We start from the raw sequence: 123,170 nt of genomic DNA on the forward strand, positions 1-123,170 counted from the left end.
TTCCTTTTCACTGGGATTTTCTAGTGGTCCCCGATCCCCCTCCTATTAACCAAAGTCCAAATCTAATTACCTTTTCCCGTTCCATCCAAGATCAGCTGAATATTGCCAATGTTAAAAACGAGACATTCCTCCCGAGGCGATTCACAGTCTCTTCCTACCTACCCAAACGCTACTTTCTGTGCTTTAGATAAAAGAAGACACAGGAAAATCACCCCACCCCACCCCACCCCACCCCCTCCTCCCCGCGCGGCAATCTTTCATTTCTCTGCCGTTGGATTCCCGCGTTTCTGAGCGTCGCCTACTCCGGGAGAGGGTCACGTGGCGTAGCGGCCGGCGATTGGTTGGAGCTGGGCAGCCCGGCTGGAAGGTACAGCGGCGGGCAGTTGCCTAGGCAACGGAGAGAGCGCTGCAGGGCCGAGAAGGAGGCGGGGTAGGCCGGGGGAGCGATGGAGCCGCTGAAGCGGCGTCGCTCTGGATGGGAATCTGGCACGGCGAGGGTGGCCGCCGCAGCCCCGCCGTCACCGGGGGCGAAGGGGCAACGTTTAACCTTCGAGAGCTCCTCCGTACGCTGACCGTCGCTCCATTTCTTCCTCTTCTCCCGGGTTCTCTGTGGCCCTTGCAGGCAGGAACGACCCTGGACGGTGAGACTGAGGGAGCTGACTGACGGGCACGGGGGGGGGGGCGTTTTGTGAGGCGACCGGACGAGGAGGCGGCAGCTCTGTGGGGAGAGTGGAGAAGCGGATGATCTCTCAAGGAGCCTGAGGAGGGGAGGGAAAGAACGAGAGACGAGGCTGGGCAGCGCGGGGGGAATTCTCCCTCTTTGCGCTGAGGGGACCCCGGAGAGGGTTGCAGGAAGAAATGGTGGCCGCCAGCCTGGCCGGCTTTCAAAGCGGGTAGCTTTAGAGCAAGGGGTCTTCAAACTTGGCCCTTTTATGACTTGTGGACTTCAACTCCCAGAATTCTTCAGCCAGGCACGCTGGCTGAGGAATTCTGGGAGTTGAAGTCCACAAGTCATAAAAGGGCCAAGTTTGAAGACCCCTGGTTTTTAGAGCTACGCCTGGGATTTAGGCAAGAAGGATGCGCGGGGCTGGGAAGCTTGGAGTGGGCGAGTGCTATTTCTGGTTTCGCTCCGCTCCTCTTTGCCAGCAGCTTCCCAGAGACATCTGGCCCGCTCGCTTCTGTGGGAGGCGGGATGGGCGAGAAGACGGGCCTTTGATCTGAGGCAGCAGGGCGCTCGCCCCGTCTCTGACGCCGGAGAAGGGGGCCCTTTGTGGGAGGCTCCCGGTTTCCGATGAATCCCCGGCCAGAGACTCGGCGGGGATTGCCGTGATTATCCCACCCACACCAGACTCTCCTGCCTTGGGTAGCATCCAAGTTTATTAAAATAAGTGATAATAAAAAACACTCCTATATTGTGTTTATAGAGTCCAGGGGTAGGCAACCTCGGCTCTTTTATGACTCATGGACTTCAACTCCCAGAATTCCTGAGTCAGCGCAGCTGACTCAGGAATTCTGGGAGTTGAAGTCCATGAGTCATAAAAGAGCCGAGGTTGCCTACCCCTGGTTTATTTTATTTTATTTTATTTTATTTTAATTCCATTTATATCCTGCCCTTCTCCGAAGACTCAGGGCGGCTTACAAGCTTAGCAGTAGCCTTCATTCTATGTATATGCCTGCTTATTAGGGCTTTCACACACACCCCAAGCAGTATTATTACAAAGTCAGCTTACCGTAATTGCCCCCAACAATCTGGGTCCTCATTTTACCTACCTCGGAAGGATGGAAGGCTGAGTCAACCTTGAGCCTGGTGGGATGCGAACCTGCCCTAATTGCAGGGCAGCTGGTGTTACTTAAGGAGGCATTAGCCCACTGCTCCACCAAGGCTCTTAGACACATAGAAAGAAACAGTGATGCTCCCCTGCATTGGAGGGCCACTTTCCGTATCATCAGGGGAATTAGATTGCCCTCATAACACGGTTATCCATTGCTAAACCAAACCAATTTGGTGGGTTATCCCAATTTTCTGGCTTTGTATAATACATAACCCAAATTAATTTGGTGGATTGTTTTTTGTAATCCAGTCTGTCGTATGAACGCATCCCAGCTTAAAAAAAAACAAATTATAGTTTTTCACCTTCTGAAGCTCAGGACTACTAAGGGTGATTTTCAATCCTCAGTGCTATCTTCTGTCATTTGTCTAAACCAATCTAACTTCAAGAAGATCCAACTTGGAGTTAAAGAAAACTCTTCTTAATTAATATTTGCTACATTTAACTGTATCTGCTGCATTTAAATGTTTGCTGAATTCAACGGTTGTCTTCCTGTTTTGATTCTTTTAGCTGTTACTGTTAGGTTTTGTACTTTCTGAGGGCATCTGTCAAGTGAAAGAATGAAGTATAGTAAAAGACTAAAATCCTGTTGTGCTTCCTTGCAATAATATTGCTATACCCAATGAGGTTTGTTGCCAAGAATATCTCTATAGGACTGCAATGTAGACCTCTTAAAGATATTGTTAATATTATTTATCATCTGCAAACTCCAGTCTGCAAATATGTGTAAATTCAGCAACTACACTAAGATCAACATGTGATGGTTGGGAGCAAGTGGGTTTCTTTGCCAGAAATACTGGCATTCAGTTGATAAAATAGGAATTTTTTGGTTTGGTTCAATAATTCTTTTCTGTTGCTGTGGCTTTACTTGTATGATGAAACTGTTGGCAAACATGTATGATCTTTCAGCTACTTTTTCTATCCCATATACTTAAGCCTTCATTGCATAAAGATTTTCTTACCCTATTCTTTGAATGAATACTCTAATTCAAATTTTTTGTGGTGTTGGAAGAAACACTTTGGTTCTGGTTATCTGGGAACTGTGTACTCCAAGTTGAATTTGTGAATTCAGATCAGGAAGAGCTGCTTCATATTCCTCCTCCTAGAGCAGTGATGGCGAACCTTTTAGAGACCGAGTGCCCAAACTGCAACCCAAAACCCACTTATGTATCATCGGGTGCCAGGTGGACATGGCCCATTGGGTGGGCGTGGCCCATTGGGTGGTTATGGCTGCGGTGGTAATAGCAGAATGGGTGAGACTAAAAAGTTCAATCTATCAATTCCAACTTTGCGAGATCCTTTTCTTTTTTTTTCCCGCAAGAAGTTGACATTGATTTGATTGATTGATTGAACCTTTTTTTTTTTGCACACGGCGGTGGAGGCCTAAAGTGAAAAGGTTTTATAAAACCCAATTGAAGGCCTAGGACTGGGGCGACGATGCGTGTGCCCACAGAGAGGGCTCTGCGTGCCCCCTGTGGCACGCATGCCATAGGTTCGCCACCACAGTCCTAGAGGAATGAAAATGAGGAACCAGGTCTTTTGTGTGGTTGCCCCATTTTATAAATAGCTTGCCTCCTCAGTCCTAGCCTTTAGGAAACAATGAAAATGACACCTTTTCCTGTCATTTTTGGTGTTTAAAAGGGAGTTTGACATGACTAAAACCTGTCATTCACACTATTCATTGCCCCTTCTTGTTCTTTGTAGGTCATTTTTTTGGGGAGGGGATTATGTCACTTGCAGGCTGTGAGATATAATTTTATGTCAGGGAGAAGCCTAGTGTTCCAGATCTCATTTACACAACATTTATGTTAATTCATGATATTCCTAGCCTTCTTGCTAGCATTTATAGAAAAAGGCTATGCAGGTGCCAATTAAGAATGAGTTGAGATTTTAATTGTGTAGGAAGTTCATATTTTGATAGTAGGTCTCTCAGGCTTTGTGGAACATTTTAAAGTTGGCAGCTACTACAGTATCTGATGACAATAAAGATGAGGCTGGCATATATCTGTCTAAAGCTGCAACTACTATTCATTGATATATTAAAATTAAGCAAGAAATTAAAGTTAGTGATTTTTTGTTTCCACCTGATATACATTCACACAATTCATTAGAAAACAAAGGAAAGCCTAGAAAAGGAAAGATCTGGAACAAATCTTTATATAAATCAACAAGTGTGTGATGCAGTATTAGTAGCAAATACCTAACACCTGTCAGCCATTTGCAGAGCATCCTGATGTTGAAATTAATTTGTTTTTCCATATAGGGTGGGTGCAATCAGAAAATTTAAAATTTGTTTATATATGGTAGATATTAATACTACTGATCTAGTACAAAGTTCATTCAGATGAATGGAGAAGATTACATCTATAGCTCTCAATCACCTTCCTGTTGAATCTTTCCCCTATTTCATCAAGTTATTAAATAATTAGAAGGAATAATTAGAAGGAATCAAGATGTAACAGCAAAGTGTAATTTCATTTTAGGCAGTCAGGATGAATGGAGCAAGGTGTAGAATTTGACAAAGTGATTTATACTATCATTTTATGCCATTTCTTTAGTAGGGATCACTTATTTTAGTTATTTTACTTTAGGTTTACATATTAAAATTTATAGTAAAATATTTATTAATGTAATTTATAACAACCCCTATATCTTTTTTAGTTATTTTCTTTCCCTAAATGTCAATTGAAATTTAGTTACTCCAAGGTTACATTTTATTTAATTTGGATAATTTTACAACAAAAATGAGAAATGAGTCTCCCACTTCATAGAGGCTATTTAACAAAACAGGATGTGTTTAATTATTACATATGAAAACAGCATATTATCTTATATGCTGCAACTAGTTAAATGTTATATAGTGATAATACATGTGGATCAACATTATCTAATATTTAATAAGGCTCCAAGTTTATGTTACCTACTTTAAGCTTTCATTACTACCTACATCATTTATTTGTCCTGTTTCTATTGAATGAATACAATATATTGTACAGATATTCACTTTAATGTAATTAATAAATTAAAGTTTAAGTATTAGACATTGGAGAGAATGTGCAAGGATATTTATTATTTACAGTTTTTTTATTTCCCTAAACTGCTTTTCAACTGAAGATTTTGTAATTAAGTACAATATATTTTTCTTAAATAACATATTGTTGTACAAAAAGCTCAGACATTAATACATATAATTCAGAAATAATTTCTACAATTGTTAAGTTATGGATATATAAAATTGGAAATAACTTTTTTTTTCTGTATGCACAGAGAAAAGGTTGAATGGCTTGGTTCCAGATGATAATGTATATAGTATAAGTACATTGCCTCTTAATACCAGCAGAGAATGAATTTGCCCAATAATAGCCTATTAATTAAGTTTAGTAATGACTGTTTATAAGGCAGAAATGTTTGTACTCGAGATGGAAACAGGAAACGTGCTGTTGGCACAGTTTTGTTTCTTTCAAGACTAGCTTCCAGGCAAGTCAGTTATTTATATGTTCCAAAACTTTAATATTTAATCTAATATTCTGTGTGAAAAGTAAATCAATAGCTTAATACATTGTTTCTACTTATATTAGCTGAGCTATATTGTGGGTATTTTTGTAAAACGGAGAAAGCATATCAAATTTGTCTGATCTTTGAAAAAGTTCAACTCTATCTGCTGTGAAGTAGTTCAGAGAATTTGCAATTGTTGAAGGTCTACGGTACATATTCTTTGAAATATAATATCCAAAGTATAGCAGTAAATTTACCTTAGAACCATTTGATGAATTGCAATAGTCAGAAGGTTGAATAATTCTTCCTGTAAAATTGAGGCTGCTTACTTCTATCATAGCAGTTGAGAAGATATATTGCACTAATACTAGAATCATCTCAAGTGAAATGTTTAACGTTGAAAACTAGTATGACATTTAAATTTACTGAATTTCTCAAATGGTTTGGCAATTTAAATAGGAAACTATTGGCTATATTATTGAATACAGTAAGAAACTGCTTCTATGCTTTCGTTAGGAAAAATATTTTTAAAAACTAGTGTTTTAGAATAATATACTGCATATACATGAGGGTAATAAACTTATTTAGTATTATGGTTTACTTTTGTTAAACAAGGATAATTGGATACAGTGGTGCATTTTTATTTATCTTAAATATATTCCTTTCATAGCAGTTTTATTTATAACAATTTTATCCTTTTCTTAGCAGTTGATAAACTATTTTAAAACAGATAATGCATATCAAAATGCAAGTGAATCTATAAATCTGGATTCACATATCATATGCTAAGTAAAAACATGGTTGATTTGATTTTGGCTCAGCATGATCTTGTATGAACTAAGCCATTATTGTTAGTAAACCATGATTACTGTGATGTTAAGCCAGCTCTGCCTTTTTTCTTCCTATTGCCTATATTTTGATTCTCAGATGTATTTATTTTTATTTATTAAATTAATTTATATTACTACCCATCTCATGAACGTGGTTCTGGGGTGCTAAAAACATGTTAAAAGTAATTTAGGGTAAGTATGTATAATGGTCACTGAAGGCAAACCCAGACAAAACAGTTGACAGAAAGCTGTCATAAGATATAGGCTGAGAGGAAAGGTCTAGGTAGCACTAGTTTAGACACATTTATATATTTTTCTACCAATTTGAAAATATGTATTAGAAAATATACATAGTGTTATCTATTCACTTTCCCTGGTGAGTTCTTTAAAATATTGTTAGTGTATTTAACTATCTACTTACCTGAATTGATCATACAGGCCAGCTTTTCCTCATAGTCCAGATATGGTGGGTTACAATTTCCAAGAATTCTTACTGGAAATTTTGACTGCTATATAAGGATACTTGCTAGATTGGGGGAGTTGAGATAAATAAATAAACTGTATAATTGACAGATTATTTTATGCCCATAGTATATTACACCCATGATAACATTTCTGGAGCATGTTTTGCTTCCATGATATTGACTGCTTTCCTTCTTGAGATCTGTCAAAGCTGTATCTTTCTGAAAGTATTAGGCAATTATAGGCAGTCATGCACTGACATGAGAGAAATCTCTATATTGTATATCTAAATTGATTTTTGTAATTTATTAAATTTCATTTATCAAGCGGCATGGTAACCTAGAGGTGAAGATGCTCACCTCCCACTCAGAAGGCTGAGAGTTCAACCATAGGCAGTGGCAGATGTTTATCAGGGTGCAAAGAGAAAATAACTGCAGCAAACTCTGTGTAGGCGTCAAGAAGGACTTCTGGCCAGTACACACTCAGCTCCATTCAGTCACCCAACTCCACCCTGAATAAAGGGATTAAAGGGTCATGAAAAGGATAAAAAAATAAATTGCATTTTTATTTTCTTGTTGGTAGCTTTAATTTTTTTCTTTAGAGTAATGAATGAAGTATACTTTGTTATAAGTTACTTATGTAGTCAAACTGTTCATTGTCTTTTCAGGTTTTAAAAAGTGTATTAAAAATAAACTGGGAAAAAGGAATAACACAGTTATGATATACATTACTTTGCATTGCAGTATCCTAACTAACTGCCTCATGACCAGCGATATCAATAGGGTAATTAGTATTAACATACAGGTAGTCCTTGACTTATGACCACAATTGAGCCCAACATTTCTTTTGCTGAGCAAGACAGTTGTTAAGTGAGTTTTGCCCCATTTTACAACTTTTTTGCCACAGTTAAATTAATCGCTACAGTTGTTAAGTTAGTAACATGGCTATTACTGGATTCCCCATTGAGTTTGCTTCTCAGAAAGTCGCAAAAGATTATCACTTGGCCCCAGGACACTGCAACCGTCATAAATATGCGTCAGTTGCCAAGTGCTTGAATTGTGATTATATGACCATGAAAACGCTGCAGTGGTTGTAAATTTTAAAAAATGGTCCTAAATCAGTGCCATTGTACCTTTGATCACTAAACAAACTGTTGTAAATTGAGGACTACCTGTTGTCTGTAATAATCCTATTGCATGTGTTTAATGTAGAACAAGTGGAAGGCTAACCAACTTTCCATTCACTTCCATTTATTTCAAAGCCATGAAGGCCTGTTCCAAGAAGGTAACATGTGAATGGTTAATTATTGAGGAAGTAGAATTAGCAGATAAAGGATAGCAAAAAGAAAGAGAGGGAAGAAGGGAGGAAAGAAGGAAAGAAGAAACATTGTAGATTTGAGCTCTGATTTAGCCATTACATACATCATTGCTATTGTTTAAAAATATTTTTTCCCAAATTTGAAAGTAAATTTACTGTGGGTTGAATTAAATGATTGAATCTATGTAATCTTATTGGTAACATTATAGAAGAAGTTTACTATTGTTGTCTTTTGAGATGTTTTAAATCGTTTTGTTTAACTAATTAATTTATTTTACTAATTAATTTAACTAATCATTTTATTTAAGTAACCTGATATCTGACACAAACTAGGCTTCTTGCTTACAGTACATATAATTCTTTTCTATTTTGGAAAAGTTCAGAAAGTTAACCTTTTGGTACAGAAAGGATGGATTCAATAGGATTAATATCACAGTGACTTCAGATTATAACTGATACTTTATGGAGAGCGAAATGGAATTTGGGGGTCAAGCAAAAACATGTAGTTTAGGTGTCATCTTCCAGGAAAACAAATTCTAAGATCAAATATATTCAGTTAAATGCCAGGAAACTCAGATACAAAGAATGTTGAATTGAGTAACAAGATAGTGAAAGTGTTAACAGCAAGAATGCTAACTAGAGTAGCTAAGAAATAAGAAATATTACTGGAAACTAATGGTTAGCTTTAGATAGTGGCTAGAAGAATATCATGGTTTCAGATATAGCCCTTTGTTTCAATTCAAAGATGACATATTTGCTCATTAGCTCACATATCTAACCATATTATTACGTGCATATGCTTAAGTCAATAAATAATTAAAAACCCATTAATTGCATGCATCTATAAAGAGGGCTATAACTCTTCTTTAGACTTGTCTTTGCCTCAATACCTATTAGTATCTTCAATGAAGGTATGCTGATGTCTGATTTAAACAAATTATTTTTTTTCCTACAGGAGTTTTATTAGAGAGAAAGGGTTTATCAGTAAGTTTACTTGAAATGCCTCTAATAGGTGGAAACCTAATGTTTAATAACAGTTCTTTGAATTAGGAAATCAAAATGTCTTTGTTTATATCTTCATAAATTAAATCATTCTTTCTTTAGGGGAGGTTAATCTGGTTTAATTGTAGTTTAAACTAAATTAGGAAATGTAATATGATGCTAGTTTGCAAAGTAGATAAGTTATTTTGTAAATGTTGTTATAGTTAATAGATTTTAAACAAGCACATTGACATTTTAGTCAATAATGTTTCTGTCCTCTTCATTCTTCTACTGTTAAGAATTATGGGTTACTCCATTCTTCTATTAGTAAATGCTTAAATAGCATTCTAATAGTGGTTATGAGAATTTTCTCATTGAAATTTCAACTCGGATATAAAATCCAGGCATAACATTATTACTGCGTATTATTTATTATGTATCATAGGCACGTGCACCTTACAACCTCAGGAATTATTTTTTTCTTCTTTACAGGTCAATTTCTTTCTTAAAGGAAAAATGCATACACAAACGTTAGAGTGGCAGTATTTCATCTTTAGATTGCTGATACTTTTGATATATGTTGTAAGTAGATAAACTTTTTTCCTATGTATTGTATGTCATATTGGTAAATGTTTTTGCACTCAAAAAACTAAATAATTAGGTAGTTTTATGACTGCAAACCAGTATGTGAAACATAAAGTTTGTATTATTTGTTTGTATTGTCTGCTTACACTGCAGCAAGGGAATTACTCTTATATATGTTGACTTACTGATCAGATGTCATTATATACTATATCAGATTAATCTGGTGAATATCAACTTGTTTAACACAAGTTGACATTAACCTAAAGATAGCTTTAGATAATATATATTTATCTTACTGTAATTATAGAACATTTGTCTATCCCCAGGTCCTTGAGAAGAACTTGATGGATTGAAAAAAGTGCCAGGTCCAATCTAAATATCTAGCTGACTGTGTGACAAATAGTAGTTATAAAGTGTTCTGGGATATCAGAATTCATAATACCATAGACTTAACAACTGTTGATAAGAAAGACAAAAAACATGGTAATACCTGGAAATTGCAGAAGAGAAGAGAAAGAACAGAAGAAAATCACAAAATAAAAAAATCTGCTGATAGAAGTAAAATGACTATGGCAAAAGAAAGCAAAGATAGTGACAATAATACTTGCATGCAATCCCAAAACATCTAGAGCACAACTTCAATACTAATGCCATTGACAAAAATTACCATCAATCAACTGCAAAAGGCAGTTTTCCTTGGAACAGCTTACATTCTGCAGCAATAACTTTAATGCCATCAAACAACAACATCTGCATATCTACCTATTGAGTCTATCCCTTGGGAAAGACTCAATAGGTAGATAAAATTGCCATCTAAACATCTGGCTGACTGTGCAACCAACCATAATAATAATATAAGTATTGGTGATTTTAGTATTGCCTGAAAATTGCAGGTACAAAGCAATCTGTACAAATCATTTGTACTATACAAGTGCTATACAAGTGAACTTGCTGCTGCATCTTTTGAAGCCTTAATGTGGTTATTAAAATGGCAGAATTTCATCTCCACAATACACTTGTGAGAAGGTTACCTTGAGATAACACAAATAACCTACAAACACCAAGTAATCCTTGTGTGAGGACTTTAGCATGCGTCCCCCCTATTCAAATTCAATACCTTAACTACTATATGTCTGTGGAGATTCTCAGACATCCAGGTCACACTCATTCTTGCAGTATAAACCTGTTTCTTTTATCTTTTTTTCCCAAAACCTTTTCCAGTTATACATGTTGCTGCCTAGCAGTCAAACACCATGATCCCAAATCCATAATCTCTACCCACACTGACACCAAACAGCTTCAGTTCTATTGGAGCAATAAAAAAATCATCGGCCGTGCTACCACCAGCCACGCTCACAAGTTCATCGAAGCCTGGCACTCCATAAGCACTTCCATCCACGGACACATTGACCTACAATCAGCCTACGAACCCCTCAGAATCCAAATCAATCGCACAGGCAACCATAGACAGCACGGACCCTCAACCATCCCACGCAAGACCCCCTTCACACCAGCAGTTTATCCCCCAGTGACCCTGACCTGTTGTAACCTTCCCATCACAAGACCCATCACAGAACTCACTGATGACTCACACATGACCCATCACAGACCTTCACTTGACATACTCACACCCTTATAAGCCCTTATAAACAGAAGAACCCTGACATCCCCTTAGCTCTACTGAATATGTTACCTAGCTTGGTAACGAAACATTCAGAAACCAATCCACAAGCTTGGAGAATGAACCTTCACCCTCATCCTACACCCGAGCTACAGATATTCCGCATTATTGCAAAGTTATACATGTTCCTAGATTTTGATTAGCAGTTCCAAGTACATTTCTGTTGCTATGTATTTTCTTGGGAGCAAATTCTGAGCATGTATAGGAGGACTATTCTTCAAAGATTCATTTCTTTAATAGTGTAATCTTAACAGCTTCCCTCTTGTTTGTAGTTAAATGTTATAATTTGTGAAACTGGAGAGTGCAGAGAGCAGGAGTACAGAGATCATGACGGAAACTGTATATTGTGTGAACAGTGTGGCCCTGGAATGGAATTATCCAAGGTACCGTATGTTTGTATAAAATTCTAAACATTATTCTCTTGATTTTTCAAGTATGATATTACTAAATATATTTCTCCACTACATATAGCACTGAAAGAGCACTTCTAAATTAACTATTTTGGAAGTTGCAATATTATTTACTAGAGAAGTCTTTTCATAGTTTAAGGATTAAACATTCATTCTTTATTTATACATACATATTATTTTATTTCCATGGCCACCCATCTCACTTAAGCCAATGCAGGGCCACGGCATAGGCTAATTGTGCTCATGGTGTCCTGTAGAAATTAATGCACAGGTTGCTGCATTTTCCAGCAATTGAAAGGCAGCCTCATTTAGTGTACATTGTAATAGATGATACATGATCATGCTTCTTTCATTTAAGGCTGAAGCTGGACTAGCTGGTCATGGTTACTATTTGCCCATTGAGTAGTACCTAGCAATCCAGGAGGATTTCCAAGTCACGGGTCCTGTCTCCCTGGAAAGACAATAGGAGTAGGTAGAGAATCTCAGTGGACAAACAAGAACTCTTATTTTGCTTGAGTTTAGTTTCACTAGTTTTGTCTCATTCAGATTCTAATTATCTTCAGATATTGAATCAAAACATTGACCACACTGCCAGACTGGTGATGTACAGTACATTTGGATGTGATCAACAATTTGCTGATTTTGCACCCCATACTGATAGGTGCTTCTCCCAGTGGCTTCATATAGGTTAAAAAGAACTGAGCACTGTAGCACTCCATAAATAACAGGACACCAGACTGATATTTCTTTCTCTGTATTCAACCAGGTCTGCCTATACGATAATTGTCTAGCAATAGATTATTTTTATTTATTGTGCAAATTTATTTTCCCTTGCTTCTCAGCTAACAAAGCGAGAGAGAGCCTGTGGCTTAGAGGTGAAAACAACTGCCTAATGTGCAATCAGCCCAGGTTCGAATCTCAGAAGGGTATGGCTGACTGATGAAAACTAATAAGTTTGAAATGCATATCAGTCTCCCTTAATTCTTTATTAGCAATTTAAAAAATTTACACAAATATGAGCTGTCACCGGTGTGACTACTGCCTGTCGATGGCCTTCAGGTTAGGCTGACACAGGAAATAAAGATTTGTCCCATGTTTGGGGCCTAGCAAGGTAATCTAAAATAGTTAAGCATTTGACACACACACACACACACACACATATGATATTTTGCACTATATTTAACATGTTTAGTTGTATAGCTTTTCCTATTGTTTATATAAATAAATCATTGTAAGCATTTTTGTTGATCATATATTCTTTCAGCTTAGCTCAACAAGTTTATATTAAAATTATTTTTCGGGTATTCATATAATTGTTTGAAGGACTTCACAGGCTAGCTTCTAAATTTTGATATTGTTGGCATAGTTTAAAGATGGACATGTCAGCAATTTCCATAAGTTTATAATAACGTAGTAGTGGGAATCCACTGAGTCCCATTTTCATTCAAATACTAGAAATTTCTCAGATAAAGAAGGTAAGTTAGTATTTCTTATAAAAGTAAAGGAGATTATTAACAATGGACAGCACATTAGAAACTGCTGAGAAGATTATTTTATCTCTAGAAAGTTTTTATTTTCAGAAATAATTACACTGAGGCCTCATTTCATCTTTGTCATTTCCCATTATCTCATTAAGTGTCACAGTAGTGTTTGTTAATCCCACAGGAATGTGGTTTTGGATATGGCGAGGATGCCCAGTGCATGACATGCAGGCCAAACAGATTCAAAGAGGACCGGGGCTTTCAAAAATGCAAACAATGTTTGGACTGTGCTTCAGTAAATCGATTTCAGAAAAGCAATTGTTCTGCCATTAGCAATGCTGTTTGTGGAGACTGCTTGCCTGGGTAAGCTATAGAAGGAATTATGAAGAACTGTAAATAATTTGTATTCTCTGTTTTAACTGGCTCTGCTACTTGAAGTTGTTAAATTGCTTCTGTACTCTGCAGTGAAAACTTGCTTTAATTGTTTATATTGAGAGGACGGAATGTTTGTTGTTTCCAAATATCCATTCAAGATTATGAATATTTATATTAATAGTAAATACATTTATTTTTTATTAAATGATGCAGTTTACATCATTATACAATTTAATTATACAATTGATGTTAATTGATAAGTAAAATTGTTCACTGGATATTAAGTCTATTACATCAAAGTCTGCTAAACTGATATTTTCCTCCTACCATCTCTGAAGCCTTGCTTTTAGGGCGTTCTAATGAAAAGCCCCGATCCAGCTTCTGGAGGCACATGGAAGCGTCTCCCAACTTCAGTTCTGTTCTCTGTTGCAGAGAACAGTGGTTCTCTGTTGCAGAGAACAGTGGCCTAAAGTACCATGAGATCACGCGAGACCAGTAGCGTGAGATCTCGCCCCACTGATCTCATGTAATCTTGTGTTACTTTAGGCCTCCATTCTCTGCAAATGCCTGGAGCACCATGAAAGCGAAGGATCTCGATCTTTGCAGGGTGAATATTGAAAGCCTGGTACCTAGGGAGACCCAGGTGTGGGAGGGGAGGGAGGGAATAACCAGGGTGAATGTTGCAGAGCCACTGCAGTCACTCCTAAGGGCGAACAACTGCCGTGGTGCTGCAATATCCGTAACTATGGGACTTGCTCGTAAGCACTAGGGAGTGCTCATCATGTAACTTTGAACGAGCGTTAAGTGAACGCTCGTAACTCGGGGATTACCTGTATGTTTAAAGGAGAGATAGAGATACCATAAGCTCTGTTTAGGTGGAAATGTGGAGATCTTAAAAATGGTCAAAGAAGAGTTGCTCAGATAGGTTTTAGGTTTAGGTTATTTAATTTGTATACCGCCCTTCTCCCTAGGGACTCAGGGCGGTTCACAGGGCATGTATAAATAATGATACAAAAGTTAAAAAGAGATTAAACCAATGCCCAGTTAAAAAACAATAATACAATACTAAGAACGACAATTTAAAAACCCATATTCCCCCATCAGGCCAGACCAGCTAATTCAAATAAGTGGGTCTTCAGGCCGCGACGGAAGGTTCGGAGGTCTGATGTCATCCCGAACTCCGCCGGCAGTTGATTCCATAATGCCGGAGCGCCCACAGAGAAGGCCTTCCCACCTCCCTGACCTCCCAGTGATGAGTTGGAAATTTGAAAACAGGATTAATTTATGTTGGTTTCAGTTTAACTATACCTCTCAACACGATCTAAGAGTCTAATGAATGAATTTTGCAGATCTCATGAGGAATTGCACTAGCATTCAACCAAATGCAAGTGTAGTTCCCCATCAGATTTCTAATTGAACAGATGAAAGTAAAGTAGCAGAAAGTAGCAGTGAGTAACAACAAGCTGTAGTAAAACAAATGATGACAAAATAAAAGTTTCACCTCATGATATTAGGCCAAAGGCTTGAACTTGTAGGATTCATGGGGGCGGTGAGTCTAAAAACTTGTTTTTTGTTTTTCCCAGAATGTATTGGGTTCCAGTGCTGGATTTCAATGTTATGATTGCCAAAATTTGACACACTGTTTCCTGCCATTTTTAGTTAGTTCTGTACACTACTGTTCACCATATTTTAAAAAAAATCTTCATAAAATTTAGGAAAAAGGAAAATCTTGCCCATTCATATGCATTTGATATAAATCTGCTCATTTTTCATTATTGCTCTGCTCACTGCTGCCCTCAATTTTCTGTTCCACAAAGCATTAAATTGGTGTCCTAGCCCATCAGATGAGTGTCACTACCTGAACCTCTTTTTTAATCTCAACTTATATTATCCCCTATTATTTCAATATCATTTTATTGATTTTTATTATTATTTTTTCAGAAATGAAAAATGTGATATTTTTCTTCTGTCTTCCAGATTTTATAGAAAGACAAAGCTTGGGGGCTTTCAGGATATGGAATGTATTCCTTGTGGTGATCCACCTCCTCCTTACGAACCACACTGTAAGTGTTTCTGATACTAAAATGTTAGAACATTCATGATATAAACTGCATTTTCCTGATTACTACGAAAACCTAGATAGCCTTAATTGCTATCAGTAAGCGATGCGGTCACATGATGTCATATTTTACCAATGTATCATTTAGCAACATCAATCCCAATCCCAAATTGGTGATAAAGCTCCAAGACTACCTGTATGTCCATAATTATTCTCTGGAGAGCTACAATGAGCGTAATTCTGAAGAAGCTCCATCCACTTGTGAGATTTGTGAAGCCCCCTTAAAAAAACAGAGCTGCCTAATACTTGTGAGAAGTACTACTTGCTAGAATAGCACAGGGCTTCCACAAGGGCAGCAATTTGTGCAAGAGAATTGAGCCTTGCGCCACATAAGCCAGGCTCCTCTGCAAAAACCCCAAAAAAGATAAGATGGGTACCACTTGGCCCTGGATGACATCCATGACAGAGCCTTGGTGGAGCAGTGGGCTAATGCCTCCTTAAGTAACACCAGCTGCCTGCAATTAGTGCAGGATCGCATCCCACCAGGCTCAAGGTTGACTCAGCCTTCCATCCTTCCGAGGTAGGTAAAATGAGGACCCAGATTGTTGGGGGCAATTAAGATGACTTTGTAATGATGCCGCTTGGGGTGTGTGTGAAAGCCCTAATAAGCAGGCATATACATAGAATGAAGGCTACTGCTAAGCTTGTAAGCTGCCCTGAATCTTCGGAGAAGGGCGGGATATAACTGGAATTAAAATAAATAAAAATAAATAAATGACATACACATTGAGGGTTCTCCAGTGTGGGGGGACAGCTTTTTATTGCACTGTGCACAGTTCCCTGTGCATCTGTCTGCTATAATAAGTGACGTGTTTGCATGGTATGGCATGGTTTTCATGGTGTGGCAGCTCTTAAGTCATACTATTTTTAAGCATAATGTAATACTGTTACTATAATCACCTGACTAATAGATAATAGGTACAGGAAATACATGAAAGAAGTGATTTTTATGGAAAATGAAGGAGCAAAATTAATGGAATCTACCCATATCTTTATTTAAAACAGGGTCCCCAACTCTGGGACACGGCTCACTACCGTGCCACAGCCTGTTCAGAACTGGATGGCACAAACGGTGGGCAAGTGCACACACGTGAAGCTCCATTTGTGCTTCGGAACCAGGCCTCAGAAGCAGCAGCTGAGCGCACAAAGCTCACACATGCTGTGGCTGAACGCATCTGTGCACAGCTCCATTTGCATGAGCAACAGGCACACTCATATGTGAAGTTCCATTTGTATGTACAGTGGGCAGCACACATGCCACTTGCGCAATTGGAGCTGTGCACACTTAAGCACACACCAGCCACTCACATGGAAGCATCTCCCCCCCCCACAACCACCAAGCTGGAAAGTTTGGGGGCTGCTGATTTAAAACATTCTATTTACATAGTAAATAAGACCCAACCAATTTGACATTATTTGTGTGTGATAGGTTAGGGACTGGCAATCAGGGTAATAAATTTTGTGTCAATATAGTTTTTTGCTCAAGAAAATGTGAGAGTCTTTTAAACAAACTGAGGAAGAGGTATATTAGTATTAATAAGGTATATTATTAGACTCACAAAACCTCAGTTTTAGCAGAAATGCAGATTTTTAATTGTTTAAATAATTGAAAGAGACATTTTAACAACTTGGTAAAGAGAGGAATATTGTGAAAAATAACTTTGCTAATTGGGAGAGTAAAACAGTAGCTCTTCAAACTGAAGCATTTAATGAAAGATCCCATATGGATAACAACAATCAGGACTTAGTAATATGAAACTTATTGCTGTTCTCATCAAGTAGAAATATGTTGTTTGAAGATTTCCCTACATCTGTAGGTAATTATGTGTATTGCTGAATACTGATATTAAGCTGTTTTTATAATACTTTAATACTAGGTGAATTGCCTTACAAATTAACTAATTTATTCCAGTTTTTTGAAACTTTAGCATATTGTAAATAAAACTGTCACAATAATTATGTGGACAAAATTCTAAATGTTTAATAAGCATGTTCAATTTCTTAGAACTTCCCCAAATAAAATATGTACACTGATACACTATATTAAGTGTGTTTTGGCAAATTACTGTTATTCTCTTGAATGCTAAATTGGCTCTATGAACTGCACAGGGTAAAATCGTATGATCATATAATGTGATAGCAACATTAATAACGATCACAGAATGCTGATAGCAGTTGATTATTACCTAGCTAGCTATAAATTTCTGGGCTGCTTTAATCTAGTCTCCATCAGTAGACTTTTTAAAACAGAGTTATGGTTTAAATATTTACTCATGAAAAAGCTGGTTGTGGATTGTAAAAAGACCATCAGAAAGTTTAAAAGGTTTTTTAAAAGGGGAATAAAAAGCAAAAGAAGAGAAATCATTCTTGAGTAAACATTTATGATAAACACTGAATTCTGCATTATTCAGTAATAGCAAATAATGCTGTTGCATATGTTGAAATGGAATCAAGAACAAATAAATCTGCAGAAATTAAATGAAGCAATACTGTATTCTGCTGGATATAATGTACTGGATTTTAAGAAATTTGAAGGCCTGGGAAAAAAGCATGTAAATAAATTTTAGTTATAGATTTAGAATAAAAAAGTAAAATATACGAATCAGCATGAAGTACAGGTAGTCCTTGAATTATGATCACAATTGGGATCGGAACTTCCATCACTAAGTTAGGTGGTTGTTAAGGAAGTCACAGCCAATTTTAGAATTTTTTTTTGCTACATTCATTAAGCAAATCACTGTGGTCAATAAATAATCAAATGGTCAATAAACGAAACCGGCTTCCCTCATTGACTTTGCTTATCAGAAGCCAACTGGGAAGGTCACAAATGGCAATTATATGATCCTGGGACGCTGTAACCATTATAAATACATGCTGATTGCCAAGCAGCCAAATGTAGATTATGTGATAATGGGGAAGATGCAACAATCATGAGGACCATTGGTAAATCATTTTTTTCAATGCTGTCGTAACTTTAAATGGTGGCTAAATGAATGGTTGTAAGTTGAGGACTACCTGCATATTTACAATTACTATTAAAGGAGAATAATAAGTTTTAGCTCTTGTGAAAATGAAATTTAGTTCACTGCTAAGACTTTTTATTTTTTTAGTTTATTTGCCTCAACAAACTTTACAAAAAACAACAAAAACAGAAAATACTTTAAATTCTGAATCAGCAACTAGCTTAAAAAATACCAAAACAACAAAAGGAAAACTAATTATATATATTCATCAAATGTCAAACTAGTTTTTAATACTACATTTTTAAAAAAAACATGACTCTTTAACATTATCAAATGTAACATTTATGCCAAAGCAGCACATATTGAGTCTTTTTTTTCCATCACTAAATAAAGTAGCTAGATGAAATATGGAAAATGTATTTCTACATTTGGAAGATGCATATGCCTAAAAACAGCCTTTCAAGAATGGGATAGTTATTTCAAATCAGGAGGATTCATAATATGATTTAAAGTTTAAAGTAGATTTCCATTTCCATTTTGTCTCAGTAGTAATTTATCTTCTTCATGTCCAGACAAACTGGTAACGCCTAGACTGCCTGGTCCCTCAGAGCCAATAGGCAGAAAGACAGTTCAAGGGATATTACAGATGAAATACTGTACTGCACTTGTGTAATAAATACAAATTTATTAAAAACATAACTATTTTTCTACTCTTTATAACAGAGAATCTAAAACTGTGATATTGAAGGCATTCTCATATTAATTTTAACCTAGCGTATGGCTATAGAGGCAGATGCCAACTCAGTATACACTGAGATATTGATTAAAGGAATTGAATTGCTTCCTTGCTGACCATAATTTGGCCCTTAAACATTTGTTTAATAAATTCTGTTCCAAGATCTTCTTATGTTCCCTCTCTGGTTTTATTTTTCAAGGAAATGGGATGGGAATCGTTATTTCATTTTTTTTACCACAAATATTGATTGCAGTATATTATGTGAAACAAAACAAGTTTCTAGACTTACTTAATGAACTGTGTCTCGGTATTGATTATACCAGCATTTCTTTTATGAAGTCCTGGTTTACCCCAGCCAGTTTTTTTTTAATATCAAAATTAGTTTATTTTCTACAGAGAAAAATTGACATTTGGGCATATTCAGCAAGACTAACCTTTTAAAAGCTGCATTTTTAATCTGTTGACTCCAGTAGTCAAAAATACTTTTTACTAACCTTATTGTTATCCAGGCTCATAAGTTGGAGATACCCTCCTATGGTTGAACTTGCTAGCTAATTTAAGGGATATTTTTTAATCAATCTCTGCTTATAATTTATTTTAAGATGCTTCTTGGTGGTTTTTTTTTTCTTTCTTTAACTGGGCGTCCTTTCTGAACAGACACCTAATGAGTAAAACTCATGGTTCGTTATTCCATTACACAAATCAAATATTTTGCATTTTTAGCGTTTGTTTATCAACTATAGAAAAGGTGTAGAGAAAAAATAATGCCCTTTTTAATCAAGTCATAAGATAGATCATTTTTATTATTTCTGTTTTGAGTTTGCATTTGCTTTTTATAAGTTGTCTTGGAAAGCACCAATCTCTGATCAGCTGTTCTGCAGCTAACAGCATGGCAGTGGCAATGAAGCTGTCAAGGCTGGTTCTTAAATATTTACTCACATAACACTAGACAGCGCTTAAATGAATGTACATTTGGGGCACAGATTATTTTCCATATGGAGTGCATTGACTCAGTGGTTAAAGATGCTGAGCTTGTCAGCTGGGGAGCTGACAATCTGGGTTCGAGACCTGAGCTCCACACAACGTTACTTGCTCCAGCTCCTGCCCACCTAGCAGTTCGAAAGCTATTGTGAGTAGATCAATAGGTACCACTTCCATGCACCTTTGGCATATAGCCATACTGGCCACGTGACCACAGAAATTATCTTTGGACAATGCTAGCTCCCTCAGCCAAGAAATGGAGATGAGCACTGCATCCTAGTTGGATACAACTGGACAGGAAAACCTTTACCTTTAGGTTCCATGGGAATGTTCACCTGGTGTTTTTTTCCCTTTCTACCTGCCTAGTTATGCCAAATGGTTATAAAACAAGTATGTTTGTGTGGGCCTCCTGTTCTCTTGAAAAATCATGGAGCTGCACTTCCTTGTTAAAGAGAAAGGACAAGTTAAATGGGGATGTGAGATACTGTGAGATTTCTTATTCCTTACAGTTACCTATTGTGCACATCTGCACCAGTGTGTGCATACCACTGAAGGAAGAGCTGAACACCATACAAAGACAGATTGTATAAATAATCTCTGAAGTTAAGCTTTATTCTCTGGAAACAGGAAAGAAAGTGTTAATTTCAGCCATGAGATTTGATAATGTCAGTATTTCTCTTAACCAGTTTTTTTTTTTACACAAGTTAATACTAGAACCAGTCTTTCATCTTTTGAGTCAATCCCATAATTAGGATCCTTCTTTGCCAAGGGCTGAATGAGTGTTTATTTTACATATAGGATGTCTGCAAGATATTTAACTTAATCATTACTTTTTATTAACAAAGAAATAGTTGCTTAGTTATCAGATTTAAGTGAACTTGAAATTCCTGAGAGGGAATGGTGTATGGATAATGATTAACTTATACTGAATGGATTCTCTTATATATTTATTAAAACAGCTAACTCTTTAAGGACAGTGAAAGCATTTACACCTGATATTAATTACTAACTAAACATTTGGCTACAGCTCATTAAACTACTAGATTACAGGAATGTGATCTGTATATGCTTTGATGGCCTTATTAGTTTTGCTCAGAATTTATTGACACAAAATTTGTTGACAGATAATGAAACTTAGACTTCAGTAATTCATTTTTGTTCCATTTGAGAAAATAATAGAATACCTTAAAAAAACCATTCTACTCAAGATGTAAACAATCAAGTATTTTAGGTTATAACTAGAAGATCAATTTATAAGCAATAACAAGCATTGTTTACATTCCTTATGTCCTCACCTCCCTGAAAATTAGATAAAGGATGAAATATTGTTTATCATATTTGCATTTAAGTGTACTCTTCCTTGTCTGCTGTGTTGGCCATTCAATATGCCACTGGGTTGATTGTGCACACAGTTAAAGTGAAACTTACAATCCATTTCTTGAAATAGTGTAACAAACAGAGCAATCTGAAAGGCTCTGTAGATGAACAAACTTCTAGCAATAGAGGGAGACAAATAAATTAAAATAGAAGGTATTGGAATATATGAATGTACCATAGTGGAATAAATTGCCTTTTCAGAAATAATAAAGGGGCGAGAAAGGAAAACACTGTGCTAGTGGCTACAGGACAAAAAAGTGGCCCCAGAATATTTTATATTTAGCATTCAATGTTTATCGAATGACATGAAATGACAATTGAAAACCTATCTAATAAGCAAAAGCTCCATTGTGGGATTACCACAGTTGATAGCCAATGTAAAGTCAGTAAATAGTCAGTTGCTAAGCATCTGAATTTTGATCATGTGACCATGGGGATGCTACAATGGGCGTAAGTGTGAAAAAAGGCACTTTTTCAGTGCCGTTGTAACTTTGGTCACTAAAATGAACTGTTCTAAATCAAGGACTGACTACCTGTATATGTTGGCAATTTTTATATAGGACTGGAAGTGTTATACTTAATATTAACATAATAATTTGTCAGGTTTTTTTAGCTACATAATTTGCATTTTTATTATTCTGTCAAATTTCAGAAAGGTTATTGGTTTACAGATGAAAGAATTTTTCTTGTAGGTAATCCAGGAAACAGTTGTCTACTCTGGCAAATCTGTGTTAAACAAAGATATTTCTGTATACAAGTGAAAAATCTAGTAGTGTGAATAACATCATTTCATCAATAATATATTTATGATACTAAAGCCTCATCCTATCTGCTTTTTTCTTTCTGAAATACTGCTGTAACTTTTAAAAAAATACTTTTATTTTCCATCATTGTAACTATGTAACACTATTTGGTGCATATTCTATTATATAATTTAATGATGTAAGAAAATGGTTCAAAATTTTCAATTTTTTTCATTTATCTAAATACTGTAGTAACTATTTCTGAATCACCACTTTTGCTCATGACTTAATTCTATTGGGAGATTTTCAGTCAATACTAGCTTTGCTAAACACTCTCACACAACAGCTCATAGCAATGTATTGTAGATGCTAAACAGATCTGATACAAAAGATTTAGTCAGTTTGTAAATGGCAATAACTTTGAATTTGCATCTAGAAAATCTTGAAGGAAATATAAATATGAACTTTCTTTTCAACTGAAATATGCAGAGGGCAACATGAATTCTACGCTAAGGACTCTGCATAATCTAATAATATGTGTAATTAATTTTTGAAACCTTGAATGGTACTCTTGATGGACCCAGCATGTTTAATCTGAACCAAGTTTGTCTGATTAGTTTTTTCTTCTTGCCCCCTAGCTGTAGCTTAGTCATCCCTCTCCTGTTTTCTCTAAATATAAAACTTTATTCTCCCCCATGTAAAGTGATAGTAAATAAATAGGAGAGACCATAATGAAAACTGTTTGATTTTTTTTCCTACTAAATATATTTTGGAAATTTCAAGTAACATTTTTTACATGTTAGAGCAGCCTTTGCCTTCCAGACTCATTAGACCTCAGCTGCTATAATGTAATTGGAGTCCAACATATCTAGGTCCCAGATTAAAGAAATATTATTGAAATGTATGGAGATACTTCGTCAGTCTTTTAACTGGCCATTATGTCTTTACATATAATTTTTCAGCAAATTATATGCTTTTAGTTTTGTCTAGAGACCAACTTGTGGTAATAGATTTAACATTTTTCAGAAGCTAATAAGTTGGAACAGTTTCTTTTAATTTTTTATTACATTAAATATTTGTGGATGTTTGCAGGTGAAGCCAGTGATTTTTATGGGATTCCATAAATATGGCAATTTACAGTTGTTGAATAGTCAATTGTAGTGTAATAAACATTAAACGCCTTACATCAGGGGTGTCAAACTCAATTTCATTGAGGGCCGCATCAGCATTTCAGTTGCCCTCAAGGGGCCGGGTGGGTGTGGCCTGGGTGGGCGTGGCCTACTGGGTGGGCGTGGCTAGAGTGCGTATGGCCTACTGGGTGGGCGTGGCCAGCTCTACATCATTCGCATCAAGGGTGCCTATGGGGGCCTGGTCAGGAGTGGGACAGATCTGAGGGTCTCTGGCAGAAGGAGGGTCTCTGGGCCAGGGCCAAGGCAGTGGGGGCCGTTCCCTCACTGTTTCCAGGATGGCTTTGCGGGCCGCATGAAACCACTTCGCGGGCCGGATCTGGCCCCCGGGCCTTGTGTTTGACATGTCTGCCTTACATCATATCATTTGTTGCATGCGGTGGGGGGGTTGGCTTACAGACAGATTATACTTTTTTTCTTGGATAAACAGGTTTTGTAGATTTCTGTAATTTAAAAAAAACATATTTGAGTACAGATAATTATAATCTACAGATGTTCATAATTCATAAAGAATACATACAGTGATAGTAGCAGGCTCTGCCTTTGTATTTTGTTTACTATAATGTGTAGAGAGCCATTGTATGCATGTGTTATATAAAAATCATATATTGTATAGACCCATTTTGAAATAGCTCCCATATTGCTTGGCCTATACAAACATTTAATGTATCCCCATTAATGATAAACAAGGCTAATGAGACCAAAAAAAAAATAAGGTTCCCAAAATATTTTTAAAAAGTCTTTAATGTATTATTAAACTTTCCTAACTGTTACTGTATTTGATATACAATATTTGGGGAAATTGGTGAAAATTGCTTCTCTTCTTTTCATAAGACCAGATAATTACTGGTTCTCCTCCTTTCTCCAGGGTCGCTCGCAGTCGGTGCTGACAGGGGGACAGAGGTCGACCCCGAGGCCTCTCGCTTGCGGAGTCCCTCAGGGGTCGGTCCTCTCGCCTCTCCTGTTCAACATCTACATGAAACCGCTGGGTGAGATCATTCGCAGTTTTGGAGTAGGGTACCATCAGTATGCTGATGACACCCAGCTTTTTATCTCAACTCCTAACAATATCAGTGATGCCCTAGACGTGATGTCCCGCTGCCTGAAAGCGGTCCGGGAATGGATGGGGAGAAACAGGCTTCAACTGAACCCGGACAAGACTGAATGGCTGTACGTACCGGCAAGCCAGGAGATTCAGAACGTCCCACTGCTTAACATTGGGGACAAGTTACTTCCCCCTGCTGATAGGGCCCGCAACCTGGGTGTCCTCCTAGACTCGCAGCTCTCCCTGGAAGACCACATTGGAGCTGTGACCAAGGGGGCCTTCTCCCGGGTTCGACTAGTTCGCCAACTACGGCCTTATCTAGACCTGGATTCCTTACGTACAGTCACCCATGCCCTTGTGACATCTCGCCTAGACTATTGTAACGCTCTCTACATGGGGCTGCCCTTGAGATCCACTCGGAAGCTTCAACTGGTGCAAAGTGCGGCGGCACGGACACTCTTGGGAGCCTCCCGATACTCCCATATCACACCTCTCCTCCGTGCGCTGCACTGGCTTCCGGTTGCCTTCCGTGTGAAGTTCAAGGTGCTAACAATGACATTCAAAGCCCTACATGGCATGGGTCCGGACTACCTACGGGAGCACCTTCTGCCGATGTCAGCACCCCACCGTCCTGTGCGCTCCCACAGAGAGGGCCTCCTCAGGGTGCCACCGCTCAAGGAATGTCGGCTGGTGGCCCCCAGGGGGAGGGCATTCTCAGTGGGTGCGCCAGCCCTCTGGAACACCTTACCTACCGAAATCCGGATGGCCCCTGACCTCCGTACCTTCCGTCGCGACTTAAAAACTTTTTTGTTCCAGCAGGCTGGCCTGGCATGATAGCGTTAATTGGGGTCCCAGTTTGTGTTCATTAGTGTTTCTTATTATTTTATTGTTCGGTCTGTATTCTTCGTCCTTCCTCTGTACACCGCCCCGAGTCCCTCGGGAGAAGGGCGGTTTATAAAAACTAATAAATAAATAAATAAATAAATAAATACTATAGTATCACTCCTTGGAAGGCTGGATTTTATCCATTGTATTTAATATAGCTTCAGTTGATACTTGTTGACTCTGTTTTTAATAAATTTTGGACAGATTGAGCAGTAGATAGATTCTTTGACCTTGTTTAAATGGTCTCAGTATGGCATAAAATTAACGGAGGAGCTTATTGGTGTCCCTTTGATGATATTAATAGGTCTGGATTGCTGTTCTTTATCCACTTATGAAACAGTAATAGAAAACAATTTCACCTGATACTCCGTATAAGAATTAGTTTCAATAAACAAGTTTACAGCATATAGCTTGCTAGCAAAGTTACAATTTCACCATATCAAGCAGAGTATTCAGTTCTGGGCACTACAGTTATGACTTTTATTTTTATTTTTAAGAGCAAAGAATAACAGTGGGGAGGATCAATAGACTGGAAATTAACCAATATGAGAAGAGATTGAAGAAACTGGTTAGGATTTCCTTTGAGAAAAGATAACTGAGAGGAGATCAATAACATTCTTCAAATATCTGAATAGATGCTACCTAGAAGGACAAGAGCTTTCTTCTGTCATCTCAAAGTGTAAAGTGTACAGAATAACAGTTATTTCTATTTGAGTGTTAGGGAAGAGCATTTTGCTGTTAAGAGTGGTGAAATGGAGTAATGGTAGTAATCACTAAGGATATGTTTCTTTGGTTTCTTTGGTTTCGTGTACTTTGACTTGATTGGCCATTTCCAATTCTGTTTGTGCTGTGCAGTGAAAATTCTTAAAAGAATTTATCTGTGCCTAAAGAGCTTTGAATTGTTGCTCTTCTCTACCTATAATCAATAAAAGGTATGCTTTTATTTATATATAGGCACCACAAAAGTGAATTTGGTGAAAATCCCATCCACTGTTTCCAGTCCACGAGACACTGCGCTCGCTGCTGTGATATGCAGTGCACTGGCAACTGTACTTTCAGCGCTCTTCATCCTGTTTGTCATCTATTGCAAGAGACAATTCATGGAAAAGAAGCCAAACTGTAAGTTTTTCTCCTCCTACCCCGGCTACCACATTTACTGCTTACCCACGTCTCCCTTTATGTTGAGTTTTACCACCTAATAAACGTCTGTGCAAAAAAAAAAAAGAATTATTTGAGCTTAACTAACTGTAAGTTAAATGTAACCTGGAGTTGATTTACAGTTTCCCAAATGTAATTTTGATCAATTACATCAAAGAGGATAAATGCGTTTATGTGAATATGTTGAATATATACTCTGTCTATACCTGTCTTGATTTGCCTGGCATATTGTGAACCATTCAGAAGATCATACAAAAATACATAAAAAATTAATATCCCAAATTCATGTTGCAGTGTGAAAATTGTGAGAGTCAGAAGAAAGGTAGCAGTTAAGCTATGGCTACTTTTCAAGCATTGCTATTCAGTTGTATTTAGATTTTTTAAATAAAGAAATTATGAACAAAAAATAGATATACTATTCAGAATTACAGATTATTGTAAACCCTTAAAAAAAGGTTAGGCTCTTGTTGGAACTTCAGACATCTTCTGCCAAGTATTTCTAATTGTTTTGCTTAATAATGAGGGTCAAGAATTTAGATCATGTTGAAATAGGCATAAAGCAACAAGATCCAAGAAAGTGTTTTAATTCATAATATGCAAAAACTTTTATTATAAGTGCTCTAAGTTAAATGACAGTGTAATGTTACCAGATATGATTATAGAATAATTTAAATATAAATAAAGTGGGTTAACACCCAGTGTCAATATCTTCTCTGTTCTAAAGGGTCTGTACAATCACAGGATGTTCATTATGAAGGTTCAGAACTTGCATGTTTTGATAGATCACAGCTTAATATTTATGAACATAAAACATGCTGCCAGGGCCAGGAAGATTCATTACAGATGTGTGGTAAGTATGATCTCAAATTAATTTCTGGGTTAATCTAAGTAGGAGAAACACAGTGAAGCTGAAATTTGAATAAAGCATATAAAAGTAACTATGGATATGCAAGATGTTACACTAACATAGAGCCCATTAAACAATAGGGCTAGAGCAGGGGTCGGCAACCTAAAAAAGAAAAAGAGCCACTGGGAACCGGTTCCATCACAAATTAAAAAAAGAGGGAGCCGCGTGCGTGTGTCCATGCACGCGCATGCGCAAAAAGGTTTTTTGCGCATGCGCGGACGCACGCGGCTGCCATTTTTTTAAAAATGAGATGGAACCGGTTCCCGGTTGCCCAACGGCGACGGCCCGTTTGCAAAGCTGCCGCTTTCGGCAGCTTTGCAGACGGGCCGTGGCAGCTTCCTCAAAGAGCGGCGCCCCTGCCCATTCTGAGAGGTGCGCGCGCACCTCTCCGAACGACCGGAGGTGCGCGCGTACCTCCGCGCGAATGGGCAGCGGTGCCGCTCTTTGAGGAAGCTGCCGCGGCCCGTCTCAGCTTCCTCAAAAAGAGAGGCGCTCCTGCCCATTCCGAGAGGTGCGCGCGCACCTCTCCGAACGACCGGAGTTGCGCGCGCACCTCCCCAAACCTTTGGGGAGGTGCGCACGTACCTCCGTGCGAAGGGGCAGCGGCGCCGCTCTTTGAGGAAGCTGCCGAAAGCGGCAGCTTCCTCAAAGAGCGGCACCGCTGCCCCTTCGTGCGGAGGTACGCGCGCACCTCCCCAAAGGTTTGGGGAGGTGCGCGCGCAACTCCGGTCGTTCGGAGAGGTGCGCGCGCACCTCTCGGAATGGGCAGGGGCGCCGCTCTTTGAGGAAGCTGCCGCGGCCCGCTGCCCATTCGCGCGGAGGTACGCGCGCACCTCCGGTCGTTCGGAGAGGTGCGCGCGCACCTCGGAATGGGCAGGGGCGCCGCTCTTTGAGGAAGCTGCCGCGGCCCGTCTGCTAAGCTGCCGCTTTCGGCAGCTTCACAGACGGGCCGCGGCAGCTTCCTGAAAGAGCGGCACCGCTGCCCATTCGCGCGGAGGTACGCGCGCACCTCTCCAAAGGTTTGGGGAGGTGCGCGCGCAACTCCGCCCATTCGGGGAGGTGCGCGTGCACCTCTCCAAACGGGCGGTGCCACTCTCCATTTGGAGAGGTGCGCGCGCACCACTGCCCGTTGGAAGAGGTGCGCGCGCACCGGGCGGCTGGGAGCCGCAAGAGACGGCTCAAAGAGCCGCATGCGGCTCCGGAGCCGCAGGTTGCCGACCTGTGGGCTAGAGTGATAGAATTACTAGTATTTAATAATATACAGCAAATCAAAATTATAAATATAACTATATAAATGTTTCTATGATTAAAACTTTATACGAAGGCTAAATGCAACACCACCATTGCAAAGGCTAAATGTGTTACGACGATTTTGTGTAAGAACAGATATGAGCCCTATGCTATGACATTCGTCAAACATATGTTATGTCGAACACAATCCCACACAATCATCCCTCACCTGCCTCTCTCCAAAGTGGATGGATGATGGATTGTTTGACTAGGCATTAAATTCTAATGGGTCCTAAACAACTCCTTTTGTTGTTGATTTTGTCTTGTATAACAGAGAGGTGAGGGCCAGAGGCCAACAGCTGTTCTTCACTATGTGTCGAGTGTACACTGTAGGATGTGTGAACCAGCTCATAGTCTCAACAAGTATAAATTATTTGCATTTCTAGAAAAAATATGCACTTTGTTTCTTATTTAAAGTTTTCTTTTTTCAAGGCCCAGTACACTTGATTCCATCATTATGCTGTGATGAGTCCTGTAGCTTTGAACATAGTTGTCATAGCTGTCCTTTTCACTCTCAGTCTACGCTTCATGAAAGGTACTTCAGGTTTTAAATTTCTGCCTTTTGCTAACTTTTCTACTGAATATTTATTTGTCCTTATTATTTGTTAAATGACTTTTTTCTCAACTTTTTACAGGAATTCTAATTCTGTTGGAGAAATGATTCCAGCATTTCTTGGTTCTCTTTCACATTCCACTTGTGGAGATCTTTCAGATGCTTGGCCTCTCATCCAAAAACCAGGATATTGTGATAGTATTTCTTTCCCTGAATCATACTCTGAACTGGTGGGAGAAGATGAACATCTTTTCAGCCCCTTAGATATAGAAAGAGATGCTGTGGATTCGGATAACAAACAGGATTTAAATGTAGTCACATCTACAAAATCTCATTTTGGAAGCTTGACAGAATCATCTGAACTTTCTAGTATCGCTGCTCCCTTAAATCAAATTTTGGCTGCTGAACCATTCTCAGCAACAGAGTATGACAGAACAAACTGATAAACAGGTAAGCACAGTTATCTAGTAGATAGTTTAAATGAAACTGTTAAGCAGTATTGTCTGGAATAATTATTTTCTTGTTCAGTTAAATGGACATCACAAAGGTCCTCTCCTTCAATAAATACTGAAGAAAAAAAACAGAAAAGGTGATTTTTAAAACTACTTTTCTGGGTTTGTATTTTGTATAATTTATTTGTTACATTTATATCTTACTACAAATGACTGTCAGGAATTAACTTAACATGGGAAAAGAAGTCTAAAGTATCCATGGTAGGAGACTTCCAGTTTTGCACCCACAATGCATGGCCGCACGAGAGTGCACCTCCGCTCCCCACGGCTAGTTTCTTCCTGCTTGGGGGACCCTGGGTGGGGCCAAAGTTGCCCCAGAGAGGTGACCATGAAGGAGGGGCGCCCTGTTGATCACAAAGCGACGGCAATTGCTTCGTTTGATCTGGGGAAAGCGCTCCGAACCCAACAGGAGAAAGGCTAGCATGAGATCAGCGTCTAGCCCAAGCTGTTTGCAGCTGAAGTCCCAGAGCATGAACCTAAACATCAGTGAACAGCGTGCTTGGTGAGAGTACTGATCTTCTTTCTTCTATTTACTATCTAAATCCTTGAAAAGATCCCCAAAGCAAGAAAACCTCCAGAAGTGAAGGGAGGAGACTATATCCTCATTCCCTTACAGATGGAAGCGGCGAATTAATATTAAAGGAGGGAGGAAATATATTAAAATTTGATTTAAAATACTTCAGTCTGGACAAATTTAGGAACTAAAAAACTGTCAAGATTATACCCTAAACATTTTTGGGTGGAACTATAAAAATATATAACAAAAATAACGTTTGGATTGAAAGAAAAACTGAAAAAAGAAATAACTGCTGACATCTAGTGGAGACTCAGAGAATAGAACACTAACAATAAGGACTCAGAAATTGGCAGAGTGCCAAGAAACAAAGAAAAAGTTGTTACTTTGAATTGCAAATAACCTTGAAGACAGATGGGAACAAAGGAAGAGCCAGCTATAAAATTAAAAAGCGTTTGAAAGAAAAAAACATACACACCTGGACTGTTGCTTAAATCTAAGAAGTGTTTATGGAAAAGAAAAACCTTGGGTTTCTGGCTAATCTTTTAGAGGAGAATCTGTAGGAAGGATTTATAGTGGCTTAACATACTGAACTGTAATTTTGACTGACTGATAAATTGACTTTTGAATTAAAACATTGATGAAAGATTATTTGAAGGGGGGAGACAACATGGATATCACATACGTATCAAAAAATGACAGGATGCCACATTCAATATTTTCTCCTGAAGGATGTAGCTTGGAAAATCAAGGGCCTCCAGAAGCAATACTTCAAGGCAAGATAAATACTTTCCAGGAGGAAATATATGACAATAGACTCAAACCACAAGGAAATCCGAAACAATTTTGATGATTTAAATAAGCATATTTCCAATCTAAATTTACAATTAAAAAACACCCAGGGAATAACAACAAAGGCACAAATAAATCAGACAGCAGACTACAAATTAGAAGAGTATGATCAAATTGATGAAACAACAAAGGAAAAGAATTACAATTTGACAAACAGGAAAAAATCTTCAAGGTTCTGATATAACAAGAAAAGTGGAATCATCAGGAGAACCATCTAAGTTTGGGAGATAGAAAGTATTTATCTTGCTTACTTCATCTTTTGTATTCCCAACAACATTTGTAAAAATACAGGAACTGCTGGGTAGGTGGATTACATCCTTGGAAAATTACTTGGCAAAAGAAGTAGACCAGAGACAGATACAAGAGATTTGACTTGCCCTAGTAGATGGACTATTACATGAATAAACATTTGTTTGAATATGACTAAAAGAATAGAGAATTTTGAACACAAAGGGGCCTTATAATAAGAAGGATAATAGATTTAAGTAACATAGTATATTTTATAATATATGAAATGTTAAAATAGTAGGTTGATGTAACTTTTATTAATATATAAGTGAAATAAAACTGATTAAGAGGATGTTATATCTAGATATTATAAGATAGATAAAAAGCATAGTATTTTTATAATGTATGATATAAAATATTGGGAGGATGTACCTAAATGGGAAAATTTGAACAGTTAGATGACTAATTTGAAGAAATTATGACTGATAAGAATTGGATTGAATATAAGGGAATTTAAGTGAACAAAAATTATAAAAATGGGATGTATGCTGAACTAATGAGATGATGGTTATGAGAATAATATAAGCTGAAAATAGGTTACATAGAGAGATTATTATCATTTATATATATTTTAAAAATGCCTATAATCATTTATATATTGAAAATATTAAGAATTATATTTTGGCTAAGGTTGAAGAAGGAGAATACAAACGGGAGAAGGGAAGATCAAAGGAATGTATCATTAATTAATATATTAATTATGGAATTATCAAATTTAATTATTATTGATTTTTAATTACTTATTATTGTCCTTTTTTCTTGTTAAAATATAAACCAAGACAACACGCTGTACACCAGGCACTGGAGATAGTTATAGTTAAAAACTAATAAAATATCTATAAGAAAAAATAAAGTACCGTAACCATGGTAGGATAAAATCAAAACAGTATAAGAATAAACAAAAAGTCAAGAATAGAGAAAGCCAAAAAAAATCATTAGAGAACGCCTGATCTAATCAGAATATTGTCTACAACAGTTCTCTTTGAGGCTCTTTCTAAATGCAGTCAGGAAAAAGGCCAGACCAATGTCCATGAGGAAGCAGCTCCTCCTGGTATGAGTTCTCTATTTCCCCAGCTTGGTCCTCCAAAACTGATGAGTGGGGCATGCAGGAATGAGTTAGGCTAGGAGGATAAACAGGGAAGAAGGAGAAGGAGGCTAATTGTCAGTTGTTCATAGTGTTTCTATTGGCTGCAGAAATGTTTGCCTCTCTGTATTTAGAGCTGTTCCAAATTTGTCATTGGCACATTGGATGTGTCAAATGGGGGTTTAAGATTCTTCAGTCGCTCCTGTTGTAGTTTCCACTCTGGGGGTTTCTACCAACTTTGGGGGCTAGCAGGGAGGTGAGAAAAAAGATCCTGTGTTTGATCTTGTCGTCTTCCAGTAACTAATGAGATCATCTGAAAATGGAACTGTTACACTGTATGTCTACAACAGCAGTTGTAGATGTACTAAAAGCTTTCTCTGAGAAGGATTGAAAAATCCTTGATCTGAAATATCAAGAAGGAAGATTTCAAGAGAAAAAGAAAAGTTATTTTTTCTGTCACAATGAAAAGTTAAGTGGCATACAAAAGTCTGCAGGTTATCAGCAATAAAATGGAGGACAAAAATAAGAGAGAATTGATGCATTCTGTGTAACACCTTTTTGTTTTCTTTTAGGAATCCGCATGAGCCTTCCTGGCAGCCTTAAACTGAGTGCCTTTTCTCTAATGTTTATGAATGGAATGCTGCCTGAATCTCAGTGGTACTGCTTCAGTAACAGCTGAAATAAATTGACAGCATTTGAAAGCTCTTTGGCAGTTGGATTTACAATAAAGCAGCTGTATGAGAAGATTTCAAGGAGCAACCTGGTCAAAGACCAGAGGCAGCTAACTACGTGTTGTTCCTCATTCAGACATAGTTTGATGGATTGAACACACAGCTAAGGAGATTATGTAATGAAAAGCGGTAGAATAGTCTTCTGAGTATATGATCTAACAGCAGATGTGTGACAGGAATTTGTCCTTTATTATGTTGGCAAAAGGAAGCATTTGATAGGATTTGCAACAAGCTGCGTTGAATCCCTGTGAATGTGCCAAGAATCCTAGCACTGCAGAGAATCCTTTTTAAGAAATATGAACATTTCTGTTTTGTCTATACTTATTTATTGTGAACTTGGAAACATCATCTAGTGTCACAGTTCAGTATTGTCTAAGTGTTTATATGGAAAAACACATTGTAGAAAATGGAAAGCAGTGCTCAAGAGCCTTTTGCACGACTCTTTATAGGGCAGCTCTCTGATGTTTATCTTGAACTAAATCTCGGTGGGTTCATTGCTGCCTACTCTGGAGGTAAAATAACTCCAATTTTCAATGAATATTTCTCCTACAAATAACTGATGTTACATGCTGGTGTTTGACAGAATTTCATAATTCAGAAAAATGTCATTTATTTCAGTAAGAATGTTTTTTTAGTTATACCAGGCATTTATTATGTCAATGAAATTTAAAATGCTTTTTTATACATTTTTTTTAAAAAAGTTTAAAATAAAGCCTGAAATTATAAAAGCATTTGGCCCTTTGGTCAGTGTCTGAGGATCCTAGGATTCCTTAAATTTCTTTCTTTCAAAAAAGAAGGCATTCAGGATCTGAAACTATCTGCCATTTCCAATCTTTTCCATGTCTCCAAACATGGAAAAATATAGATCAGCAGTGGGACTATTAAAAAAAAATTAGTTCTGCTCTTTAAAATAGTAGTCAAGAGAGCATTAGAATAGTTCTGGCACTTTGCAATCCTATTCCCTCCTACTTGTGGATAAAAATTGAATTCAATGGGATCTATTTTCTCAGTAGAAATGGATAAAATTGCAGTCTTAAAAGCTACACTTTTAAACCCACTAATACATAATTGAGGGAATACAATCTTATATATACTTATTTGAAATGTAAGGTCCATGAGAAAGTAGGATATAAGGTCAGACATGCAAGGCAGATAGGTATGCAAAGATCAGGGTACTATGTTAACATTATTATTGCAAAATTCATGTTTATATAATTTTTGCATGAGGAACCATATATTTATGTAAACTTTGTAAATAAACTGACATGCATTTCAGTATTCTGTAAAACTTTTGATAAAATATGTATAGAAATTTCACCTATGAAAGCTCTTTCCTAAATTAATTTTGTCATCTTTATCCATTATCGATGCTATCTATGGACAATGGTAATTTTGTATGTATAATTTACACTTTATATAATTAGATTACTCACCAGCCCACATATTAAAAATGAAGAAGTATAAATTATGTATAATATACTATTCCTAAAACGTTTAATTCAACTAAATTCATATTATGTTGCCTATGTCAAACAGTGATATATGCAAAAAGATTGAATGATTAATTATGAGCCATCAAGTTAGTGTCAACTTGATGATCACATAGACCCTTACCGGTATGATCTGTCCCTACTATGTCCCTTCAAAACTTTCAGCGGTACAGCCATTACACCCTATTCTTCTCTTTCCTGCAATCTTTCCTAACATCATGGACTTATCAGGTGAGCTAGGTCTTTGTATAATGTTTCCAAAATATGATAGTTTGAGCCTGGCCATTTGTTTTTTAAACGGGAATTTTGGCTGATTTGTGTGATAAGTTCATTATTTTTTGGCTACTGATGTTTTCTCCTGAGTCTTCTCCAGCATTCAAAAACTTCAGTACTCTTCCCTTTGTGCTTATTCAAAGTCCAACTTTAGCCTGCATGATTCTGATCTTTGTAGGTCACAGCATCTCTCTCTATTTTTTCCCCTAAGGTTTCCATTGCTACCCTTTCATGTGCAAGTCTGGCATATTGCTTTATTAGTTTATAGGTGATAAGGGATCCAAAAATGTGAAAACTATTCTCCGTTTCAATATCTTCATTGTCAGTTCTAAGGCAGATTGTTGTACTAGTTAATAGTTTGGTCTTCCTTCTATTTAATCTTCCCATTTTTTCACTGGGCTCGACTTTGATTATGACAGCTTGCAGATCATTTTCAGCTATTAGAGTAGTGTAGAAAAGGTTACTGCTGTTTCTTCCTCCAAATTTTAAAACCATGCTCATCTTATTCCAGTCCAGCCTGCTTTATTCAGCCTAGAGTTGCCTCTTAGCAAGATGGGCAGCATATAGGTTTAATCAATCAATAAATGTAAGTTAAATAAATTAGGAGAAAATATACACTTTGTCTCACTCCTTTGCCAACCTGGAGCCAGTCTGTTTTGCCCTGTTCCTTGCAAATTTGGCTTCCTGTTCTAAGTATAGGTTTCACGTAAGGGCAATGAGATGTTCTTGAATTTTCCCAAGGATGTTCCACACTATGAGAAGGTCAATGCAACTGAAAACATTGGTGGTATCCATGAAATACTTGCTAACTTCCTTTTGGTATTCTTTGGTTTTATCAATTATCAATAATAATGTCTCTTGCTCCTCAGCCTTTTTTAAAACCAGCTTCAGCGTCTGGCCTTTTGCTTTTCATGTAGGTTTCTAATTTGTGTTGATTCTGTCTTCATTAGTGTCTTAGCTATATTCTTCCCTACTATGTAAGCAACATTGTTCCTTGTTTTTCATGTCCCAGGTGATCAACAGGATGACCTTTTGACTGAAAGTATCCAATTTTAGCCCATTTCAGTTCACTAATGTCTAAAGTGCCAATGTGTAGTTGATTAATTTCATCATTCACTGTATTGAGCTTTCCCACATTTATGCTTCTTATATTCTGCGTGCCCATTGCAACTCTGTCTTTGGGGCTTCAAGTTACAATTGTTACAACTGGACATCCTGCATGTTTTAATCTAACCAAGTCATATACAGCATCAATACTCCAAAAAAAAAGTCTCCCAGTAGCTTTTTCAGTGCATCTGACGTGAGAAGCCCATAATTTGGCATTATTTTTTTAATCACTTTACCTGGTCTATCCAGGTGATTTTCTTAGTCAAACACAGGAATAGCTTAACATTGCCCAGTATGAAATTATACCTTTTACGTGACTTTTTAAAGGTGTATAAAATTAAATTTAAGAAAATAAATCTTTGCTACCCAATATAGGTGCCTTCTTACTTTAGCTGGGCAACTAGGGTTATCTTTATGCCTTGGGTGATCCATTTGGGATCCAGTGTATACTTTTGGTGCCCACTGTCAGCAGTGCTCTCTGCCACTGTGAAAGGGAAGAATAGCAGGGCTGGGAAACAGGTAGAAAGGGGGGAACAAAAACATATACCGACATAGACTTCTTTCAAACAAAATAGATTTTTAGTAGTATATATGTAGAAACACAAAAGTGTGACTTGCAGCCTTGTGTACACGTTTATATATTTTTCTATTTGTTAATAAATAGTCATTCAAATAATATATGTACATCTTTTTGTCCATGAATATGGGATGCCTCAAGTTATTTTAAAACAGTGACATATCAGATGCTGTGCTGCTTTGTGCTGCAGCTTAGATTAACATCATTGTGGTTATAGATGAAACATGGATGAATATTTACTCTGGATGAATATCTGAGCAACTCCTGTTTCTTAATTAAGCGCCTTAATTCTAGTCAAGGCATAAATTTGTGATCATGAGCAATAGCATAATTTTTAGAGTTTAGCATGGAAGCTGCTTGTGAACATAAGGTGAGAAGTAATTCTGACCCGAGTGCCTCAAAGATTTGCCAGTTGAGTTGAACAGGACAGAAAAGGGTTGGAATAACCAGAGAACAGCCACAGAAAGCACATTACCTAAATAGCTGCTGAGCATTAAGGGAATTCAGCAAGGGGCCGGCAGTGAAAGGGAGTCCCAAGCATTTTTCTATCATACTGAAGAGTGGCATTCAGCTAATTTGAAAATTCATAGACTCTACGTGTGCAGCAAGTACAAGTTCTGCTGGTGCTTTAAAAATAAATACGAGAACAAGAAGTTTTATTAAACCAAATAAGGCAGCTACTACAAGAGGTATTGACTGAGATGACCCCCTTGATTACTGGCTCAGAGAAAGAGGCAGGGGTGGGGGGGGCTGCGATTGACTGGATAGAGAGCCGCCTACTCAAGAAGAGGAAGGAGAAGCACTGCTGCCACTGGTTAACGCTGGGAATCATCAACAGGTTGCCTCCAATGAGGAACAGCTGCCGCCCCCACCCGATCTGCTGACACGAAAGGCAGAGAGAGAGAGAGAGAGAGGAAGCTCAGAGGAGGTCAACAAGGCTGCTGACACTGTTTTGCACTGAAATCTTGTCTTGCCCTTTGGGTTGTCTCCAACAGTTGGTGCTGCAGGTTTACTACTGATACTTAGGGTGTCGACTTGTTCATTTCAGAGCCAGGTCAGATTTTCCTGTAAAGGAATGTGTCCGAGTGTGTGTAAAAAATTTTGGCCACGTAGTCCCATGATGACCTGCCTTCTCCTCCAAAAGAAGCTTGACTACAGGTGGGAACATGAACATGGCACATCTCTGCAATTCTCTGAAGCAGCTGGGAATATTCAACAACGGATGGCAATCTTACAATCCCTGAAACAGACGCAGCTGCTTTAAAGGGCTGGAGGAAAATGCCCCATTTTTTCTTTCAAGTGCTTAAAGCTCCATTTGAAGATTGAATCCAAAGTATTGCACAATCCTATAAATTACAATTTTCTCTATATACCGAAAATACATTTTATCTTTTAGGGAAAAAATCAGATGATATTAAATTATATGAATGGACTTGAATATGAAAGCTATGCTGAAGTTGTCAACTAAGCCTGTATCACTTAAGCATTTTTTTTTATCCTGGAAAATGTGAAGTTGCTACATTATCTAGAGCCAATTTGATGTAGTGGTTAAAGGCAAAGGCTAGAAATAAGTAGACTGTGAGTTCTAGACCTGCCTTAGGCATGAAATCCATCTGGATGGCTTTGAGCCAATCACTCTCTCTCAGCCCAACTCATCTCACAGGGTGGTAGTTGTAGGGAAAATAGGAGGAAAGAATATTAGGTATGTTCACTGCCTTGACTTACTTATAAAGTAACGGAGGTAGGATATAAATAAAATAAAAATAGTCATTATTAGTTTGTGAATGTGCCATAAGTACAATTTTGCCTGTGTTGGGGGCATTATATGGCAAAGTTAAAACCCTTAATTTCTCTTTGAGCACTCACTCCAGTAGATTAAATTACTTTATCTTCCTCCTTTTCTGAGCTTCATTGTGGAGTGAGGATTACATTACAACCTGAAGAACATTCCAGTTCATTTTTTTTAAAAGACAAAAACAAAACCCTTATTGGCTCCAGTGTGCGCTGTTGTTGAAAGAATGGGACTGGTATACTCACATAACAAGGGAGCACAATGCAGGCCTGTGTTAATAGGGTTCAAGTTAATCCTCCTCGGTTTTAGCAGCAGTGCTGGCGAAACTGTCCTTGGCTTTACAACATACTTTTGATTATATTTTGCAAGATGAAACGCTTGCAAAAGGATTGCCAGAGGTCCTACTGTGTTTCACAGCAGTAGTAAAGAATGAGATGAGAGAATATGCTCAGCAATAGCATGGGTAAGAACGAAGAGGCAACTGACAGGATAAATGGTAAAGATTTCACTCCAGTTTTATTCTGACAGCTTTGTCCTGTCACAGGTCGTGAAGTAAAAGCTTGGAATTTATATCTGCACAATATTTTAAATGGAACAGATACTTTAAATACTCTCAGTGCTTCTCAACCTCAGCTACTTTCAGTTGTGTAGACCGACTCCAAGAATTCCTCAGCCAGTGTGGTAACTGCTTCATTGAAAGAGGGCAGTTTCCCCGCAGCCTTGAAAGAAGCGGTGGTGAGACCCCTCCTCAAAAAGCCTTCCCTGGACCCAGCTGTTTTAAACAACTTTTGCCCGGTCTCCAACCTTCGCTTTCTTGCGAAGGTTGTTGAGAGCGTAGTGGCGCATCAGCTTCCTCTGTTCCTAGAAGATATTGATTATCTAGACCCGTACCAATCGGGTTTCAGGCCCGGACACAGCACGGAGACGGCATTGGTCGCTCTGATGAATGATCTCTGGCGGGCTCAGGACAGGGGTCATTCCTCTGTCCTGGTCCTATTAGACCTCTCTGTGGCTTTTGATACCATTGACCATGGTATCTTACTTCGGCGTCTCAGGAGATTGGGAGTGGGAGGCACTGTTCTTCAGTGGTTCTCCTCCTACCTTCTGGAACGTTCACAGTGGGTGTTGGCGGGTGACCAGAGATCGACCCCGAGGCCTCTCATTTATGGAGTTCCTCAGGGGTCGGTCCTCTCACCCCTCCTGTTTAACATCTATATGAAGCCGCTAGGTGAGATCATCCGTGGTTTTGGAGTGGGTTATCATCAGTATGCTGATGACACCCAGCTTTTCATCTCGACCCCAAACCACATCAGTGATGCCCTTGACGTGATGTCCCGTTGCCTGGAAGCGGTCCGGGAATGGATGGGGAGGAACAGACTTCAACTCAACCCGGACAAGACTGAATGGCTGTACATACCGGCATGTCAGGATATTCAGAGTATTCCATCCCTTAATATTGGGGGCGGGTTACTGCCCCCCGTAGATAGGGCTCGCAACCTGGGTGTCCTCCTAGATTCACAGCTCTCCTTAGAAGATCACATAGGAGCTGTGACTAGGGGGGCTTTCACTCAGGTTCGTCTGGTGCGCCAGCTACGACCCTATCTGGACCTGGATGCCTTACGTACAGTCACCCATGCACTTGTGACCTCTCGTCTTGACTACTGCAACGCTCTTTACATGGGGCTGCCCTTGAGAATCACTAGGAAGCTTCAGCTGGTACAGAGTGCAGCTGCACGGACGCTTTTGGGGGCTCCCCGATACTCCCATATTACACCTCTGCTTCGTGAGCTGCACTGGCTTCCAGTTGCCTTCCAGGTGAAATTCAAGGTGCTAGTGATGACATACAAAGCCCTACATGGCATGGTCCGGATTACCTACGGGAGCACCTACTGCCAGCGTCAACACCCCTCCGTCCTGTGCGCTCCCACAGAGAGGGCCTCCTCAGGGTGCCACCGGTCAGAGAATGCCGGCTGGTGACCCCCAGGGGGAGAGCATTCTCGGTGGGTGCGCCAATCCTCTGGAACCGCTTACCAGCCGAAATCCGGATGGCCCCCGACCTTCGCACCTTTCGGCGAGATTTAAAAACCTATCTATTCCAGCAAGCCGGCCTGGCCTGATAGATTTGGGGTTTTATTTGTAGATCTGGGGTTTTATTTGTTTTATTGTTGGTTTATTGTATACTTACTTTGCTCTGTACACCGCCCTGAGTCTTCCGGGAGAAGGGCGGTATATAAAACGAATAAATAAATAAATAATAAAATAAATTCTGGGAGCTGAAATCCACAATCTTAAAATAGCTGAGGTTGAAAAACACTGTTTCACCTGAAACCAGGAGATGAAGATCATGACTGTCATCATGAGCACCTGGTGGAAATGATGGCGATACTGTAGATTTTATAGATGACATTGTCTTCCCCTCTTGCTTTATGGTTACTTTTATTTATCCAGAGATTCCAGATACATAGAGGCAAGTGAAGAATTACAGTCCAACTCTTATTGTTTACTTTATAAATGAAAGGCTGTACTCATACATCCATACACCGAAACTCTAGGGTGCTTTTTTAATTAAAAATGTTTTAAGTAAACTTAGAGGTCACCCAATTCCAAATAGTGGGCAATCTACATGTTAATAAGTAAAGAAAAATAAAATAAAAAAGGAAATGTCACACCCATCTCAAAAAAAAACCACAACAACCCAAGCACATTCCACCAAAGAAATAACAACTTACCTCCAGTTCTGGGAGAACATCCAGATTTTCAAAGCATTTTAGAACAGGGCTTTTCAACCAGTGGTACGGGTACCACCTGTGGTACATTGGCACCTGGCAGGTGGTACGTGACCATCCTAGAAAAGTGTAGCAGGGGAGGGGAATGAGCTGAACTGGTGGCAGCACCGCACAAGCCTGAGCGAGAGATGGCTGTAGCTGCAGGGCTGTCAGGGCTCAGCGGAAGCAACAGGATCAGCGTCAGACTCTAGCTGGAGCTCGGCGCTGATCCTGGTGCTTCTGCTGAGCGCAGAAGAAGCGCCGATCAGCTGAAATGTTGCAGCATCTCCAGGGTCTTGTGATTTACATTCAGATGCTTGGCAACTGATTCATATTTATGATGGTCACAGTGTCCCAGGGTCATGTGAAGTGACCAAAACCTGCTACAACCACCCAGCAGACGGGGGGGAGATAAAAACCAAACACCTTCCACCCCCCACCCCCACCCCCGCTGCCAATCCTCAACAGAAATGCTCACAACAATGAAAACCTCAGACAGGAGGAAGAGTGCCGCTGGGCGGGCGGGCAGGCAGGTGTCTTGCTTGGCTGTGGCTTGGGGGGCACTTTTTTCAGTGCCATTGTAACTTCGAACAGTCACTAAGTGAACTGTTGTAAGATGAGGACTACCTGTACTTCATCACTTTTTTCCTTTTTTTTTGTCAAGTTTTTGACACCTTGCTAGGTGACTGATGGTACTTGGATGTTGCCATATCCTAAAAGTGGTACAATGGGTGAAAAGGTTGAAAAGCCCTGTTTTAGAAGTCCTAATAGAGTATGATCCCACCCCACGCAGCAGGCAATGTAATAAAGTGTCCTACCAAGATCTCACTAAGTGACATCATTTAGTTGAAGAGTATCCTCTCTACTTGATCCTACTATGACATCGTAATAGGTCTATGGTGCCTCCCCCCACCCATGTGCTTCTCTCCAAATATTTGTAATACTGGTACTTTTACCAGATTGGCAAGGAGAATTTTTCCCTTCATGCTCATGCATGCTATGTGAATGTGTGATTTTCTTATCTTATCCCCTGATTATCAAGGCTTAAGCATTCAGACTGATGTTGTCATTGCTTCTGAATCCGAAAGACCCTTTGACCCACCCTTTCTGGGCTGGGAACAGAGCAGCACAATGTTTTAGGATTGTAATCAATTCTACAACCAGTGGGACCCTAACCATGTCAATTGAAAATTATGAGGAGAGTAATTACAAACATAACAGCCATTTTGGTATAGAGGCTAGAAACCAGGAGAGTGTGTGGCATGAAGCCAGCTGGGTGACCTTGAGCCAGTCGCTGTCTCTATTAATCATAAGAAGGCAATAGGAAACCACTTCCACAAAATGATGCCAAGAATACTATTATTGGGGCTTTTCCAGGAGACTGGCTCATAGGCACATCTATACGTGCCCTAAACTAAAGGATTTGAGTCAGACTCTTCCTGGGAAAAATAACTCCCCTGATTATTTTCTTGAAGGCGCTTTGTCCATATAGGCACAGTCTGAGATGTTTTCCAGAATCCATTTCCAATGTATGAGCCTACAGTCACTCTCATTTTGTCCTCAAACCTTTTGCACAAGGTGTGCAGGTTGATTATTGCTGAAGAACATGCTGTGGCCAGTTTCAGGTATCAAGCTTAGTTTTTCTTTATTAAGACATTTTTAAAAATAAATTACAATTGTCTGGGGCTTACAAACATAGCTAGTACTTAATGAACTATGGTTCACTTCCTAGATTGGGGAGAATGTGTCTTTATGGATAATTGCTTCAGTCTGAGAGGAGATACCATTTGTACTCCTAAAAGTGACCATTGCATCTACCTCCAAAGAGACAGAGATATTCTTCTCTCATAGACAATTTTATATCATTTATTCAGAGTATTAGCATTCTGTTTTAATTGTACCTTTTAACTGTAAAGACTTCCAGGACAGTTTGATTGGTGGCTTCATTACAGCCTATCTTTGATTCCTTTACTGAAAAGCAGGTTATAAACTGCTATAAGTAAGGCAGCTCTGCCAGATGCAGAGTATTTGAAGGAACAGTGTTGAGTATAAACCAAGAAAATGAGCTGAAGTCCATTCATTGTTTCCTAATCTTTCAAATGATGTTGTTTTGTCACTAAGAGCTTTAAAATGATTTGGCTCTTTTGGAGTCAATATATACTGGCAGAAGTGGGTGCAGGGTATGGTAAAAAAAGTTGAGATGGTGGCCACAATAGTGCAATTGATGCCTATTTTTTATGTGTGATTCATTTACTGTAATTTACTGGCATTTACTGTAATTTACCAGCTGGATATTTTTAATATCTTATTACTCAATGGAGTTGCTACTTCTTAACACTGGTATCCTTAATAATTGAGTCTCAAGGCTGCAAGACAGAGCAAAACATCTAAATGGATCAACAATATATTCAAACTTTCCTGACTTCCTGCTTGCAGAAAAGGAACTCAAAACATGCAGAAAAGGCATCTCAAAAAGACCATGTAAAGCTGCCTTGTTTGCTACTAGCTTTAAATATGCCACCAATCCCATTTTTCTGCTTTAAAGGCCTATCAATTCTTTTTCTCTTTCGACCCATCTCCTCAATACTTAATTCTAAGGATGTCCAAACATTTGCAGCACAGCTGTTACAAAAAAGGATTGTCTATTCTCTTTTGCTTTCTGCTTATGCTATAAAGCATTGGTTACACATATAAATATCAAACATATAATTTCTTCCAGCTCGTCCAGAAGATGAATATCTTCTAGAATCATGCATTACTTCATATGCAGCCTTTACACATGAATTGCAAGGATGCTTAAGATACATTACTGCTAAAAAAAGGTAAAGGTTCCCCCGCACATGCGTGCTAGTCGTTTCCGACTCTAGGGGCCGGTGCTCATCTCCGTTTCATAGCCGAAGAGCCAGCGCTTGTCTGAGGACGTCTCCGTGGTCATGTGGCCGGCATGACTAGACGCCAAAGGCGCACGGAACGCTGTTACCTTCCCACCGTAGTGGTCCCTATTTTTCTACTTGCATTTTTACGTGCTTTCGAACTGCTAGGTTGGCAGAAGCTGGGACGAGTAACAGGCGCTCACTCTGCTACGCGGCACTCGGGATTTGACCCGCCAAACTGCCGACCTTCCAATCGACAAGTTCAGCGTCCTAACCCACTGAGCCACCGCGTCCCTATACATTACTGCTATTGTGCAACAAATAGGATATTACCTATTCTGTTTCACAATTTTTATATACATACATGGTGCAGCCAAAGCTAGAATCCAAAGATCTGCTTTGCACTTTCTCAAAATCTGTTGGAATTTTTATACTTGTTTATTTAAATTGCAGATTCCTTCTGCTGTATCATAGTAGTCTGTTTGAAATTCTTCTACATTTTAAATATTTATTATTTATTTGATTTATATACCGCCCTTCTCCCGAAGGACTCAGGGCGGTGTACAGGGCAATAAAGTACCAAAAAATACAATACAAAAATTGAAAACAGATTAAACAATTGTGCCCGAATATAATAAATTAGTTAAAATCAATAATTAAACCCAAAACCCATCACCCATCAGACCAGGGCAGCTTGTTCAAAGAAGTGAGTTTTTAGATCACGTCGGAAGGAGCGAAGGTCGGGAGCCATCTGGAGCTCCACCAGTAGACGATTCCAGAGGTCTGGCGCGCCCACAGAGAACGCCCTCCCCCTGGGGGGTCATCCGTCGACATTCTCTGACCGGTGGCACCCTGAGGAGGCCCTCTCTGTGGGAGTGTACTGGGCGAAGGGAAGTTGACGCCGGCTGCAGGTGCTCCCTTCAGACATTTTGCTGTCTGAATTGACACTGTTGTCCTGGAGGGGGATAAATGAAATCTGTCCAGAGTTGCATTGTGGAGTGAGATGGGTGGCATATAAATTTATTAAATTAAATGAAGCCACAAGTTCCTTTAGATGTGTTTGAATTCCACCCACTGGCAATGCTGTTTTTCACTGCATCTAAACAGTACAATTATACAATTGCATTTTATTGTAATACTGCCTGTATTGCTGTACCATCATTTAGAGACATTTCTGAGACATTTCTTGAAAACAACAATTCTGTTTTCTGGAAAAGCAAGCTCAACTTTTACATTGCTTCATTCAACATTTTACAATTATTTAAGCAACCCAATGAAGTGCATGCAAAGTGCACATCCCAATAAATCTTTGTAATGAGGTGTCATACCAGGATAATACCTTTTCAACAAGCCTCAGGATGTGGCACTTGGCTTCTCAGGTGAGCAGATTAACATTTGGGTGTCATATCAAAGCTAAGCACCCCTGATAATTCAAAAGGAAAGAGGGAATTAGGATCTTTCTTAAATTTATTGCAATTGTAACCTGTTATTCTTGTTGGAGCAGCCTTCAACCATCAATCAGCAGTGAGAGAAGAAGCTGTTACTTCAAAAGACCAGTTTATCAACAACTCTTCTACTTCAAAAAGAATCTTGGGCAACGTGTTTTATTTAATCTCTCTTATTTAATCAATAGAACTAGTTTGGCAATAATGGTGCATAGACTTCATAGGCTTGTGATGCTTACAGTGTTGCTTCTCACTTAGGATCTGCTAATAAAGCTGTTGCAGATATTAAGATTTCTGTGTAATATTTGCTATGCAGAGCTTTTGGTGCTGACAAAAAATAATTTGCAAATGAAGAGACAAAATGGAACAATATGCAAGAATTACAATTACAGAATAGAATAGCACAATTAAGAAAAAAATCTAGCAGCAATCTGCTTAATTAGATGTTATCATAAAATGCACAGTAATAGAAACAGTGATGTGGTCTATGTTTCCAGAAATGGGAATGTTATGCTAATCCAGCTCACTGTTAAACGTATTTTGTGGCGAGCTAACATTCCTCCAAGTGGAATGGAGGTTTTGTTTTGTTTTGTTTTTAGAATATAAAGCTAGTCGGGTAAAAAGATCATATGGTATTTAGTCATGTTTTTCAAACTTAACACCTATAAGATGTGTGGACTTCAACTCCCAGAATTCTTCAACTCCCAGAAGTCCCCCTCCCCAGCAGTTTCAAATTGATTCCCGTCAGTCTATATAGCAAACTTCTGCTGAAAATACATTTTAGCTTCCTTTCCTCTTATATACCAAAAGATAGCCAGCCATCCTGAAATAGAACAAGGGAACTAGAATATCCATGAGGACTAAGTACTGGCAGCCTGAAATTAAGGAGAAACTTCCTATGAGTGAGAACAATTAACCTGTGGAACAGTTTGCCTCCCAGAAGTTGTGGGTGCTTCATCACTGAAGGTTTTTAAGAAGAGACTGGACAGTCATTTGTCTGGAATGGTGTAGGGTCTCTTGCATGGGCAGGGGGTTGGACAAGAAGACCTCCAAGGTCCCTTCCAGCTCTATTCTGCTTGATTGACAGTTGTGTGTTAAAATTCAGCCTACTATTTGGATCCCCTTTACAGGTCCTGATACCAGGCAACAACCATTAACAAACTGAAGGAAGCAGCTGAGACTTTAGAGTAGGGGTGTGAAACTGACGGCCCTGGGCCAGATGTGTCATGCGCAGGCCACACCTACCCTGACTCCGCAAAGGCAAAAAATGTCGCGATACATCACAATATGTCACATGACATGATTGAGTTTGACACCCGTGCTTTAGAGTAAGATTTTCCACAATACACATATCCCAATTGTTAATATTCAGCACAATGTACCTTAATTAAGAACTGGTGTAACAATACAAGTTTTAAAAGGACCATGTATGCTGATTGAGTCCCTTTCATAAATGTTTAGATGTTATTCACATTTTACATACTTATATATATATTATGGGAATGCGGTGGCTCAGTGGGTTAGGACGCTGAGCTTGTCAATCAGAAGGTCGGCAGTTTGGCGGGTCGAATCCCGAGTGCCACGTAGCAGAGTGAGTGTCTGTTACTTGTCCCAGCTTCTGCCAACCTAGCAGTTTGAAAGCACATAAAAATGCAAGTATAAAAATAGGGACCACTACGGTGGGAAGGTAACAGTGCTCCGTGCGCCATTGGTGTCTAGTCATGCCAGCCACATGGCCACGGAGACGTCCTCGGACAAGCGCTGGCTCTTCGGCTTTGAAAGGGAGATGAGCACCGGCCCCTAGAGTTGGAAACGACTAGCACTCATGTGCGGGGGAACCTTTATCTTTTTATATATTATATGTATGAGAAAGAATGACACAGTGTGTTTTTAAAATCTTCAGAAAGCCAAGGGTGGTATAGAAGATGTTGAATGATAATTTTTCCCAGCATCTGCCATGGTGGGTAATGGTGAAAACAGATGGGAACTAATATTCTCAGTCTCTTTTTCTTCCTGCCTGCCTATTTCAAAACTTAAAATATTTGAAGTAAAATATGTTCAAATGACTCACCTGAAATGTTATATCGTATATGTCAAATCTTAAATCCTTAGTTTTTGACATATCTCGATCCCTTTTTGATTCACAGGTAATAACCAAATGGAGTTTGCAGAATCTGTTCCCTTTCATTTCAGTTCAACTCATAAACTCTAATGAAATATTTCCAGATAGTGGAGATATGTAATTATTTCACTGACAAGGTCAAAGAAAATGACAGCATCTTGCGAAATAAGAGGGGAATGGGATTTTGAACAGTCAACAATTAATTTGGAGCAAAACAGCAGTAGATCTTTGCCCATTCACACTGTATCTCCTAGAGCTCTTTAAAGGGTCTGGCATCTTGGCTAAAGGCATCACCTTTGAACTAAGGTATGGCTTGAATTTAAATGTTCCTCATTAAACAGGATTGGACATGCCCCTTCAGAGTGATGCCCCCCCTCCTTTACACTGAAAGGATGCACTAGTGAAAATTATAGTATTTTGTAGGACAATAAATGTTACTCACTCATTGTGGGAAGCCAGAGGTTCTTCATCTTTATTTAGAAGATAGGAATAGCATCTTAACCAATAGTAAGAGTTGTCCTTGGAAAATATCATTCCTTTTCTCTGACATTTACCATTTTCCCCAAGTATTGGTATTTAGATTCTGTCTCCTGGATGCCTATGGTCTGTTTCTTTTTTAAAATTGCTGCTTGTTAGTCCTACATGGCATTGGGCCTGGTTACTTGAGGGAGTGCCTCTTTCTCATAGCATCTGCCCAGCCAATTCGATCCTCACTCTAAGTTCATTTGGTTAAACAAGGTCATCTATGGGGGCCATTGGAAGGGTCCCTTCTCTGTTACAGCAATTACCTTCTAGGTATTCTTAGGTTCCCCAAAATCCAGCTGGTCCTCCACTCTACTGTTGTGTAGCTGAGAAGATCTGGCTCTTCACCCAGGCTCTTTAGCAAAGAACAGTGTCCATGAGTCATAAAAGAGCCAAGGTTGCCTACCCCTGCACTAGTGCATCCTTTCAGTGTGAAGGAAGGGGGGGCATCAAGCCATACCTTAGTTCAAAGGTGATGCCTTCAGCCAAGATGCCAGACCCTAAGCTGATTAGAATCATTCCTCTCTCAAGGCATACATGCTATAAGCTTTATTACACTTGCAATCCTTCATCTTTATCTTTTAAGTTTTATTTACTTTACAGATAGTCTTCAACTTATAACTGTTCATTTAATATAGTTCAAAGTTACAATGGCACTAAAAAAATGACTTGTGACTGTTTTTCACACTTATATGGCCATTGCAGCATCCCCGTGATCACATGATCAAAATAGAGATGCTTGGCAACTGACTCATATTTATGACGGTTGCAGTGGTCATGTGATCACCTTTTGCAACCTTCTGACAATCAAAGTCAATGGGGAAGCCAGATTCACTTAACAACCAGGTTACTAACTGAACAACGACAGTGATTTTACTTAATACCTGTGACAAGAAAGATCTAACTGGGACAAAACTGCAACTGCTTAGAATATTACTGGCTGCTAAGTCTTTGAACAAGAGAAAGCAAGACAGAATATAAATTGTGCAGTTCAGGTATAAAGAATGACCATAGGTTCAACTACTCTGTGTCTACGAACTATACATCAAATGCTCTGCTTTTGATGTGCAGAAAGTAATCCTGCCTCTCCCCCACAAATTCAGTTCCCATAATCCAATGAAAAAAGTCTCAGTACAGTAACATCAAATGGAACATAGGTCTTCATAAAAAAAACAGCTTGTAGCATGTATGCCTTGAGAGAGGAATGATTCTAATCTGCAGAGATTAAAAAAAAAAGCTGATTCCAGCTTAGAGGGCAACTCATTCATCTCAGCCACGGACTGAGACATATCATAAGGCAAACTATAAAACATTAACTGTGCTTCAAGAGGATGAAAAGGTGTGTTTGCAAAACACAGCTGTGTTTTATTTACCTAGTTCGGTGGACCCCATTCCTCTTCCTTTACATTCAGTTTATTCAAAAGAATCCAGAAGACAGCCCGGCTAAAGGGGCAGAAGGTAAATGTAAATACCTTTGAAGCTTTTGGTTCTGCTTCCCACCCCACCCCTCTGGATTTATCAGTAAGCCCTAGTCATGAGGAGTTAAAACAGGAAAGGTATAATTACTCTTCTGTCTCTATAATCCATCTCACTCAAGGTGCAATTGGTTTCTACTGTGTGGCATGTAAATTGCTAGTTACAGAGGTTTTAAAAAGTGATCACATCAAAGACTTCTCCTTAAAGGGATTCCTTCAAAATTAGAACAAGAATGAAATTATTCTTATTTATTTAAAGGCAGAACTAGATGTGATGAGTAGCTGTTCTGGGGGGGCAGGGAGGCTGGAGGGGAAAGAATGAAATCTAGAGCAGTAATGGGCAATTTTCTTGCACCCAAATTAGGCGAAGCTAGTTTTTTTTCTTAAAAACAAACAAACAAACTGAAATAATCAGTTGTTATCGTGTCCCCAAAAATCAGAAGAGGCCAAAGTTTTCTTCACATGGAGATAGAGGTCAGAGGATTTAAGAAGCAAAATGTGTGCCTTAAGTGGCCTAGTGATGTTGACCATCATCCAGCATCTCTTTGCTCCAAACTGCTGGGGATCAGAATTTTTTTAAGGATAAAATAGGGATTTGAAGCTTCTGCAAGGGTACAGAATTCCCTCTTATCTCTTTTCCCCTTCCACACCCCCAAACCCATGAAGACAAATATTCGACTGGGGATAGTTGGGAGGTGCTACAAAATGAAGATTCAAATTACTATTTATGGGCAGTTTATGGATTTGAAACAAGAAAATTCTGAAAGTATCAGGGGCAGACATTGGAATACCCTTCCAGTTGATTCACTGCTATCTTGGTTTGTTCCTTTTTAATTTCACAGTTATCATTAATGTCTAAAAGCATGAATGATTCATAGAGACCTTGCTGTCCTTTGATCATGGTTGTTTTCCTGCAGATATTTCATTACCCTACCAAGTAACGTCTTCAGTGTTAGAGTGGGGTTTGCCCTAGAGCCAGAAGTAGAGAAAAAATATTCAGAATAATGGATCTCATCAACCTCTGCCTTACCATCTATTTTCAGGTTGATGGATAAATGATATATTAGGAACACCCATGGCATCCCTACTTTTAGGACTCATAACTGTAATACGTTGTCTAGGAACTATAGCACTCCCCAAACATACGACCAAAAGTATGGATCTGCTATAAGTTAAAAAAGGGACAACTAGAGAAACAATCAACAAACGACCATCTTTCTAAAAAAAAGTGCCCCAAATCTCATGTGTTCATCAAAAAATAATAATAATAATAATAAAAAAAAATCTTATGAAATTTCAGCAATCTCATTCTTGAACCTTTATAGAATCTTAAATAAGAATATCAACATGTCATATGAGAATACTAAATTCTGGTAAGTTTGTCGTATTTCAGGGTTTTTTAAAGTTTAAAAATGGGTTTCAGAGTTGTCATCTAGGGATATCACAAATATTTTGGTACTCTATGAGTGGTGTTCATGCCATAAACTGTGGTTTGTAATTGACAGTGGTTGAGTTCACAAAACAAACTAAGTCTAAACAAATAAGCATTTTTCTTCTTTAACAAAAGAGGTTGTTGCTTGAGTTTTCCATATTTCCAGCAATCAAACCACATGTGTAGCTTTATTTCAGATTTCCAGCTGAATAGAGAACACGACAAAAAAAATTTTTTAAAGGAAAATTCACAGTGAATGCTTCACTATTTCAAATTTTATGACCACCTATCTCATTGTGATGATTATGTGCAGCTGATAGTTAAAATTTATGTTGACATTTCAATCTTTATTTATTCAACTGAACTATTTTCTTTCCCCCAAGGAAATCTATAATGCAACCATTTCTCAACTTACAACCATGTGTTTAACGACTCTTCAAAGTTACAACAGCACTGAAAAGGTGACTTACAATTGGTCCTCACACTTACAACCTTTCAAGTAACTGCAGTTATATTATCAAAAATCAGGTGCTTGGCTGAATTTATTTATTTATTTATTGATGATTTATTTATTAATTGATGATGGTTGCAGCAGCCCAGAGACATGTGATCAACATTTTCAACCAGCTTCTGACAAGCCAACTTCTGACCAGCAAAGTCAATGAGGAAGCCAAATTTGCTTAATGAGCACGTGATTAATTTAACTGCAGCAATTCACTTAACTGCCAAAAATGTTGTAAAACCAGGCACAATTCACTTAACAACTGCCTTGCTTAGCAACATAAATTCTGACTTCAATTGTCATAAGTCAAGGACTACCTCTATTTTTTTTTTATTTTAATTCCATTTATATCCTGCCCTTCTCCGAAGACTCAGGGCGGCTTACAAACTTAGCAGTAGCCTTCATTCTATGTATATGCCTGCTTATTAGGGCTTTCACACACACCCCAAGCGGCATTATTACAAAGTCAGCTTAATTGCCCCCAACAATCTGGGTCCTCATTTTACCTACCTCGGAAGGATGGAAGGCTGAGTCAACCTTGAGCCTGGTGGGATGCGAACCTGCACTAATTGCAGGCAGCTGGTGTTAATGAATAAACGTTGCAAAGGACAGTGTTTGCCTCGCAATTCAGTGCCACTTAAAAAGGTATGGTTGATTTTCAAATGGAGCTGTATCGATTCTAAAATTATTTTTCAAACTGGAAAATCAACTAAATGGAGAGATTAAATGTAGCAGACCAAAGCCAGCTAACTTGGTCTCCTGTTATTCCTTATTCTGCAAACACACAAACACATGCTTGATTTATGTTCTTTCTCACAGACTATTCACAAAGACAAAGCTAAGCAGCTGTTTAAATTTTTGCTCCATCTTTGCCTTTTGTTCCAGTGTTTAACAATAATCACTACCACCACCAGTTGGGTAGCTTCAAAGCTTTAAGCAAGAAAGGGGGGGAGAGGAAAAAAAATCAAAGCTTTTCTCAAACTAAAAGAGCTGCAACTATTTTGAATGATTCATGAACCATAATATCCGTCCACATGTTTTTTACTTTTAGTACAGAGTGACCATATCAACCAATCTGGATCAACACATCAGCAAAGAAATAATTCTTCACAGTCCAGAACTGGTTGCCCTATATATTTATTACAAAAAAAGCTCTGAACTCTGTTGCTCTCTGTCATGCTTCTCTGAAGGTTCTCTATTATGAAATCCTGCTGGACGATGGAGGGCTTTGTTCATAAAATCAACAAAATAAGCATCAAGCTTTGATGTTATTCCTTCAATCACACTCGTTTTTTTTCTATCAGTGTTTCTTCCAAGAAGCTCTGAGAACATTCAATTAAGCTAATGTTCAAAGAAGGCAATATGTTGTGATTGAATACAATTTTCAGATTCTAAGCAGAATGAAGAACAGTATAAAAATGTGTTAAATGCATAAATACAACCACAGAAAAGATAATCAAATCAGTCATAGTCTAATTCAGCCCAGTTCTCATCTCTTCCAGGATCCAATTAGCATTGTATAATTGGCTCTGTTTATATGCTGAAATTAATAAAGGAGAAGTCTGCCTTCAATTCTTGATCTTGGGAACTGGCAAACCTATTGAACCTTTCAGAGTATGCCTATTAGTAACCTATGTAATTTATTTTTTGTTTAGCATAATGAGCAAACCAGGTCACTCTGTATTGTTCAGCAAAACATGCTTAATCAAATCCTAGTTTAGTATGTTGTATAAACTTAGCCAAAATAATGCTCAGTACAAAGCCTGGATAGAAGCTTGCTGAGGCCCATAACCATCAGTTAAAAGTTAATTTTTGTAGCTATAAAAAGTCTGATTTTTTTGCACCATGAAGGCAGAAAAGCAAGTGGCAGCATTTATAGGGACCTAAGTAGTTATGCCTCCAAGTAGCAATAGTGTTTAGACTTATATACCACCCCATAGCACTTTAGAGCTGTCTCTGGGTAGTTCACAATGTTGAAACATTATTTGCATATTGCCCCCAACAATCTGGGTCCCCATTTTACCGACCTCAGAAAGATGGAAGGCTGAATCAACTTTGAACCCCAATGGGATAGATTTCCAGGCTGGGGGCAGAGTTTGCTTGCAAACTGCACTTTAACCACTGCACCAACAGGGCTCTGCTGTGCTGTGCTGCCTCGTTGTGGCAGGTTTGTGTTCCCAAGAAGGATCAGTGAAAAACATCAGGAGCCTTAAGCTAAAAGTATATATTCCCAGTAGGGTCACCTGAGGCCATCCTAATACTGAGGAAGAGCAGTATCGGGAGATCTTGGAGGCAGATGATCACTTTAGTGACAATGGCAAAAAGCATCAGTGAATATTGTTTGGAGAAGGCAATAATAAAGCACTATATTTTTACAAGAAAACCATATAGATAGAAAAATCTAAAATTATTGACAATATAATGTCAGATGATGGGCCCTTCAGGTCAGATGGCACTCAACATAAACTCAATATGAGCATGAATTCCACATGAACTCATCAGAACCAGTTTGGTGTAGTGTGTGTGTGTGTGTGTATTGTTGTTCTGTCATCCGCAGCTATTACCAGCTTACCAGATGCTACGCCAGTATGAATCATCATGCAGGATGACTGAGAGAATGAACCAACGACCACCTCCCCCCCACACGGACAAGGGAATAGAGAGGATCGTAACCTCTCATCAACGGATGCATTGGTATAGCAAGAGTTAATGAAAAGGCAGACCGAACCCATGGACAGCAGGAGAGGACATTTGACCAATGGGAATAGTGATGCCAGCACCAGAGAAGAACGACCGGCTGAGACGGCAGCAGCGCATACAGAAATATCAGATGAGCAGTGGGATGACTGCACGTGGCAGGACAAACGCTCCTGGCAGGCGGGGCGAGCGGACAGAGGCAGTGGCCAAAACAGATGTCAGCAAGTCCAACAGAAATAGGAACGATGCAATTGATTATGGGAGGGCAGGGGCCAAACAGACCCGTAACACGCTCATTAACTAAACTACTGGCTTCACAGAACTTGTTTCCCAATCCTGGCTTACACTCTGACGATGTCAGCAGGTGCTGACGAAAGCTCAGTTTTAATAAATTTTTAGTCTTGGTGATCCTTGTTTCTAGTTTTAAATATGAATATACCCGAGACTCACAATTTCAGGACTATTTTCTCTCTCTCTCTCTCTCTCTCTCTCTGTGTGTGTGTGTGTGTGTGTATGTGTGTGCATGTGTGTCTGTGTCTGTCTGTGTATATATAGAGAGACAGACACAGAGAGACAGACACAGACACAGACACACAGAGACAGACACAGAGAGACAGATCATAGTATTGAGGAAGACCTGAGGATCCTTTGGAGTACTAGTGGTATTCATGAGGTGGCTAGATGAATGCCTTTGTTATTGATGTTGCCATACGGGAAAAGACAATCCAAAACTACAAAGATGGAATTACAATAGCATAAAATATAGCAAATATGAACATGGGAAAGCTCACACAGTCAAATGAAACAACTATGCCTTAGGCATCAGGGAATTGAGATGGAAGGGATCAGGCGCTGATCAGTCAGAATCAAACAGTTCAAACAGGATCAGTCAGAAGTCAGTTTATTACTTAGGATAAGAAAAACAAAGCAGAAATTGAAAAAGGCAATCCCTTAGGTAATCTGGTCCCAAACTATGTAGGGCAACTGCTGGCCCGAGGACCAGATGTGTCATCAGGAAACCATGCCCATCCCAGTGCTGGCAATGGAGAAAAAGCTCTGATACATCGTGTGACATCACGGATGTTGCGAGTTTCCAAATGCTCTTCAAGGGCAACCCATGTAGAGTGTGTTGCAATAGTCTAAACAAGGTTACAAGGGGATGAGTTTATCACCCATCTTTTTCCAAGTGCAGGAAGAGGCTGGCTAGTATTGCTTTTGTTATTATGGTAACATTATTTACTGCATACTAAATCTAAAATGATGAATTTAAAATGAATTGTACTTTTCATAAAAACCTTCTACTCAAAGAAAATACAATAGGTTTCCCAGAGTTACAAAGTTAGAGCCAAATTAAGTGCAAAGCATTAATGTGCTTGACTAATTGCATGACTTCCTGGCATTGTGACGGAAGCAAGCATGCATGGACACTTCTATTTTAAAAACAACAACAGGATCAGGATGGCAAAGAACTGCATCAATGTGCTTGAAAAAGGAGTGCCCTGCCTACATTGTTAGAAATGGAAAGGAGCCCCTGAATGACAAGCTGTAAAAACATACTTGTAAAGCTTAGAAAAGGCTTTAAGGGACAAAGTTATGTGCCTCGGGCACTCACAGAGCTTGCACTGAAAAGCTCCAGAGAAAAAAGACGGCTACTTCTTATTGCAATGAGTGATCCAGGCAGCATTCACCTTCTAGCCTGCAACTCACAAGAAAAACAAAATATTTAATATTAATTTCGTTCACTCTTTCTACTCCTGGATACTTTAACAGTGCAATTTGGCCTTCAGTGTTAAATTTCCTCCTTGCTTTCCTCATTTTCATCCCCTGACCTATATACTCTGGAGTAGAACAGTGAAGAAAAATCAAATGCAAGACTTAAAACAGGGGTCCCCAACCCCCGATCTGTGGACCAGCACTAATCTGCAGCATGCCAGAAACCGGGCTGCACAAATAAGCAAAGTCCTATCTGCAGGATGCAGGCAGCAAGCAAAACCACACCCCCTCTGATCCATGGAAGAACCTCTCTCCACGGAACTGATTCCTGGTGCTCAAAAGGTTGGGGGCCGCTGACTTAAAGAGAACTTCTAATACACAAAAGTGCTTTCTGAGCCCAGCAACCTGATTTAATCAATTTAGGCATAATCATTTTGAATCTTGGGCACCTAACTCAGTTGCAAGAAAAATAGCATTAAACATATTTAAATATATGTGCAATTCTTTAAATATTTGATGTACTCTGCAGCAAGAATTTCATTAGTAATACAGAAACACACAAACACTTTTTCTCTTGCATTCCTTGCATTTAATGCATTCTTTTCCTTTATTCTCCTTCATGAAACTGCCGGATGAGATTCTGTATTTTCATCCTGTTGTATCTTTCTTGTTCAAGACATGGTCTTTTGGTGACCTGGGAATTATGAACGCTTTCATGTTAATGATTCATTTTTGTGATGGATGGCAAAGTAGTTGAGGAAAGGTTAAGACATGCAAAGGTTCAGAGGAGTCAAAAGGTTCAGAGTTTGTCCAAAGCTGCATAAAAGGGATCAGTCACTCCCTTTGTTATGCAGCAGTGAGAGTTGAGGAACATAACTGGAAGTTCATGGTAGTAGGAATGGGATAATTAAGAAAGAAATGTATGTGATAAGAGAAGAATGAATGATGATGGAACACAAAAGTGGATGACCAGTATGAAAAGCACATTCAGATGATTTAATCATACAGAAGAGCTGAACCCTTGGACCATAAAACAAATATATGAAAGAAGAGAAAACAGAATGAGAGTAAGGGAAATACAGAAAAAGTCATGGTTGGATAGAGTTGATGAAATTCTTAAAAAAAATAACAAGAAATCTAAAGAACAAAAGGCCAATACAAAGTGGAATATGACATATGATAAAGTGGAATATGATAAATGATAGTGTTTACATAAACTATATTAAGGTATATTTCTTTTCTCTTATCTTTAATTTCTTTTGCTTTACTACCACTTAAATTTGTACATGGCATCTTGGTGGTGGGTATGTATGTAACCTGCTTGCTGTACTGAGGATTTATTTCTCCTTTTTCTGAACCCTTGTGGGGGAAGCGGTTATTTTAGTATACGTATATTCAAATAAAAATAATTCCAAATATGTGAATGCTGCATCAAACATGCTTAAGTTCTTATCTTTCTATAAAGAAAAAAAACATTTTACTTTTCAAGTAAACCATTTATTTTATACACACATTTTTACAAATGCCAATTAGACAGAACTTCTATGTACACTGTTAATACATCCAAAAACTTTCAAAATATTCTTCTGTTATTCAGAATCCATAAAGAATGTTTCAAAGTCTTGATCTAAGTCTGAAACAAGGGCATCCACAAAGTCTTCCACGGATGGTTGCTTCTGTAGCATACCTAGGAAATATCAAAGGGAGATACTCAAAATTAACAGAATGTTTCTTCTAAATACCTGATAAAAAATAACCATAACTGAAAGTACTATGAAAATAGTAATAATAATAATAATAATAATAATAATAATAATAATAATAATAATAATAATAATAATAATTTTATTTATATACCGCCCTTCTCTCGGAGGACTCAGGGAGAATAAGCCCCACCACAGTGAATTGCCCTTACAAAGCTGTCCAGAACCTGTGCCCTGAAACATGGAATCGGTGAATTGAATTGGAAATGCCAAATTATCAACAATTAGCACTTTATTCCCCAAACAGTAATAAGGAATAAAATCTACTATTTTCAAAAGAAATGTTAAGAAAATATAAGTCTTTCCTTCCTCTTGAACTATCCATTCTTCCTCCATATATTTATCTGGCAATTTTCTAGAGACATTCAGTACTCAGGTCCAAATCTGAAAAGCATGTGTTGGATTTGCTGTCATTCCTCCATCCCTCTCCCCAGATTTCTATGGCTGTTCATCTCATGGCAGTAACTCTGGACAGCATACAAAGTGTAAAACAACAAGCTTGTAAGCCACCCTGAGTCTTCGGAGAAGGGCGGGATATAAATGGAATTAAAATAAATAAATAAATAAATAAATAATCCAAATTGTAAATGATGAAATCGCAAACAGCAATTCCAATTTATAGCAATGCAACATTAACCCGCAGAGATCAAACGTCTGGAGGAAGAGATGGGTTTTTAACACCATGTGTTGTGAAAAACTAAGACTGTTGGGGCCATCCATTGTTTTCAGAGACATGTTCTTCTACAGAACTACCACAAAGAAGGTATGACTCCTAAGTCCAATAAGATGACATTTTCTCATGGAAGGGACATGGAGCAGGCCTTACCTGTTAAATCGGGTGGGCAGGTGGCGACCTGCCAACAGATCAGACATGTCAAACACAAGGCCCGGGGGCCGGATCCGGCCCGCGAAGTGGTTTCATGTGGCCCACAAAGCCATCCTGGAAACAGTGAGGAAAGGGCCCCCACTGACTTGGCCCTGGCCTAGAGACCCTCCTTCTGCCAGAGACCCTCAGATCTGTCTCACTCCTGCCCAGGCCCCCACAGGCACCCTTGATGCGAACGATGTAGAGCTGGCCACGCCCACTCAGTAGGCCATACACACTTTAGCCACGCCCACCCAGTAGGCCACGCCCCCCAGGCCATACCCCCCCCACCCCCCCCAAGGGCAACCGCAATGCTGATGCGGCCCTCAATGAAATTGAGTTTGACACCCCTGCAATAGATGTTTAAAAGAAGCTATGCCTTTTCTGGGCTTAAAAATGTACATTAGATTGAAAGAGACAATAAAGAATACTTTTAGGAATACCATACAAGTCTGCAATCCTCATTCATGTTCACGAGGTGAACAAACTACCTCAATAGTTCTTTTGTGCTCATCAGTCACTTTTGTATTCAATCTACATTCCTTCAGCAGTAATTCATTCTTAACCTATCCGTTCTTGTTTTACCATGCACACTTCACCCCACTGCATTCAACATTTCTCTTGACATATTCCACTCTTCTATATGACTAAGTGGGCAGAAGTACATTCTTATAGACAACTATTTTCATTTCTTCTGGCAAACATTCATTCTTTTCTACAGACTACATACCACCCACATCTGCACATCAGTTTTTTTCAACTGTTTCTCGTCTTCCATAAACATTCCCGCCAAAGGACACAGGTTCATTTATTCACTGTAGTTTCCTGCCATTTATATATAATTTGCAATACTTCGCCCCATTTCAAGCAAAGCTACTATGCTCCTTGATATATTTCTAATCCGATATAGAGATAGTCCTCAACTTATGACAATTGAGCCCAAATTTCCATGCTAAGCAAGACAGTTAAGTGAGTTCTGCCCCATTTTATGACCTTTTCTTGTCACAATTATTAAGCAAATCACTGCAGTTGTTTAGTGAATCATGTGATCGTTAAGGCTCCCCCCCCCCTCTGACTTTGCTTATCAGAAGCTGGCTGGGAAGGTTACAAAGGGTGATCGTATGATCTCGGGACAGTGAGACATTCATAAATACATGCCAAGTTGCCAAGCACCTCAATTTGAACTCAAAGCAATACTGCAGCAGTCCAAAGTGTGAAAACTGGTCATACGTCACTTTTTTCAGTGCTGCCGTAACTTCGATCACTAAACAAATAGTTGTAAGTCGAGGACTACCTGTATATTCTTCTTTCTGTCATGCCCTAATTAAGGAGGAATATTGCAGGTATGTACCCAGGATACAAACGGAAAGCACTTCCCGGAAATATCTCATTGTATATTAATATAATTAAGATTGCAAATAATTTCATCTTTAATACTATGATCAATGTATAATTAATATAGTCATATTAATTAATTGGACAGTATAATTTCTGCTACTTCTCTTTCAATCCTATTTCACGCCTCAGTCAAACATTTATGTTCCTAGTAAGAGGGAGGAGAGCCAGCTGGTGTAGTGGTTAAAGACCCTGGGCTAGAAAATGGGAGCCAAAAGTTCTAGTTCCACCCTAGGCACAATGCCCACAGGGTGACCTTGGGCCAGTCACCGTCTCCCAGTCCTAGGTATGTAGCAATGGCAAACAACTTCTGAAATCTCACCAGGAAAGCTGCAGGGCCTAGTCCAGTTGTTTGCCAGGAATCAAGATAGGTATGGAGACACGCCTGTCCCTACACCACTCCCCTGCCCTCCCCTAGAAAAGGTAAGAGAGAAAATGGCCCTGCCACTCAATAATGTTTCTCTTCACTGGTTCCACCACTTTTTGTATGTCGGGTGGGCAAAGGTCGCATACAGAACAAATTCCCTCAAGCTACTGGCATGAGGTTTTGATACACAAAATAACTTAGAAAGAACATTTCTGGGACTGCCTTTTGTGGGGAAAAAAGAGGGCTTTTCCCTAAAAAAAAAAAACAGGCTAGCAGGATCAGCAAAGACACTCTCAGAACAGAACATCCAACCTGAAGGCTGTAGCATCTCTTTTCTTTGCCTTAATTGCTACCTGGCTTGGAAGCATTCTTAGTCACACCGAGTGTGGGCAGAGCTTATTCAAAACAGCCTTCACACTAATGCTGCCAGTGTCTATGCTCATCTCAGTGATACCAAAATGATGAATGGTGTGTTGTGACATCATGATGCAATCTCCATTCTTTTATACTTGTTTGAATTGTACATAAGAGGCATAATTTGCATTGAGACATGTATTTTGTCACTTGCTTCCTGCACGTACCTATGACTAATACATAACACATAACACTAAGAAAAGGTAGCTTGCAGAATATTGTTCTCAAATTTTGTTGCGTCCAGAGATAGCATTTCCCAAGTGTAATTTTAAGTTTAACTTGATTTAAATTGCTTTTCTGCTTTTCTAGCAGAGAATGCTGGGCAAAGATGCACTGGTCTTTGTAGTTTAAACAATCAATGATGATTCAGAACATCTGCTCTTTTATATATAGAAGGAAAAGACACAGCCTAACACACACAAGCATGCCTTTCTTATGTCATTAACATTTTAAAAGTTACATTAGGAAAATTCCAATATTGTTTAACATTAGAGAAACAAACTTTATAAAAACATTGCTTCTCTCTGATGTGAATCATTCCTTTAGAACTGCCAACATAAATATAACTTTAGTACACAATTTAGAGTAGTAGTACCTAGTAAATCGCTCAATATGGCTCGGATATTTGGTTTTCTTTCTCCTTTTCTTCTTTCCTCCTAATAGTAATACTACAGAATACTTTTAGCCAAACTGAAATATTCCACTGAAGCTTTAATATATATCTGCAAGAGTCAACTATCTTGAATATGCATTTTTGTGTGTATAATAGTAGTTCCCAAAAAGAAAAAAAGAAACATTGGGGTGAGGATCTCAATGCAACTTGAAGCCTATAACATCCTGAAGAACGTTTTAAAGGATAAATGGTAAAAATAAAATAAATGTAGCTAAATATTTTTTTACTTTTAAACATTATTTTGGAAATTGGAATATATGTATTATTTTTTTTTTCTATTCTAGAAATAATAAATCAATTGGAGGAAAAGCCTTTGGACAAGCACAATGATAAATGTCCTCCTATGCCACCCAAAAAAGCCATTAAATTCAGATCAACACTCAGATTCAAATCCCACCTCAGCTGGCAAGTTTAGAAGTAAAAGCCATCTCCAATATGGGAATAAAAAGGTCAATGAATGTACCATCTCCCCAAACCACCCCCAGCCCTTGAACATACCAAACTTAATGGACAGCTCATCTATCATTCTTGTTTTGACCCTCTGGGGCTTTTTTAAAATATATATATATATATAAAGTACTATTTCCAGGGCTTTTTTTCTCATAGAACGCTCAGAACGGAGTTCCAGCACCTTTTTTGGATGGAACCTTGTAGGGTAGGCAAGGCGGGTTGTATGACGTCTGTGAGTTCCGGCACCTTTTTCTTTTACAAAAAAAGCACTGACTATTTTATTATATGTTTTATCAAACCTAAAATGATACAATGAGGTCAAAGACTGAAAACCTACAGTACCCAAGAGCCATATTAACAAAATCCTTTTTCTCACGAAAAGAACTAAGTATTTCCCTCAAATACAAACTAAGGGCAAGACCATATCACCAGATCTTGGGGGGAGAAGGGAGAAGGTATTCTTCATGTTTCCTGTCTGAGCCCCAAGGATGAAATGACTGCAACAACATACTCCTTTTTGACATACCGTATGTTGTAAATGGTGGGTGGTGCTGGATTTAAAAACAGAGCTGCCACTTATATTTTTGTAAGCTAATGTATTTGTGCTAATCGTTTCCAAATCTATAGTAATTCATCCCAAATCTACAGGAACTCTAGGGATCACTTTCACTGAAGTCCACTTCCACATTAAAACATTAATGGTTAACCATGCCTTTCCTGCCCCCACCCCCCGAACCCGAGCTTCAACCACCTGCAAATTGCATTCATCAAACATTGCAGTAAAAGGCTGCTATCTCATTATTTGGAAATTTTGTAATTATGCTGGTTCCACTACTTTGGTTAAGTTACTACTTACTGCTGCTTAATTGCTAAGCTAAAATATCCATGACATCTTCTAAATGACACATACCTTTTAAGTAAACATTGAACTAACCTGCACTTACTAAGTAACATTCTGGGTATCAAAATATCTACCAGTAATTGACTATAGAGTATAGAAGTAAAGAGCTATGCCCAACAAATAGCCACATTTTATTTTATTTCTGAATTTATATCCCTTGTCCTGGCTTCACTGTGGTAAAAGGCATTATATTCCCGCCCTTGATAAGGAAGGGAAAAACAAATAATAATAATAATAATAATAATAATAATAATAATAATAATAATAATAATAATAATAATAATAATAATAATAATAATATAATTTTTATACCGCCCTTCTCCCGAAGGACTCAGGGCGGTGTACAGGGCAATACAATAAAATACAATATATAAAAATTAAAAGAAATATTAAATACAATAGCCCAATTAAATAGATTAATACAAAATGTTAAAATACCCCTAAACCCATCAGACCAGGCCGGCTTGTTCAAATAAATATGTTTTTAGGTCACGTCGGAAGGAGCGAAGGTCGGGAGCCGTCCGGAGCTCCACCGGTAAACGGTTCCAAAGGTCTGGCGCGCCCACAGAGAACGCCCTCCCCCTGGGGGCCGCCAGTTGACACGGTTTGACCGACGGCACCCTAAGGAGGCCCTCTCTGTGGGAGCGCACTGGACGAAGGGAAGTTGATGCATAAAAAATGAGAAAAATTAGAATGATGCTAGAAAATTAGAGTATGCTATCCCTAACAACAACCGAAAGCATCTCATTCTGTGGTTTCTAAAGATTGTCTCTGAAGAATAGGAATCGATGGCTATAACTTATGTTCATAAGGTTTTTTTAAAATACATAATAGAAATCATGTTGAATTACAAACCACAGCCATTCCTAAAAGTTACTGAGGGAAAGTACTGTCAGAAGCAATAAAAGGGTAACAATATTTATATTACCTTGAACCATGAGCATTGGTTCTTTGCCACCACCGTGTGCCAGCATTTCTTTCCGATAACGTTCACCCATTGCTCTGAAGGAAGAGATAGCATTATGGTTCCCATTATCTGCAATCACAACCAGTTCAATTTCATGTCACACCTCTCTCCAGGTTCCTCACTAAACTATCAAGAAACAAAATATCTAATTATTTAGATTTCACATTCAAAAAACACACTTAACCAAAGCCCAAGAGCACTCACTAAATAAATTTATAGAGCACAGTAAGCAAATTATAACAATTTAGTGGTGCCCTGGAAACATCCAGAATAAATTAATGAAGAGCAATGGCAGCTCTCAGTGTTCCTGACCAGTTGACATGATGATTATAACTGATGGCAGTTGTACTTGAAGAAGAAACGAAGCATCACAGATTGCGCACTTTGGGCCCATGGGATTAATGAGGAGTGGATAGCTCACACATGGAACTTGATATGGGCATTATATATAGGTGAGCCAACATGTTATCTGGACAGGTTAAGTATCTGTACTGTACAAGAGATAAAATGATATAATCATATGGAAAAGTCCTCCTGCTCAGTACAGGAATCCAAATCAAAGCATCTCAGGTGGCTGAGAAGCCTTCATTAATTCTCTGGGAGTTTGTTTCCACTCTGCTCTTACTGTTCTAATCCACTTGTCTGCAATTTGAATACATTTTACTGTGTCTTAGACTCTGGAAGTTGAAGAAGAGGTCCTGACCACCTTCTAGATGACATCCTTTCATATATCATATATTTAGTCAAGTCTAAATATATTCATGTCCTTCAATCCTCCTTGCAAGCTTCACTTTCTAGTTCTCTGATCATCCTTGTTGCTTCCTCTGAATATGCTTCCAGTTTGTTTGAATTCTTCTTAAAAGTACATTACCCAGAACTGAACATCAGATTTAAGCTGTAACTTGATCATGAAAGAATATAGTAGAACTATAGCTTCTCATGCTTTGGAAACTATGCATTATACTTCTATTGATGCACCTTCAAATTATATTTGCTTTCATTTGCAGCTACAATATGCTGCTGATTTGTATTCAGTGTGTAATCACTGAACAGACCAAGGCTTCTTCCCCTCAGGAACTACTATCAAATCAGGTATCTTTTCTTAGTAAGGGAACTGCTGATGGCTATCACAAATCCTTAATCTTTTAACTTTTAAAAGTAAAGGCAATGTCCTTAACTGCCTGCTCCATTATACCCTGCATAATTACAAAGTTTATTTCTATTTACAGCAGGAAATACAGACAGAACTGATTAAGCCGCTGTGTCCCCTACTTTAAGAAGGCCAACTTGAGCACAGATGCAGTGACAGATCTTCTCTATGGCTGCCCCATTCGTCAGAACACATAACTCCATGAGATATGCTTGGCCCCTTCCTTCCCTGCATTCCATAAGAAACTAAAGAGAATTTTATTCCTTTGGTTCTGGGTTACCTTTATAGGTATATCCATTTATTGTTTTTGTTCTCCTTTTTGTAAACTTTCCAGAATCTCCGTGGACCGGACGATCAAAAAATATTTTAAATAAACTGCCGATGATTAAATTTGCATCATTCAAAATAGCACAAATGAGATTCTCAGTTTAATTCATTTCTCAGCAGATGTGCACAGCAGAAGAATCCTATCACATCCTATATGTCTGCATACACCAGCTGAATTTCCAAAGTGTTTTTCTTCTTAGATTTCTCCCGTATCCAGAGGCATAATGCCACAATAGGTCCCCATCTCAACTCAACTCAACTGGGTTTGATAAAAAATATTGTAACAAGAAAAATAAGAGCAGTATAGATGAAACAGTTCAATGATATCTGGAGGTTAATCAACACTTCTCTTTTAAAAAGTGCAGTGGTTTGCATTTTACTTCATACCTGTTGAATGGATCCTGTGCAAAGCACTGCTTCCATACCATAGATGATACAGCCCTAGACATGAGATAGGAATAGTACTTAGCACCATAACCCACAAGATGGCTGAATCGGAGTTGCCAGGCCTGTATAAGAAACAGAGTTTAAAAGGAGGAAATGGTAAATCTCAATTGTTTTTTGTTCTGAAACTAAAGTAACCATTTATAAGTCACACATATGTGCATACTGTATGCCAGTCACTCTTAAACTAATTATTTTTATACAAAAATCGCTTTGCAAGTTAGAGATGCCATTGTGTTTTTATCTTCTATGCAGATAAATGAAATGCTGCAAATACAAAAAACTTACAGTAGAGGTAGATCTTTGCTACCATTCAAAGAACAACTTCCTACTTATCCAAATACAAACATGGAAATAAATTATTGTCAGCCCTTCAAAGAAGGCCAGGTCAGGGAAGACACCTCTCAAGGATTATGGAAATTCTATTTGATCACTAAGGGATGTGGTGGCTCAGTGCGTTAGGACGCTGAGCTTGTCGATCAGAAGGTCGGCAGTTTGGCGGGTCGAATCCTGAGTGCCGCGTAGCAGAGTGAGCGCCTGTTACTTGTCCCAGCTTCTGTCAACCTAGCAGTTCGAAAGCACATTAAAAAAAGCAAGTACAAAAATAGGGACCACTACGGTGGGAAGGTAACAGAAGGTTCCGTGCGCCTTTGGCGTCTAGTCATGCTGGCCACATGAACACGGAGACATCCTCAGACAAGCGCTGGCTCTTCGGCTTTGAAACGGAGATGAGCACCGGCCCCTAGAGTTGGAAACGACTAGCACGCATGTGCAGGGGAACCTTTACCTTTATCACTGTAGGTTATAAAACCAGAATCTTGAAAACTTGCCAGAGTTTTCCTCTACTTCCTCTTATAGAAAACGAAATCATGGCTTCCTTCTTTCCCAGGACTGAATTAGTACTTTCTCTTACAGGAAATCTTTCTATTCCTCTACAAATGTCTATCTGTTAATTTTAATAATTTAATATTGTCTGTAATGGATTAATTCTGTTTCTCTTTTAAATACTGCTAATACCATTTCTGAGCAGGGTTTAAAAAGCCAGTAAGCTATCTCTAGGACAGTGTCTCTCAATGTTGGTAATTTTAAGATGTGTGTTCATGCTGGCTGGAGATTCTGGGAGTTGAAGTCCATACAACTTAATGTTGACAAGATTGAAAAACACTGCTGTAGGGGGAAAAGGTCAACTTGTTCGTATTTATGATGGTTGCAGTGTCTTCAGGTCACCTTTTGCAACTTTCTGACAAGCAAAGTCAATAGGGAAGCCAAATTCACTTAACAACTACGTTACTAACTTAACAACTGCAATGATTCATTTAACAATTGTGGCAAGAAAGGCCATAAAATGGAGCAAACTCATTTAACAAATGTCTCACTTAGCAACATAAATTTTGGACTCAATTGTGGTCGTAGGTTGAGGACTACCTGCACACACCTATTGTATGCACCAGTACTAGCTAATTAATCAGGTTTTCTTTTTGCAAAATGGAAAAATAGTTAATCAAAAGATTGTTATTTTGATGGAATGCAGCACCATCCTATTATTTGGAAGTTATTCTCAATATTTCCAAATAAACTAGCACTCTATTCTGTCATGAAATTCTATCATTTTTCTCAAATAGGCATTGGTCTTGTTTTTATAAAATGCTTGTTCTTATAAAATAAAGTGTTCCTTATGTTCTACCAACAAACAACTATTCTTTCTATAATTGCTTGCAGGCTGCCTGCAACATAAAATGAAGACATTAAATAAGAAGCATATTTTAGCTTTCAAATTAAAATCAGCATTTTTTCTCCCCACGTAACTTTCCTAAATCATTGTCTGATAATGTTTTCAGCTTCAACTTAGATTATTCCACTGGAACAGCAAAAATATTTTGGCAGCAGTCTGTATACTTTTCCTCCGTTTACCTAGTCTCTTTCCCATAATACAAAACACAGAGAACATTTAAAATGAAGCAACAGGGTACACTATGTAAAGGTTTTCTAAAGTTTTGGTCTACAATAGTGTTTTTCACCTGAGGATTTAATGTTTCAATAGAGGAGAATGAGGTTTAATGTTTGCTGTATTGTTTGAACAGAACCGTTTTTTCTCCTGATTATGAATTAATTCCAAAATGGACTAACAAAATCGTGAAGGAATACTTTTTTTACAACTTCAGATTTCCCCCTCCCCCAGAAGTCTGCTAATGAGACAATTATTTTGATTTTCCAGCAAGTGGTTTTCAAATGTTCCTCTTTGAGGAAGCCACTCTTGCTTGAGAACAACTATTAAGCAATGGACCACTGCTCAAGTTGAGCCTTGCCATCATCCCAAGTAAACTGACTAGACCAGGGATAGGCAACCTCGGCTCTTTTATGACTCATGGACTTCAACTCCCAGAATTCCTGAGTCAATTCTGGGAGTTGAAGTCCATGAGTCATAAAAGAGCCGAGGTTGCCTACCCCTGGACTAGACAAAGCTCAACCTGGCAGATTAATAAATTCCTTTCATTTTAGTTTAACCTTCCAAGAACACAAGACCATTATTTTGTCTTCAAAACTTTCATATAACGTTGGAGCAGCACTGGGGCTGATGAAGCTGAAGGTAGCAGTGGACATGTTGGCTCTGCATTCTCACACACCTTTTTCCTTACTTTTTATTTCACATACATGTTCTCTTTCTCTGCAAGAAAAAAGTGTGTGAATGTTTGTAAGAAATATCCTTAACACCTCCACACTGGGCACTTCAAGCTCCACACTTTTATGCTCAAAATGAAAATCTTCAAACCACTAGTGTTAACCTAACAGAATGAACAAGGGGCAATTTTAAAACAAAAGCAGCAATATAAGAACATAAAACTAGATTAGGCTAAGAATTTTAGCTTACAATTTTGTTTTTCAGTGCCTTATTACATGCCTTTGAGATGCCTTATGTCTAAGAATATTTACCCATGCAGTAAGGCTCTATTATTTTTATCCTTTTAAGTTCATGCAGTTACAAAATGTATCGCCATTCAAAATAGCAAGTGAAGCATATGTGGTTTAATGCCGAAAGAACGGTAAGCCGCTATTAATATTTTCACCAAATTCCTATTTAAAAAAGACGTCCATAATAACTAAAAAAAACAGAATCTTTTTAAATATAAAGAATAAAAGTAAGACAAACAAATCCTCACAAAAATATGAAGTTTTCTTCTTGACAAGGAACAATATGATCGATTTGCTATTTTGTTAGTCTAGTGAAGGGGTAGGCAACCTCGGCTCTTTTATGACTCATGGACTTCAACTCCCAGAATTCCTGAGTCAGAATAGCTGACTCAGGAATTCTGGGAGTTTATTTATTTATTTATTTAGATTTATATACCGCCCTTTCCCGAAGGACTCAGGGCAGTTTACAGGGTATTTAAAAGAAAATCCATACAAAAGTTAAAACAATTAAAAAAGATTAAATGAAACCCTGAGAGAAAATAAAAACCCCAGTTAAAATTAAAAATTAAAAATTCTCAGCCTGGGCCAGAGAGCTCGAAGAGCCAGGTCTTCAGGTCCCGGCGGAATGAACGGAGGTCAGGGGCAGTCCTAAGCTCCGCGGGCAGCTGGTTCCAAAGGGCAGGCGTGCCCACTGAGAAGGCCCTATCCCTGGGTGTTACCCATCGGCAATCTTTAACCAGCGGCACCCTAAGAAGACCCTCCCTGTGGGAGCGCACTGGACGAAGGGAGCTTGATGCTGGCAGCAGGTGTTCCCTCAGATATCCCGGACCCTCACCATTTAGGGCTTTATAGGTCATCACCAGCACCTTGAATCTCACCCGAAGGGCAACCGGAAGCCAATGCAGCTCGCGGAGTAGCCTGAATTACTTGGGTCAGGCCCATGGCTGTCATGGAAGCCATGAACTCCCGAGCCAACTCAGACGACCCTCCCAGTGAAGGCAGGTTGAAGTCACCCAGTACCATAAGCCTGGGGAACTCCACCGCCAACCCTGAGAAGGTGTCGAGCAGCTCGGGCAGGGTTGTTGCCACACAGCTCGGCGCCAGGTATGTAAGCAACAAGCCCATCTGAACCCGAGGGCCACATCTCAGGAGGAGGGGCTCACTCCCGCCAATCTGGACAATGGTGGTCTCCCGCGGACATAAAGTCTCCCTGATAACCACTGCCACCCCTCCACCCCTACCCTGAGCCCGTGGCCGGTGTAGCACACGGAAACCTGGGGGGCATAATTCAGTCAGAGGGACCCCTCCCTCCGAACCCACCCAAGTTTCCGTAATGCACGCCAGATCCGAGTTGGAGTCCATGAGTCATAAAAGAGCCAAGGTTGCCTACCCCTGGTCTAGTGCTTTAATTAGGAAATTTATATAATAGTAAAGTTTAGTTAGTTGCCTGTCTCCTTAGAACACCAATACAGTGTCATCTCAATGCCTATAGAACCTATGTTTGTGATAATGCACTAGTAAAAATTTGTTGAATTAAGATTTGAGCCTGGATTATAGAAAGACTTCCATTTACAAATAATATTCCAAATGCATGTCATATACAGAAGCAGGTATATATGTATCTAGTCCAGCATTTTCCAAACTCCATGAAAGTTATGTATGCTGTTTTGTGAAAAACTATAACAAATGAGATGAATCATATCAGAGTTACATGCTTTGGAGAAGTGAACCAAGGCATAGGGTATAAAAGCAAGATAAATTATAAAAAATAAATTGTAAAAGGCTCAGAATTATTTCCAAAGAGAATTAAGACTTTGAAGATAGAGCAAAATTGACTTTTAAGTCATCTTGTTAAGAAAAAATTAACACCTGAGGCCCTAAAACTCAACTTTCTATACAGTATGTTCAACAGATCCCAAATTATAGTCACTGCTTCCAACTCTACTGCTGAATAAAACACTAGCATTTTATGATCTAGAAAACAAAATGGCCTGTTGCAAGTTGTTCCTCTTTCTAATTTTATGACAGCCTTGTGAAGCCTGGCATTAGAAATTATTTAAGTGTTCTTTTTGTGTAGTTAGGAGTCTGACATGTTTTTTGTTTGTACCCATTCATTGTGAATAAGCAATTCTTTGTGTTAACTATGACTTTTGAAATCTAGTTTTTAAAATTACATTATGCAGAGTAACAAAAAGAACATGTAATAACTTGAGGATGAAAGAAATATTTATCCTCAGGACATATAATAGTGAACAAGGTTCTGTGGTTGCATATTTGTAGACATTGATTTAATGCGTATTTTTAGGCTTAGATTTAAAGTAATTTTTTACTCAGTGCTATTTAGACATACTTCATAATCTTCTGGTCATTAACATTATTGCCTTTTAATAATGCAAACTTATGATTACCCAAAATAAATTTCACTATGAGACTCAATCCCAGGTGTAGGGAATTATAACCTAAAATCATATATAAAAATATAAAAATAATAGATGGAACTCAAAAATAGAATGTAAAAGAAGAGTTTAAAAGACCCGTGACATTTTGAAAAGTGAGTCAAGTAAGAGATTAAAGGTTTCCATTTATAACGCTTCTCTGCTTTTATTAGCAACTCATAAATAAACCAAGTAGGACAAGAGACATAAATATTTTTGTAGTAGTTTATACTGGAAAAGACGAAAGGAATTTCACATGCAGTTAAGCACTTAGCTGTTTTTAGAAAGATACCATATGGGTCTTGAATACAGAAATATACCAGCCATTATGGAGCACAGGACTGACATAACAACCAGTTGTTGGGATTTGAAAATCTTCACTGTAATTACTGAGACTAGTTATCAATATGTCCATTAGATCTCAATGGAACTTAATAAATGAGGACCCAGATTGTTGGGGGCAATTAAGCTGACTTTGTAATAATGCCACTTGGGGTGTGTGTGAAAGCCCTAATAAGCAGGCATATACATAGAATGAAGGCTACTGCTAAGCTTGTAAGCCGCCCTGAGTCTTCGGAGAAGGGCGGGATATAAATGGAATTAAAATAAAAAAAAAATAATTTTGTTAATTCAGTAGGCTACCATTTGCCATGTGAGTCTGGGCAGCTTAGAAAAATAGTGACACCAACCTGGGTCAGGAGCTGGAAGCTGGACCCATGTACTACCTATGCTGTGCTGTGGTGGCAGAGTGGTTATAATGCAGTATTGCAGGCTAATTCTGCTGACTGCCAGCAGTTTGATCCTGACTGGCTCAAGATTGACTCAGCCTTCCATCCTTCCAAGGTCAGTAAAATGAGAATCCAAATTGTTGGAGGCAATATGCTGATTCTGTAAACTGCTTACTAGTACTATGAACTATGAAGTGGTATATAAGTTGAACTGCTGCTGCTATTGCTCTGCTAATTTAATGGATCTGTTTTTTAGTGTGGCTGCAGTTTTGTTTTCCGCTTTCTATGCCTTAATATTTTTAATAACGTTAACCGCCCAGAGATATGACTTTAAGATGACAGTCATGTAACTTGAATAATAAATAATAAGTTTTAAAAGGTAAAAAAAAACCCACTAAAACAATGAAAATATCTTGTGCTCGAAGCAGCTCATACATCCGTAACAAATCAAACCAAATAAATTAGGTTCCCTTAACTTCCTGACTCAATGCTGGGGGAAAATCCAATTCTTCAATGCCTTACAAAAGACAGGCAAAAGTAGAGACCTCTGGGTCTCTCTGTACGAAACCTAGATGTGTCTATTTAGGAGTAAGCTTTACTAAACTCAGGGTGATTTACAGTGCGAATATACAGCATTGCAATATTAACACGATGGCGTTATCGGTAATGTACCTGTTTAGATACAGAAATGAAAAGCTCTTCTTTGAAAAGAAGCCATCAAGATTTCGAAATTAATGTTAAATTTATGAAATGACCCCTATGAAGCAGCCACCACAGAGTTTTTACAGAACATTGCACAAGGAGGCCTATCCCATATTCACTTCATTATCTGTTTTCTTCAAGCTGGTTTTACCATGTATTATTGTAAGATGACCCTGTTCAAAGCACACACACTTAACTAAAGCAGTAAATGACAAGCATTCCAAAGCGTAGTGTTATTTTCAAAACTGATTCAAAAATGTAAGTTTTTGAATTTCTGTTCCTGTAAACTGAATTGATAACAATGTATATTTGATTCTAAAATAGCCCACCTGCTTTTTTATAAAACATTAACAACTCAAAACAAACAAACAAAAAACCCCTATGAGATTACATGTAATTCTAAAGGTTCTTTCATTGGTGCATGTCAGACTATATCTCTCTGGATATTCTATGAAGTGTACATTAGAACGCAAGAGAATAACATTTATCCTGTGTTCCCTTCTCCTTGAAATGTCTGTAGCATCCCAAGTGGTACCCATTAACTATGATAGGAATGGGAATGCACTAAAAGTAAAACCACAGAATGGGGAAAGTCAGACAGTTCTTGAAATCCTAATTATGAGAACTTTAGGAAAATATATTCATTAAGAAATCATTACAAAATGCTTAATAGGATGTTGAATATGCCACTAAAAGAAAATACCTTTGGCGGTTAATATGAAATGACAATTGCTAACCTTTATTTTTCTTAATTTATGAGATATGCTACTCACAGTGTCAGGAACATATGGCAATCCATAAAATTTCTCTTGAGTTTCCTTTAAAATCTCTGTGGTTGACTTTTTTAAAGGATGTTTCCCATGGTATATTTGATCCAAGACAGCGTAAAAAACCTAGACAAATATATTGATAGAAATCAAAAGCAGAAATCAACACACACATACACACGCACAAACATACAGCATTCAGAATGATTAACCAGACTTGGAGCAAAATTTAAAAAAATAAGGCTATAGTAGATGTACTTTTTGGTTCTTCTTCAAGAACAATCATATCGAACAACTTAAATTTACAATTATTTTGTTGATGCATTCAAGTTTTCAAAACCGTCTACTTTTATGGGACTGTTAAGTTTGATCTTTAAATGATAGCATACTTTTGCATAAAATATGTGTTTCTTTGCATGCCTGTACACTCTTCAGACTACGAAAATTTTACCCTGCTAGAATTGATGGATAAAACTTCTGTTATTTTATATAACTGAAATAAATTATGGAATGATTTGTGAAATTAAGATTAAACTACAGGTTACACACATTTAACTTACACATTTAGCTTAACACTGACTTAACTACACCCAGATATTTAAAATAAAACTAAGCAACCAATTATTAGCTCCAAGCTCTGTGAAAGTTGGCAGAACATTACAACCAGCCTTTGTTGGGACAAGTCATTTTGCTGGACACCTTTTTATTTTTTTGCTCCTAGTGTCTGGGAGGCTATTAAATGTATCTGAGAACTTTTTTGATTGCTTTTTTTTTGCGGTGGGGGAAACAAAACTTAATACTTTGGAGTGATTCAAATATACTTTTGAAATATGTATGACTTTTAATATAAAAATTAAACAGCAGTCCATCCATCTGCCTAATCTAGAAATTACTTCTCTGATGTTAAAAATAAAAAATAAGCACCTTTGGTATTCTACATTTCCCTAGTCCAACTATGGATTTGGAAGAGAAATGAAGTGGAAATAGCAAAGAATTTAAAAGTATAATTATCTAAGCCTTGATATCCTGCAGTGACTTGGAAGAGACAGGCATGTAACCACAAATACGTTTCAGATTGTCCTTGTTCTTTGCAGGTTGAAGTGGATGACCTGTCAAAGCAAAAACATTGAATGTTTTTGCTTTCACATTAATCCTCCCGCAATTTCCAATGAAAGCTTATGTCAAAAGAACTGTCTCTTTGCCAAAAAAAAGTTTTTATGACTGTACCATTATTACTCTTGCCCTCAAGGCAGTAAGGGCCAATGCCTTTCAGAACCGACTATTTTAAAGATAGCATATCTAGAGGACCAGGAGTCAGCATCTTCATTGGGACTTTAGGACACCAGATGTGTTCCTTGACTGGTCAAATTCCTGCTACGTGTCGTCGTCATCATCATCATCCTGTATTTTTTCCCCTAGGGGTGGGGTCTACTTTTCAGGTCAACAAGCACCATCTTGCCATCTTGATGGCATCATCTTATCCCTGCTATGTATATTGGGGGGAAAAGGCAGCCCAAGCATAGATACTTGCTCCCACCTTTTAAACTCTACCAGAGGTTCTCTAAAGGCAGAGCTTTGGGAACATTTGCAAATTTGAGCAAGATCCCCTCCTTCCCTTTAAAGTTAATGCTTCTTTAAAGTTGCTCACAAAAATAAGAATCATTTCATGTTGTCATCAACCTAATTACATGAAGCAAACTGAAGAGATTATTTGAGCAAAGTTAATCTCCAAACAGCCACCACTAGCAGAGTTAATGAGTTACATGGCTTGGTTTTCACTCAATACCGGATGAATTGACTAAAATGTGGATTATGTGTTAGCTAATAAATCATGCATCATTTTTTTACCAAGTAGTATTACATTTAGTTAAATGGAACAAGTAAAAAAGGGAATTATTTTGATGTGATTTCCATCCCTACTGAGCTTGTAAAAATATTTTTTTACTGCTTAATCTCCTCAAAAGTTAACCTAAAGGTTTTTTCATTATACATGAATACACATGAAAAGTATTTTCATAAAAGAATATTTGATGAAACCTGTATTCAGTATTTTGTTGCAAATAAAACAAACTCTCCTTAAAATAAAAATAATGGAAGATGGAAAAAAGTTAAGATTTTATGACATAAATTAACCTTAAATAGACCAACTTAGAAAGGAAATAAATTAGATTTTTATTTAAAACATGCACTCATATAAATTATGGTTAGGATAAAATAGGTTCATTTACTATAAATTTGTTCTAATTTACACATTGTTGTACACAACCCAGATTCACTTCTGATGAAACTTGATAAACACACAAATAAATAAAATGTAAACATTTCTAAAGGATTATATCAGTCCTGTTTAATTTTTAATTTTGTAAAACAACAAAGTTAGATTAACAAACCATATAAATCCCCTCCTGCAATGAAAACAACCTGTTTCCTCTCCTCCACAGATTATATTACAAACTGGTGGATTCCAAGACACTTAACTTAAGGGGCAAACAAACGAAGCTTCATTATATGATTACTTATTTGTAGCCCACTTTTATTATTTTTACAAATAACTCAAGGAACATACCTAACATGCCTACCTCCTATTTTCCCCACAACAACAACCCTGTGAGGTGAGGTGAGGTGAGGTGAGGTGAGCACAGAGAGACCAACTGGCCCAAATTCATTCAGCTGGCTTTCATTCCTAAGACAGGACTTGAATTTACAGCCTTTCCTAAATAATTTTGGATTAAGGAAGATTTTTATATACAAAGACACTGCAATAAAGCTATATACTATTGGCATTATTTCATCAAAATGCCTGCTGCAATTTCTCATTAGCAACCAAGACCTTTATTCAGATTATGTCACTTATTATGTAGTGAATTAAGAGAGATATAGAAAGCCAGTGTAACTCTTTATACTCTTTACACCCTTAAGGGGGTGTAACAGATTAGTAATTTTAAGTAAAGATAGATAGATAGATAGATAGATAGATAGATAGATAGATAGATAGATAGATAGATAGACAGACAGACAGACAGACAGACATTAAAATCATGGACTATGTTAAAATAAGATTTTTTTAATACTCCAGTGTTGTTAAGATATTGCACAAACTCTACATTAATCAATTACATCTTACAATTTAAGACTAGTGGAGTAATCTAAGCTTTGTTACAACTTCTAAATATATTTAACTTCGCTTTGAATCAATTAACATACCTGAAGTTGCATATCAGCAGCAGCACACACTTTTTTAGATTCACAGAGTCTTGATACCATGTTTTTAGGTAGCGGCTTTAACAGAAAAAGAGAAGAAAAAGAGAACAGGTTTCAAACAATTTTGATATAAGATTAACAAAAAATAAATGCTAATAAAGGTAGGTTTATAAAATATCCTTAAGCTAAGAAGGAACAAAGTCTGGGTTTCTAATTGTTCTTTATAAAGAGATGCTTAGTTTAGCCCCACCTTGTTACCTGCTTATTACTGAAAGAGAAGTATTAGAACAAGTGGAAACACAGCCAAGAGCACTGGAGAACAGAGAACTAAAAATGATCAAAAACACATATATACTAAATGTTAGGGTTGCATTGAAACCTGAGATGCTAAATTTCATTAAACCATATATCTTTTCAAAATATATAAACTAGCAGTGTGCATGTCAATGTCTGCAAAGATCCCGATGCCTTTTACTGAGGGAAATGATGTCTTCTTTGGCAAAATGGATGGCTAAATGGTGGAGGCATGGCTCAATGTCTACAATAGAATAAAATAACTTTGCATTTAAAAAGTAAATCTGATGTAGATTTTAATTTTAATAGGAGACCGTTCTTGAATTACAATCTTATGCATGGAATCATAACACATAAACATTGGGTTTTGGACTTTGTATTTTAATGTAATGTAAAATTTAAAATACTGATTCAATATCTTTTTTTGCTATCTATAGTCTTTTTTTAATGATTTGAACTATCTTAACCAAGCATTTTTAACTTAAAGCTCAACAGAAGACTACATTTTCCAGGTGCAGCCTGCTACTTCTTAACCCATATAATCCTGCCTAATAAACTGAAAGCTTTTCTTAGCTTCTACAAAATCTTGGTAAATCTTCAATCACACCACAAACTTTACATGTGAAATATATACAATACACTAAAGCAATACAAAGAGCAGGTCTGGTGTTGTGGCTAGAAATTGCTTGACGGTGAATTCCAGTCCCACCTTTGGCACAAGACCAGCTGGGCAACTCTTTCAGTCCTCTGAAGGAGGCAGTGGCAAACCACGTCTAAAAATATTGCCAGAAAAACCAAGGTTCATTTATAACATGCAGTGTAAGACAGACAGCTTAAAGACTAGCAGAGTATGGAGCCTTGGTGGAGCAGTGGGCTAATGCCTCCTTAAGTAACACCAGCTGCCTGCAATTAGTGCAGGTTCGCATCCCACCAGACTCAAGGTTGACTCAGCCTTCCATCCTTCCAAGGTAGGTAAAATGAGGACCCAGATTGTTGGGGGCAATTAAGCTGACTTTGTAATAATGCCGCTTGGGGTGTGTGTGAAAGCCCTAATAAGCAGGCATATACATAGAATGAAGGCTACTGCTAAGCTTGTAAGCCGCCCTGAGTCTTCGGAGAAGGGCGGGATATAAATGGAATTAAAATAAATAAATAAATAAAATAAGTATATTCATGATCCCCAATCAGCTGTGAGAAAATATGGCAAAAACTCCTTAATCTCATAACACCATAAGACAGATTCAAAATCAATTTCAACTGGGAAAGTACTTGCGTCTTAGAGCAAGCCAAATAAAAAATGCTAGGGAATTCCTGGAAGCCTAGCATTCAGACAAATCAGCCGTTATTAGACACATAGAGATACCTACCTTTACACAGCATTCAAAAGACAATAAAAAAGGAAGGAAACAAAAAAGACTAAAATATATCCCTTCCAGTATTCAGATAAGCAGGGATCCATACCAGGCAAACTACCAGGCAGAAAACAAATCAAGGAACTACCAAGAAGGAAACTACTTGGCTTGTTTTGCCAGAAACTGTATGGAAACTGTATGTGTGTATGTTCTGCCCAGACACTTGTATGTAAACAGGGAGCAAACCCCACACTCATTTGCAGTGATAATGCTACCTAATTGGGTAATGAAACAGCTGTAATAAACAACCAAATTCAGAGAGTACCAAGGACTCCACAGTTGCCAAAATAACTGCAGGGACTAGTCCAGGCAGTTGCCAGGAGTCAGTAGTAACTTAAAGGTACACACACACACACACACACACACACACACACCCCAATATACTAAAGTCTACACCAATTATTATATCTGGTGAATAAAACAAATCAGCTGCATAAAAGCTATTCAACACAAAAAAAATAATAATTAAAGAGATCCTGGAAGTGAAAAATAGATAAGACATGTTCCTAAACGTAAAGGCTTTTCCGCATAGTAGTCATTCAGGCAAGATTATAATTTTCCCATCCAAAAACAGTCATATAATTATAAAAATTTAGGAACATTAAATAAGCAACACTGTAATTTTCTATAGCACCATTTTACCAATACACATTTGTTCCATACAGTAGTAATGCAACTATTCTGGGCCTTATTCCCCAGATATGGATCCTTTGATTAGGGTCAGACTTTTTAATTAAAAAAATAGCTCTCTTCTCCCTTCCAAACTGTAAAGAACATAAACATACTCAAAAAACAGACTTCCATGTCAGACCACACACAGTCCTAATTAACACCATACAGATGAAAGCTAAACAAATGGACACAATATTTTCTTCCTAGCTCTTCTAATAAAAGAAAGTAGCTGATAATTACTACTTTACCACTTAATCTTTTACTCCTCTGGGCTCCAGAACTATAGCCCATAATGATGCAGTGGTATGCAATGATTAAACAAGGAGGATGTGGCAGTAAATATGGAGAACAGGCCTAAATTAAATACACATACAATACTGCATCATTGTATTACAATCTACATCTTCACTCACACTGCAACATAAGTATGCTCAACACAAGAAGGGCTACAAGAGGTTCTAAATATTTTTGTTTTCTTGTAAAAGGAGGTTCACTAGGCATTTTTGGCCTAGCAGTTCCTAAAAGTAGGTAAATACAACCTTAGATGAACAACAACACCTGACATATTATACCATGTTATTTATTTTTTCAAAAAGAAAGCCAAAATGGAGAAGCCACATGTAAAAACTAAGCAAATGTTATGATTCAATAGCTTATAGAACAACCTTTAGCAGCAATAACTTGAAGTAATCATTTTCTGTAGGACTTTATCAGTCTTTTCACATTGTTGGGGAGGAATTTTGCCCTACTCTTCTTTTACATTGCTTCAGTTCATTGTGGAGTTGTTGGTGCTTTCTGAGCTTAGATGTTTGCATGAAAACATTTCATTACTCAACAACTTAACATCATCAGTGAGAGTCTCAATCTTGCACTTATGTTACCTAGTTGGGTAAAGAAACATCTTCAAGCAAACAACTAAGCTCAGAGAGCACCAACTGCACACTCCAACTCTGAACTACATGTATTCTCTTCTTTCATGATTTTATTAAAACTAAAAGGAGCTCTATTATAACATGAAAGATATGTGCAAGTTCCATGTTAAATTAAAGAAGATTGCCAATTCCATGATTTGATCTTGAACATATACCTACCACTTTTTAGAACATAACAACAACAACAACAACAACAATTCTCCCCTTCAGGTATGCTGAATTTAATTCCAAAATAGCAGTGGCACTGGGTTAGGGAAGCTGACATTTTAATTCACCTGCAAAGCACTCAGCTGGGGGGGGACAATGCCTTAAAATAGTTTTTATGTTCAATTGTTCATTGTGCTGTTCATACTTGCTTTTGATATCAGCTTTTCCCCCCCCAAAAAAAGGTGTTAATTTTTTTAAAAAAATGCAGTAGTGATCTCCAGTTTGTTATCTGAGTATCTTCTCGGATGCCTATTTGATTTGAACAGCCATATGTTTTGCAAAAATAAGTAGTGAATGAGTGCACAAGGTGAAATGGTTATGCAAGGCAATTTGAATTTGTCTTGTATTATTCAGAATAACAGAGTTGGAAGGGACCTTGAAGGTCATTTAATCCAACCCCCTGCTCAGGTAGGAAACCCTATACCATTTCAGACAAATGGCTGTCCAGTCTCTTCTTAAAGATTTCCAGTGTTGGAGCATTCACAGCTTCTGGAAGCAGGTTGTTCCACTGATTAATTGTTCTGTCAGGAAATTTCTCCTTAGTTCTAGGTTGCTTCTCTCTTCGGTTAGTTTCCACCCGTTGTTTCTTGTCCTGCCTTCAAGTGCTTTGGAGAAAAGCTTGACTCCCTCTTTTTTTGTGGCAACCCCTTAAATATTTTAACACTGCTATCATGTCACCCCTCGTCCTTCTCTTCATTAAACTAGATATACTCAATTCCAAAAACAGTTCCTTATATGTTTTAGCCTCCAGTCTCCTCATCTTTGTTGCTCTTCTCTGCACTCTTTCTAGATGTCTCTACTTTTTAGTGTGCTATCTAGATATGCCATGGCTTTCCTCCCCAAGAGCAAGCGTCTTTTAATTTCTTGGCTACAGTCCCCATCTGTGGTGATCTTGGAGCCCAGGAAAATAAAATTTGTTACTACCTCCATTTCTTCCCCATCTGTTTACCAGGAATTGAGAGGGCCAGATGCCATGATCTTGGTTTTCTTAATATGCCTTATTAATAACAAGCAGATTTTATAAGTAAATGAAACCTTCATATTCAGAGACAGGAGATCTATGAGTATGCAAGGAGACATACCACAGAAGATGCTTTTCTTTGCTGCCTTTAGAGGTGGAAAGAAAGAATTGATTTCTGATATAATCCAACATCTTCTTTCATTTTAAATGTCCTTTTGACTGGTTATGTCTTACTATGGTACACGAAACATTTAAAACAGATTTTTCCATTTGCACATTTGACATCTCCCCACTGAAGTATTTTTTTTGACTAACAAACTAAAAACACTGGGAAACTTTTCACAGCAGTACATGGGTTTATTTTATGGAGCTCGTAATTCTTAGCAGAGCATCAGTCAAATTGGCTTTCCCAATGTAACTTGCATTTTTCACAGTTTTGTATTTTAACTGTTTCAGATCACATTCCCCCCCACCCCAAAAGGGTTTTGAACTGTCAAATGTCATCCTGTTTAAGACAGGACAAAATAGCAGAACCCTGCTAATTGATGTTTTGGTAAACCACAATCCCACAAAGACACTGAATAGAAACTCAGGTTTGCAATTCCCTGGAGCAAATGGAGGGAGTTCTTTGTTAATAGGAAATGGGCAACATAAATAAATAATTTACCTCTGTGCCACACAGTCTTTAGGATATTTGCAAGGAAGAAATACTGTATTATCCTAGCACAGTTGAAACACCATATTATTCCTGAGATCAGAGCTTCAGCGTCAGAGCAACCTAGAACTAAGGAGAAACTTCCTGACACTTAGAACAATTAACCAGTGGAACAACCTGCCTCCAGAGGTGGTGAATGCTCCAACACTGGAGGTTTTTAAGAAGAGACTGGACAGCCATTTGCCTGAAATGGTATAGGGTTTCCTGCCTGAGCAGGGGGTTGGACTAGATGACCTCCAAGGTCCCTTCCAACTTCTTCTTCTTCTTCTTCTTCTTATTATTATTATTATTATTATTATTATTATTATTATTATTATTATTATTAATTATTATTATTATTATTATGTATCGCACATGATATTTTGCTCCATACCCTTTTATGGCAAAACCACATTTATATTCATCCTGTTGTATGTGAAAATTATAGAACAACTTATTTGGAAGTCATGCATATTTAAAAATTGCTAGACGGCAACTTGTAAATATGCAATTGTTGGAAATTATATCTATGTACAGTTTTGACTGACAGAAGGTCTTTAAACATAAGAAAAAGTTTGTATATGAAGCACCTCTGATTATAATTTATTTATTTCAACAAGCTTTGAGCCAAGATACCTCAAATAGACAACTTACAAAATTTGGAACTCATGACTCCCATGGCACTGAAACTTGACAAGGTTCAGCATTGCCATTTCAAGACCGCCCTGCTGCTGCATTCAACCACGGTTACGTAATAATCATTTCCAATCATCTGTAACAGCTTCCTCAAGACAATGGGGAAACCAGGGGGAAGGTTAAATCTGATTAGGAATGCTGATGCTCCCTACCATCTTCCCATAAGGAAAGTGGGGAGGCTGACAGGACATTGCAAGTCCAAGTAAGTGGCTGTTACCTGGTGGGGGAGGGAGCAAGGGAGTAAGAAGTCCAGCAAGGTCAGGGAGGGTGACCAAGAGGTGCAGTAAGGATCAGGGAGGGTGCAGAAGAATGCACCGTAACTTAGAAAGGGCGCACAAAAGTGGGATCAGAGGAGGCTGTGGTGAAGGGAGGGTGTGCAGGGTGGAAGACTAGAGGAGGATGCATAGCGGGGTAGAACCTATCCACACAACTTGCAACCTTTGCTGCCAGCTTCCTCATTTTCATTGTCCCTGCAAACCTCCTAAAAGCAAAGTCAGTGGGGGAGCCAGTAGCAAATCTGAAATGGCTTTTGCTCTCACGGCTTTTTTTGCCTGCTCGTGGTCATTCTAATGATCTACTTAGATAAGTAAATATCTCTGAAACAATGACCTAACTGAAACAATGACCCAATAAGTCATGGGTTTTCTAGTTATACTTAAGGCTAGAACTTCTAAATACCTGCTAAAAATGAACACAAAAAGTATCATGTTAAAGATGCTAGGCTGCATTAACAGAGGGATAGAATCAAGATCACGTGAAGTATTAATACCACTTTACAATGCCTTGGTAAGCCACACTTGGAATACTGCATCCAGTTTTGGTCACCACGATGTAAAAAAGATGTTGACACTCTAGAAGAGTGCAGAGAAGAGCAACCAAGATGATCAAGGGACTGGAGGCTAAAACATACAAAGAACAGCTACTGGAATTGGGTATGTGTAGTTTAATGAAGAGAAGGGCGAGGGGTGACATGATATCAGTGTTCCAATATCTCAGGGGCTGCCACAAAGAAGAGGGAGTCAAGCTATTCTCCAAAGCACCTGAAGGCAGGACAAGAAGCAACAGATGGAAACTAATCAAGGAGAGAAGCAACCAAGAACTAAGGAGAAACTTCCTGACAGTTAAAACAATTAACCAGTGGAACAACCTGCCTCCAGAAGTGGTGAATGCTCCAACACTGGAAATTTTTAAGAAGAGCCATTTGTCTGAAATGGTATAGGATTTCCTGCCTGGGCAGGGGGTTGGGCTAGATGACCTCCAAGGTCCCTTCCAACTTTATTATTATTAGAAGACTGAAGGGAGACATACTATCAGTGTTCAGCTAATAAATGGGTACTATAGGGCAGGGCTTTTCAACCTTTTCACCCATTTTACCACTTTTAGGATATGGCAACATTCGAGTTCCACCAGTCGCCTAGCAAGGTGTTAAAAACTTGATGACCCCCCCAAAAAAGGAAAAAAAGTCATGAAGTATAGGTAGTCCTTGGCTTACAACAGTTCGCTTAGTGACTGTTCAAAGTTACAATGGCACTGAAAAAGTGCCCCCCAAGCCACAGCTGACCAAGACACTTGCCTGCCTGCCCGGTGGCGCTCTTCCTCCTGTCCGAGGTTTTCATTGTTGTGAGCATTTCTGTTGAGGATTGGCAGTGGGGGTGGGGTGGGGTATGTTTGGTTTTTATTCCCTCCCCCCATCTGTTGGGTGGTTGCAGCAGGTTTTGGTCACTTCACATGACCCTGGGACACTGTGACCGTCATAAATCTGAATCAGTTGCCAAGCATCTGAATGTAAATCACAAGACCCCGGAGATGCTGCAACATTCCAGCTGATCGGCGCTTCTTCTGGGCTCAGCAGCAGTGCCAGGATCAGCGCCGAGCTCCAGCTGGAGCGTGGCGCTGATCCGGACACTTCCATTGAGCCCTCACAGCCCTGAAGAAGCACTGATCCTGGCGCTTCCGCCGAACCCTGACAGCCCTGCAGCTCACTCAGGCTTGTGCGGTGCTGCCACCGGTTCAGCTCATTCCCCTCCCCTGCTACCACTTTTCTAGGATGGCCGCGTACCAACTGCCAGGTACCCGTACCACTGGTTGAAAAGCCCTATATACTAAGTAATGTATAGCTTATACTGCATAGGTATATACAGGTTATAAAATTACGAATAGTCCAAAGGAAGTAGAATTCCTAATATATAATTATCAGTGGATTGATATGTGGATTGCATTGATAGTTATTGTCTTAAATGACTAGATAATTTCAAACACATTACAGAAATTCACAGTGTTTCTGAAAATCTTTAGGGCAGAATAACTTGAAAGGTCCTCACCCTGTAGAATTTAGTAAGAAATATGACAAACCATTAGTGAGAAAAGAAAGCTGCCCTTGGAATTTCCTCAGTTTGATCTAGCAAGGCAAGTCTTATGTAAAAGAAGATATACAGACTAGACTTTTATTGAGAAGTAAAAGTTGTTTTAAAAAGCACTATTTACTGAGAGTTTTCACATAATTCTTTTGTTTAAGGAAATTTCACTTCTTAGTTCTACTTTTTTTTGGTTCCATAACCAAGAATCTTTGATGAAAAGCTTTTTGCATAAATTTTTGTAAAACTGACATAATTAGGAGCACTAAATCAATGCAACACTTTTCAGTGAGCATAACTAATGAAGAAAAAAGCAAGCATGTTTTTGGCTCCACTTCTAAGAGATTGAAAACAAGATTTTCCTAAAACAAGATAGATTGTAAGCAAGCCACATTATCATAACAAACAACAGGTTTGTACTCAGATTCTGATTACACATATTTATATTTAAAATTACAAAGTATGAAACATTTAAACAATCATTATTTTTAAAATAATTCAATTTTTTTTAAAAAAAATATGCACAAGAGGCAAATATTTAAAATCATTAAAACAAAAAAGCAGTTTCAGGAATCAATCTTAATCCTACCATCCTGTCTATTAATCAAGTCAAAATTAAAGTTGACTCAATTGCTTCCTGGTGCACAGCAAGTTTATGTCAATCAATTTCCACAAAGATCTGACTTGGGAATATGTAAGAAATGGGTTCTAAATGCTTGGCTCCAAATTTGTGAATTAAAAAGAAACAAATTCTGTTAAGGCATTTGAAAAAAATAAGAGATGGCAGCTGGTAAACAATAAAGCTGCAAAATGAATCTATGGACCTACTTCAAAGAAAGCATGTTTACCATTACTCTGTACAAATAATTCCTGGATGCATTTTTCTTTCAACTCACAATTCAATTTCATAATTCCAGAAATTGCTTAAAAAGTTCAATTTACTTTGCAACAGAAATATCTATGTGATATTAACGTTAAATGCTTAGGTTCTGGAATATTTTTAATTTAGTAAGCAGTGTTGTATAAGCAAAACACTTCCAAAAACTGTTGGAAATAAACCTGCATGGACTCAAAGACTATGTGGAACATTTCTGCTCCAAAGTAGGAAAGGGGTTTTTGAAGGGCATGGGCACTGATTTTATACTTCCTCATATCTCCTTAGAGAAGCTGTGTCTTTTTATGGATTTGGCTTTGTAGCTCTGCAATCCCAGGAAAATATGTATTGTGAGATATGGAGACACTGGCAGCCTGCCCATGCTGACTCTGAAGCATCTTGACACATACTGTCAGCACTTCCTTACTTCAAACACATTTTTCGGAAAATATGCAGCTGTTTTAAAAGGATGCCAATAGTTGTGGCATGCATGCCCAAATCCCTTCTGGAACACCTTTTTTGCTCTATATATCAAAAGTGCTGCACCTTCATGTACACCAGACATGTCAAACACAAGGCCTGGGGGCCGGATCCGGCCCATGAAGTGGTTTCATGTGGCCCGTGAAGCCATCCTGGAAACAGTGAGGGAACGGCCCCCACAGCCTTGGCCCTGGCCCAGAGACCCTTCTTCTGCCAGAGACCCTCAGATCTGTCCCACTCCTGCCCAGGCCCCCATAGGCACCCTTGATGCGAACGATGTAGAGCTGGCCACGCCCACCCAGTAGGCCATACGCACTCTAGCTATACCCACCCAGTAGGCCACACCCACCCAGGCCATACCCACCCGGCCCCCTGAGGGCAACCGCAATGCTGATGCGGCCCTCAATGAAATTGAGTTTGACACCCCTGATGTACACAAGCAGATCTACTGAAACCTCCTGAAGAACAATCATTCCAACCTAATTTTTCAACTGAATTTTATAAAAATAGTCCTTGACCTACAAACTATTCAAGGTTACGATGGCACTGAATAAATGGTCATAATTAGCAGTAGTTATGTTCTGGGCGCTTGGCAACCAACTCACACTTAGATGCAATCCTGCTTTATGACCACATGGTTTGGTGACAGAAATTCCATTTTCAACCGCCACCGTAAGTTCAGGACTACCTGAATGTCTGTCTGATCCTGATAAATAAGGAAAGTCTGCTATAAATTGAATTGAATTTAGATCCCTAACCTATTAATGTTTTGAAAAATCTTATAGTACATAAAAAGCTAAGATAATACTGATTTGTAACAGTCTGTTTTAGGAAGAGTTTTTAAAAAGACAGACTCAACAACTACACTTCTGTTTGTATAATGGTTAATGTGAGAGGTGGTGGTGAGAAGTGAGGAGAATAAAATACTTTTTCACTTAACATTATGTAATTGGAATGATTTAGGAAAAAATGTTTTCCTACCTGACCCGTTTTATAGTGTCTTGCAAATTGGTTCACCACTCGGTAATCATTTGCAAAGTATTCCATTAAGATAGAAGGAACTTCAGCAAAGTCAGTAGAACACCTTGTGCCTATAGAAAATGACATTAAAAATTGATTCACAGGAAGCTAAAAAAATATATTATTTTTTTTCTGTCTCTCTCAAAACTTTTCTTCACTTTCTGTTTTGCTGCAATAACTCATTGTCATGTAAATATTTCATTTTATAATATCATTCGACTTATTGGCAGGAAAGCTAAATTCATACAGTACTCCTACATATTTTCAGCAAATCACAAAGTAAAACAATATATTTGAACAACCGGGTGAGGCACCTTATGAAGCTGTGAATCACCCCTTTTATAAACTTATGCCAGGCTGCAGCAAATCTGGTCAAATGTCCAATTGCCTTAACTCTATGCTTTCTTAAAATATCAAACTATGCCTGAGAATTTAATCCTGTCTGCAAATATTATCATCCCCATCTGTTTAATGACATCACATATCTAACATTCATATTGTTTCCTTTATTGTTTAAGATGTCAATCATTTAAAAAAACAAATTTTTTGGTTTGCTGCTTCTTTTCAACTATTTCGAGACATCTGATAATGAAATAATTTCTTCTTATTTCAAAAGTCATTCCACAAATCAAGCTTTTCCTCTATTATACTTGCCTATGTGCTTCAAGCCTTTCCAGAGTGCCAGTTTCTGGAGCAGCAAAGACAGAATCAGTTATTTTTCAAAAAATGTACCTAAAACGTCCTCAGAAAAGTTGCTTTTTGGAGAGGGAGACTCAAAAGACACAGCATAATAACTTCAAGATGTTATTTCCATCTTGGCTAAGAGAATCATTGTGGCCCGTGGTCTACATGGGCTATAGATTTGATTCTACCCATACTGAATGTGTGTCAATACACTGTGTAATTCTTTTGTTAGTGTGACACAGGACTTCTAAGATAATCCCTAGGTTGCACTTGAAAGGGTGTCATGTTGGCCAAAATGTGTCTGAAGAGTCCAGTACTGTTCTTACTATTATCAGAAATATGATTACAGCTGGTAATCTAGTTTAAACCTTAACCATCTTAATAAAAAGTACGTGACGGTAGGATGGCTGGCAAAGTTCAGTATCTATGACACCATATGGCGAAAATGTATCACATGGAAGACTGAGATTCATGTGTAGGAAAGTAAAAGCTAAGGCATGAATTAACAAAAGAAACAAAAATGCACTCAGCATGTGCCTGTGACCCTCCTCAACACTGGAAATTTTAAAGAAGGGTGTGGACAACTATTGGTCTGAAAGGGTCTCCCGTTTGAGCAGGTGGTTGGACTAGAACAGGGATCCCCAACCCCCGGGCTGTGGACCGGCAGCCGTCCAGGGCACACCAAAAACTAGGCTGCACAAATAAGCGAAGCCCCATCTGCGCACATACAGGATGCAGGCAGCGTGCGAAATCATGCCCTCCCGTCCCCTGGTCCGTGGAAAATTCTCCACAGAACCAGTCCCTGGAGGCCAAAAGCTTTGGGCCGCTGGACTAGAAGACCTCCAAGGTACCTTCCAACTCTGTTATTCTGTTAAGAGAATGGAGAAAGGGATATAGGTTTGAATAAAGATGGCCTGTTCCTGTGGAGTTGATTGATAAATGCCATGTAGGAAAATAAAGGTGGATAAGGAAAAAATGCATGTAAGAGAATAACAATAGCAAAAATGAAGTGAAAGATACTGGATAAGGCACAGTGAAAAAGATAGCTGTAAAGAATATAACGTGCAAGCAGCAGACAAGCATGTGAAACTCCATTTATGCAAGCAGCAGGCACACACACGAAACCATCCCCTTCCCCTCGCTGCCACTGTTGGTCCGTGGAGCCAGAAAGGTTGGGGACTGCTGATCTAGGAGACTAAATTAAATACTTGCGATTGCACATGACAGTGTTCAAAGGAGACCACCATTAGGAAAACATTTTTAACAACAACAGGGTTGCAAGGAAAAAAGCGTATTCCCCCAAAAGAACATTGCTACTCATTTAGAGTTGGCAAAACACTACATGGACAAGCCAAGCAAATACTGGAAGATTGTTCTGTGGATGGAGAAAACCAAAACAGAATGTTTTGGCTTGAATGAACTTACCTGGATTTATTTAATAAATAAGACTGTATGTTACTTGACCCATGATGGTGCAGTGGTTAGAATGCAGTATTGCAGGCTAACTCTGCCCACTGCCAGGAGTTTGATCCTGACCGGCTCAAGGTTGACTCAGCCTTCCATCCTTCTGAGGTTGGTAAAATGAGGACCCAGATTGTTGGGGGCAATATACTGACACTGTAAACAGAGCACGGGTATCAAACTTGCGACGTCACGTGACGTGTTGCGACGTATCACAACTTTTTTCCCATTGCTGGCAATGGGGTGGGTGTGGTTTTGGCGTGACAAATTTGGCTCGCGGGCTGGCAGTTTGACACCCCTGACTTAGAGAGTGCTATAAAACACTATGAAGCAGTATATAAGTCTAAGTGCCATATAGTTGTTAGTTCATTTTGACAGCTCTCTGCTACTAAACCTATTTTTAAAAGTTTTGAAAGTGGATACATTTGTTTTGTTTCCACATCAAAACATGTTTCCATTCATGAAGAATATACAGTATCCCCTAATAAAAAGCTATGAGTGACTAAAAAAGAATTGTGCAGACCTGGTTTGTATCTTATTCAGACTACATATTGGTTTTTGTTGCATATAAAAAATAATTTCCTTGTTTAATACTGCCTTCTAATCTATTTAACATGATCTTCTGTGTTAGATGCAAACTGAGGAATCACAGAAGATCATGTTAAATAGATTAGAAGGCAGTATTAAACAAGGAAATTAGTTTTATATGGAACAAAAACCAATATGTTGTGTAAATATCATAAAATACTTGGCTTTTAATACTGATTGCTTACCCGTGACATGTTGATAACGTGTTCTTCCCAGCATGGAATGCATAGCATGTCCCATTTCATGGAAGAGATTCTCCATCATTCCAGGAGTGAGCAACGTTGGTGAACCTTTACTGGACTGAGGTAAACTTAGCATAATGACAACAACAGGAAGTTGATATTCTCCATTTTCCTGCAGTCTACCTCCACGGATTGTAAAGTGACAATCCTATATTTTAAAAAAAACGACACAAACACACTCACACAACCACTCTCTATCAGAAATATTCGATATTTTGCCATCTTAACATATGAAAGTAATACTAGCACAATTTGTAAGAGTCACAAACTGCTCATAATTATAGCATTATCTAAAATTTTAATTTTTGAAATATATCAAAACTGATGTTGAAGTACTTTTATAGACTTGACTAAGCAAAACAAGGCCTTTTGCAGCACTCAATCTTCTACATATTTTTAAATTTCTTTTCTAGTTTACTTATACTTTTAACTGAACCCCAAATCCCTGAATTCAACTGAAAATTTGAATGAAACTGCACACCTGCCAACTAATACTTAGTGTGTTGTCTGGGCTTTGGGAGATCACATTTTCTGTAGATGATGTGTTAGTTTTGAAGGATTATGGAAATTCCTATCTCCACTAAGCATTTCATTCCAATAGTACCTGAGAATTTCCTAAAGTGCCTTTTGGGAAGGTATGGGGACTTCTGGAACAAAGGAACGAGAAAAGCTCCTTCCATGAGCTTTCTCTCAGTCACAGATCCTAAAATGTAAGGCAGTGTAATTTTATACTTTTAAACATACTCACCAAACCCAGAAAGCAATACCTTTGCATAGAACTGTACTATCAGATCTAAGAATGGGACCTGATATGTATATTAATGCTTAACGCAATGCTCCAAAATGGCCAAGACCAAGCAAGAAATATCTAAGATGATAGTGTTATTAAAACATGTAATTAATACAGATATAATTTTATATCTAATGTAATCTAATCTAACCATCTTTAAAGGAAAAAACAGTTTCCAAACATATTCATTCTGATTTGGAAAAAGTATACAGTTTTAATGATTACCATTCTTTTTCAGTTGTGAGAACATCCTCCAGGTATTACTGAATTACAATTCCCATCAACCCAAACCAACCAATAATTATGAAGAATTATGAAAGTTATAGTTCAGCTACATATGAAGAGACATAGATTCCTACCTGATATAATAGAATTAGTTGAGATCTATTTTTCTGTCCTTAAAATATTAAAAGTTGAATGAATATATAAAGAATAATGTTATTAATTCCAACATGGTTTTTGTGTTGTGATTCAGTGTCCGCCTGTGATACCGGAAGCTGAGTCTGATGATTCTGAAGAGGAGGAGGGGTTTGGAGAGCCTTTGGTGTCAAAGGGAGGCTCTGATGCACTGCAGGACTCTCAGCCTAGCCCCTCCCGTCATGTTCCTCATCAGACTCAGCCATGTGAGCACGAGGTATTGGACGTAGATGATTCACAGCTGGATCTATTCAGGGACGCTAGGAGCAGGAGGCAATCCAGCAGAATAGAACAGAGAAAGGCAATGAGGCAACTTGGTGAGAGGAGAAGGCAATGAGAAGCCACACCTTGGGACTGCTGATAAAAGGGGAAGGTGTGGGAGGTGCTGGCTGCTGAAGGCAACCGTCTGAAGATCTTCTGTTAGAGTCCTGGTCTGTTATTCCTGTTTAACTCATGTTTGAACTTTTGGTTTAACTTTTGTTTGAACTTTTGATTTCTTTATAAATAATATCTGTTTGGGTTTTTCCAGCCTGTAGACTATAAAAAGGGGTTGTCCCTGACATTCAAACAGGGCCAGTCGTAGGCTGGAACAGAACATTTTGTTTCAATCACAGAATGTTGTCATTTACAAAAGGCTTACTGGATACTGCTATTTGAAATAGGGTTTGGGTTTCAAATGCCAGTATTTGTTTCTGATACAACACGAAGGAAAAAGAAACTCATGCTCCATTGATCAATCAGAATACAGAAAAGTAAGCTATCTCCTTGGATATGACTCAAGACAAGGGTCCCCAGCCCCTGGTCCATGGACTGGTACCAGTCCATGGCATGCCAGAAACTGGGCTGCGCAAACAAGCAAAGCCCTATCTGCAGGATGCAGGTACCACATGAAACCACGCCCCTTCCAGTCTATGGAAAACCACTCTTTGCGGAATCGATTCTTGGTTGGGGGCCACTACCTTAAGAGAATATAGCCAGTGGCCAAAATATTCTCTATGCACTAAAATGAAGAAAGGACTTTTAATTGTGTGACATTATTATCACAAAAGAGCTAAACATTAAAGCATTCTTTCCATAAAAGCCCCAAGTAATGGGTTTTGTCATTCCCTCATTTAAGGCTATGTTACATGTTTTATTAAGTTGTTCCCAAAACAATGGTCACTGAAAGTTGTCATCTTTTCAGGCCGTAATTTAGGAACTGGTCACCCTGGGAATTCTGGATATCCGAGGTGGGACAGAAGGAATTTGTAAATATCTACTTCTAATGCAGGAGACATCAAAAAAGGTAAGTAGTGTACTCTGATTCTCGATCATCTGCACTGTTTTTGTATTCTTAAGCATGTTATTATTGCATAAATACAAAAAAATACTTGGATTTAAGTAAGATTTTTTTTACCAAATGTACTTTTAGTGGCATATCCTTAATTTGCTCTGAATAATCAAATAAGTTTTATATTTTACCATGAATTAATTTTTGGAGGGTGAGGATAAGACAAATTCAAAGTGATCATTGATGTTAGAGAGTTACCTGATGAGGCTTGTCTGGCCTTTGAAAAAAGTCACAGTAAATATATCCCAATAATCCTTCTTGTTCATGGACAACTGCCTAAAAATAAAATGTGAAAGTTGAAAAATTGGCCACGTGGTGAACACTGATAATTTCATACCAAAATCTAAATATAAAAACTGCCTAACTGCATTCCACATTTTATTTTCATCTAATAATGGAGGCAGTTTGAAGACAGAATCAGTCTGAATTAGTTTTGTCATATGAGCATTTTGTGCAGTCCTAGCTGTTCTCAGAAATCATCTTAGTGATTGCTAGAGCTTAAGGTCTACAAATGCACATAAACTAGTAAATCTGACTTATTTTTTCCTCAATCACAGATTTAACACTGAGTTTAATTTCTCCTAAGTCCTACTTAACTCAAATAAATTATGACTGATGAAATAGAATTTCAGCAAGAATAAAGCAGAACTAATTTAGCATAGGTTCAACTCGAGTAGTATAATCAAAGCTTTAAATAGATAAAGATTATTATTGTTATTCCTACTTAAAAGATGTAGTATATTTATTGCTTTTGTCTCTTAACTTCAAAACATTTAGGAATTAAATCTCTTACCAGTTTACGAACATCTTCACACCACACTTCTCCATTCGCAGGCTGTTCAGCATAGAGAGAGATTCCGAGAAGCTTATTGAACAAAATGTTCAGTCCATCCATACATGCCCCAAGAGAGAAAAAGGGACAATATAGGGCTGGTTCAATATTATACCTAAAACATCCAAAAAGAATGTGTGTTACAAAAGAACATGAGGCTGTCCCACCTAAATACCTCACCAACTAGGTGACTTTGGGTCAGTCACTCTCTCTCAATTCAACCCACTTCACAGAGTTCTTGTTGTGGGTGAAATAGGAGGTAGAAGGTGTATTAGATATGTTCATTGCCTTGAATTGTTAATAAAGGTAGGACACAAATAAATAAAATAAAAATAAAATAAACTATCCCATATATATTGATACATGTACATGCATTTGCTAGCAAGACTGGAATTTTATGAAAATTGCTGAGCTTCGGCCCCCAAATGTAAATTATGTACAAAAAAGACATTTTAGACAGTTTGTATTTCCACTGGTCTTTATGCTTATTTGAATCACATCGATGGACATTCCTTCTGAAGCAAGGAAATGCAACAACCTATTAACATCATGCTGGACATTACCACTGGGTGTGAGAAGTGAGAACAGCTGGATGATAGACTCATCACAACATCTTGTTTTAAGCATGATGTCAGATCAGAATAGTTACACAAAACCCAATAAGCACAGTAGAGTCTACAAATATATTTGGTTGTCAATGTATTGATTGTGCCATACGAAGTAAGAAGACTTGATTATAGGAAACTGAAAGTGTTGAGAATATAGCAAACAATGTAAGGACATGGTAACATGTACAAAAGATAGGCAGAGGACTGGCAGAGGCATCTATAAAGACCAACTGGCAGTCAGAAAATATGATGAAAACTTTTTAATTTCACAAAATTTGGACAGATTCAACCACAGTTTCAACTGGCAATCTGATATTTTAGATCAAGCCAAATACAAAAATGCTAGGGGATTCCTGGAAGCTTTGCATTCAGACATATCATTTATCACTAGACACATAAACTCCATTTAAAAGTTATAATCAAATGCCTTTAAAAAAATTTATGTGGCAGCCCATGTTACTTGCCTAATTCCAGCTGGCTAATAAACCAGTTCATAAGAAAAATATATAATCCCTGTGATCAAAACAAAAGGCATAGTCAAATTAATCAAATACATGTGGGTCATTTGGCAAATGCTTCTTAGGAGCCTTAACTATTCCCAAAATACTGAGCAGAGTAATCTTTTCCACCTTCTATCTAATGTTCCTGCTTATCTTTACCTTTCTTTTGGGGCTTGCAGGCCTTACAAAAGAACTATGAACTACAGCTATCCATTAAGCTTTGGAGAGCCATCTGAAGCCTGGAAGCATTTCAAGAATCAAAGTGACATTCAAGCCTTGCTACAGCATGCCAGCTTCCTAATATAATGCAATTATTGTTGATAGGATAGGTGTATTGTATTATATTGTAATGCATTATACTGTAATATATTGTTTGCTCTTTAGAGCAGATTTTGCAATTTACATCAGAAGTAACATTAGACTAATATATCACATAACCAACTGAATAGAAAACAATAAATGGAAGAGGACATTGATTTATTTGAACTGAAATCCTAATTCATATTAAAAGGAACAGTCTGTGGGATCAGTGAAGGTTTCTGAAGAGGAAAGAATCCAAGGATTTCAGTTTGGCTCAATAACATTTTTATAGGCAAGAAGTCAGGTCAACTGGTTCCATGAAGTAAATAAAGTTTGTTCATTATTATTCATGAACAGCATGATTCAAACATTAAAGACTGCTTCTAAAGAGCAATAATTTCAGCGGGCCATGATAAACAATTATTTCTAAGCCTGTATGCTTTCAGTGGTCTAAACAAAATACAGACATATAAAATTACTCTCAATTAGTCTGTACATTTGGAGAAAATATGTTGTGTATGACTGCCATCAACTTCACTAAATGGGTTTTTGATAGCCTTAATTATGAAAATTATTATATTTAAATATCTATTATAAATTATTCAGCTGAAATTTCATGTGGCATTCATTCACCGCAGTTTGCAAGCCAAAAGATTCTGTACTGTGTTGTCAAGGAAAAAAAACCTTTAGATAAAGGGTTCCATTGAGTGGTGATTTGCCAGAGATCCTGTCATTTTGTCTACACTTTTGAGGATGGGAGGTTCCTCAACATATTTTCTCTAGAGGTCTTGATCATACAGTCAATTTTGCCTCGTGTTAGGCTAAAATATTGGATTTAACTCACAATCACCCATGGCTTTGTGGTTAGGGCACATTTTGAAGCAATCTACAGTATATATGTATGTGTGTGTGTGTGTGTGTGTCTCTCTCTCTCTCTCTCTGTATATATATATATATATATATATATATACACACACACACACACACACACACATACATACATTTCAGGAACTCTCTTCTCTCTCTTCAGATTGCACTCTTAAGCTGTCTTAATAGATCATCAATGACTAAGGTTTTTAACCTGCAATATTTCCTGTGTAGCATTCATACGTGTGTACATGTGTGTGTATTTTTCCTCATTTATAAACAAAATCTGAATATATTTTTCAAAATTCATAGAAATGCATACATAGCCAGTATTTTAACAGTTAAAATAATACAGACCATCCAAAATTGATCACTTAGACCTGCAGTGTGCCTTCAACCAAGTTTAATTTGAGGTTTGGGACTTCTAAATTATCAAACATAGGAAATCCCACTGAGCTTCATGGGATTTATTCCCAAACATACAATTACAACTTTAGTAATAAATATAGTCAATCAAAGCCTGGTGAATTGTACCCTTAAGCACAATTTTGCAACTAAGACTGGAAATTAAGTTCATGCATAGCCCAATCCTATGCATGTTAATTCATGATTATGTCTTAGTACCTCCTGCAGGACTTATTGCCAAATATCTATTTACAGGATTGGAGTCTTATAGAAGCCTGAGCATGTTTTAACTAAAATTACGTACCGTGCTAATAAATTACACTCTAAAATCTAATAGAAGAGAGAATACGTAGTTCAGAGTTCAAGTGTCTTTGGTGCTCTCTGGGCTTGGTTGTTTGCTTGCAGATGTTTCATTACCCAACTAGGTAATATCATGAGTGCTAGTGAGTGTGGAGTTTGCTCCCTGTTTGTATACAATAGCTTGCCCTGCCAGTATTTGTGGGGTGTGGGGTTTTTCTCCTTGTAGTTCCTTGATTAAAATATTATTTTCAGCTTGTTTGTTTATCTGGTGTTAATCTCTACTTATCGGAGTATTGGCTGCTGGAGATGATGTGTTCTGATCTTTTTGTTTCCTTCTGAACTTTTTTAGTGTGTATTTTGAATGGCATGTAAATTTGGTTTATCTCTAAGTGTCTATGGATGGCTGATTTGTCTGAATGTCAAACTTCCAAGAATTCCCTAGCATTTTTGTTTAGCTAGGATTAGGAGTAGGATTCTTAGTTTTTCTGTTGAAATTATTGATGAATTGGTCTATGTGTTGGGAGATTAAGGAGTTTTCATTGTGTCTGGGTTCAAATTCTAGAGCCTCAAACTGCCTGTTTCTGGTACAAGAAAATACACCTTAATTAATTAGAGATGGTCTAGCAATTTTTTTTTAATATATGCAAAGCAAACTTATTTCTCCCAAGAGCTGTATTTTTTAAAATGACATTTATTATTTTAATCCCATTACTTTATCTTATATGCTACTCTGAAAACTCAAAGCAGTGTACAATTACAGTATTATATTAAAATACACAAAATTGTATAACCTTAAACAACAAGAGGTCCCTGATGTGTCACTATCTGGGCAACAAAATCTTTCAGATACCTCAAAATGTGTCTCTAAAGAACCATGTTACGTAGTTTTTCAAAAAATATAGTGCTGAGGGGATTTTAATATATAGAGAGTAAAAGCAATTATGTATCACAGACCATTATTTAAAAAAATACAATTCCGAGTAGAATGCAAATCATACTGCTACTGTGAGATAGTAAATATAAAAGACTGTTCATCCAAAATAAAACTTTACAGCTGTGGGGGAAAAAATGAGTTATATTTAGGCAAGAACTCCCCCTAGTGTTGAAGTATCTGAAAATGCTAATTACGGTTATCATAAAGCTAGGCTGGGGTAGGCAACCTTGGCTCTTTTATGACTCGTGGACTTCAACTCCCAGTTGCTATGGTCTTCCCAGTTGCAATGTATGGCAGTGAAAGCTGGACCATAAGAAAGGCAGAGCGCCAAAGAATTGAAGCCTTTGAACTATGGTGCTGGAGAAGACTCCTGCGAGTTCCTTGGACTGCAAGGCGATCAAACCGGTCAGTCCTAGAGGAGATCAACCCTGACTGCTCTTTAGAAGGCCAGATCCTGAAGCTAAAACTCAAATACTTTGGCCACCTAATGAGAAGGAAGGACTCACTGGAGAAGAGCCTAATGCTGGGAAAGATTGAGGGCAATAGAAGAAGGGGACGACAGAGAATGAGGTGGCTGGATGGAGTCACTGAAGCAGTAGGCGTGAGCTTAGATGGACTCCAGAAGATGGTAGAGGACAGGAAGGCCTGGAGGAACATTGTCCATAGGGTCGCGATGGGTCGGACACGACTTCGCAACTAACAACAACAACAACAACAAATAAAGCTAGGCTGGGGTAGGCAACCTTGGCTCTTTTATGACTCGTGGACTTCAACTCCCAGAATTTCTGAGCCAGCCTGGCTCAGGAATTCTGGGACTTGAAGTCCACGAGTCATAAAAGAGCCAAGGTTGCCTACCCCTGAGCTAGGCTGAAAAATTTTGCTGTGTCCAATAATGTTTCCTTTCCCTTCCAAACTAATTCACTGCAATTATAGGATCCTCTGTATTGACTCTGAAGATAACTAAAGTGATTATTGGAAGATTTCTCTGTTCTTTGGTTTAAGATTCCAATTTAAGGTACTGACATGGTAAAATATCTTATTTGGGCATGAAGAACCCCCCAAAAAAGGAGTTATTAGGGAGTAAACCTAATCTTTCATGCCTTAATAATAACTAAAAAAACCTAGAGTTAACAGATGGGGCCAATGCTTACCTCTCAGCACGTAAGACACCACTAAGGTATGGGTGATCCCAAGGCATTAATTTCTGAAAATGAAAGAAACTAAATCTTGAAACACTAGCAGAGTATTTTAGCAGGTATCATATCGAGGGTTAAGTTACTATGAATGATATTTTAATCTACTGTACATAGGGTTGTATTTATGAAAGCTTTAACCATATTATTTTTTCAAATACACATGCTATTTTATTATTAGGGCTGTATAATTAAAGTATTAAAAATACAAAAACAAAGGCAAAAAGGAAAAAGATAATGATCCAGTTAATTTTATAAAATATGTATAATTTCTCAAGTCTGATTTTATTCTTCTCAACCTTATATCAACCCTGAACAGGTTTAACTTAAGATACCGTATTATATTTTCTATCTATTTGTAATGTTGAAAGCAGTATCTGCCTCTCAGCATTTTATTTCTTAAAAAATATTAATCCCAAAACCAAAAATTGAAATGACGTGAATAAAAACAAAGTTCTATCAAGTCAATTTATTGTTGGAATTATTGAAATAAAATTTAAAATTAGATAAGTTACATGGGAAAAAATGCATCACTTACTGATTTGAAAGGATATAGTTTCATTTTCATACCTTCCATCATTTCAAAATCCTTTTGAGTGCTACAAAACAATTTTATAATTAGTTTTTTAAAAAATTCTTTACATAACTCAAGCAAAAACTGAATAAAACTTAATCAGAGATACATATATTCTTCATTTTTCTGGCCTTTTCCAATAACATAATACTAAAAAAATATTGGGAATATTTTCTTCTCCCCATTATTAGAAAATAATTAAAAGTGTTTAATATTTTAATTAAGGTTTGAAAAAGAAAATAAAAAGAATGAGGATATTTTAATTCCTATTATATTATGAAATTACAATTACAAAATGATTTTTGCCCTGAAACAAAATGAATTTGCTATCTGAATAAAATTAAATGAAAAAAGACTCACCGACTGAATAATTTATCTGAAAGCTTTGTAAGAAACTGCATTACTGTCTCTAAAAAAAAAGAAACTTTTAAGAAATAACACAACGGTAGATTTTACATAAAATATATTTACTAAATGCCTATAATTAAAAACTGAATTAAAATCACACTGAAAAAGGCTGAATATATTAGTAATCAGTTATATTAGTAATCAATTTAGCTATAAACAATGCGAAAACTGAAAATATATTGCTGAGTAAATCCAAGTCTCTGAAGATAACGATGAAATGGTGTTTTTTTTTTGAGCCTTGTGGAGAAATAAAATGGGCAAATTTAATAAGCAAGTAATATTTAACACTGAATGCAAGATGAAAACCTGGGTATGGTAATCCTCACTTGCCAACTACCTCATTCAGCGACTGCTTGAAGTTGCAACGGTGCTGTTCCCTTTTAGCCTGGCATCAGACATGATTCTTCCAGGGAATAGGAAACGTAAACCCTAACCTCTAGGCCCTAGAGCAGAAGACTTCAAACTTGGCCCTTTTATGACTCATGGACTTCAACTCCCAGAATTCCTCAGCCAAGCACACTGGCTGAGGAATTCTGGGAGTTGAAGTCCATGAGTCATAAAAGGGCCAAGTTTGAAGACCCCTGCCCTAGAGTCTAGGGAGAAAAGGTATTAACCCTGTCACATGATTGTCATTTACAGTTAGTACATGTCCTGTGCTTGACCTAGGTTTATCCCCCTTGCAGAGCAGAGATTGGAGAGGAAAGAATGTAAGCACACTGTAGATAATACACACCGAAAGCATTGCAGTGGCATTTGTTAGCACACTATACAAACAAACTGGTATATTTCTTATTCTGCGAAGCGGGGAGAGAGAAAAAAAGCAATTTCTGAAAGCAATCTCTTCTGTGTTTGACCTGCTACCTCCCCTCTGTAAAGAAGAGAAGGAAGGGATTACTAAATAAGTAGGCACACAATAGTGCATATACTAGGCTGTTTGTGCAATGTGCTCATGACTGCTAGTCCCAGTGCATTGCTTCTGATGTGTTTTTCGCTTGTGGGTCTGCTTACTCTTTTTTAATCCCTTTCTCTCTAATGAACGTAATATGTAATTCCCTTCTTGTTAATTATCCCAGCTTCAGGATGAGCATTCCAAAGGGCAGGGAAGTAGTGTGATTATTATTGTCAATTTTAGAGCTGGAAAGGACTGTGGTAGAGTTAACATACGTTTTGCTTAGGGACAGAGTTGCCAGTGCCAATTGTGGTTACTAAACTGGACTACCTGTATTAGTACGTAAACCCAAACGTGGAAACTTCAGCATTAAACTAGACCATTCACTGAAATCTATACAGACAAATAGCAATTTCAATGTGTATCAGAAATCATTGCAATAATAATAATCAACAATAAAAGAATAAAAGTGCTTCCATTTAATGATTTTCCTGACACTTCTTTCTTTGGAATTTTTTTCCTGTAAAGATCAAATTAACCTACTGTGTTGATCATATTGTGGCAAAATGAAAATCTACTCTAGCAAAAATTTTATTTTTTAAAAAAATAAAATCCCGCAAACTTTTAGAAGATTACAAAATGTAATCATTATATTTCTAGCTAAACATTGGTCCTAATTCTGTGCAGTACTCTGTATAACTAGCACTGGTTCTCATCTCTTCCTTCTCCTTCAGTGCAAAGATGCATTTATTTACCTGGGGTTTGGGTCATTGTTCCTTGAAGAGCTCGGTGAGCAAATGTATCATAGCCAACTAACTGGGCCAGAGTATTTCTACTGGCAAGCAATTCATCTAAACATTGTAGTTGCTTAACATTCGGGTATAGAAAAACTTTGTAGGCGACTTCACGTACCTAGAATTAACAACAATGAAAACAACGAATAAAGTTATATAAAGTAGCATAATTAAAACTAAAATAAATGATAATAAATAAAACATTGATAGTTAAACTACCATCACCATATGTGTTTTATAATAAAAGACTTTTATAATAGAGGAACTCCCCAAAAAATAGACATAAGCAGGTTACAAACAAGCCCTTAATTTATTGACCTCAGTATCAGACTTCAGGTGCCATGGCTGTTTGTTCTCCTTCTCTGATAATGAACTGGTTCGCTAGTGATAATATGAAAAGACTGATCATTGTTCCATATTACAAACTAACAATATTCTTATGAATGTATCTTGTCCTTTTCCTCTTTTTTGTACATATCATATCACAGGGTCTTTTAAACTACACCTAATTTGTGACATTGCCTAATTTGGTGGATTCAGGACAGCAAAAGAACCAATAACACAAGCCCTTAAACAACATACTCAAGTCTTCACCTACTATTGCTCACTATTCTCCACTCTTTCCCAATGCTAAAATACTCCTTGTAAGTATCGCTAAAAAAACCATCCCTTTCTGGTTGCTTTACTTCCACAGACATACACCTTCCCTCACGTGTATCACAGCACAGCTTTTTATAGTCAGCTTTGCTGTACTGGTGAGAAGGCTTAAAGCAGGGGTCTTCAAACTTGGCCCTTTGATGTCTTGTGGACTTCAACTCCCAGAATTCCTCAGCCAGGTGTGCCTCACTTGGGAATTCTGGGAGTTGAAGTCCACAAATCATAAAAGGGCCAAGTTTGAAGACTCTTGGCTTAAAGCAGACATGCCAAACTTGCGATGTCACGTGACGTCACGCAACGTATTGGAGCTTTTTTGTCATTGCCGGCAATGGGGTGGGCATGGTTTCTTCATGATGCATCTGGCCCGTGGGCTGGCAGTTTCACCCTTGGCTTAAAGGGTCTGCAGAGAACACAGATGCTAGCAATTTTCTGGGCTAGCCTGCTCTCTCATAGGTCATCAGAAGATATAGCCAAGGGAAAAGAGCTGGAGTTGACAGGAAAGGGTTAATAACCACCTTTTCTTCCTAGATGGCAAGGTTACGCTTCCTGTCCCACATGAGGAATCATTTTCCAGTCACATATGATGCAAGGCTAAAACAGAATGCTCTGAACTGTAACTGATTGCTCCAATTTCTAAACTTGAACTTCTGGTGGAGGATTCTGTATAATTAAGCCTCAACCAAATTCTCGGAACCAGCAGGATGGCTTCCATCATTGAGTTTAATGCATACTTCCTAAAGTTTCAATGCCTGATTAATCTATTTTATTCCTGTGCCTGAGATTCAGGATAGCTCTCCAATCTCCATCTCCAAAAACCAGAAAGAAAGAAAAAACAACCCAGCAGGGATTACCTCTTCTGCGGTATAAAATTCTGTTGTATTCTTATGCTTAAGTTCTGCTTTGTCCCTTAATTCTGGAATTCTCCTTTTTCTTGGAGGCAGGAGATGAAAAAAAAAACCCCTATCATTCAGCTTTCCTGTATATTCTAGCTCATTCTTGTAAATTAAGAATACCCCCACCAGGCCAAATCTTTACACCAATTTATTCTGCAGGATTGTATGTGGTTGTAGTGGAGTTTCTCAAATCACATGCCCATTTGGGAAGTAATGGCATTTTGGATCTTGCTTCCTTTGCCTCACTACTGAGTGGGTGCTTTGGCTATTAAGGTTGGCAGCCCCAGACATAAGCATCTTTGTCTGCTTTCTATTAGAAAGAAGGCAGAGGTTTCAATTTTTGATAGGGAAAGAAAATGCAGGAGTTCTTTGTTTGCAATTGTTTGTTTTTTCCTTCCTTGCTTCCCTTGTCCTTCAAAATATCTCCATATTCATCATCCTCTAACTCACCAAACTACACTCTGCTAGCATAAGAAGAAACCTAGTGGCTCTGGGTTCTTGATTTACTGTTGTTTACTGTTAGCTTGTTTGTTTGAGTTGGTAGTTCCTTGATTGGGGTGTTGTTTCTTGATTCACTTTCACTTTCTTAGGGTCTTGCGGAAGAACAGGGTAGAACAACAGCTAATGACCCTCTTTTACCGGTCTACCATAGAGAGCGTCCTCTCGTATGGTATTGTGGTTTGGTATGCTGGTCTGACAGCCGCGGATAGGAAAGTATTACAGAGGGTGGTGAGCACAGCACAAGACATTGTGGACTGTTCCCTGACACCACTGGATGACATCGCCAGGGCTCGTTGCCTTGGAAGAGTGAGGAAGATTCTCAGGGATGACTCACACCCTGGACGGTATCTCTTTACTCTCCTACCATCCGGTAGGAGATATAGGAATATAGCCAGCCGTACCAACAGGCTGAAAAATAGCTTTTATCCGTGGGCTGTTAGGCTTTTAAATGGGACATAATCTTATGCAGAATTGACTTGGGAGGCCGGTGTGTGGTGTAGTTGGTTCACATAGTGTGGTGGGATGGAGGGTTTGTTGTCACTGTGTGTTGGGGGGAGAGAGCACAGGGGGAGGCTCAGCTAATCTCAATGTACACATGTTGTACTTTGACAATAAAGGTTTATTTATTTATTGTCTAATATTAATCTTGGTGTTAATCTCATTTGGATGTTGATTGCTGGTTTTGGATTTTTTATTTCCTTTTTAAATTTTTGTCTCTTTTGAATGGCATGTATATGTTGTTGATCTCGATGTGCCTGTTGATGGCCGATTTATAAACAATAGCCTAATCAAGGAATCACCAAGACCACTGCTACCAATGCTGACAGAGTAAGCCATTAGTATATAAAATGTCAGCACTCCCTCTAGCACTGATGACACAGCCTAGTTTGGTAATGAAATGCCTGCAAGAAAACAACCAAGCTCAAAAAGCACCAAGGATCCCACAAGAAGACTTCTAGTTAGAAATGGTGGGGTTAAATGTTTTCTCTTGGCTTCACTTCTGGAGACTGAAAATTGAATTTTTCTTCCACTTACTACTGATTCTTCCACAAATCTAATATGTGGAGATTATAATAATAAAATAAAGGGAGGAGGATAATTAGCAGCATCTTTTGCTTTTACGTCTTTTCTAATCATAAAATTGAACCCGCCACCCTATCCACGTTATACCCTGTAACAGATGTAAATTTAAAAACAGTTTGCAGCTCACCATATGTAATCTGAATATGCCTGACTTCAAATTACAAAAAATCCTTCCTTCCTGGTTCTACTACTTGGATTATTTATTTTGCTCCATTTTAAAATGGTACTCTGTAAAGATGACCACTTATAAAGGTACTCATATATATATATATTGTTAAACAATCATACAAACCGTATTGGGCTATAATATATTTTATGCATACATACCAAATCATCTGGACTGTCTGCATTGAGACAACTGATTTGGGCAAAATTGCCTTCAACTGCAAAGTTATGGCGAATGTGTTCTGGTAACACGTGCTTTTCAATCTTGTTTGGAAGATGAGACCCCAGGAGAAATTCGTTACATAAATCCAAAATTTTGACATTAAGATTTACTGCATTTCTGCGCTGCAAATAAGCAAAAAAAAATAAAATAGGTATTTTTTTTGAAGAATCAATATATTAAAATGTTTACAGAAAAGACTGAAAATAGTAGCATCCATAAATCCCCGTTGAGATTAGTACTATGTGCCAGTTGATGGCCGATTTGTAAACAAAAGCCTAATCAAGGAACCACCAATGCTGACAGGGCAAGCCACTAGTACATAAAATGAGTGCAAACCCCACTCCCTTCTAGCACTGATGACATTGCCTAGTTTGGTAATGAAATGTCTGCAAGAAAACAACCAAGCTCAGAAAGCATAATATTTAGCTTATCTACACAAGACAACTTATGGATTCAACTGGTTTCCAGCAAGTTTGGGATATAACACGTGTGTTGCAAGAACTGCAGCATCTGTTAATAGTTATCAGGTCTAATTCAAAGTGATGATTATTACCTATAGACTGCTTTATGGCTTGGGTTCTCATGATTTCCAGGACTTTGTACTCCAGGCAACATGCGCGCTCAAGTTGGTCAAAAAAATGAGGAAATGTTTCTTGGTGGCAACACTGTCACTCTGAAACTGCTTGCCTCCCATGTTGTAACCCAGCGGTCCCCAACCTTTCCAGCTTGGCAACCCAGCCTGGCGTGGGGGGTAGGGAACATGTGAGTCGCAGGCCCACACAAAGCTCCATTCACATGCACATGCTCTTCACTTGCGCAAATGGAGCTTCGCACACAAGTGGAGGATGCTTGCACTCGTGCATGAAGCTCTACTCAAGTCAGTGGAGACCACTTGAACAGATTACCCAGAGTCACCTTGTGATGAGATGGGCAGCAAATAAATTTAATAAATAAGATAAATAAATAAATAAAGTCAGGATTGCCCCACTCTATCAAAAGTTTAACATTTATTTGCAGGTTGACTAGTATGAAACATTCCAAATGGGGCAGATGGCAGTATGAAGGTACACAACATAATGTTTGTTTTTAATTGGCTGTTTTTTAATTATTGCAAGCCACCTAGTTAAAAGAATATGTGGCATCAAAATGACTGCCTACTTGCAATATTTAATTTCTGTAAGTAATAAATACCTGTTCTTCATTCAAATGAATACCACTGATCTCAAAATCAAACATGAAAAGTTCTGCCACTCGCCTGAAAGAATAAAATTCCATTGACAGAAAATAATGTCAGATGAATAATACTATAAACCAAATGTTACAGATCAAATACTAAGAGGTGAATTTAAGACATGCAGGTACAAAAATTATTCAGTTCAACAAAGCTTACAAAAAGGTAAGCAGCTACATTCGGATAGTCCTCAACTTACAACCGTTTGCTTAGTGACTGTTTGAAGTTACAACAGCACTGAAAAAAGTGACTTATGAAAAGTTTTTCACACTCATGACCGTTGCAGCATCCCCATGGTCATGTAATTTACATTTGGATGCTTGACAACTGACTCACATTTATAACCCTAACCTCCTGACAATCAAAGTCAATGGAGAAACCAGATTCACTTAACAACCGTGTTACTGATTTTATAACTGCAGTGATTCACTTAACAAATGTGGCAAGAAAAGTCATAAAATGGGGCAAAACTCACTTAACAAATTTTTCATTTAGCAATATAAATTTTTGGATCAATTGTGGTCGTAATTTGAGCACTACCTATACTGCAGCCTACTTGTTTCTTTATTCACAGTATCATATGAAAGACAAAAATGTGTACAATTTGTGGTATTATTTAATTACTGCAACTGATAGAAATTCATTTAAAATTAAGACACACGCCCCTTCAGTTTTATGACTGTATATTTAGAAATACGTCACAGTAAGTAAATATTGCTTGTTTTTAAGTTAGCGTGCAACCTCAGTTATCAGGAGAATTATATAGTTACTAGAGAAATACTGCAAATAGATGCCAGATACCTAAGATAGCACTTACAACAATATTATTATTTATAATTTATTGATTGATAGATGATGCTGGAAACAAATGATCATATATAAATATCCACCTTTTAGACAACGGAACATCCTCCTTTATATGTCTTAGTTAATAGGACAATTAAGTAATTTGAATTCAAAATAGAAGAGATTATTCAGAGCACACATAAGCACACAAAACCTTTCATCTATTAGTTCTTCCTTAAATTAATCATTTCCCCTGTGATTCCATGATAATCCCAGGAAAAGCTTTTTAAGAAGTTGACAGCAGGTATGACACACCTACCCAAAATCAGAATCACTTTTTCTTCTTCAAAATCAAGACTGCTGCATGTTTTATCCTATTCAGTTACAACCTGTAGCATACGCTAGATCTGCCAAAAACTAAAGGCAACCTTGTAGATCAAACTAAACACATTATTCCATTTGATCTGTGTATACATGCACATGTCTATAATTTCCTTCTCTTGTTGGCCACATTTTTATACTAGGTTGAATGTAGTCTTAGTTAACTATGGTAAGAAGCATACAGGAAAAAGAATACAAAAACAAAAATGCCAATTATGCCTCTAGGGAAAAAAAAAGAAAGAAAAGAAACAGAATTAAGCCAAAACAGAAACTAAAAATAATTTAAGCAGTCCAGAATAATCAAGAATGCCAAATATGATGAACAAGAGGCAATGTTTCTTTGCAATCAGAATTGAAATTAGGTTTTGAAAGGACATTAAATGATGCCGCTGAAGAAAGGAACAGCTATCAAAGGAGAAAAGTGGAGATAATAGAGATATCAATGCAAATAACGCTTGCAAATATCATATTCTGCTGTTTTGTAAAAATTCCTCCAAGATTGGAAGAAATAATGCACTCATAGATATTATACAGTCTGAAACAAGTTCACAATATGTTCCACAGTAACATGTGTGCTGATCTAGTGGAATATAGTATTCCATATTCTCTTTGAATATTACAGGAAAATTCTTACTGCAAAAATTAAAATATACCTTGTTTGAGGGTCAAGAGAATCCATAACATCTTTATCAACTAACAATCTTCTCAGACTCTGACATAAATCTACATTTGTGTTTAATCTAGAAATATAAAAAATAGATATAGTATTACATTTACAATTAGGTATTACCAGTTTCTGTATTTCTGTCATGTTTTATAAACTTATTCAACTTCTGAAAAAGTTATCACAGGCACAGCCAGCAGAAAGACAGCAAAAGCAATTTACATCACAAATATGCTTTTTTTCAGTATACCCAAGATATGTAAGTAACTTATTAAAATGATAAACAAGGCAACAGGAAATATAATCCTAGAGTGATTCTAATTTTAGATGTTAACATGGAATTACCATATTTTATGCACTCACATTTTACAGAACATCTGCATGATATTTTCATCCAATTATTCAATTACTGCCTTCCTGTGTTTTCTCTGTGATTTTTCCATTTTTTTTAAAGGCGGGAGAAAGTATGTTTTTTGGGGGGGCAGGGGCAAGAACACAGAATGTAAAGGATATAGATCACTTTACATCACTTGTTTCCCCCTTTTCCTCTCTCTCACTGGGTTGGGTTTCAGTAAACCACTATACATGTAATGGTACGGTAGAAGTGTGCAACTTAGAGGACTGTTTCATGTATGACATTAAGGCATAATGGATTGTTTCACATATTGCAAAAAATAAATCATATTTGTTGCCAACCACTATGTGTGAACAATCTAAGAAATGATTAATCTGACTTATAGCCACTCAATGTTTTTTCAATTGGTGAATGTAGTTTCAAGAAACATAAGTTAGCTCTTATAATTCATTATAAAGACCTACAGTTTCACCATGGCTTTTCTTTAGGAATATTTTTTTCCCTAGTAGACGAGACTTTACTTCACGGGAATAAATAAGAATACCTTGCTATTGATCAGTGACTAATAGAGGCACACATTCTACCTTGAGTCAACCTTGATGATTATAGAATACAGTAAGAAATGGTATAAGGATATTTCCTGCTGTATTGCCAGGCACAAGCAATCAGAACAACTCATGAATAGATTCAGGCTGTAACTTTATTGTTTATCACCTATCTTGTAAGAATCTCACCAGACTGCTTGCCTTCCCCTGGGAAATGACCAGACAAGGCTTCATATTTTGGAGGAAGTTATGCTTATACTGTTTGTGACTGTGCAATGGCTCCAAACTAGGCCCTTGCTATATCACCTCTCTGCAATCTAGCTGGCAATTCCCTAATAAGTTTATCTGTCCTAATATTAAGTAGGTTTGACTCTGCTTAGCACTTTTTAAAACTCACACAATGTTGTTAGATGCTATTTTCCTGCTATCGAGTTATTGATCACTACAGTACAGATTAACCAGGCAAACTAGCTTTCCTCAATCTGAGCATCTTTCAGCTACACAGACCTCAATTCCAAGAATTCTCAAATAATAGCCAGGCTGGCTGGAAATATGGGGAGCAGAAGTTCATACATCTAAAAGGTAACTGTGGAAGGATGATACAAACTTTAAAATATTGAATAAAGCATACTTTTCTACCATTGTACCAATGCTTCTGCAGGCTTCCTCAGCGGCATCTCTAAAAGCAAGATCAGGATGGGCTATTTTCACAAAGTCCGCCTGTTATAGTAAAAAATATGAAAGCACAAAAAGATGAGAAAATATTGCATTAGCAGTTGCAGAAAAACAGAAAAGCTTGCTAACTGCATAAATATTATACATGATTTGAAATATTCATAAACATGTATGTTTTCAAAGAGCTATTAATTAAAATTACTCCTACCTTAACATTTCTGTAACACAGTTGAAGAATATATATATACGGTATATATATATATATATATATATATATATATATATATATATATATATATATATATATATATATATATATATATGCATGAATAATGAATGAGATGTGTTGTGCGTTTGTGAAATTAAAAGGGGAATTAAATAACAGATTGAATGAAGACAGTATGAAATGGAATAGAGTAGGTCATTTCATACAAAGCATTGTAGAGATTAATCTTCCAACAAAAAGGGATGGGAAATAAGACATAAGGAGAGCAAAGTGAAAACTGCTTGAAATACAGTATCTGGCATTACATTAATAGAAAGAATTTAAATAATATTCTAGGTAGAACAATGGAATAAGAACAATAATACATAGAAGAGATGGATTACTAAAAATGACGATAAGAGAAAGTGACTGAATAATGTGTCCAGCAAAAAAACATGCAAAGAATATCATCAAAAGAGCAAGGAATGGTTAAGATTAAAAGAGGCACAGAATATGCAAAACAATTTTGCCGAAAATAGAAACATTGTTTTAAGAGTAAAATTGAAATAAATGCTGTTAGTGTCCAAGAAAAAAGTTATAAAAACAAGTCATAAATGCTGTGAAACTGCTGAAAAAAAGGTAACCCTGAAGCTATAGATCAGACATGTCAAACACAAGGCCCGGGGGCCAGATCAGGCCCGCGAAGTGGTTTCATGTGGCCCGCAAAGCCATCCTGGAAACAGTGAAGGAACGGCCCCTTCTGCCTTGGCCCTGGCCCAGAGACCCTCCTTCTGCCAGAGACCCTCAGATCTGTCCCACTCCTGCCCAGGCCACCATAGGCCCCCTTGATCCGAACAATGTAGAGCTGGCCACACCCACCTAGTAGGCCATACGCACTCTAGCCACACCCACCCAGTAGGCCACGCCCAGCCTGGCCATACCCACCCGGCCCCGAGGGCAACTGCAATGCTGATGCGGCCCTCAATGAAATTGAGTTTGACACCCCTGCTATAGATGGTGTAATTAGAGGGATGTTAGTTGTTAAGTGTTAAAATACAGATATGGCCTGCTTATAGAGTAGCAATGTGATGTGTACATTGGTGTCTCAAGCCTGAAAGAATGCCATTATTCTTACCTAGTACAAAGGGAAGAGTAGCAAGATGAATGCAAAAACTACATGGAAATTAATTTAAGAATGCCTGGAAGGTCTTTTCTACTCTTTCAATTTTTACTGATGTGCTTACAAATTTAATAATGTGTAAAATTTGAAAACCGTCATGCAACTTTTTTGAATCTGAGAGCATCAGATTTTTGCTCTCTTCCAGCAGATCATTCAGAAATGAATGAATGTAATGAAAAAAATGCTTGCATATTGAGAAAGTCTATAGCAGGGGTCCCCAACCCCAGGTCTGTGGACCGGCACCAGCCCACAACATGCCAGAAACCAGTCCATGCAAACAAGAGAAGCCCCATCTGCGGGATGCAGACAACAAGCGAAACTACGCCCCTCCAGTCCGTGAAAAAATCTCTCTACATAGAACCGGTCCCTAGCGCCCAAAAGGTTGAGGGCCACTGGTCAATAGTAAAGAAAAAGGAGTTATATATTAGAAATAAGGCTTGCATGAGAGATATGGAATGCTTAAAGAATTATTCAGCATTATCCTAGTAGTGCCTCTGGAGCAGAGACTTCCATTTTGACAGCCAGTTTGGTCTAGTAATTAAGGCACCAGGTTAGAGTTCTAGTCTCATCTTAGACATGAAAGATAACTTTGGGCCAGTCACTTTCTCAGCCCATAATATCAGATTCAGACAACAACCCAGTCAGTCAATTCTTGTTGCAACTAATCTCTACTTGGTTGATACCTACCCAACCCCCAAAAGTGAACCTTGCACTTGTAGGGAAATGCTAGGAAGAAAAAAAAATGATTCAGAACTAAGAAGAAAATATATATTATGGATATATTATGTCCCTTTGGTAATGTTGATTAAAAGATAGCAGAGTAAACAATATGCAATATAGAACAAATGGTTCAGACTGTGCAGAAGAGCAGTCTGCTGATTGATCTACTTACTATATGAAAGATATGTAAGGAGAAACAAAAGTATGTTTAAAATAAGTAAATACAGAGTGGGAATGGTATATTTAAGGACTATGTGTGGGAAACCAGGATGATCAAAAATAGATGGGTGCCGAATAAAACTGGACTGAAAACACGTGAATGATCGCTGTGCAAGAACTACATTGAGGTAATTTGATTGCATAGAAAAAAATGAATGAAACCTTCCACAGAAGCATAGGTTTGTACACTAATTTATGATTATAGTTCATATTACATTTCAGAAAGTTACAGAATTCAAATTCAGTTAGAAATATAGCAGTGTCAATGGATTAACAAAACACAATTTCAAAGATCTAGTATTGTCTTACCAGATCTGCTACTCTACATAAAGCATCAGAGAGCTGATCAAAAACCATCACAATCTCTTTCCCAGGAGGTGTAATGCATGCTTTTTGGACCAGTCGTTCTGCTTCTTGCAATGAGTGTTTTTGAGCTTCTTGAAATCCTTCTGGACAGTTAAGTTCTGGTACACCAAACAGACCCTAAAACATAGAAAAGAACTTTACCAACGTATATTTTAATGTAATATTCTATTTTACAATAATTGAATATGGTGAACCAAAATCCTACTGATAATGTAATTTTGCCAGATAAATAAGCTTTACAGTAATATGAATCAAAGTCATAATTACATTAAATACAACTTCTTTGCACATTTTCCTGAGTTCTCAATCAATTTTGATTTGGAGCCTAAATTACTTTTTCAGCATCTAATTCTGAAAAATTAGAGTTTGTTAATTTGGAGTATCCCAGTAAACTTCACAGAAATCTTTTCCAGGAAAACTAGTCCTCATAACCCCAATCCAAAGGTCAGAATGATCAGACTCTATCATGTCTGGAGTGTTGAAATACAAGCCAATACAGATTTATGCTCAAATGAATACAGCAAAAAAACCCACTGCAAAAGAGAAACTAGAAACAAAAATTAAAATAAGCAAGAAAATGGTAAGAGAACACCTATCCGACCTTGACAAATATAAATGACCAGGACCCAACAGATTACATCCCAGAGTTCTGAAACAGCTGGCAGATGTTATCTCAGAACCACTGCACCACATTTTTCAAAAATCCTGGAGCACCGGGGAAGTACCTGAGGATTGGAAAAGGGCTGATGTGGTTCCCATCTTCAAGAAAGGAAGAAAAAAAACAGACCCAGGAAACTATAGATCAATCATTCTAACATCAATACCTGGGAAGATCCTGGAAAAGATCATCAAAAAATAGATCTGTGAACAAAAAAGTTATAACTAGTTGCCAGCATGAGTTTGTTAAAAACAGATCACGCCAAACCAATCTTACTTAATTCTTCGATAAAGTGACTAATTAGACCAGCGAAATACTGTGGACGTAGTATACTTAGACTTCAGTAAGGCATTTGATAAAGTAGACCACAACCTACTCATTGGTAAGCTAGAAAAAGGTGGAATAGACAACATCACCACCAGATGGATCTGTAGCTGGCTGGCAAACCATACTCAACAAGTAGTCCTCAATGGCACCACATCCGCATGCAGAGAAGTAAGCAGCGGGGTACCACAAGGTTCCGTCTTAGGCCTAGTACTCTTCAATAACTTCATCAATGACTTAGATGAGGGAATTGAACGGGAACTCATCAAATTTGCAGATGACACCAAACTGGCAGGAGTAGCCAATGTCCCAGAAGACAAACTCAGAATCCAAAAAGATCTTGACAAACTCAAACAACGGGCCCTGTTCAACAAAATGAGTTTCGATGTGGAGAAAAGCAAAATTTTACATTTAGGCAGGAAAAAATCAAAGGTACAAGAACAGACTGGGCAAGACCTGGCTTAAAAACAGTAACTGTGAGAGGGACCTTGGAGTCCTAGTGGATGATCACTTGACCAAGAGCCAACAATGTGCAGCAGCCGCCAAAAACGCTAATACAATCCTGGGTTGTATAAACAGAGGCATAGAATCAAGATCACACGAGGTATTATTACTGCTTTATAAAACCCTGGTAAGACCACACCTGGAATACTGTGGCCAATCACAAAAAAGATGATCAAAGTCTGGACACTAAAACATGAAGAATGGCTGCATGACTTGGGTCTGGCTAGCCTAAAGAAAAAAAGAAATAGGGGAGACATGATAGCAGTATTCCAGTATTTGAGGGGATGCCACAAAGAAGAGGGGGTCACGTTATTCACTAAAGCACCAGAGGGCAGGACAAGAAACAATGGTTGGAAACTAATCAAAGAGAGAAGCAGCTTGGAATTAAGGAGAAACTTCCTAACAGTGAGGACAATTAACCAGTGGAATAGCTTGCCCCCAGAAATCGTGGACGCTCCATCACTGGAGATTTTTAAACACAGGCTAGACTATTCACAAATAGGAATTAAAATTGAAATCTGCAAATCAGTTTGTCTCCCATTCTCAGATAACATTCCACATTTATAGACTGCAGAATCCAATCAGCAATCAAATAGCAGGAAAGCAATACACAAAACCCCCTTCATGGATTACTGCCTTGTCGTGGCGAAGGGGCTTGCGTAATTCAATGAAGCTATGAGCTATGCCGTGCAGGGCCACCCAAGACGGACAGGTCATAGCAGAAAGTTCTGACAAAACGTGATCCACTGGAGAAGGAAATGGCAACCCACTCCAGTATCTTTGCCATGAAAACCCTATGGACAGTACCAAAAGGCAAAACGATATGGCGCTGGAAGATGAGCCCCTCAGGTCGGAAGGCGTCCAATATGCTACTGGGGAAGAGCAGAGGGCTAGTACTAGTAGCACCAGAAAGAATGAAGCGACTGGGCCAAAGCGAAAAGGACGCTCAGCTGTGGATATGTCTGGTGGTGAAAGGAAAGTCCGATGCTGTAAAGATTTTTTCTCCATAGGAACCTGGAATGTAAGATCCATGAATCAAGGAAAGCTGGACGTGGTCAAACAAGAGATGACAAGACTGAACATTGACATCTTAGGTATCAGCGAACTAAAATGGACAGGAATGGGTGAATTTAATTCAGATGACCATCAGGTATATTATTGCAGGCAAGAATCCCTCAGAAGAAATGGAGTAGCCTTCATAGTCAATAAAAGAGTAGGAAAAGCAATACTGGGATACAATCCTCAAAATGACAGAATGATCTCAGGCTTCATCTCAATCCTGCCAAGGAAAGCCATGGCAAATCTAGACAGCACACTAAAAAGCAGAGACATCACCCTGTCAACAAAAGTGCGTATAGTCAAGGCTATGGTCTTCCCAGTTGCAATGTATGGCAGTGAAAGTTGGACCATAAGAAAGGCTGAGCGCAAAAGAATTGAAGCCTTTGAACTCTGGTGCTGGAGAAGACTCCTGCGAGTCCCTTGGACTGCAAGGCGATCAAACCGGTCAGTCCTAGAAGAGGTCAACCCTGACTGCTCTTTAGAAAGCCAGATCCTGAAGCTGAAACTCAAATACTTTGGCCACCTAATGAGAAGGAAGGACTCACTGGAGAAGAGCCTAATGCTGGGAAAGATTGAGGGCAATAGAAGAAGGGGACGACAGAGAATGAGGTGGCTGGATGGAGTCACTGAAGCAGTAGGCATGAGCTTAAATGGACTCCAGAAGGTGGTAGGACAGGAAGGCCTGGAGGAACATTGTCCATAGGGTCGTGATGGGTCGGACACGACTTTGCAGCTAACAACAACAACAAATACAGAAAACAAACTCTCTGATGTTGTCTAGAGATTGCAAAGATTTTTGCAGTTCAAATATGGTATCCTACTTCTTAGACATCTCCTTTCTATTCCATTCCTTGATGATTTCCCTATTGTCAATATTCAGCCACTGAGATATATTCATTTTTTATTGAATTCTTCATTTTCCATCCCAGCCTTAGATTTTTTTTTCTTAAATTTTTGCAAAACGTGGTGTCTCTTAAAACGTAATTCTCTTTTTTTAATCCAGAAATTCTTTTACAACTGAATGCTTACTTAGAAAATTCAACTGACTGATAATAATTAATAATTTACTACCTTTGGAAACTGTAATTTGATTCATATGAATAACAACAAACTACCAATCACTTTTGATAATTTGTTTTTAAATTCCTCAAAAATCATCTATTTGTAAATATAAAATAGTTCCATGTTTACCTAGGGTTTACTTAGATTTTACTGAATCCACACTTTAAGATCTCATGTAACATACTAGTGGTCCTCAGTTAACTAGCACAATTGGGACCAGCAACTCTGTCACAAAGGATCAAGTCCGCTCTAATCATTAAGTGAATCACCTGCAGTCATTAAGCACAACATTATGTGATCGTAACTTGTGACGTCTGCTGCCTTCTCCATGGATTTTGCTTGTTGGAAGCTGGTTATGAAGCCCGCAAATGGGGATGCTGTAACCATCACAAATGTGCACTGGTAGCAAAGCACCCAAATGGTGAAACATGTAATTGTGTGAAAGCTGCGATGGTCATAAGTGCTATAATAAGTTTGAACAGCTGCTAAATAGAGCAGTCATTAACTAAGGACTACCAATACTGTACTATGAAGCTAACCACCTAACTGGGCTCCCAAAACACAGCAGTGCAAAATGTGATAGGTTAATTTAGATTTTAATGTGTCCTATATCCAATCATTAAGCTCCAAGCTGATGTTGAGAAAAGACAGTAACAAAGGGCAGAAAACCAGCAGTAACGACACTGAGCAGTAACTAAAGGGAAAATATTTTGTTCCACATATTCCAAAGATCTGAACTGAAATTTCTGGAGAAAGTGAAGGAAATGATTAACATTTTTCCTCTCTTGAAATGAGTACATGTGTGGGATAAATGTACTTTTGCCATTCACAAATATGTAACTTTGGATTTTTTTCCTAAGTAAATAAATGAACAAATATAATCTTTTTCACTAATTAGTTTAATTGACCTAATTTATTTAGTTTATTTAGTTTTAGCACTTATGTGGAGAAAGGGTTTCTAAAGGGCTCACACTTTTAAGCAGAAACTGCCGGCTTGAAAGCGCTATTATAAGACTTGTAAAGTAAAGGGTGATAGTAGTAGGTTGTTGTTGTTGTTGTTGTTAGTTGCGAAGTCGTGTCCGACCCATCGCGACCCTATGGACAATGTTCCTCCAGGCTTTCCTGTCCTCTGCCATCTTCTGGGCTCCATTTAAGCTCACGCCTACTGCTTCAGTGACTCCATCCAGCCACCTCATTCTCTGTCGTCCCCTTCTTCTATTGCCCTCAATCTTTCCCAGCATTAGGCTCTTCTCCAGTGAGTCCTTCCTCCTCATTAGGTGGCCAAAGTATTTGAGTTTTAGCTTCAGGATCTGGCCTTCTAAAGAGCAGTCAGGGTTGATCTCCTCTAGGACTGACCGGTTTGATCGCCTTGCAGTCCAAGGGACTCGCAGGAGTCTTCTCCAGCACCAGAGTTCAAAGGCCTCAATTCTTTTGCGCTCAGCCTTTCTTATGGTCCAACTTTCACTGCCATACATTGCAACTGGGAAGACCATAGCCTTGACTATACGCACTTTTGTTGACAGGGTGATGTCTCTGCTTTTTAGTGTGCTGTCTAGATTTGCCATGGCTTTCCTCCCCAGGAGCAAGCGTCTTTTAATTTCTTGGCTGCAGTCCCCATCTGCAGTGATCTTGGAGCCCAGGAAAATAAAATCTGTCACTACCTCCATTTCTTCCCCATCTATTTGCCAGGAATTGAGAGGGCCGGATGCCATGATCTTGGTTTTCTTAATGTTTAGTTTCAACCCAACTTTTGCACTCTCCTTCTTCACTCGCAACAAGAGACTCTTCAGTTCCTCTTCACTTTCTGCCATTAGAGTGGTATCATCTGCGTATCTTAGGTTGTTGATATTTCTTCCAGCAATCATAATTCCATCTTTTGATTCATCTAGCCCTGCCTTTCTCATGATGTGCTCTGCATATAAGTTAAATAGGCAAGGCGACAGTATACAGCCTTGCCGGACTCCTTTCCCAATTTGGAACCAATCAGTGGTTCCGTGTCCAGTTCTCACTGTTGCTTCTTGGCCCGCATATAGGTTTCTCAAGAGACAAATAAGATGTTCTGGTACTCCCATCTCTTTAAGAACTTGCCACAGTTTGTTATGATCCACACAATCAAAGGCTTTAGCATAGTCAATGAAGCAGAAGTAGATGTTTTTCTGGAACTCTCTAGCTTTCTCCATGATCCAGCGTATGTTGGCTATTTGATCTCTAGTTCCTCTGCCTCTTCGAAATCCTGCCTGTACTTCTGGTAGTTCTCGATCCACATACTGCTGGAGTCTAGCTTGTAGGATTTTAAGCATAACTTTACTAGCATGAGAAATGAGTGCAATGGTGCGATAGTTTGAACATTCTTTGGCACTGCCTTTCTTTGGAATTGGAATGTAAACTGATCTTTTCCAATCCTGTGGCCACTGTTGAGTTTTCCAAATTTGCTGGCAAATTGAGTGTAGCACTTTTACTGCATCGTCTTTTAAGATTTTGAACAGCTCAGCTGGAATACTGTCACCTCCACTAGCTTTGTTGTTGCTCAGCTTTTCTAAGGCCCACTTCACTTCACATTCTAGGATGTCTGGCTCTCCAGTGGATCACGTTTTGTCAGAACTCTCTGCTATGACCTGTCCGTCTTGGGTGGCCCTGCACGGCATAGCTCATAGCTTCATTGAATTACGCAAGCCCCTTCGCCACAACAAGGCAGTAATCCATGAAGGGGGATAGTAGTATACTGTCATGCATTGTTTCAATTTAGCTTTCCCCAGTGCTGAGAACCACAGCCTAGTCTCTATCCAGAACCACAAAATGGTCTTTAGCATCCTCGAGCAACCTGGGCCACCTCCAGAAGGGATTTTTAATTCTCAGAATCCACTAACATGACTAATACCAAGAATTAAAGCCCACAAGTCTGCAGAGATTCAGATTGGGGTAGGCTGTTTTACATTTCAGAAAGGCAGATTCCAGTGCACCTTTGTTGTTGTTGTTAGCTTCGAAGTCATGTCCTACCCATCGCGACCCTATGGACAATGTTCCTCCAGGCCTTCCTGTCCTCTACCATCTTCTGGAGTCCATTTAAGCTCACGCCTCCTGCTTCAGTGACTCCATCCAGCCACCTCATTCTCTGTCGTCCCCTTCTTCTATTGCCCTTAATCTTTCCCAGCATTAGGCTCTTCTCCAGTGAGTCCTTCCTTCTCATTAGGTGGCCAAAGTATTTGAGTTTCAGCTTCAGGATCTGGCCTTCTAAAGAGCAGTCAGGATTGATCTCCTCTAGGACTGACCGGTTTGATCGCCTTGCAGTCCAAGGGACTCGCAGGAGTCTTCTCCAGCACCATAGCTCAAAGGCTTCAATTCTTTGGCGCTCAGCCTTTCTTATGGTCCAACTTTCACAGCCATACATTGCAACTGGGAAGACCATAGCCTTGACTATACGCACTTTTGTTGGCAGGGTGATGTCTCTGCTTTTTAGTGTGCTGTCTAGATTTGCCATGGCTTTCCTCCCCAGGAGCAAGCATATTTTAATTTCTTGGCTGCAGTCCCCATCTGCGGTGATCTTGGAGCCCAGGAACATAAAATCTGTCACTACCTCCATTTCTTCCCCATCTATTTGCCAGGAATTGAGAGGGCCGGATGCCATGATCTTGGTTTTCTTAATGTTGAGTTTCAACCCAAGTTTTGCACTCTCCTTCTTCACCTGCAACAAGAGGCTCTTTAGTTCTTCTTCACTTTCTGCCACTAGAGCGGTAGCCAGTGCACCTTAGGAAGAACTTTATAAACCAAGTGCAATCCGTTGTCCTAGAAGATGATACGTCAGGAGAGCTTTCGTTCTTCACTCGTCAGCAGATTGAGCTTCGCTGGCCTAAAAACTAACAAATGGTGAGTTCTCGTCCTGCCTTAGCTATGAAAGCCCACTGGGTGTCTTTGGGCCAGTCATAATCTCTCAGAACCCACCTCACAGTAGACAGATAATAACAGTTCAGAGTTATTAAAGATCAATACTAATTCAAAAGCACTAAAATAATAACAAACATGTATATCTGCCTGTCTCAGGTCTCTGGAAAAGACTTAATAGGTAGACAAAAATGCCAAATCCAGCCTGAACTTCTAAGGAATTCCTCTGCGAGGAATCATGTTCTGAACACAGTATCCCCAACTTTTATAATAATAGTAACCATTAAACAACATCTGCCTATCCTAAATCCTTGGGAATAGGTGCATAACAACAACAACAACAACAACAACAATAAAGTTGGAAGGACCTTGGAGGTCATCTAGTCCAACCAATCAAATCCAGTCTAAACATGTGGCTGAAAAAAAACCAATAAATAATAATGTGCTCTTCCAGCTCTTTAATACAGCAACAACAACAACAACATCCCGGTTCCACCTCGGTGAACGCAGCATTCCCCACGTACATAATCCCCTGCCATGGCAGGGCTGGGGCAAAGGATTACGGAAGCTGTAATCCAGCTCATTTGGAAGAAAACTGCTGAGTCTCTTGCAATATAAAAGCCAAGGATATTCTGGCCGTTTCCGCTCCCATCTCACTCCAAGCCCGGCTCTCACCGTTTTCTGCCCCACCGCCAGCCGCTGCTGTTGGGCATTGAAGGCGGCGCCCACCGGGGACCAGCTGGTGCTGACCCATTTCTTCGTGCCGCCGCCGAGCCGGCCCAGCCTCGCTTGCTTCAGGCAACCCGAGGTCCTGCGCGCCACTCGGTGCCATCCAGCCCACATGGTAGCCAGGGGACTGCTCGCCTCGGAGACGCACCGCCTACAAAACGGCCAAGCGGTTCCGGATCGCCGGGACTGCCTCTTCCGCGGCCCGGCCGTGAGAAAGAGCGTCGGTGCAACCCGTTTTCCCCCGCCCTCCAGCGGTTTTGCTCTGCCTCGCGCGCTCTTTAAGGCACCTTCAATAGCAGAGGTCTTCAAACTCGGCCCTTTTATGACTCATGGACTTCAACTCCCAGAATTCCTCAGCCAGCCTGGCTGAGGAATTCTGGGAGTTGAAGTCCATGAGTCATAAAAGGGCCGAGTTTGAAGACCCCTGTTCAATAGGAATAGGACGGACTTCAACTCCCAGAATTCCCCAGCCAAGTAGTAGCAAATGCAGAATCCTGTAGAGGAGTGCGCTATTTACGGCAAGGCTGGGTGATTTATTATTTTGTTTTAGAAGATACAGGTAGTCTTTGACTTACAGCAGTTCGTTTAGTGACCATTCAAAGTTACAATGGCACTGAAAAATGTGACTTATGATGGTTATTCCCAACCTTTGCAAGCCATGATCATGTGATCAAAATCCAGATGCTTGGCAACTGGTTTATATTTATGATGGTTGCTGTATCCTAAAGTCATGTGATCCCTTTTTGTGACCTTCTGACAAGCAAAGCCAATGGGGTTGTCAGATTCATTTAATAACCGGGTTACAAACTTATCAACTGCAGTGTTTCACTTAACAACAGTGGCAAGAAAGGTCATAAAATGGGGCAAAACTCAAGCAAATGTCTCACTTAGCAATAGAAATTTTGGGCTCAATTGTGGTTGTAAGTCAAGTACTACCTGTACTTGGTTTTCAGCTACCTAATACCAGAAACAACTATTGATAGTTGTTTTTCCCCCAGCAGATAATGTAGTTTTCCCAAGTCTCATGAGACTTTGGCTGTTACCTGTACACACCTATACTATTTTCTTTTACAACACAGATTTTGTTTTCCCATCTTTTTGTTCTGGGGAAATTCCCCCCCCCCCAGTCTATCAGGAATAATAATAACAATAACAACAATCACCATAATGAAGCAGCTTCATCTTTTAGTCTTAATCAGCAAAAGTCCAATAAAAATAACTATTTAACTTTAAACAAGTAAATCAATTTTATCTTTCTTTATTTTCTTTTACACAGGATCTTGTCATTTTCTCTAAAAATACAAAAAAGAGAGAGATTCCGTCTCTTATATTTATAAACAAATCTTCAAAATCTTTGAAAGATGAATTTCAATTATATTCTATATCTTCTTTTAAGCCCATTTTTATAGTGTCAGACATTCTAAAGAGAAAGTTCTGGATGCATTGTGCCAAATATCCTTAAATTCTTTATTTATTAGTCGGTATTCAGCTTTAATTATAAACTTTAATTCTTTCTGGTTGCCTCTAGTAAATACAGTAGTCCTCGACTTAACAACATTTCATTTAATGACTGTTTACAATGGCATTGAAAAAAATGGCTTGTGACCATTTTTCACACATATGACCATTGTAGCATCCTCATGCTAACGTGATCAAAATTCAGACACTTGACAGCGGACTCATATTTATGATGGTTGCATGTCGTGGGGTCATGTGATCACCTTTTTGCAACTTTCTGACAAGCAAAGTCAATGGGAAAACCAGATTCACTTAGCAACTGTATTACTAACTTAACAAACGCAGTGATTTGCTTAACAACTGATGCAGAAAGGTCATAAAATGGAGCAAAACTCAACAAATGTTTTGCTTAACAACAGAAATTTTGGGCTCAATTGAGGTAAGTTGAGGACTACCTGTAGCCTTCAGGGTCTCTTATTATATATTTTTCTCACTAGAACATTTTCACAGGAAGAGATCTTACATTTAAACTGAAAATCTTCATATATTTTTAATAAAATTTTAAACTACAGGAAGTATTCTTACAATTTTTCCAAAGTCTCATTTCCAGTGAATCTCTCCCCTTACCTGTTTAAAAACTTTCAAGAATCAACATTCTAATCACCCTTTTGCTTTTTATTTCCTGGTTTATTTCTGATTTTGTTTTTTGCCTTTCTCAGATCCCAAACAATCACAAAACTCCAGGGCAATAATAAGTAAAAATTTAAATAATTCAATTTTTTCACGGCTAGGCATAATTATTTCTCTTTTTTGCATGACAGACCCTGCCTTTTTCTAATATACTCAGGAAAGCATGGTTAAAATAAATCATGATTTAATGCACTATGTGATCAAGGAATCACTTGTTTTAAAGTCTATACTGAGGACTGAGGACAGTAGGAATGAAAAATAAAAGAAACCCAAGATTATTTGTTCAACAAAATTGATTTTTTTTTGCTTTATTTAAACATATTTAGGCATAAATATATATTAGTGGATTTTGTGATTTTATTAATCTAAAAATATTTTTACAAAGTTAAAACAAGTTTACTTGATTAAAACAATAACAACAAGGACAAGATAATTCTTCTATCTTGTGATTCAAAGAATTATGTAAGATATTAGAATTTTGTATTAGAGTTGGTGCAATTGTAGATATTCTTTTTTTAAAAAAATAGCAAAAATATGTTAGGAACCATATAAACAAAGTAATGCACAAGTGGTATTCAGCATCATTCTGCAAAAAAAAATGCCTGGGAGTTCTTGATTTGGCTTCATGAAT

At 38.2% G+C, this 123,170-nt stretch overlaps 2 protein-coding genes across 2 annotated transcripts; one reads left to right on the forward strand and one right to left on the reverse strand.

The window, feature by feature from the left end:
* Positions 1–9,430: 9,430 nt before the first annotated feature.
* TNFRSF19 (TNF receptor superfamily member 19) lies at positions 9,431–33,326 on the forward strand (the record flags this gene model as incomplete). Its single annotated transcript, XM_083361315.1, has 9 exons — positions 9,431–9,496; positions 11,453–11,563; positions 13,256–13,434; positions 15,424–15,509; positions 26,437–26,601; positions 27,365–27,490; positions 29,270–29,372; positions 29,473–29,840; positions 33,213–33,326. 8 exons carry the CDS (start codon positions 9,431–9,433, stop codon positions 29,831–29,833), a joined length of 1,197 nt encoding a protein of 398 aa, XP_083217441.1. The 3' UTR covers positions 29,834–29,840; positions 33,213–33,326.
* Positions 33,327–57,642: 24,316 nt separating this feature from the next.
* Positions 57,643–120,516, reverse strand: MIPEP (mitochondrial intermediate peptidase). Its single transcript, XM_083362221.1, has 19 exons — positions 120,338–120,516; positions 112,120–112,293; positions 109,443–109,531; positions 107,901–107,987; positions 106,041–106,104; positions 104,789–104,971; positions 101,289–101,445; positions 99,597–99,645; positions 99,201–99,261; positions 98,621–98,673; positions 93,517–93,670; positions 92,922–92,999; positions 90,130–90,334; positions 87,173–87,282; positions 76,619–76,693; positions 73,421–73,540; positions 65,816–65,937; positions 63,913–63,986; positions 57,643–57,843 (listed from the first exon to the last, which is right to left on the reverse strand). Exons 1-19 carry the CDS (start codon positions 120,503–120,505, stop codon positions 57,746–57,748), a joined length of 2,121 nt encoding a protein of 706 aa, XP_083218347.1. The 5' UTR covers positions 120,506–120,516; the 3' UTR covers positions 57,643–57,745.
* Positions 120,517–123,170: the final 2,654 nt, after the last annotated feature.

Source organism: Vipera ursinii (genome assembly GCF_947247035.1).
Source record: "Vipera ursinii genome assembly, chromosome: 4".
In the NCBI taxonomy this organism is placed as follows: Eukaryota; Metazoa; Chordata; class Lepidosauria; order Squamata; family Viperidae; genus Vipera; species Vipera ursinii.

What these genes read in the sequence shown, in the direction of transcription:
- MIPEP (XM_083362221.1), bottom strand. Translation starts at nt 120,505, where the DNA reads ATGTGGGCTGGATGGCACCGAGTGGCGCGCAGGACCTCGGGTTGCCTG. An exon ending in GGCCAGACAAGCCTCATCAG is followed by an intron (nt 90,335 to 92,921) that starts GTAACTCTCTAA and finishes TTTAAAATATAG; the next exon opens with GATTGTCACTTTACAATCCG. An exon ending in GCACAGGATCCATTCAACAG is followed by an intron (nt 63,987 to 65,815) that starts GTATGAAGTAAA and finishes CTCTTCCTTCAG; the next exon opens with AGCAATGGGTGAACGTTATC.